General features: G+C 45.3%; 10 protein-coding genes and 2 long non-coding RNA genes across 15 annotated transcripts; 8 read left to right on the top strand and 4 right to left on the bottom strand.

Annotated features, from left to right (window-relative positions):
• The first annotated feature begins 4,880 nt into the window (after positions 1–4,880).
• Positions 4,881–10,084, top strand: LOC120686668 (wall-associated receptor kinase 3-like). The gene is made up of 4 exons (XM_039968881.1): positions 4,881–5,766; positions 5,872–6,000; positions 8,338–8,487; positions 8,652–10,084. The coding sequence occupies exons 1-4, from the start codon at positions 4,890–4,892 to the stop codon at positions 9,830–9,832; spliced, it is 2,337 nt and encodes a 778-aa protein (XP_039824815.1). The 5' UTR covers positions 4,881–4,889; the 3' UTR covers positions 9,833–10,084.
• A 21,205-nt stretch (positions 10,085–31,289) lies between these two features.
• On the top strand, positions 31,290–34,581 carry LOC120686207. Its single transcript, XM_039968384.1, has 2 exons — positions 31,290–31,409; positions 33,568–34,581. Exons 1-2 carry the CDS (start codon positions 31,290–31,292, stop codon positions 34,579–34,581), a joined length of 1,134 nt encoding a protein of 377 aa, XP_039824318.1.
• Positions 34,582–62,161: 27,580 nt separating this feature from the next.
• LOC120685566 (disease resistance protein Pik-2-like) lies at positions 62,162–66,104 on the bottom strand. Its single transcript, XM_039967566.1, has 3 exons — positions 65,873–66,104; positions 64,705–65,778; positions 62,162–64,321 (listed from the first exon to the last, which is right to left on the bottom strand). The coding sequence occupies exons 2-3, from the start codon at positions 65,520–65,522 to the stop codon at positions 62,671–62,673; spliced, it is 2,469 nt and encodes an 822-aa protein (XP_039823500.1). The 5' UTR covers positions 65,523–65,778; positions 65,873–66,104; the 3' UTR covers positions 62,162–62,670.
• Positions 66,105–66,434: 330 nt separating this feature from the next.
• LOC120686044 (phosphoserine phosphatase, chloroplastic-like) lies at positions 66,435–69,549 on the top strand. 2 transcript variants are annotated; one of them, XM_039968201.1, is made up of 8 exons: positions 66,435–66,585; positions 66,819–67,058; positions 67,171–67,303; positions 67,384–67,491; positions 67,957–68,050; positions 68,435–68,584; positions 68,662–68,715; positions 69,131–69,549. In XM_039968201.1, exons 2-8 carry the CDS (start codon positions 66,830–66,832, stop codon positions 69,254–69,256), a joined length of 894 nt encoding a protein of 297 aa, XP_039824135.1. In that variant the 5' UTR covers positions 66,435–66,585; positions 66,819–66,829; the 3' UTR covers positions 69,257–69,549. The 2 variants fall into 2 exon arrangements, with proteins under 2 accessions (XP_039824135.1, XP_039824136.1); XM_039968202.1 differs by having other exon boundaries at positions 66,489–66,723.
• A 1,423-nt stretch (positions 69,550–70,972) lies between these two features.
• Positions 70,973–71,830, top strand: LOC120685362 (protein SPIRAL1-like 2). Its single transcript, XM_039967226.1, has 2 exons — positions 70,973–71,317; positions 71,398–71,830. The coding sequence occupies exons 1-2, from the start codon at positions 71,048–71,050 to the stop codon at positions 71,470–71,472; spliced, it is 345 nt and encodes a 114-aa protein (XP_039823160.1). The 5' UTR covers positions 70,973–71,047; the 3' UTR covers positions 71,473–71,830.
• A 473-nt stretch (positions 71,831–72,303) lies between these two features.
• Positions 72,304–76,029, bottom strand: LOC120685361 (E3 ubiquitin-protein ligase At3g02290-like). The gene is made up of 5 exons (XM_039967225.1): positions 75,510–76,029; positions 74,633–74,923; positions 73,655–74,057; positions 73,253–73,362; positions 72,304–72,889 (listed from the first exon to the last, which is right to left on the bottom strand). Exons 2-5 carry the CDS (start codon positions 74,750–74,752, stop codon positions 72,863–72,865), a joined length of 660 nt encoding a protein of 219 aa, XP_039823159.1. The 5' UTR covers positions 74,753–74,923; positions 75,510–76,029; the 3' UTR covers positions 72,304–72,862.
• A 1,695-nt stretch (positions 76,030–77,724) lies between these two features.
• On the bottom strand, positions 77,725–80,974 carry LOC120686396 (vacuolar protein sorting-associated protein 26A-like). Its single transcript, XM_039968594.1, has 11 exons — positions 80,802–80,974; positions 80,583–80,657; positions 80,396–80,470; positions 80,225–80,297; positions 79,805–79,849; positions 79,344–79,455; positions 79,143–79,209; positions 78,910–78,954; positions 78,654–78,709; positions 78,372–78,547; positions 77,725–78,167 (listed from the first exon to the last, which is right to left on the bottom strand). Exons 1-11 carry the CDS (start codon positions 80,802–80,804, stop codon positions 77,980–77,982), a joined length of 915 nt encoding a protein of 304 aa, XP_039824528.1. The 5' UTR covers positions 80,805–80,974; the 3' UTR covers positions 77,725–77,979.
• A 5,045-nt stretch (positions 80,975–86,019) lies between these two features.
• On the top strand, positions 86,020–86,685 carry LOC120685141. The gene has a single exon (XM_039966973.1). It carries the CDS (start codon positions 86,020–86,022, stop codon positions 86,683–86,685), a length of 666 nt encoding a protein of 221 aa, XP_039822907.1.
• An 8,608-nt stretch (positions 86,686–95,293) lies between these two features.
• LOC120686436 (leucine-rich repeat extensin-like protein 3) lies at positions 95,294–97,406 on the bottom strand. Its single transcript, XM_039968637.1, has 3 exons — positions 97,279–97,406; positions 96,434–96,515; positions 95,294–96,270 (listed from the first exon to the last, which is right to left on the bottom strand). Exons 1-3 carry the CDS (start codon positions 97,288–97,290, stop codon positions 95,489–95,491), a joined length of 876 nt encoding a protein of 291 aa, XP_039824571.1. The 5' UTR covers positions 97,291–97,406; the 3' UTR covers positions 95,294–95,488.
• A 1,465-nt stretch (positions 97,407–98,871) lies between these two features.
• LOC120686437 lies at positions 98,872–102,821 on the top strand. The gene is made up of 3 exons (XR_005680175.1): positions 98,872–101,898; positions 102,049–102,120; positions 102,201–102,821. It is a non-coding gene; the product is annotated as an uncharacterized LOC120686437 (long non-coding RNA).
• Positions 102,822–109,004: 6,183 nt separating this feature from the next.
• LOC120686615 lies at positions 109,005–114,251 on the top strand. Of its 3 annotated transcripts, XR_005680269.1 has the most exons (6): positions 109,005–109,489; positions 109,583–109,753; positions 110,168–110,269; positions 110,349–110,488; positions 110,562–114,078; positions 114,171–114,251. XR_005680269.1 is itself a non-coding variant. In XM_039968823.1 (5 exons), exons 2-5 carry the CDS (start codon positions 109,710–109,712, stop codon positions 110,811–110,813), a joined length of 603 nt encoding a protein of 200 aa, XP_039824757.1. In that variant the 5' UTR covers positions 109,009–109,489; positions 109,583–109,709; the 3' UTR covers positions 110,814–110,991. The 3 variants fall into 3 exon arrangements, 2 of the variants coding, with proteins under 2 accessions (XP_039824757.1, XP_039824756.1); XM_039968823.1 differs by lacking the exon at positions 114,171–114,251 and having other exon boundaries at positions 109,009–109,489; positions 110,103–110,269; positions 110,562–110,991; XM_039968822.1 differs by lacking the exon at positions 114,171–114,251 and having other exon boundaries at positions 109,018–109,489; positions 110,168–110,266; positions 110,348–110,488; positions 110,562–110,991.
• Positions 114,252–120,359: 6,108 nt separating this feature from the next.
• LOC120686857 lies at positions 120,360–121,008 on the top strand. The gene is made up of 3 exons (XR_005680419.1): positions 120,360–120,611; positions 120,688–120,756; positions 120,856–121,008. It is a non-coding gene; the product is annotated as an uncharacterized LOC120686857 (long non-coding RNA).
• Positions 121,009–142,443: the final 21,435 nt, after the last annotated feature.

Raw genomic sequence — 142,443 nt, 5'->3', positions numbered from 1 at the left:
CAACCGGCTAAAACCGACGCCATGGGAAATCAACGGGTTGGTGCAATGGTTGGTGCAATGCTGAGGCCAAGAGGGAGAAGACCAGTAGCACCGGTTGAATCGACGCTACTAAAAGGAGGGTGTCGGTGCATTGCTAAGTAGGCACGGCAATCAAGTGAAGTAATCATATGCCACCGGTTAAACCGACAGTACAAACAAAGAGGTATCAGTGCATGTGTGTTGGCATCGTCCAGAGAGCATGTCAAGAGGCCACGAGCAAAGTTTTCATCAGCACCGGTTGAACTGATGGTGTGTCGGTACAATGCGTCGGTGCAATGACATCAGCAGAAGAAGACAAAGTACAACGACTATGAGGTAGGCCTACAGCGATCGCTTAAACCGACGCTATGTCGGTGCAAGCATCAGCACATCAGCAGCTATCAGAAGGTTCAACAGCTAGTTTCAGACTGTGTGCGACCGATTGAACCGACGCGTATGACCGGTTGAACTGACGCTACATGCAGTTTTGGCATAACAGCTAGCAACGACTACTATGAGTTGGTGGCCTATATATATGCCTGACCTAGGTCATTTGAGTGTGCTGGAGTCTTGAGGAACCCCATACATACTAGAGAGCATCTCCAAGCCACCCTTGAGCTTAGTGATCACATCTATAGGTTTTAGCACAAGCTTTGTGAGTGTTAGTGCTAGTATTAGCTCTTGAGAGAGTGTGAGAGAAACATGTGTTGCCTTGTGGACTGGTTCATAAGTGAACCACACGTCTATGACCCTCCGGATTGGTGTGGAGTGGCGTCGACATCTTAGTATAGTATCTTATTAGAATTGGCTATAGGTTGCAAAATTTCTTTGGGATGAGGGTTTCACACTAGTAGAACCATAGTAGCACATCTCGATAGCTTGATCTTGTTTAAGTTTTATGCAATTGTAGTTGGAGCCATAGGTTAATGTTTTAAATTGCCTAATTCACCCCCTCCCCCTCTTAGGCTACGAGCACCCGATTCCTTTCAGTTGCATTTGTGTTAAACAAAAATATATCAACAAGGATAGACCTTATTTTTTTTAGAAGAAAGTGACTACCATCCTAAAGAAACTGGCACTACTACAATAATCTTAAACAGAGGCGGTTAAAAAACATTTTCAAAGGAGGGCAAGGCAACCGCCTCTATTAATAGAATAGAAAAAAAAAACCAGAAGCCCGCCGAGCCCATTGGCCGCCGCCGCGTAGACGGCCACCGCCCACGCTGATGGCTGCCGCACGCCTGCGGCAGCCGGATTCGGGCCCGCCGCCCACCGCGTAGCCGCCGCTCCACCTCCGCCCAAGCGCGGCGGCGGCCACCGGCCGAGCTTGCCGGATCCGGGCCCGCCGTCGGCGGATTCGGCCGCCGCTCCACCACCGCCCGAGCGTGGCCATCGCCGCCGCCCGAGCCCACCCCCAGCCGCGCGCCTGACACCACCGCCACCTGCGTGTGAGGGAGAGGGCCGCCGCCCGCGTGAGGGAGAGAAAGATAGTGAGCAGAGAGAAGCATGGGAGGGGAGAAATAGATTGTGTGGAGTGGGCCGGGTTAGTGTTTCATTTATTGGGTTCGGACCATTAACTGAGACGGACATATATAACGTAACCGCCTCTATTAATAGATTTTGCGAGGCGGTTTCTCTAACCGCCTCGGTTAATAAGAAATGACCGCGGTTTCTCTATTAACAGAGGCGGTTATTTTTTGTGTCTGTCTCAGAGCTCCTAAAAAAAGGTCGTTTTTAATCAGTTTTTGTAGTAGTACGGCTCATCACCTGCACCTCGACGACACTCCCAAAGAGAAGAAAATAGTATACCCCCCACCACACATACACACATAAAAATGAACTTTGTACCTCCTAATGTGTGAGCGACTAAGCGTGGACCTTGTATTTTTCAACTACATGTAACAAAGTCTTCAATGCATCCTGAAGATGATCTCCTTCATTCCTTTGGTGAATATATGGGTGTTGCAATCTGTAAATGTTCAGATAACAATAGAGAACTAGCGGATGCAGCTAAATTTACTTAGATCAACTTGTGTTCCAGCGATAATTTGACGACAACATGAAACCAAAACCTGGAACCATGCAAAGCGTGAAGCCTTACATATGCTCAGCAGCTCTTCATCTTCTTAAGCACCAAGGCAATGGCCTCTTCCAGATGAGGAATACACAATGCTGAGTTTACAAGATGCAAAAGGGCTAGACCATCTTTTTTGAGAAGAACAATGATATACGATCCTAAAAACAATTATATATGGCTCACCTACACCCGGGGACATTTCCCAAAGAAAAGAATAGTATATGCCAAAAAATGAACATTGTATCTGCTATTGTAAAACCATGAACCTGTGATCTCAATTGTCCTTACAGAATACGTTGGATTTGTTGGTTCACGACCAAGCAAGGTTACCACCTCAATTTCCTTGGGAGATAATAACTAAACTGATCCACAACAAAAAGATGTCTTTTTCATGTGTCACCTTCATTATCAGGACAAAATGATTTCTGTGCTTGATTACAACACAACAGTACCACATGTTTGTATTAAGTTGGTCACACATTTCACTTTTATGATTTCGGTTACATATTGTTCATTGATCACAAATAAGAGGTAACTGTACTCAACCTAACCACCTAAGACATTAAAGCATCTTGAGGGCTTCGGCCACTGAACAATGTCATCCATGACAACAGTGACAATGTTGCCTCCATAAGCATGCATGTCAACATTGTCCTTGACTATGTTCTCCTTTTCCCCTCATGGAAACAACAAGCCCTTGGCAATCTATGATCACTGAGAAAGTGCCTTGGCAGATTTGATGGGCATGTCTAATCCTGATGCCTCTTAACCCTGAATCAATTCTTCACCAACAGTTTGGATATCATTTTAGTGAGAAGTGAGAACCTAAACGAGATGAGCATTGTCGCTGCACACTGGTAAGTGAGAACATATCACTCCACATATATATCTTGTCTCTTTTCATTTCTCTCCGAGCACAGAAGCTCTTCATTATAATCTGAGCATCCCTTAATTGCTCATAGTACCAGTGTATCTCGGCTCGTTGACAGTGTTTAAAGTACGGAATAAAGCCTTACCTACATGCATTGCACTGCAACATGTACGCAATAAAGCTCGTTTAAAGCTTTATTATTGCAATTTGTACTTGCAAAATTATCAAGGCATATGTCCAAGTAGATGTAGTATTTTTTCCCCATAATATACACAATAGATTATCAACGAATGATCGATATTATGTCATCGTTAAAAAAGTAAGGGATTGTCTACTATAAACTGGAAGTCTTTTTTCCTCTTCCCACACATCTGAATTCTTGACCCTTGGGTTGAAAATGTATAGCTCAGATCAGCTTCACATGTCCATATATATCACATTTCCACTGGCCTCACCTGTTGACAAGCACTAGCGCCCCGACCCACTGACCCGGCAACATTGCTATCCTACTAGACCACACTCCGTCTTCCTTTTATCCGCCATCTCAACCGCCACAGCCGCGCACTATCCCTGCAGCAGGCATGGTTTTTCCTCCAATGCAAGTCCGTGGGAGATCCTCCTGCTATCCTGCTAACCCCGAATATCCTACAAATTTTAGTTCAAAAGAGCAAAGCTCAATATGAGTTTACATAATTTTATGATGCTTCAATCCGCTGCACATACTATGACTGTGGTATACATGAAAGAAAATGTTTTATTCTTAGCTAAATTATCCATTTACATACTTTATGACGTTTCAATCTGCTGCACTGTGGTATTCACTAAAGAAAAAAAAATTATTCTATACTTAAGCAAGGTTGATTCCCATGAAGGATTTTTTTTGAAAGCTGATAACTGAGTAACAAAAATAGAAATCTTAATTTTTATTCCTAGATGCTTCGCTCTACAAGGGTGAACGCATTTATAGCTAATTATTCTACTCAGTGTAAGGTTATGCGTTTGTCAATGGCAAGGCTCATCAAAATTAAGATCTACTGGCCGGCGTAGTATCTCATAGGGCCTTCATGTGGGTAGTATCTCATCAAAATCAAAATTATGATTCCATGTCGTGCGTGCCTGCGGGTGTCTGTATGTGTATATGTGAGAGTATGTGCATCCGTTCTTTAATTCAATACAATCGCTTTGGATGCATAAAAAAATAAAGACATGGACAATTTGTGTTCTAGTGGCCGCACTGAGTGAGAATAATTATAAATCCCGGCTGATTATTTGTTGTACTACCCAATCGCAAATATAGGCAGGTCTTTGTTTATGACATCCATAGCTGAACATAATAATTTGATGCTATTATATTCATAACGAAAATGATTAATTTTGTAATATGCTATTTTCTACTATAAAAATATCTTTTTTCTAAAAATTGTGGGTAAAAGTCAATATCATAGACTTCTTAATTTCGTGATTGGAGGAATGGTTTTCCTTCTTTGTTTAACGTGGAAAGTTCTCTGTTACCCTTGTCGTTGTCCATTTTACTAGTTTCTAGTGAAATCAGAGCGAACACGGCTGAGAAAGGTGTCATTGACGTGACGTTGACGCCGACTCTTTGATCAGGTCGTTGATAGCGTTCAACGAACGCAACACGCATGCATGCTTGACTGACTTGAGCTGCTGACCACGGTTTGGACTTGCATATATAATTTCATTCGCCAACAAGTCACCGATCAAAGTCCCGACCAAGTCAGAGATATCATGCTTGGAATTTCCAGGCCACACAGGAACAAAGCTCTAGTTGTGTCTCCATCGCATGTACTTATTTGACCACCTTATTTTGTTTGTTACGCTTCATCAGCTGACCAGCACGAGATCAGTGACATTTAAGTTGCTGAGGCAAACAATTCAAGTTGTGCTTACTTTCATTTGGGGATGGTAGCAATAAGCAGTAGGGGAGTGATGATGTTCTCTGCCTCGTTGCTGCTGCTGCTGCCGCCGCCGGTGGCGGCGGCGGCGGCGGCACCAGCTGCTGCTGCTGCCACGGCCGGGACTCACTGCACCAGCAAGTGCGGCAACATCAGCATCCCGTTCCCGTTCGGCGTGGAGCCCGGCTGCTTCCGCCCCGGCTTCAATGTCACCTGCGCCGACGACATGCTGCTCCTGCACAACATCTCGGAGATATTCGACATCAATCTGGCCAACGGCACGTTGGACATCTACGTGCAACGCGTCGACCAGTCCCTCCCCGTTCCCCAGACCCACGACATCGGGAATTGGGACGTCGTCGGCGTCGGCCTAGACGGAGGGCCGTACACTCTGGCGGCAGGAAGGAACAAGCTCGTGGTGATCGGCTGCGACGTCCAGGCCCTCCTCATGGATGTGAGCGAGGATGTCCTGAGCACTTGTGCAGCTTTCTGCTCACCAATCAACAAAAAGTTGTACCAGGTTGCGTCCCCCGACTGCTCCGGCGTCGGCTGTTGCCAGGCGCCCATCCTGGCAGGCCTCGACGTCTACCTGCTCCAGTTTCGCCGGTTCAACGGTTCATGGAGCGGCAACCAGGCCACGGTGTACATAGTGGATGCGGATCTCTTGAGCTCTTATCGGATGGATGAAATGCAAGAGGCCGCTCTTCCGGTTGTGCTTGAGTGGGTCATCAGCAACTCGACATGCCAGAGCAACTCGACGACGGCGCCTGAATGCCGCAGCAGCAACAGCTTCTGCAAGAACAGCACTGCTTTCCGTGGCGGCCACCGGTGCCACTGCTCAGAGGGTTACGACGGCAACCCCTACCTTGTGGATGGATGCAAAGGTTAAAAAGATTAAGCATTCAAGATTCAGAATAGTTTTCCTCATTTAGTTCATTCCCTCTCCAGTAAACTCATTTTATTTTCCCCTCCTATTCTGTTTATTTTAGATATAGACGAATGCAAATTTCCAGAGATCTATCCATGTTTTGGCGACTGCAACAACACAATAGGCGGGTACCTGTGCCAGTGCCCTCTTGGCTTTGAGGGTGATGCGTCTGTACCAACAGGATGCAAAGGTATCAAGAATTCAATATGCAAATAAATATTATTAGTAGCACTCCTACTGCTAGCTTACTTATTAATTTCACTACCAGAAACCGCCTGTTTGCCGAGTGCCCTCTGCTTTGCCGAGTGCATTATATCGGGCACTCGGCAAACACTGTCGAGTGCGCAGCAAATAAAACATTCGGTAAACACATGACAGTCTTTGCCGAGTGATGGCTCCTAGGCACTCGGCAAAGACACCCTTTGCCGAGTGTCACAAGCTAAGCACTCGGCAAAGCATAGCACGTGCACAGCACGCGCCGGCCGGCCGTGACGGCCGTTAATGTTTGCTGAGTGCACGGCTAGTAGCACTCGGCAAAGCATTGTCTTTGAGAGTCAGCCTGGAGGCACTCGGTAAACATGTGCATTTGCCGAGTGTCCCTAGAAGCGCACGGCAAATTAAAAAATAACTTCCTCCTCTGCCCCCAAAACATTTTGCTCTATTTTTATACTATATGAAGCACTACATATTAAAATCTGATATATTTCTCATTACGTTTGCTATGTATAATTAATTTATTTTGTTAAAAGGATATTTTGGAGATAATTCAAATTTGAACGGCAAGTGCTTCGAACAATGTAGTATAATGAATGGAAAAATGATATTCATGTTTTTGAGTCCAATTTGAGGTATTGTCAAAGAATTCAAAGGAAAATTCAAACATCTTGTTCACAAAACATGACCACCAACGTGTGGCTGGATTGTTTTTAAATTCTATAAAAAGCAAATGAAGTCCGAGAATCATGAGATTTGTCGTGATATTGTGTTATCATACGTGGAGACTGTGGTAAAAAAAATTGGGGAGGTTTCTCAAAAGTTGACACGTACGTTGCTTACAAATTGAAGAATCTCCGAAAAAATTCCAAAGAGTTGTGAAGGATTCGTTACGATTTGGAGTCAAAGTGACGACCGAATTGAGATTTGACTTCAAAACTTTATATATAGGCAATATACATCATAGATTGTTGCATGTCAAATTTTGGTTAATTTTGGAATATTTTTGGTAGTTTTAAATTTTTTTTGCAATTAAACATTAGCCGGCAGACCGTCCGCTATCCATCGGCGGACCGCCCGCCTGTCAAGACGTTGCACATCCGAACTCTTTGGATTAAGTTTTCGGACATCCGAACTTCTTGCACAGCAGACGGTCCGCTTTTGGGCAGCGGACGGTCCGCCGGCGAAACCAAATGCGAATCCGGCTCGGCGTCCACATCATCGATCCGGCGCGGTGTCCATGTCATCGATCCGTGCTCGCCTGCGTCGATCGCATGCTACGGCGGATCCCTTTTCTCCCCCACCGCCCTCCCTTCTCTTCCTCGCCTCCCTCCCCACCGCCCTACCCCTTCTCTTCCTCGTCTCCCTACCCCGCCGCCCCTTGCCTTCTCTTCCTTCCCCGTTGGTGCGGCCGCAATGGGCGTTGAGCCGGCAGCGAGCGGCGCGAGTGGCGGCCGCTCGCGGCGGTGGCTGCCATCACAGCAAGGCCCCAGTGCGTGGGCTTTTTTTGTTTGACTTCAAAAATTCTTTCAAGACTTCAAAACATTAGCCGACGGACCGTCCGCAACCTTTTTGTGGACCGTCCACGTTCCAAGACGTTCGAACATCCGATCTCTCTATATTAAGTTTTCGGACGTCCGAACTTCTTGAACGGCGGACGGTCCACCGCAGCAGCACAAGCGCGTGGGTCACTTTTGGGCAGCAGGCGGTCCACCGCAGCAGCGCAAGTGCGTGGGTTTTTTTTACTTCAAAACATTAGCCGACGGACCATCCGTGCACATCTGCAGACCGTCCCCCTTTCAAGACGTTCGGACATCCGATCTCTGCAGTAATTTTTCAGACATCCGAACTTCTTGAACGGCGGATGGTCCGCTTTTGGGCAGTGGACAGTCCTCTGCAGTAGCGCAAGCGCGTAGGCCTTTTTTTTGTTTGACTTCAAAACTTCTTTCAAGACTTCAAAACATTAGCCGGCGGACCGTTCGTCTTTCAAGATGTTCGGACATCCGATCTCTCTATATTAAGTTTTCGGACGTCCGAAATTCTTGAACGGCGGACGGTCCGCCGCAGCAGCGCAAGCGCGTGGGCCTTTTTTGTTTGACTTCAAAACTTCTTTCAAGACTTCAAAACATTAGCCGGCGGACCATCCGCTGCCCATCTGTACCAACAGGATGCAAAGGTATCAAGAAGCAAATCAAAATTATTAGTAGCAGTCCTACTGCTAGCTTACTTATAAATTTGCTTCAATTCCTAATTTCCAGCACATGCACATCCATGGATGCATGCTTGACATTCCTGTTATTTTCTATTCGTATAGACGTTGACGAGTGTGTGCACCCAGATGCACATTCGTGCTATGGAATCTGCAAAAATTTGCCGGGATCATTTCAGTGCCAATGTCCTCAGGGAACCTATGGGGATCCCACAACGAAAGGAGGTTGCATTACGATCAAGAATTCCTTCCCAGGTGATGAAAGCTCGCAATATATACAACTTGACTATTGCAATCATAAAGTGTGATAGAAAGAATAATGTGTGATAGAAAGAATACTATTGCAATCAAGGACAGTTGTTGCACATATATAACGCATCATTCGTAACTGCAATCCAATTATTACTAAATTTTTGCAGGTTCAAAAATAGCTCTAGTAGTTAGCAGCGGATTCATTCTTTTGATTGTAGCACTTGCCGCTCCCTTCATCACACACAAAATACAACTACGACGGGTGAAAAGGTTGAAGGAAAAATTCTTCAAGCAAAATCATGGTTTGCTATTGCAGCAATTGATTTCCCAGAATACTGATATCGGCGAAAGGATGATCATTACCTTAAGAGAATTAGAGAAGGCCACGGACAATTTTGATAAAACCCGTGAGGTTGGTGGTGGAGGACATGGTGTTGTGTATAAAGGAATATTAAATCTGCATGTGGTTGCCATCAAGAAATCCAAGATTGTAGTACAGAGAGAAATAGACGATTTCATAAACGAAGTCGCGATTCTGTCTCAAGTCAATCATAGAAATGTGGTGAAGCTTTTGGGATGTTGCCTCGAAACAGAAGTTCCATTGCTTGTCTATGAGTTCATATCCAATGGAACTCTTTATCACCATCTTCATGTTGAAGGAGCAATATCTCTATCATGGGATGATCGATTAAGGATTGTGCTTGAAGTTGCAAGAGCTTTGTCTTATCTACATTCTTCTACTTCTATGCCAATATACCATAGAGACATCAAGTCTTCCAACGTACTCCTTGATGATAGTTTAACAGCAAAGGTTTCGGACTTTGGAGCTTCAAGGTACATCCCGATAGATCAGACGGGGGTGACTACAGCAATTCAAGGAACATTTGGTTATCTAGATCCCATGTATTATTATACGGGTCGCCTAACAGCCAAGAGTGATGTCTTCAGTTTTGGAGTTCTTACTATGGAATTGCTCACTAGAAAGAAACCATTTGTTTATAGGTCTGGTGATGGTGATGGTGATGGCCTTGTTTCACATTTTAGCTCACTATTCAGAGAAGGAAAACTAGCTGACATAATAGACCCACAAGTCATGGAAGAGGGTAATGGGGACATCCAAGAAGTAGCGGCACTAGCAGTGGTGTGCACTAAATTGAAGGGAGAAGACAGGCCTACAATGAGGGAAGTGGAGTTAATCCTTGAAAACTTGTGCGCTAAGATGCATAATACAAGTTGCACAACACCATATAGTAGGGATCAAATCCTAGCTCAAGGGGTTACTCAAGAAGTAAGCAGGCAATACACCATGGAAGAAGAAATAGAGTTGTCAGCGAGGTATCCTCGGTGACCACCATTTTCTAGTCTGAAGAATAATAATGCTTCGTACAATCCTTTATAACATTCATGGCAACGCCGCAGTAAATTTTGTGTTGAGGTAGACATACATCTGAAGTAGAGCATCCTGTGTAGTCTTAAACTGCCATCATAAGGCTCGAACAGAGAAGGAGCAAGCATCCTAGTTGAAGCTTGCTCTGCCCATTGTCCCCGCTCATCATGAGTTCGATCTACAACCAAAACATCAAGGCGTATTTTCTCCATCCCAGTTTCTGAGAGCAGTATTTCGAATTCTATCCAGACTATATTTTTTTGATTCATTCTTCTTCTTTCTTTTTGTTTCCTGTAATTGTTCCGTTTCCTTTTTATTGATGTATGCAAGCAAGTACGGGCTCTGCATGGTGAGCTTTGTGCTACTTTTCTTTTTAAGAAATATTTGTGTTAACATTTTCATATTTACTGAAATAAAGATATTTTGTACAATCTAACTTACATTATTATTAGTAGACAGAAAAAACATATCACTACAGTGAGTTCTATCTTGCCATGATTGAGATACAACAGGGACATGCAATGAGATTATGAGAAAGGTTGCTCAAGTCATCCTGACGCCTTTCAGACATATTATGTAGGTGCTGCGCTAGGAGTGTGGTTATATGTCATCCAAGAAGATGAATTTGATTGTTGCCTTCTAAAACAACCATGACCTGCTCAGTCATCAATTTTTGTGAGTATGTACATTTGCCAATTGGCTGAGGCGTCGCGAGTAATTTTTTCAGCCCATCTCGAACATAACACACTAGGTTACAAATAACTTGGAAGAAAAGGTGAAATCGCACGGAATACGGCCCCAACTTCCAGCACTTTAGCTCATGAGGCCCACTATTATTCATCCCCTTTTTTTTGAAAAAACTGTGGGGCAAAGCCCCGGCAGTAGGAAAAGATATATTAAAACAAAGAACAAGATTACAAATGGCCCAACCAAGCGTTAGGCAAGGAGACACTACGGGAAACAGTGGGTTTGCCGTGTGCTTTGGCACACGGCAAAGACCCAAAAACAATCGGCAAAGGATTTGCTATGTGTTACACATGGTAAAGAGCGCACGGCAAAACTCGGCCGGCATACAGGGTGTTTGCCGTGTGCCCTTTTTTCGGGCACACGCCAAAGCCATTGCCATGTGTTTTATCGGGCCCACGGCAAAATAAAGTTACCCCATCGCCCAGCATGCCACGTGGGCTGTTTGCTGTGTGCCTCGTGGACAGGCACACAACAAAGAATGGCAGCTTTGCCGTGTGCCTTGCCATGGCACACGGCAAAAAATGGTGGCACACGACAAAATTAATTTTCAGATTCATTTTTTTATTTAATCACAAATATTTCAGATTCATTTTTTCGTTTATTCACCAACTTGTGACAGGCCGTATTTGCCACCTCGCGTGCCACGGTCATCATTCCCTCCTCGCACCTGTAGAAATCCTGCACATGATGATGAACGAAGCCATTATATCAAGAATGTCCAATTAATGAGATGTATTGACAATTATAGCGCATACAAGACTTACCCACAGTTCCTGCAACACCCGCTCTGCTTTGCTCGCAAAGTACCTGCCTTCCCGGTCCGATCTATCGATGGCTTGGATGTAGTGCTCCCAAGCCGACGCCGGCTGAAGACGGCCGTCAATCTCGATGCATCCAGGGTAGTGGTCCTTGCAAAGCAGGCTCAGAATGCCATTGGGGATGTGTTTGTGAACACCTGGAACGACGATTACAAAATTCCTGCCAAAAATATTTGTGTAAAATTGGAATTGAAATATATAAGTACGAAACGTAATGAAATAGGCTAAAGTTACTTACCTTTTACCGTCTGGCCGAATAATCGGCCGTTGCTCGAGCGGTATAGGTCTGTTCGGGAGACGAGCGGGGCCTCACATCCAGACGGCAGGTATGTCTCCTGCCACCCCTCCTTGGTCGTCGTCCTCCTCACTAGAGGCCTCCTCCTCCTCCTCCGGGTCCTGCTCCTGCTGCTGCTGGTCTTGCTCCTGGTCCTCCTCCTCCTACTGCTGCGTCGGCTCCTCCTCGTCCTCAGGGGAGGGTGACCTCGCGCGAGGCCCCCTCGTCCTCCTGCTACTCCTGCCGCTCCTCGTCATCTGTGATGTGTCGGCGTCCTCATCTAGTGGAGGCACCGACGAACTTGCCTCACCCCTCCTCCTCCTCGTCCTCCCTCCAGCCATCTGGGAGGACTCACCTCTCCCAGCAACTCCGCGCAGCACGGCCTCCAACGACTGCATCATACCTCCGCCGCGCCCCACCATCTTTGATCTATCACCTGAAATTAAAAGGGGCAAACCAATCAAAACAATATTTAGAAATTAATTAATGCAAGTAGTAAAAAAATAAACATAATCCGAACATGTATTACAAATTAATTGTTGCAAGTAGTAAAAAATAAACATAATTAGAACAAGTGAAAAACTGATATAATTGTTGCAAATACGGATCTTACATGTATTAGAAATACTCTTCAAAATCGGGATTAGCTGGATCGTAAGTCTCATCATCGCTATCACGTCCGTCGATATCATCAACGGCGTGCTCCAATGGAGGAACGCTTTCATCATCACTGTCATTGCCTAAACGTAATCGCTCAAGTAATTCCAAGTCCTTCGCATTATGAACCTCATCCCCGGCATCCTCGTGAACAAAACTTTCATTGTCTACTTCCATTCCGATTGCTTCGGTTAAATCTATTTGGAAACTCCCTTGTAGCCCATCTTCTTGAAAGAACTCTCCTGTATATGTGTTTGGGTCTATGTTGTAATCTTCATTGTTCGGGACAGGTAGTTTACCGTGAGGGGACACCTTATACACAACATCCCAACCCTTGAGACGATTGTCGGTTTGGCACAGGTATGACAGATAATAAACTTGTGTCGCCTGATGAGCTACAACATACACATCGTCTCCTGGGTACACGGATGACCGCTGAATTTTGACTAGCCCAATATTCGGGGTACGTCTCACAGCTTGAGGATCAAACCAATGACATTTGAATATGACAGGTTTCAGAGGTATGGACCCATGAAACGACAGTTCGTATATTTCTTCAAGTGTTCCGTAGTACTCGAGCCCATCATCTCCTGGTGTGAAAACTCCGGTATTTGTTGTTCTTCGATTGGGCCGATCTTTGTTGTATGAAATCGATATCTATTCACGTCATAAGCTCCAAACGACTTGACCCTATATGCACAGCCATTGGCAACCTGCCGCAACTCAGCACTCATCGACGCATCGTTTTGTGCCTGCAAGTTCGTCATATTATTCGCACGTACGAGAAACTTGTAATGTCATATACTACAAACGAGTAGAATTGGACATTACCTTCTGTTTGAACCAAGAAATGAAATCAGGACTTCCATTTCCCACGCCCTGTCTAAGTAGGGTCTCAGTTTCATGGAGGCTAGGCGCCCTTGATCGATGCCAGAATTGCATATGAAATTCTCTATACAAAAGACGAATGATAGGGTTGGATGCAGAAAAGGGAAATGACTTGAGAACTAAATGAATGCTGAGAACTTAGTCTATGTAGGGCAAAACTTCAGAAAGATTGGTCGACACATATAGCATGATAGCACGCCACTCTTGAATATCCAAGGTCTTGATGGTTGCAGCACTTGCACTTCCGAGTTGGCCTCAGAAAAGACTCAGGGTGGAGTTAGATTCCACAGTATTGTAACGAGGGAGTGGATTGTGGACGCTAGGAAGGTTGTCAGCATAGTACTTTGATGTGAAGTTTGATACCTCCTCCAGAATATATGCCTCTGCGATGGAAGCTTCAATTTTGCATTTATTTTTACATTTATTTTTAAGTATCTTTTGACATCTCTCAATTGAATAGCACCAACGGTGCTGCACAGGCCCACCCATTCGTGCCTCGTACGGGAGGTGCAAAATCATATGCTGCATCGGATTGAAGAAGCTGGGTGGAAAAATCTTCTCCAGCTTACAGAGCAACACAGGCGCCATTCTTTCCATTTCTTCAACTACTTTTAGAGATAACTCCTTAGCACAAAGCTAGCAGAAGAAAAAGCTCAACTCTGCCAGCACTTGCCAGATTTGATCAGGGAGATAGCCTCTAACCATAACTGGATGTAGCCGCTCGATCCATATATGGTAGTCATGACTCTTGAGCCCGTTGATTCGCATAGTGGTCAAGTTCACTCCCCTTCTCAGATTCGCCGCATACCCATCAGGGAACATCAAGGTTTGGAACCATTCTAGGACTTGTCTCCTCTGGGGCCTCGTCAGAACGAAATCGACCTTAGGCTTTCTCCACGCCTTGCCTGATCCGGGAGGCCTCATTTCTAGGTTTGGTCTATCGCATAACGTTGCCTGATCCACTCTGGCCTTAACATTATCCTTTGTCTTATCTGAAATGTCCATGATTGTTCTGAACAATGCCTCGCCGACATTCTTTTCGGAGTGCATCATATCAATGTTATGTGGAAGAAGAAGGTCAGCCATATAGGGGAGCCTCCACAAGCCCGACTTCTGCGCCCAAGCATGTTGCTCACCATATCCCACAAAACCCCCACCTTCAGCATTGATCACGAGACCATCTAATTGAGCACGAATGTCGGCACCCGTCATCATCTGCGGTGGATGGTCTTTAACTTCAACACCTTTTGTAAAGTTCTTCTTATCTCGTCTGAATGGATGGTCAAGAGATAGGAATTGTCGATGTTTGTCGAACGAAGAATACTTGCCACCCTTCCGCAACCAAATGAACATCAATGCTGCCTTGCATACTGGACAAGGGAACTTCCCGTGGACACACCAGCCACAGAATATCCCATACGCCGGCAGATCATGCAGGGAATAGTGGTACCAAACATACATTCTGAAGTTTGTCTTTGCAGCTCGATCGTATGTCCAAACCCCATCGCCCCAAGCACAGAGCAAATCGTCAATTAGGGGCTCCATGTACACACTCATATTATTTCCAGGGTGTCCAGGAATTATCAACAACAAGAATATGTTCTGTCGTTGAAAAATAACGCCAGGTGGGAGATTCAGTGGGATAACGAACACGGGCCAACAAGTGTAAGGGGCAGCCGACATTCCATAGGGATTGAAGCCATCTGTCACCAGCGCAACACGTACATTACGAGCCTCCAAAGCTTTGTGATGATGAATCCCGTCGAAATGGGTCCATGATTGAGCATCGGATGGATGCACAAGCTTATCAGGATTGTAACGAGTTCCCATTTTGTGCCATGTCATCTGCTTCGCGGATTCCTCGATCATGAACAGACGTTGGATTCTTGGTATGGGCGGCAGGTACCGTATGACTTTCACGGGGACCGCGAGCTGCCTCTTCTGACCATCACCAGAGTCTGCCTCCACGAACCGAGAGGATTCACACTTTGGACAGTACTTTGCTTCAGCGTGTTCTTTCCTAAATAAGATGCATCCCTTGGGACAAGCATGTATCTGTTCATATGGCATCTTCAGTGCACGAAGGAGTTTCTGTGCCTCATACATGCTCTTTGGAAGAATGTGCCCTTCTGGAAGCATGCTACCAATAACTTGTAACATAACATCAAAGGCGTCTCGACTCAAGGTAAATTGGGACTACACGGCCATTAGGCGGCCAATGGCATCCAATTGTGAAACCTTGGTATGACCGTGAAGGGGTTGCTGGGCTGCAGCCAACATGTCATAGTACGCCTTCACGGTTGCCTCTGGCTCCTCCTCCTCCCTACGTCCTTCATCAAAATGTGCTTCATGAAAGTCATCTAACATGTCTGCAACCCCGGCATCAGCGTCATGTTCTTCGATGCGTTGCCTAACAACTTCGTCTCTCATACGATTGGCTTCGCCATGGTAGGTCCACGAGTATAATTTCTCGTAAATCCATAATTGCAAAGATGATTTGTCATAACTTCGCGTGTTTGTCGACGCGTGTTTGCACATTTGTTGCACGGACACCAGGTGGTATTGCCTCCTTTGAGCTTTGCAAATGCTCCATCCAAGAAAGCCTCGGTCTTGTCAATCCACTCCCCGGACAACTGACCCCCACATTTCCATCCAGTATACATCCACGCACAGTCATCCATCCTCTATCATATCAATGAGTAATATAATATAAAAGATCATCTTTGAATCTACACGATGTCTACCATTTCTAATCGGTTAAGATAGGTCATAATCCCACCCGAGAGGATGCGTAGCTGGGGTTGGTTCTCATGCTCTACACCGATCCGAGGCAGAATTTCGGCAGCACCTCCCCGCTGTTCTCCAAATACACGTCCCTAAAAAGGAGATTGTGTATCCGGAGAACAATGAGGAGATGATGCCGAGACTCCGTCTCGGATCGGCGTAGACCATGAGAACTAACTCCATCTACGCACCCTACCGGGCTGTCCAAAAAACATGGACAATTCGAAACTGATACGGTCATACATATGCAAAGATCTGCATATTTCGAACCGTATCTCCTTCGAACGGGAGACGCCTAAACTCGGTTATGTCCTACACGAACATGAAACAGAATGAAGTGTTGTTTGCATCGTCCTCACCTAGGGCTCGACGGTGGCCTAGGCGATGTCGCGCGTGTCGGTGCGGACGGCTCGAGGACGGTGTGCACAATAGCCTCTCCTGCCAAAACAGATACAAAATGGTGTCAATTGAAAATTTTAGTACCACCTCTCCCCTCAAAACTGAAGTTTTCAAACCCTGCAAAAAAAGCATCAATGCACTGGCTCACCTATGGGATGTTGAGCCACAGCCGGGCGGCAAAGCATCGGTGGAGCGGTGGAGCGCCGTGGCGGGGCGGGGCGCCAGTGCATGGCCGGTGTGGCGCCGGGCCGAGGTAGGGCGCCGGACCTCGGGCCGGCGTGGCGTCGGGGTGGGGTAGGGCACCGTGCCAAGGCAGCCGGGCGGCGTGGTGTCAGGGCGAGGCGTCGGGGCGCGGCGTGGCCTCGAGGCGTGGCGGCCGGCATGGCGACGGGGCGCGGCGGCAGCTCGGGGAGGTGGCGGAGGCCCCGCGCCACGGCACGGCGTGGTTGCGGCTCGGCTCGGTGAGGTGGTGGAGGCCCCACGCGGGCGGGGCGGTGGCTCGGCTCGGCGAGGTGGCGGAGGCCCTGCGCGGCGGCGCAGCGGGGCGGCGGCTCGGCGAGGTGGCGGAGGCCCTGCCCGGCGGCACGGCAGGGCGCCGGCTTGGCGAGGTGGGTGGGGGGGAGAGGGCGTTGGCACGACGGTGCGCGCGGCGGCTCAACGAGGAGGACGAGGTGGCGAGGGCGGCGGAAGGCGCGCGCAGCAGCACGGCGGCGCGGCGGCTGGGCGAGGTGGCGGACCGGCAGCACGGCGGGGTGGGTGGGGCACGCGCGGCGGCTCGGCCTGGTGGTGTGGGTGTGGCGCCTGTGTGTGTGCGTGTGTGGTGTGGGGGGCAACAAAGCAAACGGCTAAGTGTTGGGCGAGCGTGTTTGCCGTGCGCCAAGATCCAGGGCACACTATGTACGATATTGTATTAAGGACCAAATTTTTGCATTAAGGAATCTAAGTACGATATTGCATATAGAAATTTTTTGAATGTGCAAACCCATTTGGACCATCACTTTGACTTGAAATATGAACGATCCCGTCTTAACCACTATGGATCTTCTCTAGATATGCTTCGGTTAGTAAGGAGTGTATGTCAAACATGCGAGAAATCTACTCAATTTTTTACCATAGTCTAAGCACACGAAATTATTGTATCATGAAATTTTTTACGATTTCTGGACTTCATATGCTATTTATAAAATTTTAAAATGATTCGGCCTCATGTTACCGGTCATGGTTCGGGATAAGGGTAGTCGATATTGCCTCTGATTTCATGGATACGGCCTCAGATTGGACTCAACAACAAGAATATGATTTTTGGATGAATTTTTCTACATTGCTCAAATCACTAACAGTACAAATAAGACTTAAATCTAAGAAATGTGATTAATGAATTTAAATAATTAAATATAGCAAAGAGAATTAGAAAAATATCAGATGTTAACATTATGGTCCATACACAATAAGTGTATTCCTGGAAAAAAATTTGGGTGCGTTAATTTAACCTTTTTATCAATACTTTGCCGTGTGCTAGGGCCCAGGCACACGGCAAACATATAAAACACTCGGCATATGTGGTTGTTTGCCGAGTGCCAAGGGGCGGCACACGGCAATTTTTTTCCATTATGTGTTTGAAATGTTTGTCGAGTGTTTAGAGTTTGCCGTGGGTTTAATCCGTAAGCACACGGCAAATAAGAGACAGGTGTAATGGGATTCAAAATTTTGCCGTGTGGTTGAAGTTTGCCGTGTGTTTTTTTAGCTACACACGGCAAAAGTTTTGTTCGCCGTGTGCCCAGTGTTTGCCATGTGCTTTATATGTGGCACACGGCGAATAGCCCTTTTGCCGTGTGCCCGACATTAGACACACGGCAAATAGTATGGCGCATGGCAAATATGGGATTTCCCGTAGTGAGAAGCAAGGGTAGAAGGGGAGGGAGAGAGAGAGAGAGAGAGAGAGAGAGAGAGAGAGAGAGAGAGAGAGAGAGAGGGCCAGGGAGTAGATTACAACGCATCAAGCCAACAACGAATGGAGTGGTGTAGACATGGCTTTATTCTAATTAAATGATCTTTCACTTCTTTCTTGAAAGCTGATTTCCAAGAGGCGAGGTTGGAATCTTTCCATTAAAAATGAGAGCATTGCGCTCATTCCAAATGCACCACGCAGCAACCATAAAGATTTTCATGAAGAAGGGTTTTCTAAAGGTTTGCCTGGCTAAGTAGATCTTCTGATGCACACTAGCATTCTCCTCCCATGTAATTCCCAGGGCAAACCATCGACTGACAGCAGAGGGGCATTCAAAAAATAAGTGCTCCAAGGTTTCTTCTGTCCCATCAAGGCGGAGAACACAATTATATCCTTGCTCTAGAAATTTGTTTCTTCTCCTTAAGGAAAAGCCAAGCAAAAAAAATTATTTTTGGGACACATTTGGACTTCCAAATCCAGACAACCGCTCTATGAGGTTGCAATGCTCTGAAATGATATTGTTAGAACTTGCTGGAGGAGTATTTCTGCTGCCCCCATATGAAAAGCCATTTATCTTTCTCATCAGGAATCACTTGTGGGAGGTTTTGTAATTCAGATTGAAGCACCAGCATCTCATTGTAAGCCTCTCTACACATTGGAATTCTGAAGCAATCAACAAGGGGATCAGCAGATCTTACCCTCCAAAGAGAGAGACGTGGTTCCTTTGCATAAGGGAAGAGATTGGGGAACCTACTAGAATGGATGGATATGGCCATTACTAAATCATCCCAAAAACTGACTGTATCACCCTTATTAGGATGGCAGATGGCTACCCCTCTGAACTGAATGTGTAGCCTTAGAATATCCCTCCACCAAAAAGACCCTTTCTCTCTGGCCAGGTTGGGACCGAGTCTATGTAATAACTTTGCCAACTTAAATTAACCCACTGGATATTCTCCTTTTTGTAGAACTTGCCAAGCTGTTTTAGGAGCAATGCATCATTTTGCAGACTCAAGTTTATGACTCCTTGTTGGCACTCCTTAGCCTAACGAATTACTCCGCAAGCGCACAGAGACCGATTGTAGCTTTCACCAGGGAGTATACCTGGGATATCGAATCCAAGGAACGGTAAACCTTCGACCAAACTTAAAGATATTCAACCGGACACAACCAGCGAGAAGAAGATAAGAGAAAAGGGCCTAACTCCAGATAACCTACTACTCTGACTAGCTAACGAGCTAACTACTAACTTGATCTGCTTCGGCGGCTGGAAGAGGAAGGACTTCAGAAAGGGGTGAGAAGGGAGTCCAACGGCAACCTGCACTACTGCTATGAAAACACCCGAACGTGGTGGACTACAAAGGATGGATAGGATTGTCACCACCTACCGACTACCACAACGGTTCCGTGGGGTGGAACACAACCTAAGGTAACTACCAAGCCTGGGCACCACGCCCACAGCTCTTGAGCTACTTGCTCCTACCGTGTACTTAGATAGAAAGCAACCTCAAATAAGCAGAACTTGCTACTTACGCAGACTCAGGATCCCGCAGATCAAAGTAGTACTTAACAAGTAACTAAGACAGAAAGTAAAGCTAGCGAGAAACTGAAGTTGAGACAAGGAACTTACTCAAATAAATTCCTCTGAGGCGGATACAAAGTGGAGTAAGACCGAGAGAACTCGAGTCCGCTCCTTTCATCTCGGCTTTCACTAGAGCACTCACCTCACTCTCTTCCTACTCAACACAAGTGTACAAGAGACTCTCTTCTCTATGGAATGGTGTGTGTTACAAGAGGGGTGTGGTGCTCTATTTATACTACTCCAAGGTCGGTATTGAGCTGAGCGTCAGTTGCACGTAGGTAAGATAGTTATGCTTGTCTTTCACGCCAAGGTAGAGCTTCAGAGGCTGCCAGGTGGGGACGGTCGGCCTCCCCTAGGTGGGCCGGCCTGGGGATGTGGCCGCATGGCCACCGCCTTTGTAGGGACGCTCTGGATCTCCTCCTGAGGTCGGTAATGGTTGCGTAGCTTCAATGGTGGCAGTTAGGGGCCGGCCGGCCTCTCCTAGGCCGGCCGGCCTGGCTCTAGCTCGGCTCAGGCTCGTGTTGCACCGACTTGTTGTTCTCTAGGCCCACAGGCCGGCTGGCTTGGCTCTGGCTCGGCTCAGGCTCGTGTTGCACTGACTTGTTGTTCTCTAGGCCCACATTGCTTCACAAGTTGAATTGGGCTCTGATTCTTCGAGTTGTCACTGGTTTTGACCTCAACTGAACTTGGTTTAGGCCTTTCGGCTCTTTCTTGTGATTTCTGTATAACCCATCTTGATATGACTTGCCCTTGGGCTCAAGTGACTCTCCACGAAATCTCATGGCAAAGTATGGCAGGGGTAGGTCGGCCGGCCTGGGGTTTGCCCCATTTTGGCCCAAATTTGTAGATGTTGCTCCTGGGATCAGGTAATCACCAAAACTTGTGGAACTTGTTAATGTTAGTAAAAATCATAGTAATATAGTTCCAAAAGCATGAAATCCGAAGGAATGTTGGCAGTAAAAATCATCGAAATTGACCGCCAACACTCCTAAGCCTCCCTTGCTTTTTGGTCTTTGGACAAGATCCCAAGCAGCTAGATTGTAGCCCTTTTTTGTCACATCTTTTCCTCGCCAAAGGCAGTTCTTTCTATGCTTATCTATGATGTTAATAACTATAACAGGTAACTTCAAGGAGCACATGTAATAGGTTGGAAGGGATGAGATGACTGAGTTTACCAACTGCAGCATACCAGCATAGGAGAGGAACTGAGAAGAAGCAGATAGCCTTCTTTCAATACGGCAAATCAGTGGAGCATAATCTTTTACCTGTGGCTTAGTGAGTCCCATGGGTAGTCCCAGATATGTGAAGGGGTAGGAACCAACCATACAACCAAAAACAGCAGCCAAAGTATTTGCTTTATCTTGACAGATGTTGATGGGAAGTAGGCAAGATTTGTGGTAATTCACCTTCAGGCCACTGGACTGTGTAATCTTGGACAAGATTTCTTAAGCAATACTAGCTGGTTCTCATCCGCTTTCATGATTACTATAGTATCATCAGCAAACTGAATTATTGGGAAAGGAGTAGTCACTCTTTGGGGAAAAGGAGCCAGTAGATTTCCTTGCTCATATTCTTCGTTGATAGCACACTGAAGAAGGTCAGCAGCAATAGCAAATAGGAGTGGGGAGAGGGGATCCCCCTGTCTGACTCCTCTTGCATCTAAATTACTTACCCGGGGTGCCATTTAGAAGGACAGAAGAGGTGGCAGAGGAGAGGATATCAGCAATCCAAGTGTAATCTAGAAGGGAAGTCTTTTGTAGTTAGCATTTCTAGAATAGCAACATGCTCAATAAGATCAAAAGCTTTTTCGAAGTCTAACTTCAGGATCACTATCTCTCTCTCTTGGAATGGTGGCATTGATGCAAGAATTCAATTGCTCAACCCAAGCAATCCTGAATTGTTCTCCCTTTTATGAAGCCATACTAATTCTCATGGATGACTTGCAAGATCTTCCTTTGTAGTCTGTTGGCAAGGATCTTGGGGGATGAATTCAGCAGAGAAATAGGTCTAAAATCATTGACAGTCTTAGGATTGTCTTTTTTGGGGACAAGAGTGATGTAGGATGAGTTGATACTTTTAATATCAGCCTGATGCCAGTAAAAGTCATTACATAAGCAGTAAACATCATACTTGATAATGGGCCAAGCTTTTTTGAAGAAGAGATTATTGAATCCATCAGGGCCCGGGGATTTGTCATTGGGAAGATCAAGCATGATAGCATCAATTTCTTCTATACTGAAAGGATCACAGAGAGCCTCTAGATCATGGCAAGGTTGGGACAATGTTTTGCAAATTGAATTGCATAGAGATATCAACAGATATAGCAAATCTCCTTTTGAATTTTTGGTAAAAGAGGGCACTTTTCTCACTGTGATCAGAAACCATCCTACCATTTTCATCAAGTATTTGACTAATAACATTTTTCCGGTATCTTTCAGTAGCCATAGCATGAAAGAACTTGGTATTTTCATCTCCAAATAGAATAATTCTTTGAGTGTACCTTTGCTTCTAGTAGGCATTCTGCATGGAAAGCAGGGATCTGATATAATTCTTTATAATAGCTCTGAAAATTCTCTCATGGGGGAACAACACTCTTAATTCCTCCAATTTATCAAAGAAAGCAATGGTCATGTTGCAGTTGTCAATCAATCTTGAAAGGTTGGAGATATTTTTTTACCATTGTTTAAGTATCTTCCTGAGTAGCTTGAATTTAGAGCTTAGAACATGTGCACTGTTGGTATCTCTACTGGGGTCAACTAGGCATTGGAGATCTGATCCAAACACTCAGGATGGTTGAACCAGTAATTCTCAAATCTGAATATCTTGGCTTTTGGGATTCTAGTGCCAATCTGAATCTTACATGGGAGGTGGTCAGAAGTAACTCTAGATAGAGGGAGCACCAAGGTGTTTGGATACTGCTCAGTCCAAGCCATTGAAGTGAAAAAACAGTCAATCTGCTCTAGAAGAGGGATATCCTGCATATTGCTCCATGTATAACTTCTTCCTTTGATTGGCACCTCAATAAGCCCCAGATGACTGATGATATTACTGAAAACAATTGTATCATTAAAATATCCTCCAGGCCTATTTCTATTCTCTGAGGATCTATAAAAATTGAAATCACCAATATGCAGTCAGTGGTCATCATCAGCAATATCTAGATTATACAACTAGTTGACAAAGAGGTCTCTGGCAGGCTGTCTACATGGGACATACACTACCACAAGAGTCCAGGATTCCAAACAATGAGTGGAAGTGACTGTCTACATGGGACATACACTACCACAAGAGTTCAGGATTCCAAACAATGAGTTGAAGTGACTGTAAGTCTGATAGCAAACTGGTGCTTCTCTAGAGTGGTGACCGAGAAGATATTTGAGGCCCAACACACCAACATGCCTCCTGAAGAGCCCACAGATGGGCAGTAATCAAACTTATCAAACTTTTTTGGAGCAAGTTTCCTGATAAATCTTAAGTCAAAATCACTATTATTTGTTTCTTGCAGACAGAAGATATTAGCATTGCTTTCATCAATTTTATTTCTAATAGGTTCCCACTTTTCTCTGTCATTAAGGTCCCTAACATTCCAGCATAGAATGTTCCATGCACTATAATCGATTAAGGCATCAAAAAAGAAGCAAGCGAAAACAAATGGGACACAACCACCATAATGCGTGAAAGTAGGATAAGAGGTGACTCAGTACCACACACACAAGCAGGACAACTGGTGACACAGCACCACAGAGTATGTAAAGTAAGAACATGTAAAAAAGGAGTACCAACTAACAAAAGGTCTCCACCTCCCATCTAGCTCAAGAGGGGATGTTGTACTATTCATTGGTTACTCTTCAGCTTCATCTTGCACTGTGGTCATGTTCAGCTCCACAGGAGGAACACCATAGAAGGAGAGGCCCAGCTCAATTAGGAGTGGAGCAGGTATAGGCTCCATTAATGCATTCCTCAAGTTCATTCTCCAGGGACCTGCCAACGATGGCTTTCTTCGGATCTTCTACTATGGCGATATTGAATGTCTTTCTAGCTTCCCCCTTTTTCTTCCTTGGTTCACTATTGAGCATAATATGGATTTGCTCCTCATACTTTCTGAACCTAGAACATTTTCTGATTTCACCATCCACTATAGGAGTCATCCTCCTGGCCCTTCTCTTTCTAGTTGCTGCAGGAGAACTTTGACTGATAGGGGGGCATTGGTCCTCAATTTCTTCCATTTCAATGGCAGTAGCATCTTCTATCTCAGAATCACCAAAATTAGTCCCAAAGTCCTCAAGTCCCCAATCAGCAATGTTAGGCCCTGTGGCAATTTGGGGGGATTCCTGCTGTACATTGTTGAGGAAGGTACCTGGGTGTAGGTTGTTTAAAATCTGTTTAACAGCAAACTCTTGGTCATAGGGGATGAGAGCCTGACTCTAATCAAGAACTGAGCTATGTTCCTCAACATGGATAGAGGGGATGGGAGACTCCTCTCTATCTCCCATATATTCCAGCCTTGGCCTCTTATAACCACTAGAAGTAGAGGCATGTGCATTGTCTCCCCACCTTGGGTTATCAACATTTAAGAACCATCTATCAGGTATGAAGTTGTCAGGGATAAAGTTCTAGTTACTGACAGGCGTAGGGTTCTTCATTGGTAGGAGCTTCTATACTACTTGGGCCTGGGCTGCCAAAGTCTGCAGGAGCATATCAACCGAGGGAGCTGGGCCGAAATCAAGTAGTCCCGTTCTATCTGCAAGGTCCCTTATCAAAAAAATCATTATCAAACCTCTAATTCCCAATCCTGGGGACAACCAAAGATCTTTCAGCAGTTTCTCTATCAGTAGGCAGTGGAAGTTCAAGTATCACTTGGGGTCCTTGGGCTCTGAAAAAAGCTTCAGTGTCACTGCTAATAGAGTGACTTTCCTGGGGCTGTTCTGGATGCTGTAGAAGCCCATTGGTGATGGCATTGGTTACATGCAATATCAGCCAGGTTATTCACAACAAATAATTCATTTTCATCAACTAATTCACCTTCTTGCCGTAGCCATGGGCCCCAACCATCATTGTTACCCTGATCTGGCTCCTTGGGGATTTCCAAGCCTTCATCAACATTTTATTGCTGGATATGATTGAGGTCACCGATATCCTCAAAGAAATCAGGTAAAGGATTGCTAGGCTCTGGTTCCGCATGCAGAAAGTGATGGTTAACAGGGTGAGGGTTTCCATTTGGAGGGATTTGGTCTTCATCTGTCGTGAGGACATCATTGTGATGGTTGCTCAGAACAAACACAAGGACTGACTGGCTGCTTCTATTATCTCCAATAGGGTTACCTTCACAGATTAGCACACTTCTAGGGACTCGGCTCACGAGAGTCACTTTGCATCGGAGGAGGATTCTGGACTTACATCTATGATTGTTGGTCCAGGTAGCCACTGACCCAAAAAGACTCACAACCTGTGAGATGATTTCCCTGGTCTGAAAGTCAAGTAGGAAGGCTAGGAACATGACCCAGCAGGTTCTCATGATAGGGCAGCTACGGACATTGATTCCTCTATCATGTTCCTGGATAATGACCTCACGCTCGACATCAAGTTGAAGCGAGCTTTGATCAACCAAAATCTGCCTGACTATCAGAGAGTGGAATTGCACCAGACAAAGACCCAAAGGAGATAGGTAGCTATACCACACCCTGACACGATGCTCTACTTCAAGAAACTCTACAACCTCCTCCATTGCTTCATACAACTGATTCTGAGGCGAGGGTGGATGAACAGTGATAATTGTGAAATCCTCATGACAACAAGGTGGATTACTGCTAATGACGATCTTGCCTCGAGCCGGCCTCGCCCAATCTTCAAGCTCCAACCCATCCGGCACAAGTGGCGTCGGGTTGACGGCGAAGTTGGCCATGCCTGCTTCACAGTCGTCGATGTCGCAAGGCGCCTCGCTGGAGTCACCCCCGGAAGCAGTGAGCTCAGGGCATAAGAGAGTGGGGTCTTCTTCAAAGTCAGGGTGATTTGGGGGAGAAATACTATTACTGTCCATCCTTTGGTATTTCGGGTTGGACTTTTGGTCTTCCTGTTCGCCGCTTTCAAATTGAGTTTTGCATTTGGGCCGCCAGCACTTATTGGGCCTCTTTTTTGAAACACAAAATTTGAATAGATGGCTGTAATTAAAGCACCTCGCACAACAAAAAGGTGAAATACACTAGAAACTACGGTGATTAATACTGATACAATGGGTGCATCCACCTAGGCGCCGAAAGTGATTAATTACCTCGGGGACTGATTAAAATCCATGGCTGAGTTCAAAATTTGAAAGAGTGCTGCTATCAACTTGAAAATCCTTTCCAGGGGCATGAACATGAACACGATCATCAGTAGACGTATTAACATCAAGAACATGATCATCCACTGATGGAAACACATTGGATTCCGACGTGGGAACTTCAGCATGTTGATAATCATTCCTCTGATCAGGAACATTAGTCTTGAGAATACTCTGAGGTTGCTTCAGCACAGAACATGATTCAGATGCCTTCGCTAAGTCAAGAACAATAGAACCAATCTTGATGAATCTATTAATATCAGACGGACTGGACTTGACAACTGGAGGAGATCGAACCAGAGGCTTGGCAAAGCGAACACGCTTTAAAGATTTTTTTTTCTTTGCTTCTTTTTACTTCCGCTTGGATAGAACAACTGACCAAAGCTTTGCTTTCTTCTTCCCATAACCTTTTCTCCCTTTCCCATTGGGGAGCGCCATTGCTCCACAGATGGAAGTAAACATCAAAAGATCTACCAGTAAAACGCCTTAATTCATATATCTTGAAACCCACAGATTTGCATGAAACCGAGAATCTGCAATGGTTATGGCTCTGGAATGAGACTTGAAAATCTTCAGCGAAACCTCCAAGACATGATTGCAAAGCCAGGGAGGCCGAGTGGTCATGGAGTTGGAAGAGATATCTCCTGAAAGTTGCCAAGAGGAAGAAATGATTCCCATCTCTGAATGGTGCATGGACATTCATGCCAGTAGATCTAAGCAGCTCAGATTCGAAGCGCTTGCCAATCTCAAAGTCCAACATTGGACAAAGAAAACTTTCCAAATCGTTCAGTTCCATTTACCAAAGAACACCGAAGGACCAAAACAAACCAACCAAAACCAACCAGGAACCAATGAAGAGACCTCAAGAAACTGAGGGAGATCGTAAATGAGCCGACAAGGAAGGAGAAGCAGTGAACAAAGGGGGCCGAACGCAGGGCAGACTTAGCTTGGACATCTTGGTGGGATCAACAATGGCGAGGAGGAATTGCTGTAGATGACTGGAGTCGCTTGGAGAATCGCCAGGGGAGTCACCGAGAGCGCCATCTCATGTAAGTTGTAGTTAGTTGCCTATGCTGAACCCACTATAAATGGAAGGACTTCTAGAATTCTTAGGATAAATATTATTTTTCATTTCATAAAAAATTTCCTAATACGACTACAAATTATTCCACATTCATGCATAATTATCATGTTCTACTAGGGTTTTTCTTTCATTTAAATTGCATTTCCTTCACACTATAAATTATTACTCATTCATGAATATTTGTTCCAACTACCTATATATTTTGTTCCAACAAATTTTCTATCGCATGGCTATTCTTCCAATATGTACAAATTATTGTTCTTCGATTCATGAACAATTGTTCCCTCTACGAGTGCAAATCGTTCCACCCCTATGAATATTCGTTCTATGCCACTATGAACTGTTCATTTCATTTAAAATTTTATTCTCTTGGCAGTACAAATTGTTCATCATTCATATATATTTGTTTCGTGCTGCTTATATTTTATTCAATGTTAGTCTAAACGTTAAACGGTGAGCGGTCGGTCACCCACGGTGTAGTAAATATTTGGAATACACGGCCGTTTAAATGGCCTTATAAATGGTAAAAATGGTTTTATACGGCTTTACACGGCTAATCGCCCTACACGGCTACTCATCGAGTAGCGTTTACACGCCATGTAAATGGTGTAAACGGCCGTGTAGGTGAACAGTGATTTTTATTACGTGTTCTACTTAAAATTTTTATTTTCTCATGAAATATAATAGACTAGCAAACATTCTATTAATTAGCTGCCTATAAATGTTCAAAGTATACAAATCATTGCTCTTTGATGTATGAACAATAATTATTTCCCACTGCGAATACTAATAGTTGCACTTCCATAAATTGAGCAATGCAGATACTTTTTGTTTTAGTTTAATTACTTATTGAATCTCTATGGACTACTGTCCGTCAATTACTACTACTACCACCATAAGTTAAATGTCCTACTATGGCAAGAAATTTTTACTATGAATGAACGTAATGAATATATGTATGCTATATTACCAATTTTCGTGACATGAATAGATTATTGATTCTTTAAATAATTCAATTTCCTAGTAATAAATAGTCAAATGTCGAATATTGCCATCATGTAAATAGGTGAAATTGAGCCCACTTCACAAACTACACAGGGAACTGAAGAATGTGTATATCGACCGCTCTGGTGTCGACCCTAAAGTAAAACATGAAAGTTTACAAAGTTTGCTTTTCTAATAGTTTTACAGATACGGATGAAGGCTGAAAAATATTATGTATAGCAGTAGAATGATTTCAAGCACGCACAGTCCTGATTGCCTCTAAGCCTACATTTGAGTATTTAGACATTGAGACCCTATGACATCATTCGAGCATGCACAGTTCAATCATATATAACTGGCTTTGTGTGGTATTTGTGGCCTTGAACATTAGTGGCGTAAACTTAAGCATATATACAGCACTATGTACAACAATGTACACTATGTAAACTTAAGCATATAAAGAGTCTCGCAAAAGAAAAAAAAAACTTGAGCATTCATAAAGAGAATAAGTAAATCTGATTGTTTAACCTTGCATGTATTCTCCACTTTAGGTTTTCGGTCAACCAAAATCTGCGTTCACTTATTATTTTAATTCTTTTAATTCTGTGGGAGATATATCATATATAGATCGAAATCACGACCAAAATAGTTGCAGGAGATCAGTAGAGCAACAGCGCAAAATAAATATTGCAATATTTTTTACATGCTGCATCGTCCTCCAAGCCTTGCAACTACATGCATGCAAGCCATCTATTATCTTGAGACACATTAAACAGATTCTTCTTGTTGTTGCACAGAACTATAATTATTGAATTATAAAAGTATAATGATCACAATCTTGACAAATTAAAGGTGTATCAAGCCAAAAAATAAAGCATCTAATCTGATCTAGTAATGACCGTGCAAGAAAACCACAGTGCAAAGCCACACAAAGGTACATGATGAGCTTCAGCAAATCTAATCTAGAAATCGTCGAAGGAAGCACTTGACCCTGCCCTCCTTCTCCAAGCTCTTGACGGTGACATCGCACCGGACGCTGAGGCTGTCGTCCTTGAGGCGACGCAGCGCCTGCTTCCTCTCCTCGGCCTTGCCCTCCAGGACATAAGTCCAGATGCCCGACATGCCATTGACGCTGTACTTCTCCGGAATCACGGAGGTGCTGTACACCGTGCTCCCATCGCCGTCGAGGATGGCCACCTTGTACTCCGCCGTGGCGTCGGCCGCCCTGCCCAGGAAGCGGTTGTCCAGCAGCCGGAGCATGACGGTGGCGCGGCCGCTGGCCGAGTCCCCGCGGCCTTTGGGGAAGTAGAGGAGCTTCCACCGCCGGCCGCCGGCCGAAACAGCTCCGACTCGACGCACCTGCCGCCGGAGCAGGCCGACTCGACGGTGGAGTAGTTGCCGATGCGGAGCAGGTGCGTGCCGGTGGCCTCGCGACCGCGGACGGAGGAGAAGCTGAAGGCCTCGCGGGCGCGGCGCCACGCGTCGCCGAGCGCCGCCACCGGGTCCGGCGAAGAAGACATGGTCCAACGAGAGATCGAGAAGCCCAGCAGGGGAGTTGCTCTGGTATTTGATGTGGTTTGGGCGAAGGACATGGGGATGGGAAGGCGTATATGTATTGGCGAAGGAGGATCATCCACATGCATTGCTTGGCGAACACGAACGGAAAAAAAAACATTGTTCTTGTTTGGCATGGACTCTCGAATTTCTCGTAGTAATTTTCTTTGGTACATCTTGACGAACTTCTTGTTGTGTTGAGATTTTTTTTATCTTGACGAACTTTTTCTTTGGTACAATTTTTGTACCACGCACGTAACAAATATGTGTACTCCTCTACCATTGTACCAACGACATGATGTGTGCTTGCTTGACACGTTGAGGTTTGCCAATTCCCTTTACAAATACAACCCCGAAAAAATATAAAAATATTCCTTTAAAAAAATGTAAAATGTTAAGAGAGCCGTCAAAGAATGCGTTTTTCAGTTTTCACAATGCCCGGCGGGTTTTCGGGTCGCGGCGGCGGCGGCGACGCGAACCCCGTGTCTCGCCGAGCTTTAAGCGCGCCTCTCCTCCTGTTGCTGCCACAACCCGCTCTGCCCTCCGCTTTGCCCCTTCTTCCCCTTCCGATCTCAGATTGACGGTGCCTCTCCTCGACGGCGCCCTCACCGCCGGCGAGGCGTCTGCTTCCTACTCGTATCGCCTCTGCTGCTACTTGGGGCTGTGGAGTAGTGGAGATCCATTCGTCTCGACATGGACTGATTTCTTCTTCGCCTGCTGGTCAGTAACCCTAGCGCTGCTTGCTCGATGGATCAATCTCACTCTAGCTCGTCCATCGAATCCACTTCCTTGCTGCGCCGTACAGCACTGGTCCGAGTTCTAAGTTCTAACCAATTGTTTGATCAGCAGGATCGTGCGTGTGAGAAGCCAATCGATATGATGATCTCACTTGTCACCGACCAACTCGGTACCAAAGGTTATTTCTTCCTTTGTGGTGTTTTGTGTTCCTCGGTTTTGGAGGTTTAGAGTCTAAATACTCGTGGAAGCTTCTGGCTTTCTGGCCAGATGTGTTCCCTATGAATGTTCAAAACCGGATTTTTCCCTTAATCTTAAAAAACCTCGGTACCAAAGGCTAGGGCCGGTTTGTGCAATCCCATGAGAATTCCCATGTTTCTTTGGTCGATGTTGTGCAAGATTTGGATTTCTTGTTATTCTTCACTTACTGGATGGTTCAGCTCCTCTGGGTTAAAACATAAACCTCCAATCCTGCAGGCTGATCTGGTCTCTTGGTTTCGTGGAACGAAGTGATCTGACAACAGGGCTCAGCGGTTAAGCAAACCAGATCATGCTTCCTTTAGTGTAAAAGCTTGGATCTCATAGGTGTGATCCTTTATTTGGAGTGCAAAGAATCGTTTGTTCTTGCTCCTTTCGGTCACAATCATGGAGAGTGGGGGCGAGATCACGCCTGTGCAAAACAGCATTGACGACACACTGAGCGCAGCAGCTGCTGCCATTGCCTCATCAGCAGGGAGCCGCCGCCGCACACAACCTCCCATCCCGGTTTGTGCTCCAACACCTTACTGCATGATTCTTTTCTTTATCATTTTAGCGACGTGTTGCATGGTTTTTTATTCGATAACTTATGTAGCAGCTACCCTTAGATGGCGTAGCTGCAACGGCTTAATTAGTATGTGTGCTTTAATTAATAAACATATGTTACAGCTTTGTGTGGCTTTTTGTATGCACTGCTAGGAAATTACATCTCGTGCGACACGTGTCATTTAGCGTTTCTTGCTCTTGTACTTGTGGCAGACTTTTGATTCTACTGTTGCGGTTAGTAACGGATGAATGTCGTTATTACGCAATCAGACTTTCCAAATTTAGCTATTAATAAATGTTTCAAATACTTATAGAATTTATAAAAGCGATATGCGTAGATTGCCAATGTAAAGTACTTCCGTTGTATTAGTTTTGAGTTTTATACATCAAGTACAATAGGTATTAATTGCATTTTGGTAATATAACCATGTCAATTTTAATCTGGCATTATTATGTCATCAGTGGATTGAGTAACTAGTGCCTTTTCTGTAATTAGTATTTTCTTCAAAAGAAATTGAGTTTGAAATAATTGCTAATGGAATTTGGCTCAGATTTAGTTTATGCGTGAAAATCGGTGTTCTTTTTTATCTCAGTATTCTACATACCTGAAAAGCAAATGAACAGTACCAAGTTTGGTATTATGTGATCTGTGTGTTCGTGTTATACCTTTGGTGAGATATAGATGCTGCTCCAGAATGTTGATCTCAGGACTCATCCTAGAAAGTGAAGGAATAGTACCACAGTTTGCTATTATGTTGTATATGTGTTCTTGTTTTATCCTTGATGAGAAAGATGCTGCTTTAGAAAGATTTGTAGTTAAGCATGTGTCATGGTGTTTCTTCCATGTACTTGTGACGAACTTTTGATTGTACTGTTGACAGTTACTCAGTTAGTAATAGAAGAATATTGTTTTCTGATGCACATGTTTTCTAAACTATATGTCATTTATAAGTTTGTCAAATATTTGGACTGAGCATATAAAATTTACATAAGAATTATTAGGAAGCTATGTTTTTGGGATCACGTCGATGTCTAAAATATCGTTCTTATTTTGCTTTGGAGTAACTAGAGCTTTTCCCTCACTAAGTTTTCCAAAGAAATTTATCTTTAAGATGGGAAATTAATGTTGACAAAACTTTGCATGGATTTTGTTCTGTGAAACTAATGGATGTGCTTCTCATCTCAGGATTCTTTCAAGAGAGCAAATATATGTAGGCACAGTTTTTAATATGTAGTATTTGTGTTCTTAGTCATAGAGATGCAATTTAATAATGTTGTTCTATTCATCTCTATGTAGTACCTATTATGGAAAATTTTGTGCTTTCATGTATTGATTCTTTTGTTACATCTTTATATAGCAAGTACTACATTTGACACTCACAAAGAGCCTTGTTCTGCATACTATCAGCATTGAAACTGTGCATGTAGATAGTATTCTGAATAAAGAAAGAAAGGGGAATTATATTGTTGAAACAATTAAGTTGAATTATTCAATGGATTAGATGGGACAAAAGGATACGATTCTTTCTTCGCTGACCTTACCTAACAAGCTACTTATTTCTATTGTTTATTTCCAAGCTTAGGCACCCTTTTTTTCAGTACAGGTTGCTTTCAGTTTTTTTTTAACTTGGTATATCTATTAGTTTCCCTCTTCAGCTTGTCTGTTATGAAAAAAATATGAGCCTTTGATTCAAACTTATGATTGTTGGTCACCTTGCAGGACTGGTGTGAATTTTACATTACATGTTGTGAAGTTTCTCGTTTAACCTTTCCCTTTTTTTTGACAATATCAATGGGATGCTCCATATAGTGAAGATAGTGTTATACAATGTCCTATGGTTCTATCACATATACTTTCCATCTCTGTTTTCATTTGCTTTCTTAACAGTCTATGCAACTAAATAACTCTTGGGCATTTGATTTACCCACCATGAACTACTTTGTCTGAGCTGCTCTCTGATTAATGATTGATTCTCATATTTGTGTGTGAATTTTCATGTTCATTGTGAAACTTAAGAAGAGAAGCACAATCATCAGATACCTCATTCATAATTGCGCATTATCAACAGTACTATGCTCTCTCTCTCTCTCTCTGCTAACCAGTTTTGTTTGTTTGCAGCAGCGAAGGAGTTGGGCTGCTCGGCTGAGCATGTACTTCTGCTTCGGGTCTCCGAAGAATGGGCGGCGCATCAACCATGCTACACTTTCCCCTGAACCCACGCCTCAATGGACAAATGGAGCTGCAGGAGAAATTCCAAACCACCCACCGCCTCCTCTACTCCCGTTTGTGGCACCTCCATCCTCTCCAGCTTCTTTCCAAGAATCAGAACCCTCATCTGTTGCTCAATCACCAAGTACAGGCGCTCCACCATTTTCACCGCTCTCACCCAACTCCCCATCATCCATAGGGCCACCATCCATTTTTGCTATTGGGCCATATGCACACGAGACAGAGCTAGTCTCACCTCCAGTGTTCTCATCAGCCTTCACTACTGAACCATCAACTGCTCCTTTCACTCCACCAGAATCTGTCCATCTGACAACAACCCCTTCCTCTCCGGAGGTCCCATATGCCATGCTTCTGACTTCGGTGAACAATAGCGAGAATGGTGAAACAGGTGATCTTCAGTCGTATCCTTATTGCCCGGACAGTCCCATAGACCACCTGGTATATCCAAGCTCAGGTTACTCTGGCCACATGCGCAATGGCAGTTCCGTATTGGATGCCCACATTACAGCAGCTGTACCAGTTGCAGACTTCTCCGCCCGCCTTCAGCCCAATGATCATTCTATGGATCGTCGGGCATCAGTTGGGTTGACTGTAGAAGATGTGGCGCGCTGCCTAGAGAAGAAAATTGCTAATCCTGGGGAAACTGTCTCAGCATCATTTCGCATTGCCCCCAGCAGCAGCGGCAGTAACAAGAGAGAGTCTAATGATACAAGGGTGGGGCTATACATTGACGAAACATACCATGACTTGCCTGAGAAAGCAAGGCGGTCTCTGTCCCTTCGCCTGAACAAAGAGTTCAACTTCAACGTTGATGATTGTACTACTGTGGATCCAAGCGTGGGGTCTAACTGGTGGGCAAATGACAAGGTTACTGGGATCACTGCAGAGCCAGAAAAAAGCTAGTCCTGTCCAGGTGCTAATCTTTGCACTAAGCGTAATCTCAAGGGTGAAGGAATGAGCTTCTGCTTCTTTTGCCGGTCTTTTAAATACCTGATTTTCACATATACTATAGTGGGAGATATGCAAATTTGCTGAACTTTGCGGCAAGTGACAAGGAGTCTGGTGACTATGGTTATGTTGAGCCGCAAAACTTTCGGCGGTGTAGTGTGTCTGTCTGTTAGTCTGTTGTATCCTGTGTACTGATTTGGTGTCCTGATACCTGTTCTTCTGTGTATGTACACTATAAGGTACTGTCAGTGTTGGTGGCAGGTGCTGTATGTAACCTACCAATTACCTTGAATGCATCTCATCTGCTCTGGTGATAGCAAATTAAAATTGCTGGAACTATATACCAGCCCTTCATATTTCTTTATTATTTAGCGTTGACATATCTCTTATTCTCTTGAGATAACTGAGTTGCTAGCTCGTCTCTATATTTGTTCAACAGGATTTTTTTTTTTTTTGAAAAAAATCCAGCTAATAACTGAACGCCCACAATTCATTCTTCTTTTGGAATGGCATTCCTGGACACAGTATAGATTCAACAGATTATAAATAGAGTATCGATAAGACTTGGATAAATCGTTGCATCATTTGCATCTGCTGGAGTTGGACACATTTCATACTGTAGTGTGAAACTGGGGTTAATTTTTTGTGAACTAACAGTATTCAACCTACCTTCATCAGAACTGCATCTCCAGAGGGTACACTTTCAAACATATCTCCAACAACATGTTCGGTTGATCAAAAAAAAAAACAACATGTTCGGAGCCTCAGAGACGACATGGGGCAGATCCACTGATGCCCCTGATGTGCTTGTAAAGATCCAGCAACATGTTCTTAATGGCATTATCTTAGAAATTACCACGATGAGAAGGCGTCCTCGTCGACGGCAAACATGGCCATCGGGCCCAGGGGTGGAGCTGAGCTCAGCTGTTGGGGTCTTCGGACCACGATGGATTGTGCAAAATCAGTGAGAATCACTGCTCTCACTGTTTTTTAAAGGCACAGACCCCGGCAACATTTTCAGCTAGCTTCGCCCCCAGGCCAAGAGAGGCCTCGCCGTTGTTGCTGGTGAGCTAAATGTCTCATGAGCTCCATCAAATTTTATGCCCAAACTATCGTGATCACGAGCTCTTATTGCCACTATTGATGACTTACACCGAACCTAATTATATTTCAATATTCGACGAGTTGAAATCTTTCTATATATAATCTGTACGAAGATCCAACCTTGCCTCTTTTATGTTCTCTGTACTCATCACCATTGATGGATATATAATAAATTTAACTTCGTAATAAATGTATGCATAAGTTGGAATCTATCAATGTAACTTGCAAAATGATTCAACCGGTACCCTTTTATTTGTCTGTACTCAGCACATCCTAATTGATTATTCCATGTTGCTAAAATCTGTCCATCTAACTTGTACAAAGTTTTTTGACCTATTCCCTTGTTATTTGTGTGACACACCATTGGATTACATGCATCCTAATTTTTCATTTAGGGGACAGTTGGAATATGTCCATCTAACTTGTAAAATCCTTGTTATTAATAACAATCTTGGCACTCCACACTATACATGGTCTGAAAAACAAAAATATTCTTCATGCATAATATGTAGAGAAATTTTCAAGATGATGTACCACCTCGATGTATCCTTCTTGAAATCAATAAAGTTTCCCTACTCAAAAAAATATGTAGAGAATATTGCGGTCCGACTAGTTTACACAAACCATTTTATATATAGCTGACTGACTTGTTTTTCAAGGACACTTGTAGTCGGATGCCCTCGTTGGCATCATCAATTGATCTGCCTAATCTAATCATATCAATTGTTATGTGATTTAGTGATTGGAGACATGAAATTCTTCCAAGGATAAGCTAACATGACTACGCTGTAAATAAATAAACCACTCACTACCGGATTCCGGCCAGTTGCCGTGTGCCCAAGGCACACGGCGAAGGCCACAAAGCACGGCGTATAGGTTCGCCGTGCGCGGCTCACGGCGAACGTTCGACGGCGACAAGCCGCGATGGCAAAGCCCACTTTGTTGTGTACCTTTTATCGGGCACACGGCAAAGATGTTTGCCGTGTGCTAGAGGAGGCACACGGCAAATTAAAGGCACTGACGGCGGGGCCGGGGCGGGGACGGTGATGGCAGGGGGATGATGGCGCCGGCTCCCTACTTCGCCGTGTGCCAGGATCTGAGGCACACAGCAAAAATTTAAACTTCGCCGTGTGTCGGAGCCCGAGGCACACACTTTGCCGTGTGTCACACTGACACACGGCGAAGTTTTGCGCAGGAAACCTCAATATGGTCACTTTGCCGTGTGCCAGGATCCAGGCACACGGCAAAGTGACCATACAGAATTTAATTTTTTTTGTATTTTAACGTATAAATGACCCAGACAGACAAATATCACATTTAATATTTATTTATCACAACAAATGTCACAGGCATCATATATATAGCATAATAAGGTTCACAGGCAGTCGATATATATGAATTCAGGTCGTCTGAGCTCAAGTTGTCAATCCAAAGTAACAAATACACAAGTTCACACACCGAAAGACTAGAAGTAGCTCGATTTCACAGATACAAATTTATCTTCAATGACGGAGGTTGGTCGAATGGCGGAGGGCCTGACGGTGGAGTGCCGAACCGAGCAGGGGCAAACGGCGGAGGCCCGAACGGCGGTGCGAACGGCTGCTGTCCAGGGAACGTCGGTGACATTCCCGGTGACAACTCAGGCGTATTCGACGCCGCCGATTGATTCTGCAAAACAAAGTATATATTGCATTTAGGACAATAATCAAGTTTGAAAAAGTTATAATCTAAAACATATTGAATTTCTTAGAATTGTATAAGTGACTCTAAAGCATGACATTTAGTAAACTACAATCTCTAGGTCCAAAGTGAGTCTAAGTCTGTACGATCTCTAGGTCTCTAATATTTGAAATAAAAGAACCAAGGTTGTTAAGTTGCTTACAGGAGGAGTTGCCAGAGCCGGAGCCGGAATCAGCAGGAATGCCATCGGAGGTAGTTGTTGACCCATCTGAACCGGCAGATCATGAATGAAGGAGTACATTTGGGCCATCTACTGCTGAACCTCGGCCTGTGCCCTCCTCCTCGCGTAACCTCCTCTCTCAGCTATCACCGCCTCGTGTGCCGCCGCTTGCGCCGCCATCTGGGCCTACATAATATTTTTTTATTGCAATGTTGCAATAGAAATCAAATTTATATACATATTGAATGAATGATGAATAAACCAAGATTTACCTCAAGTTCCTGTACTCGGAGCTCTGCCACGGATAGCCTTGGGCGTATGGGCAGGCCACTGTCAGTGGTCCTGGCTCGAATCTGGGAGAGAGTGGGGGTAGAGGCCGTGTCCAGGGTGCCCTCGCCTATAAAGTACCGGCCATGCTTCTTCCCTCCTCCCACCTTCATGATGAGCTCTCCGTCAAGGTCATGGGCACTCGGATCCCAGTCGGGCCCATGGACCTGCCTTCTCGCCTCTGTGTAATCTTGATGCGGGTGTGGACGGAGGGATTGGAGTACGCCGAGGGCGGATCATCCGGATTGTAGGTGACCTCGCGCCTTGCCCTTATGAGCCAAAGCCCATCCCATGAACTGGGAGCACTCAGCGCCTGAATGTGACGAGGACTGCAAAACAAAAAGTTGTTTACAAATTATGCATAATTGGGGGTTAGATTAATGAAATGAAATGCATACCCATCTAGCTCTGTATTCCTCGTTGCTAAGGCTTCCTTGATGATGTGCTAGCCCTGGCATAAGCAAACGCCGCTCTCGACCAGCATTGTGCGCGGCCTCCCACTCGGGTGTGAACCACATGTCCACGATGTGTTCCCAACACATCGAATCATTACGGCACCACCATGCAGGCACCTACACGTGATAAAGTGAATAACATATGAAAAGTGAAATATAAGTAACACACTTAATATAAGTATAATTGTAAATGTACATGTAAGTACTGCTCCCGGGTCAGCTTCATATTTCTTGCAACTTCTTTTTTGATCTTCTGCTTAAGGAACATAGCACCGTAGTTTATGATGCACTGGACTTGCGCCTCGTAGTGCATGTCCTTTACAAGCTTGATGCATCGGTTGTGAGACATAACCGGCGCGCTTTCCTCGTATCCCTCGTCACACATGTAGAAATCCTGCATATAACCACGATATATCCAGTAATTTTTATGAAATATGTCAAATGAATTCTCTGTATTAAGGAGTGTATTTCGAGAAATACTTACCCACAGTTCGGCCTTGACCCGCTCTTCCTTGTTGTCGAAGCACCTGCCATCCCGATCGAGCTGATCGGGGGTGTGGTCATAGTGCTCCCACATCCAGGCCGGCTCGTACCTTCCACCAATGTGGACTAGGCTCAGGAAGTGATCTCTGCACAAAGTGCCCAGGATGCCGTTGACCTTGCGCTTGTGAGCACCTCCACTGAGTTTTTTCCAATTCCTGCCAAAAAGTGATTAAGATAAAATATTAGTAGTGGTAACATCTAAATTTTATTGTGATTTTCAAGTGATGAAATGAAAAATAGTGATCACTTCTAAATTTACTTACCGTGGACCAGAGGGTCGAATCAACGGTCGTAGGGCTAGAGGAATCGGTATGTCCGGGAGTCGCGAGGGACCCCACAACCAGACAGCTGGTGTAGAGTCCTCCTCTATCGCGTCCTCCCCCTCCTCCCACTCACCACCAGACGACTCCGCAGAAGCTACGGTGTCGTCCTCCTCCTCCTCCTTCGGCTCGTACTGCTGCTCCTCCTCCTCAGCATGCCGCCGTGGTCGACCCCTCCCTCGACCCTTGGGGCCACCCTTTCCTCGACCCAATCCTCGACCCCTAACGACAGACCCCTCAGTTTCATCGGACCCCTGGGATCTTGGCATCAGTCTTCTAAACGTGGACGCGCACGCTCGCTGAAGGCCGCCACCAACCATCTTTGTTGAATCACCTGCAATAAAAAATAATAAACCTATCAGTACATATAAACAAAACATAATTACAAAGAGAAGCACAATAAACTTGACATAATAAGAAAATATAGTGTTAGAGAACAATCACTATTCCAACAATCACTATAAATATAATAAATTTGAATTTTGCCTCAGATATGTTGCATTTCATTTGACCTTGAGCTTGAAGGAAAATAAACATCACAGGTAGGTGCAAAAAGGGGTTTATAGCAGTCATGAAACCATGTGAGACACCCAGCCCAATCATCTTAAGATCACAACTGAGTTGTTGTTTGGGCATGGATGTCTCACATAGTTTGATGACGAGAATAACAAATTTATGTATACAACAGAAGCTCAAGATCATCATATGTTACCCAGCAAAAAAACTGAGTACAAATTGATATCTTCACAGGCATTGACATAAAATCATTTGACATGTCTACAAAGAACTAAAATCACATACATTTATTTTGCCTCAGATATTTTTCATTTGATATGACCTTGAGCTTGAAGTACAGAAACAACACAGATAGTGGCAAAAAGGTGCTCATGGCAGTCATGAAACCATGTGACACACCCAACCCAATCATCTTATCATCACAACTGAGTTGTTGCTTGGGCATGGATGTGTCCCACGGTTCGATGGCAACCATAACAAGTTCAACTATATGACATAAGCTCAAGGTCAACATATGTTACCCAGCGTGAAAACTAGCTACAAATTGATATCTTCACAGGCATTGGCATAAAATCATTTGACATGTTTACAAATAACTAAAATCACAGGCATTTAACACTAATTTATATCTATATTTGTTTCAAAAGCATGTCTAATGAGCTAATATCACTATTATTCTAAAACTAATTTTATATCATCTCAATCTTCTAGAAAAAAATAATGGCACTCACCAGGTGGACACAGAGCACGACCGGGGTGGACGCGGCGGGAGACATGTGCCGGTGGGTAGCGGGGGCTCCTCGGACGCCGGTGCGGTGCCCTCCTCCTTCACGGACGCCGACACGGTGCCCTCCTCTCCTTGGACGCCGGCGCACGCGGCCCTCCTCCTCCTTCTCCTCCTCCTCCTCATCCCTCTCCTCCTCCTCCTCCTCCTCCTCCTCCTCCTCCTCCTCCTCCTCTCCCTATCCCTCTCCCACTCCTCCGCATCCTCCTCCTCGCCCGGTACAGCGGACATGCCCGGTCGCGGTGGCAGCACCGGCCGAAGACCGCGGCGGCGGTGAGCCCACGGCTCGGGGGCACGGCGGCGGCAGCGGCCGGGCACGGCGGGCGGAGGAGGAGGGGGCGGCGGCGGTGGCGGTGGCGGTGGCGTGGGGGCGGCGAAGGCGGCGGCCTCGGGGGCGGGGTCGGGCCGGAGCAGGCCGGGCGCAGCGGCGGCGCCGAACAGCCTCGGGTGGCGGCGCCGGCCAAGCTCGGCGCGCGGATGTGGAGCAGAGCGGAAGGCGCGCGGAGGGGGAATGTGGCCACGGCGGCGGCGGGTGCGGTGGCGAACGGCGGCGGCGGTGGGGTCGGGTCGTGACCTAGGCGGTGGGGTTGGGGGCGGCGTGGAGGCTGTGTGACTTAGGCGCGCACGGGTGGGCGGGGGTGACTGTTAAGTCATGACTCGGACTTCGCCGTGTGCCAAGATCCGGGACACGCGGTGAAGTCTGACTTCGCCGTGTGCCAGATCTACGGCACACGGCGAAGAGTTGACTTCGCCGTGTGTCTTAGTCCAGACACACGGCGAATAAAACTTCCATCATTTCATGTGATCAGGTTTGATAATGTACTTTCCAAAAAAAATCACTAAATCTAAACACTAAAATTTTTTATATGGCCTCAATAAGATGATAAATTTTTTTTACTAATTCCATTCTATTGTTTCATGTCATTAATAATCACATTTTACTTATGTCAATTATAATAGTTTACTTGCAATTAATACATTAAAAATACCAAATGGACCCGGAAAAATATGAAAATTCAACATGAATCAATCATTATCGCATATTGTCTATAGAAAAAGTTTAAAAGTCAAACTCAAATTTTTCTATCATGGCATGTATAAATCTAACCTCATCATCTTCTTCTCTTTGAAACTTCTCCGGGAAACTCTCAATTTGTAAGCATCATCATGACAAAATGTTCGTATCGTGCTCAAATTTTGATCATACATTCCACGTATGATAGGATAAAGCTGCGGCAAATCTCATAATTTTCTGACGTCGTTCTAATTTTACAGAATTTAAACACTATTTGCCACCACGATCGTCGTAAGGTTTCATTACTACAATCTTTGAAATTTTGTTTCAACTACTATTTAACCTCTAACACTAAAGTCAATATTATGAATATCAGTTTTTACAATTTTTTTCCTATTATTTCATGCCCTTTGCAATTATATTTGATTTATACGGTAAAAATCATTGAAATGAAATAAATTAGTTAAATACAACTAACATGTCTATAAAAATATCATATTCAAACATAGAGTACCAAACAAAATATGGAGAGTGTAGAAAAAATTTGGAAGAAAAAATATAAACTTTTTTATCGTGTTCGCCGTGCGCTGGACAGAGGCACACGACAAACACCATCTTTGCCGTGTGCCCAGGACCAGGCACACGGCAAAGGGCCAAGTTTGCCGTGTGTCACTTTGGACACACGTCATATCATGACGTCCGTCAGGCGCCGTCTGGAGGCCTGACGACAGAAGAAAGATTGGAGTTCGCCGTGTGCCTGACTCTGGCACACGGCAAACACTGACAGCCGTGAGGCCGTGTGACAGTAGAGCCGCGTGCCTGACGGCAGAGTCACGTGAGAGGCACGTGATTCATGTTCACCGTGTGCTTGCGGTTTGACACACGGTGAAATGCCACGTTCGCCGTGTGCTAGGGCTTGGCACACGGCGAAGAGCGCGGTCCGCCGTGTGTTTGCCGTGTGTTTTCTTGCAGATGCATGGCAAATCATCTGTTTGCCGTGTACCCGAAAAAATGCACACGGCAAAGATTCTTGTGACAATCCAGGTTTTATGGGCTAAAACCACCCAGTTAAAATATAGCTTTTGTGTTTGTTTAAAAAAATTTAAACCCAGTTTGCCATAGCAAGGGTATTTTTGTAATTTTAGAAAAGTGCAGAGTCCTTTTTATAAAATAGTTTTGCATAATGCAAAATTTCAAATTTTGTGAGGGATTAAAATGCATATCCTTTTTTTACTTTTGCCCCCATGAAAAGACATATTTATGTCTAGGGCTGCCCTTGCAATTTTAAAACTTAAGTTATGTTTATGAAAGTTTTGGCGGATTTGAAAATACAAGTTTCATGTTGAACACTTTTTCATTTGAGCCCTAAAACAGTGAAAAATTTTATGTTTACAGAAGACCCCCTAACCTTTCTCCTTTTTTTACGAATATGTCCACCCACAGCTTCTTCTTCTTCTTCCTTCTCTGCTGGAAAACAAGGGCGCCGCCGCTAGGGATGGCAATTGCACCCGCGGATGAGGGTATCCGCGGATTTTAGACCCGACGGGCGCTGGTGCGGGTCCGATATTCCACCCGTGGGTGTACCCGCACCCGCATATTGCGGGTGTGGGTGCGGGTTTGAGATTCCACCCGCGGGTGGACCCGCACCCGTCCGCAAACAAAGAAACCCCACTCAGTGTGCTTAGATAAGGCTTAGCCCAACTATCCTAACTATAAAATGAGCACAAAAACTTATGGATTTGTTATTAGTTTGTCCTTATTACTTTGAACTTATGAATTTATCGTTTGTTTGCCCTTATTACTTATAGAAATGTGATGTTTGACTATTTAAATTGATGGATTTGTGTATTTTTATTATATTTGTTGTCACACCCGCGAACACCCGAAACCCGCGGGTGCGGGTGCAGGTGCAGAAATGCACCCGCGGGTCTACCTGCGGGCGGGTTTTTTCCAACCCCGCGGATTTGCCGGCGGGCGGGTTTTCGTCAAACCCGCACCCGCATCCGCAGGTGCCATCCCTAGCCGCCGCCTGTCGCCGGTCTACCCCATCGCTGCGCCACCTCGGGGCACCTCCCAACCGACTCCACGCGCCACGCAGGAAAGCCCTGCCGCCTTTTCCTTCTCCTTGCTGTCCTATCTTGCCAGCGCCACGCTGCCGCACCTCGCTAGCTCGCCGCCCGCCCACGGGAACATGCCACCATCGCCGATTTTGATTCTCTCTGAGCAAGTTCATCTCCGAGACTCCTCTTGCTTATCATGCTCATCTTTGGGCTATAAATAGCCCTGGCCGGGCTTTATCTCCTGCATACACCACCGTCGCCCCCTTTCCTCTCACTCCGACGAGCCCCGCCGCCGTGAACCCGTCGCTCAAGCACCCCACCACAGTCCCTTCCTCACCTTCCACCGAAGCCTCCAAACCCCGCTGCCAGAGCCATCCCTGCCGGCAAGCCCCAGGAGCGCCGCCGCCCCCTCCATTGGCGCCGCCGCTCACCGGCCACACGAGGAACCACCTCTCCTCCCTCCCACTGCCCAAATTGAGCACCCCACCAGCTTAACCTTGCCCAGTGAAGCTTCTCAGCCCCGCCATTCCCTCCCTGCCTTGCCAGAGCACTGCTTCCACCAACGCAGATAGGCCACCCCGAGCCGCGCCGAAACCACCCAGAGGTAGCTCTTGGTCTCCTTGACCTTTCCCACCCCGGGCCCCTCGCCGCCGGCGACCAGAGTCGCTAGAAACCCGCCGGCGCCGCCCTCCATGTGTCCTCCCCTGTTTTTGGACCGGCCAAGGGACTGTTTGCTATGTTTCAAATTTTTCTAAGGACCTTTCTGTAAAAGTGCAAATTCTTTTAAACCTGAACTTTGAAAATTCATAGGAAATTGTAGAAAAATCAAAAAAATGTCAAATAAATTTTGTTGTGTTCCTCTTAACTGGCTCTATGACTTGGGCTACTAATGTTTGTTTGAAACCTTATATTATGTGCTCTAGTTTAATTGTTAGGAAATGAGTGATTTATTTATATCTCTTTAACCATAGCCTTGTTATGTTTGATTTTTGGAACCTAGCATCCTTTTACCATGTATAGTCTTGTGTAAAAACTGTGGCTTTAATGCTTGACTTTTGCTTATTATTTCATGTGTTCTATTTTAAATGCTTAGAAATTCATGCTTTATTTATATCTCATGTTCCAATACTGTGTTGTTTGCGATCTTTGAACCATGTGTTGTCCATCCTATGAGTAGGACTGTATAAATTTTGTAGGACCAATATTAGTCTCTAGCATGGGTTCTTAAATATTTTGATATATAATGCTTGCCTCATGTTTATTTTGTAAGGCTTGTTGCTATTAGTTTTTGTAGCTGAAATTTTTATGCTAGTCTCTACTAGCTATGTGAATGTAATCGTGTTGCTCTAATTGGTTAATTTTATTTTTGTAAAGTACTACTCTAGCAATGTTTGTCAAGTTTAGGTTTAAAATAATTGAATGCAGGGTCATGCCATATTTGCAGTAAGGTCTAAGTCGTTTGACTTCTTTGGAATTCAAACTTTAGATTTGAATGGAACCACTCTATGTTGCTTAGAGTAACCAGCCATGTTATTTATTATGTTCACTTTTACTCTATAAATGACTGCCCAATAAGTAGAAAATGAAATGGTTTGTTTTCTTGACTTGATCCATGAACCGAAATGAGAAGCTGTTATCGCCATAAATTAACAGGGTTAATTTATGGGCCGAAAGCAAGATGGGCTTAAAGCAGAAGACTAAGAAGAGTTGTAAATCGGCTCCTGCGTGAGCATGTGGGCCACATTGGCCGTGTATTCTTAGATTTAGTTTAAGATTAGAGATAGAGTCCAATCGGGACAAGATTAGTTTAGATTGTTTCACAAGTCTCCGGACTATAAATATGTATCCTTTGTTATTCATGAAAAGAGCGTCATCACGACTCGCAAACAACAACTCTTGGCGCATCGCCACTCCTAATCCTAGGGTTTTCATCCAAGTAAGCGCCATGCTGCCCTGATCGCTTCTTGCGATCAGGGCAGTATTGTTCTTGCTTTTACCTTGGTATTACTCGTACTGAAGCGTTTTTGATGGCGAGTAGTACTAGTTATCTTGATGTTCGTAGCATGTCTTTTAGTAGATTCATCATGCTTTCGTTGCTTATCATCTACGAATATCACGTTGTCTCTGTGCAGTCACGTTTCAATCTCATGCTAGTTCTTGTCGTATAGAATTAGTTGCACAGAGGCAACACCCTGCTTCTTTTATGTCTAGTAGATCTGATCTGTTCTGGTTTGCTCTTATCTTAAGAGTTGGCGTAATATCTGCTAGGTTAGGCCTTGCAAACGGATTGGACGATCCGGTGGTGTAATAGACGCTTTATCTTAGCCTTGATAGGGATTGTTCCGGAAATCGGCTCTTGCTAGTTCTTAGGCCTCTGTTTTGGGTTGTTGTTTAGTTGTCTGTTATGCTCGCTAGGCCTAGTCATGTGTAGGATGTTCCGATCTAGCAGTGAAGCTGTTACTATCGTGGATTAGATCAATTAGATTTAATTGAAGCAGTTTTATAGTTATTTGCTTTATTTATCATATCTGGATACAATCAGATCCCATCTGACACCGGGACTCGATCGACTCTTCAAAGCCGATGCAAGAGTCATCCCGGGGAGCCGACCACGGCTCGGACTTACGTTTACACGTGTCTTTGTATGCAGGAAACTGTTCGGAGCACGTCTGCACCCTCCTGATCGGGTATAGGTCAGGTGGCACGCCCGGTTTTCCACAAAACCTCCGGGCGCGTGACGGAATTGCGGGCCGTCGACGAGGGAGCAGTGCCTGCCAGCGCCCCAGCAACCTCCCGGCTCTTCGTGTTGCCCGTCGCTACTCGCCGGTGGGTTTCAACTGACAACACATTCTGGCACGCTCGGTGGGACACTTCTCGGCAACAACATCCACTGCAACGATGACTGGAGCTCAAGATCAAGAACCCGCTCCCAAGCCCGTCACGTATGAAGAGCTCTCTCCTGAACACAAGAAGAAGTATGATGAGATCAAAGCTCTGCTGGAAGCCGATCTCATCGGCTCTTTTGAGAGGACCCGCAACCATGGCATCAGGTGGAAAGGGTTCTCGCCTGAAGGCACTCGCGACAATGTGGACCTGTCTGTACCATCAGAGGAGCGCACCAGGGCCATGCGTCAGGAGATGAACTACATGGTGGCCCATTCGCTTCATCGGCATTCTCAGAGCCTGATGAACGAGCTTGAGCGCATGGCGCACCGCGTCATCCAGGAGATAATCAAGAACCAGTACTCTCCATCGGGACCAATCCTGGGGAGTCACACAGAGGAAGCTGCACTGCATTCTAGGCCGCAAATGCCATTCTCTTTGCGGCTCCCAGACTACAGAGCTCACTGATCTACGTCGTCCACAAGATCGGCGGTGATCCTGGAGAAGGCCAGTTCCTCACCGAGCCACCTAAAGAGATCCCGCACGGCTACACGTGCGCCTACATCCCAGACAGCGTCAGTCCAGCACGCTCGGTGCAGATGGTGAACCCAGGAGCTTCTGGAGTAGACGCAGAGAAACAAGCGTGGATGGCAAAGTACGCTACTGGGCCGAGTGCTGAGCCATCGGCCCCAGGAATTCTTAGTGTGGAGCAGGTCAGTGCAATACTCAGAGACCAGTTCGGCATCCTGCCCAAGAGGAAAGCGATCGGCTATTCCAAGCCGTATCCAAGCGACTATGACTTGATCCCACTGCCACCCAAGTATCGGCTTCCTGAGTTCACCAAGTTCAACGGGTTAGAAGGAGCCAGCTCCATCGAGCATGTGAGCCGATACTTAACGCAGCTTGGGATGATCTCAGTGTCGGATCCATTGAGGGTCCGGTTCTTCGGCCAATCCCTTACAGGCCCGGCTTTTGGATGGTATGTGTCACTAGCTCCGGATTCGATTCGGACTTGGAGGCAGCTTGAAGATCAATTCCATACCCAGTACCACTCGGAAGCTGCAGAAGCTGGAATTGCCGACCTCGCCCAAGTCAGGCAGAAGCGTGGAGAGACTATGTCAGAGTACATATAGCGCTTCAGGGAGGTCAAGAACCGATGCTACTCGTCGTGCATCACAGAGAAGGAGGCAGTCGATCTGGCTGTCCTGGGACTCGCTAAGCCGATCAAGGATGCGGCTTTTCAGTTGGAGTTCACGTCTCTGGCGCACCTGGTGCAGAAGCTTACAGCATACGAGCATTACCATCCTGAGCTGTACCAGGACAAGTTCAAGCGCCATGTAAACATGGCACAAGCTGAAGAATCTGACGACTCTGGCGAGGAGCAAGAAGTAGCCGTGGCAGAGTGGACCCGGGGGGCAAACCCTGTCCCGTGTAAGTGGGTCATGCAGCAGGGACTTGTGAAGGGCTTCGACTTCGACGTGACCAAGGCGGAGCAGATATTTGATCTGCTCCTCAAAGAAAAACAGCTGAAGCTTCCAGAGAATCACAAGTTGCCAACGGCCCAAGAGCTGCAGGGAAGACTGTACTGCAAATGGCACCACTCGTTCACTCATTCCAAGGGTGAGTGCAAGGAGCTACGTCATCAGATACAATCAGCTATCGAGCAAGGCCGATTAATCCTGGCTCAACACACGATGAAGGTTGACACCAAGCCCTTCCCGCAAGCTAACGTGGTGGAGCTATCAGCTTTTGGATCCGAGGGCCAGGACTTGGCATTCCAGATCAACATGGTGGGACCCATGCGCCGCCATGACAAGCAGAGGAGAGAGGCCGTTTCTGGCAAACGGCCGCAAGATGAACGTGAGATGGAACAGCGGCACATGACTGAAGAGCAGGTGCGCCACATCCGCAATCAGCTTCCAGCTTCTAATCGGCTTTTGGAAAAATACCAGTACCAATACCAGCTACGCCGCCGATATGAATCGGAAGAAGACGAGTACGAGCACCGCTCAGGGAGGACATTGAGGAGGCGCCAAGCTATACGCGACCACTGGCATTGCCCGTTCTTCAGGTACTGTTGGAATTCCGGCATGAGCCGATTACCTACTATAGATGATTGCTTGGAGTGCAGGCCTCGAGGACACCAGCAGGACAAGACATCAGTGTTCCGGCGTTTGGGGCCCAGAACACGTCAGGATGACCATGTGAGGCGCCCATCCGGGGGTGATTCAGAGCTAGAGGAAGAAGACAGGTACCATCGCCCACGGTGGTGTCCTGATGGGCTCAATCGGTCGCAAAAGCACAGAGTATAGTGCTTGCGCAATCTGGAAGAGGCAAAAGCAAAGTATCTTGATGTGCTGAGGAAAGTGCGTCCGGATCTCGCGGAGCAAGTCAGGCGACCGCAGAGGGAAGAGAGGCGCCCCCCAAGGAAGGAGTGGCGCCCCAAGCAAACAAAAGCCGATGAGAAGCCATCGGCTGATGTGAACATGGTGTTCGTGCTCCCGTCGGAGTTTCGAGCACCCCAACCGGAGGAATTGGCCATCGCACAGCTGGATCTCGGCCCACGGCCAATCATTTTTGAGAAGCCCAAGGAGAAGAGCTACAAGCACTTGAAGGGGTTATATCTCAAGGGCTTCATCGACGGCAAGCCTGTAAACAGGATATTGGTCGACACAGGTGCCGCAGTCAACCTGATGTCATACTCTGTGCTGCGACGATTGGGTCGTTCTTATGCTGATCAGATCAAGACCAATGTGATGCTTAATGACTTCAATGGACAGCCATCGGAGGCTGAAAGTGATCGGGTGCTCTAGCCTAAGAGGGGGAGGGGTGAATTAGGCACTAATAAAAACTTTGACCTATGGCTCCAACAAGTTTGCACCAAACTTAAACTTAGAACAAGCTATCTAGATGTGCAACTAGGTTGTTCTAGTGTAAAACCCCTATCCCAAAAGAGTTTAGCAACCTATAGCCTTTCCTATCAAGAAACTACTCTATGAAAGTAAAGGCATACAAATTGCAAGTATGAAATGCGGAAGCTTAAAGAGCGGGATAGGAGATAGCAAACTCTTGACGCGGGTGTTTATCCCGTGGTTCGGTTAGCCACAAAGGCACACCTACATCCACGTTGTTGTAGCACTCACTAAGAGTATTGCTACTCGGCCACCAAGTCTCTTCCGTGAACACAATCACGGTCACCTTGGCCCCGGGTTCCACTAAGGAGCTTCTCCACAAAGGATGGGGGTCTCCACGTCCCCCGCACAAAGTGTCGTCGCCGCTCCACACCAAGTCGGAGGGTCGATGACGTTGCCGGCGAGCTTCACGCTCCAAGGAGCCGGCGCACCAAGCTCTTGTTTTGGTTCACTAGAGAACCACAGCACAAAGGCTCAAGGCCTTGCAATCACACTCACTAAGAGCTAATCTAGCACTCACACTTTACAAAGCTAGTGCTATAAGCTAAGGATATGATCTATGAGCTCTTGTATGGCTTGGAGATGTTCTTGGATGTGTATGAGGTGTCTTGGGACTCCAGCAAGCTTCAAATGGCCGGGGTGAGGCATATATATAGGCCACCAAGTCTTGTAGCCGTTGCTCCAACGGACAGCTGAAAATCTGCGTATCACCGGAAGAACCGATGCCTCTTGGCGGGGTAGCGTCGGTTCATCCGGTCACTCATAACCCAAAGTAGCTGTTGAAGTCCTGACAGCTGACGCAGAGACCACCGGTTGAACCGATGCTTTGTACCGATGCATCACCGGTTCATCCGGTGCTTAAGAATCTTCTCCTGGGCGCTGACGTCATTGCACCGATACAATACTCCGATGCACCATCGGTTCAACCGGTGCTGAAGAAACTTCTCCTGGGCACTTTGACATCATCTCTGGAACATAGGACGCCCAATGCACCGATGCCCCTTTTTGACCCGTCGGTTCAACCGGTGCCTATAGGCTGACTTGGCTTCGACTTCCTTCTGCACCAAAGTACCATGGCGTCGGTTCTTCCGACTACTATCGGATGCTCTGATGCCCATGGTGTCGGTTCTTCCGATGCTACTGACCGAAGAGGCGGAACCCCCGTAGGGGCGGCCCTTCGGGCCTTGTTACGCCTATCTTCTCTTTCTCTTTGTCATCACTTGAACCTAAAAGCCTGAGAATGATCATCTTAACAATCATATTAGTCTAAGTGTTGTGTTGTCATTCGATCACCAAAATCACTCGAAATGGCATAAATGGTGCCATGTTCGTTACAGAGGCGATGGGGGTTCTTAATGTGGAACTGACAATGGGCCGCAAGACTGTATCAACATCGTTCTTCATCGTTAACAGCAAGAGTACATACACAGTGCTGCTTGGAAGGGATTGGATTCATGCCAACTGTTGTATCCCCTCCACAATGCATCAGTACCTCGTCCAATGGGACGGCGATGAAGTAGAAGTGGTCCCTGCAGATGATTCCAGCGAGGTCTCCGTCGTGGATATGCACGCTTGGGATGCAGAAGGACAAGAGCCGATCTCAGGGATTGCCCTTGAAGACTGTGATCGGATCGAGGCGACAAAAAACGGACTGAGGCTGGTCTTATCCACTGGCCTCACAGAGTAGATGCACCCTGGCTAGCCACGTGGTGTAATAAAAATAGAGAGGCCGGTCCTGGCGATCGGCCCCAAAAAATAGAAAAATTTTGTTTTTGGTCGGAATTGTTACATCATGTACACACGATGGCCTGCTCTGGCAGTTAGCCACTCATCGACTATTTGATTTCGAATGACAATGGAAGCGTAGAGGCGGCCAGCCCATGCGGTTGGCCAAATAATTTTTCTTGTCATCTCCCTGTGTTTGCCGCTGATCTTGCCGATTACAACCAGATCTTCATGGCCCCGGAAGACGTGAACAAGACCGCGTTCAGGGTGCCAGGCGCAGTTGGTTTGTTCGAGTACTTGGTTATGACTTTTGGACTGAAAAATGCCGGTGCAACGTACCAACGTGCTATGAATTACATTTTTCATGATCTCATCGGCAAGCTGGTAGAGATTTATATTGATGACGTCATAGTCAAGTCCAAATCAGCTGCGGGGCATCTAGAAGATCTGCGCCAAGTTTTAGAACGGACTCGAAGGTTTGGACTCAAAATGAACCCAAAGAAGTGTGCCTTCGGTGTATCAGCCGGTCAATTTCTGGGATTCCTGGTGCATGAACGGGGAATCGAGATCGGCCTAAAGAGTCAAGAAGCTATGAAGACGATGAAACCACCTACTACGAAGAAAGAGTTGCAGAAACTCATCGGGAAAATTAACTTTGTCAGGCGATTCATTTCTAATCTGTCTGGGCGCATTGATCCGTTTATGGGTTTAGTGAAGATCAAATCCGATGATGAGTTTTGCTGGGAGGCAGAACAGCAGCAAGCTTTCGATGAAATCAAAGAGTATTTGTCAAAGCCTCCAGTGTTGGTTCCTCCTCAGCATGATAGGCCGTTTTATGTGTACCTATCCGTGGGTGACACTTCCATTGCTTCGGTGCTAGTCCAGAAGCATGATGGCCAAGAGAGGGTGGTTTTCTACCTCAGCAGACGCATGTTAGACGCCGAGACCAGGTATCCTGAAATCGAGAAGCTTTGTCTTTGCTTATACTTTACATGTACGAAGCTTCGCCATATTTTGCTCTCGGCGGAAACAATTGTCATATGCAAATCGGATGTCATAAAACAAATGATGTCGGCCCCTGTCCTTAAAGACCGACTCGGAAAATGGATGTTTGCATTGTCAGAATTCGATATCCGGTACCAGCCTGCAAAAGCAGTCAAAGGACAAGCACTGGCGGATCTTGTTGCAGACAGGATCAGCACTGATATTGCTGCATTATTTATTCGTGCTTGGGCTATGTTCTTTGATGGATCGGCTTGTGATGACGGGTGCGGTGTGGGAATTCTGTTGGTGTCGCCTCGTGGGGTGACTTACTCCTTCTCCATCAGAGTGACTGCCCCGTGCACCAATAATTTGGTGGAATATGAAACCGTTCGCAAAGGGATGGAATTGCTTCTCGAAGCTGGTGCAGAAGCGATGGAAATTTTTGGAGATTCGAAGCTGGTGATTTCTCAGCTCACGGAGGAATACAGGTGTGAGAGCAAGGCTCTTTTCCCGATATGGATGTAGTGCCGTGAGTTGATGTCACGATTCAGGTACATCAATTTCCACTGGATATGCAGGACTCTGAACAATGAAGCCAATGATTTGGCACAGATGGCTTCTGGATACAAGGAGACAGCCGATGGAGTCGACGTGGAGGTTCAGTTTCTTGAACCTGGAGACTGGAGAGCCGATATCTTCAGTTACTTGAAGGATTCGGCTCGGGGGGCACCCAGAAGGATAAGACTCAAGGCCATGAAGTATGTTCTGATTGGGGATGACATGTTTTACAGGACCTTGGAAGGACTACTGCTCAAATGTCTGGGACCTTCAGAGTCAAATCGGCTCTTGCATGAGGTTCATGAAGGAACCTTCGGTACTCACCAATCGGCTCATAAGATGAAGTGGCTGATTAGGCGATCGGGTTATTACTGGCCCACTATGCTTGAAGATTGTTTCAAATATTACAAGGGATGTCAAGCATGTTAGAGGTTTAGTAAAATTCAGATAGTGCCAGCATCAGTGATGAATCCTATCATCAAACCCTGGCCATTCAGAGGTTGGGGCATGGACATGATTGGACAGATCAACCCGTCGTCTAGCAAGGGTCACCAATGGGTCTTAGCTGCCACAGATTATTTCACAAAGTGGGTAGAGGCAGTACCCATGAGGTCAGTGGCGTCAAGAGATGTGATTAGCTTTGTCAAAGAACACATCATTCACAGATTTGGGATCCCTCAGACCATTACGACCGATGGAGGATCGGTCTTTATATTGGAGGAGTTCAGAAAGTTTGCCGATGATATGGGGATTAAGCTGATCAGATCATCTCCATATTATGCCCAAGCTAATGGACAGGCTGAAGCATCCAACCAGAGCCTCATCAAACTCATAAAAAGAAAGATTGATGAATATCCTAGGCGTTGGCATGAGGTGTTGTCAGAAGCTTTGTGGGCATATCGTATTTCGTGTCATGGGTCCACCAAGACGTCACCGTACCATTTAGTCTACGGCCAGGACGCTGTGCTACCATGGGAAATCACAGCTGGATCAAGGCGCGTTGAGTTTCAGAATGATCTATCTGCTGAACAGTATGCAGCCTTGATGAATGATAATGTGGAGGACCTGACAGAGCTAAGGCTTTGGTCGCTGGAAAAAATCAAAGAGAACAAAGCCAAAGATGCCCGTGCATACAACAAAAAGGTCAAGCCTAAGGATTTCCAGGTGGGAGATTTGGTTTGGGAGGCAGTATTGCCGTTGGGAACTAAAGATAAAAAGTTTGGTAAATGGTCTCCAACTTGGCATGGTCCGTACAAGGTTGATCAGGTTTTGCCTGGGAATGCGTACATGCTCGAGGAATTGGACGGCGTCAAGTTTCCTGTTGCTGTCAATGGACAACATCTGAAGAAGTATTTCCTGAGCATGTGGAAAGGCGAGTAAAGAAAAGCCGATGAGATCCATCTGGCTGCAGTCTAATGGGCCAACACGTTGAGTTGGCCGCAAAAAAAAGATAAAAAAAAATAATGATGATAGGCCAACACGTTGAGTTGGCCGATAAAAAAAAGATAAAAAAATATAATGATGATAGGCCAACACGTTGAGTTGGCCGGTAAAGAAAGATAGCCGATGTATAACCATCGACTTGAGATGTTTTTAAACAAGTACAACTTTCAGGTTAACAGGTAGTACTAATTGTATCTTGAGCCTATCTACTGGTTCAGGAATTCTTCTATGACATGGATGGCTTCTATACGGACGGTGTCTGCTCGTGCTATGATGGCTTCGTCATCCTTGTCATCTCCTGTTACTATCTGCCGACTCAAGGTGCTTATCTCTGCAAACTCTACTTGTATCTGCTCGGTTATTTCCTGGGTTGCTTGTTTGGAGTTTGCAATGGAAGCTTCCTCGGCCTGGATGAGTTCTTTGGTGGTGCGGACCTTTTCTTCGAGTTCCGCCAGTTCTTTCTTCAGGAGGTCGAGTCGATTCATGTTGGCAGACATGTCAGCTTTGGTATCTAGAATTGCCTTCTTCTGGTTAAGGGCCTTGCACTTTTGGGTAATATCAGCTTTCAGAGAAGCTTGAGAGCGACGTGCTTCCATCCTCTGTTGTGCTTTATTCACTTCTATCCGAAAGAATGGAAGATTGCTGGCTGACCAGAGCTTGATTTGCAATGGCTCCGGGAGTTGGGATTCTATTTGCTCGAAGATGTTCTTTATCTTGCTGGAATCATCAACTAGAGCATTGATCGGAGCAGATAGGAGGTCTTTGATGAGTTGAAGCTGATGTGCCAAGTTAGCCGATTGCTGTAAGGAAGGTGTTTCTGCTCCAGGGACAGTTAGGCCCATTGATGCAGGGTCAAAGGAAAGCAAACCTGAAATATCAAAACTCTATGGGCACATCTGGAGTTAGTGCAAGATGCATTTATGGAGTTATCGGCTGGTTCAGAATTGTTTTTTGTAATGTTACCTGTTCTGAAGAAGAAGTGTTGGACGGTTCAGGAGCAATCGTCCTATCAAATCTGGTGTTGACGACAAGAGCATTTGCTGCATCGGCTTGTTCCTCACTTGTATTCATCAATGCATCAGGAGTTGCAGCCAACTCGTGTTGTTCCGGGCTTTCTGCATTGGAGATGTTTTTGGCTGCATCCTGGAAATAGAATTACAGTCAACCAGAGCATATATGTATGAAATAAAGAAGGAGGTTTTGAATGATGAGTTACCTAGTTGGTATTAGACTCTGATGGACTCGGAGGAGTTGGTACTGGTTTCTTGATCACTCGCCTTGTGATCATCTTCCTTTTCTTGGTCAAGACTCGGGGGGCAACGCTTGCAGAAGTTTGTCTTCGTTTGGAAGCCGACTGAAGTAAGTCTGGTTGAACAGTCATTATCACTTTCTTCATTGGCGGTGATCCTTTGTAGAAGAGTACATCAGGAGCAGTTGGAAGAAAGTGAAATGGCTCCTCAGTACTGGTCATGGGTTCTGGACCATCTTGTTGCTGCTGACAGGATGAGCAGGTTAAGCCAAGAGAAGGGAATAGAGGATTTAAAAGGATAAATACATAGAATCAGTACCTCTTCCTCGGGGATTACATATTCAGGATCGATTTGCTGCAGTCGAGGACCTAGAGTTTTTCTGAAGACATGAGTTTTCCACATCTTCCACCAGGTATCAAAGCCGATTGATGAAGAAGTGAAAGACAAATCGGCCGGTATTGGAATGTGGAGGTCATCAAACATGCTGTAGCATCTTGAACTAGTAAGACCGTCAGGCAGATCGGCTCTGCTCTCCACCAAGTGGTGAATATGGAAGTGGGGAGGGACCTGTCCTAGGCCAAATTGCCGAGCTGCTATAACTGGTTGATAAGATTCATAACCTGGCTTGATAATTCTGTTAGAAGTGCTGATGCCAACGGGGAGGAAGCCAGGTCGAATCATCAGAGAATATAGATGCCGAGTGCTGTCATCATCGGCAAAGTTATCTAATCTGAAGGTAGTTGGGTTCTCAAAGGATTCAGATTCAGTAAACGGGAAGTAGAGAGGATTGTCTAGTCCTTTGTAGAAGACTCTAAACCAGTTTGCTGCATCTATTGAATTCAGTTTACTGCCAGGGAGACTGAACAAAGCTTGGCCGTAGCTAGTACATCTAATTGGTTTGCCACTCTCATCAGGGAAAAAGTTCTTGGTCAGGCCTTGGAAGTTGGGAATATGGTGCTGAAAGTACAGTTGTGCCCACAACTGAATGAACCACCAAGGGCCTCCAGTTCTCAGTTTCTTTTTGTTAAGTAAATTAGATGTCATCAAATGGAGATATCTGTAGGTTTCTCCAAGGAAGAGTTTGCCCAGGCCGGTGTGATTACCATGGGCTAGGTGATAGGCCAAGGGAAGATAGTTCTTAGTGGGAGCTAAAGAAGGACCACAGAAGATGAAGTGCTCTAACCAAAGATTTAAGAAGGCTGTGTGTTCGTTCTCAGTCACTGGACCTTTTGTTTTCATGTGCTGACTCATGTAAGTACCCCAATTTGTGCAGTTGACTTTGGAAGAGAGTTTAAAGGGGACTTCTGCCATTTTGTGAGCAGCAGGATTGGGAAAGCTAATGTCTAGTCCGGTGATCATGACAACATCTAGCAGAATGGGAGTCATGGGTCCATGACCAAAGAGGAAACAATTCAGAGCATCAGACCAGAAATAGCCGATGGTTTTCAGAAGATTTTCATCTTTGTCAAGGGGTGACAATGACAGGCTAAGTGCATCGGCTATGTTCAAATCTTGCCACAAGGACGTGCGAGTTTTTGCTACTCTGTTGTACCATGTAATCCAGCTCTCAGGGGGATTAGGCCAGGCTCTTAAGCAGTCGACCCAGAGGTTCAAATCAATGTTTTGGCTCACAAAAGGGATCCTATTTGCTTCACAAGAGATCAAATCTGTGGGGGTTTCATGGGTTTGTGGGCCAAGACAGAAAGATTTTGGATTAGAGGGATGCGGCAAAAGGATGTCTGACACCTGAAGTTCAGAAATTCAGAAATATGCGTACGGTGTCATGTTTCAGAGTTTCAGTTTCAGAAACTTGGTAAGCTGAAGAAAACTAAAGGATTAGGCCGGATATTACCTTCAGGCCGTGGATTGCCGTATCGTGGATGTCAGAACTTGTTGTCTGAACTGCAGAATCTGCCATGGTTCAGATCTGTTGACTTAGGGTTGGATTGCTGTGAGTTCTGATTCAAATTTCGGCTGCTTGGAGAGTTCTTGCTCGGATTTGTAGAGTTTGGTTTTCGAATTACACTCGAATTTGAGGGTTCGTCGAGTTCGGTTCAAGCTGGAAGCGATGTTCTACTCTTGTGCTGGTTGCTCCTAGTTTGAATTTCGTCAGCTCTTGGATATTTATGGAAGCCTGATGTGTTGCCATCGGCTTTTTGGGAAATAAATGAAGACATGCGAAATTGGGGAAATAAAGGAAGGTTCATTACAAGGAAAGCTGATTTTACAAAGGAATTAATCCTTCGGCTTTGTGATCCTACCCCTACGATACTACTACTGTTCGTAGGTACCTAGTACCTACGACGCTTGGGGCTTCGGGCCGGCACATCCCCGCTGCCGTCGTCGTCGCTGCCGTCGTCGCTGCCGTCGCCGTCATTGTCGCTGTTGAAGGCGCTGCTACCACCTTCAGACCAGGAGTCGCTCCAGTCGTTGCCGTCGCTGCTGTTCTCCTCCTCGCTGTCCTCCTCGGAGGACCCGAGGAACCAGAAGGGCTTTCCGCCCATCGGCTCATCGTCATCGGAGGGGGAGTCGATCTCCTCTTCCGAGGAAGAGTCGACTCCGTCCGAAGAGGGGTCTTCTTCCTCGTCCTTCTCCGACTCCTCTTGGAACAGGAGCCGGAGGTCTTCTCCTTCAGTTTCGGGCTCGTCCTCTTCGGAGGCGACCCCGAAGTCGAAATCTTCTGCATCCCAGTGCAGAGGAGCCAGTGCTTCGTACGCCACGGTTGGGTCCCACTCTGGCGTCGGCTCCCAACTCTCCGGGATGGAGTCGACGGAAGAAGCACGAAGGGGGGAAGAAGAAGGAGAAGAGGAAGAAGAAGAAGAGTCTCCGAAGGAGTTGGAGTCGGAGGATGAAGAAACCGCCATTGCTGGTGCTGGAGGATTGGGGTTTCTGCGCTATTGGCTTTGGGAGGAAGAAGGAGTTCGCTGTGAAGAAGAGCCGATTCGGGTGAGATTAAATAGTGAAAAGATGGAAGACGGATCGGCAGTTTCACATTCTACGAGGAACCAGTTGCAGAGACGTTGCGTCTTCCTTGGTGGTTGCAGTATGTTTAATGAACATTAACGGGAAGATGAAGCGACAGATTGGTTTTGGAACTATCATTGCCAAAACCAGGGGCATGTGTTATCGCCATAAATTAACGGGGTTAATTTATGGGCCGAAAGCAAGATGGGCTTAAAGCAGAAGACTAAGAAGACTTGTAAATCGGCTCCTGCGTAAGCATCTGGGCCACATTGGCCGTGTATTCTTAGATTTAGTTTAAGATTAGAGATAGAGTCCGATCGGGACAAGATTAGTTTAGATTGTTTCCCAAGTCTCCGGACTATAAATATGTATCCTTTGTTATTCATGAAGAGAGCGTCATCACGACTCGCAAATAACAACTCTCGGTGCATCGCCACCCCTAATCCTAGGGTTTTCATCCAAGTAAGCGACATGCTGCCCTGATCGCTTCTTGCGATCAGGGCAGTATTGTTCTTGCTTTTACCTTGGTATTACTCGTACTGAAGCGTTTTTTATGGCGAGTAGTACTAGTTATCTTGATGTTCGTGGCATGTCTTTTAGTAGATTCATCATGCTTTCGTTGCTTATCATCTACGAATATCACGTTGTCTCTGTGCAGTCATGTTTCAATCTCATGCTAGTTCTTGTCGTATAGAATTAGTTGCACAAAGGCAACACCCTGCTTCTTTTATGTCTAGTAGATCTGATCTGTTCTGGTTTGCTCTTATCTTAAGAGTTGGCGTAATATCTGCTAGGTTAGGCCTTGCAAACGGATTGGACGATCCGGTGGTGTAATAGACGCTTTATCTTAGCCTTTATAGGAATTGTTCCGGGAATCGGCTCTTGCTAGTTCTTAGGCCTCTGTTTTGGGTTGTGGTTTAGTTGTTTGTTATGCTCGCTAGGCCTAGTCACGTGTAGGATGTTCCGATCTAGCAGTGAAGCTGTTACTATCGTGGATTAGATCAATTAGATTTAATTGAAGCAGTTTTATAGTTATTTGCTTTATTTATCATATCTGGATACAATCAGATCCCATCTGACACCGGGACTCGATCGGCTCTTCAAAGCCGATGCAAGAGTCGTCCCGGGGAGCCGACCACGGCTCGGACTTACGTTTACACGTGTCTTTGTATGCAGGAAACTATTCGGAGCACGTCTGCACCCTCCTGATCGGGTATAGGTCAGGTGGCACGCCCGGTTTTCCACAAAACCTCCGGGCGCGTGACGGAATTGCGGGCCGTCGACGAGGGAGCAGTGCCTGCCAGCGCCCCAACAACCTCCCGGTTCTTCGTGTTGCCCGTCGCTGCTCGCCGGTGGGTTTCGACTGACAACAGAAGCAAACGGTTGCTTGGGAGTGACTCGATAGTGCTCCAAGCGTGTGTGCTAGATTTATCCTTACAAGGTTGGAAATTCGATTTAGAATCGTCCGCTTCTCACGAAGATTGAGACTGCTTAATCCCTTTGCTACATAGAGTAATAAGTGGAACAAAACAATGCTCAATATGGTTGAATGCAAATAATTCCTCTACCATGCTTGTATAGATAGGTGCTTACTTATAGTGGTAAATAAAACTAGAATATGAAAGCTAAAACATGAAAATTAAGGACCTACTCTTTGTTGCTTTTCAGCAAAAAAAACCACAGAGCCTCCACAAGCCTTGCATATCTAGTTAAAGGGATATTATATATCTTTTTTCGGGTCAGTCTTGCTGAGAATTAGTATACACAGTCTTGCTTGTGACTTTGTTTTCAGGTAATTTTTGAGATGCTTGGTGAGATTGACGTCATGTACGGGCTTCATCATGATGTCATATATCGTCCCTAGTTGAGATGCTTGTTACAATTAAAGTTGTATGGTAAAATTTATGGTTATTGTAATCTCTGAACTCACCTTCGCGTGAGGTATGTTGTTTCGATCGAAAATACAGTGGCTTTATCGGGATTTTATCCGACAGACTGTTAAATTACTCTTTTTTAAATGCATGTTAACCATTTTATTGGTATCAGTGATGGTTAACGCATTTGATCCGGATTAATTTTGGCGATTCTGTCATAATTCTGGCACACGGCGAATTAGCGTTTTCTGGTAGTGACTGCTCTTCTTCTAGTAAGTATGACTTGAGTAGTTAAAATATGAATAGAACAAAAGCAATTCATGTGAAACTCAAGTATGCATGCAGAATTCAACTTTTAAACTGATGGGAGCTACCCATTGTGTACAATCCTGTCACCTCGCTTTGTTTGGGTCCGGATGGAAGGAATCGGACACGGGAAAAAGAATGAAGAGCACGAGAAGGGAAGTGATGCGATTGGATGAATGAGGAAGATAACCTGAATGGATGGATCTAGATCAAAATATCTTTAAAAAATCTTATGATTGGTCTTTTTATGGACGGGTACATCGTCCACCGTTTGAACAACAGTGCCATTAATACATGGAACAAATCTAGAAAAATACGAGCATCCGTGCACCAATTAAGCTAGACTCAGTTTGCCAAATAACTTTAAAGAAATTTAGAATTTACAAAAGGAAATGTTTCCAGCCTTTGCACAATATAATGTACAGCCAAAAGTTTAACAGCATTCTCAACTCGAGAGCCGATAACAATAACAAGACAAAGTGTACGCAAAAAATATCTTAAAATTTGAGAAACGTAGATATTAAATTGGAGGTCACATGGAGACGGCTCTACAGTAATTGGAGGTCTCATGCTCATGGGACGTCGGCATGTCTTTCCCGGAGGACGTCGCCCTCGCTGGCGTTCGATCCCACTCCCGAAGTCCACCTTGGCGAAGGCAAGATTCCGCCATGACGCTACAGTCAACGTGCCTTGCGTATGCAGCTGACACAGCTCCTCCTCACCGAACACAGTCCTGAACATTAAGAGACAGCAGAATAAAACCGTGCGTTTAGACAATACATCATGTGAGTGTTGCGTTTTTTTTCAGAGTACCTAGAATCCTTGTTGATCTTTGATGAGGCAATGGTTTATTTGGCTTCAGCTTCACTTCATTTCACGTAATTCGAGACACTGCAGCGTGAAGCTATTTTATAAGTTTGTGCTAAAATGAACTAGAAGGCAGACGAAGCTGGAATTTTTAGCTTCATTGGTGAAATTGTTTTGGCATAAGCTATGCCAAACGGCACCTGTGTGTTTTTTCTGAGCCAGTGAATAGTTCCTTTTTTTTCCCCGAGCACGCTCATGATCTTGTCCGAAACCTGGGCTTACGAGAGGAGATGGCCCCATGGGCCTGTCCTTCACGCGCAGCCCAGTACAGCTGCTATTGTAGCACAGAAACAGAGTAATTGCAGCCCACTGTCCTTCGTTCAGCAACTGTTTTTTTTAATTAGTGTGGTTAGTCTTCAACAATGTAACAGGAGTTAAAATCTTCACAGGATCTTAGCTTGGTGTTTTTATTTGTTTGCCAGTCCTTCTCATTTCATGTGGCGCGTCTGTAATTGTAACCGTAAAACTAAACTAACCGGTACCATCGAGTGGCCACTATTCCTTTTAATATAAAATGTGCAGCTATCCTATGTATCAACAAAAAACATGGTTAGCGAAGGGTAATTTCAAAATATTATGAGTTCACAGTGTCCTGTTACAAGCAACCACTGAAAGTCTGAAGCAACAGTGAAATGTAGATCTTGAAAACTGCAATTACTGCAAAATTATAAACACATTGTAGCTCAGATGAATCGATATTCAAATTATGCCATCGAGGATAACACTACCCTCAACAAACACAACAGCTAACATAAGTCATATATTTTCTCGCAAAAAAAAACATAAGTCATATATTCACACCGTAAGGGAAATAGAGAAAAGCTAAATACAGTGTATATCCTTTGATTTAAGGTTAGTATGTACATCAAGATCAAATATCGTTTAACGAAGGATGGGTTCGATTGCTTGGTGCATGCAACTCAATACATGTGTCTCCATACATCATCATTTTACCATCTCTGACTCGAGAAATCTATGCAAAGCTAGTGTAACATTGTTAGGAAGCATACTGGTTGCACTCTGGATAGCAGCCTCTAATGCTTCCACTTCTTCAATTCTTGAACCTTCACAGTGAACAGTGACAACAAGGTTCCTGAGGGTGGAAAGGTGGCTGATGCCAAAATCTGGATGACCAAACACACAAGCCATCTGCATGTCACGCACAATGATTTCAAATTCAATAGTTTCAAGCACGGGCATGGCTCCTTCTTTGAATATCATATTTACCCAACCAACAAAGCTGAACTTCTTCATTCACGGGAATCCGTTGTTGCTGATAACAAGGCACCTTTCCTCAGGGCCTGCTGGATCTGAGTGCAATTTCAGGAATTGCAACGCAGGGAAATCACCAAGGATCTGAAGAGTTTCCTGTCTCACTTTAACTTCAACATCCAGGTATGTGAGGTTGGTTAGCGATGCCATCCACGATGGAATCTTACTGAGATACCATCCTTTGATCACTAATTCCCGAAGGAGGTGTGGAGTTGGGGACCAAGGATCCAACAAGAAGTCTAGTGACCAAGGGCTGATGAGTGTTAAACATTGAAGATTGGAACAGCCTAGTTTACCAAGCAACGAAACAAAATTAGCCTCATATGTTTTTTTGTCTCTATGCAGGGGATTGATGTGCCAATCCAATCCGAGGGTTCTCAATCTGGTCAAGCTGCACAACTCTTGCAACAACGTTATTGAGGTAGTGTAGTCCACAGTTATAAATGATACAGACTCTAGAGCTTGCATGTTCCCAACTCCATCTGGTAAGGTCACGGGAGGAGCAAGTAACCATTTCAACTGCCGAAGTTTAACAATACTGGCAGGCAATTCACCTAGATTAATACAGTTCAGAAGATCCAGAATTACTAAGGACTGGAGGTCTCCTACCTGTTCCGGAAGTGTAAAATTGCTTGCTTTAATCCGCAGGTACCTCAACTGAAATAACTTCCCTACATCTTGAAGATAACAGCTTTCTAAATTCTCATTACCATCTAGATCAAGCACTCTTAGAGCTTGAAAGTCTGAAAGAGGAATCATTTGTTCAGAGTATCTAAATATGTTCAGGGATCGAACATAAGTAGTAACAATGGGATTTGCTGTTCCATTATCAAGACCATGGTAGTCAAGTGAGAGTCGGTGAACCTTGTCCTGTGGAGCCAGCATTTGTTTTTTATCAGTAACAATAGTGATGAAATTTTCTTCAACCGCCTTGCATGTAATGAGATCAAGAATCATATCGTGCACCCGGCATGAATATACTCTATCATCATACAGGTAATCTACTGGTTGAACCAAGCTTCTGTTAATAAGTTCATTAAAATAGCATTCGCCTTCATCCTCTAAATTCCGTCCACCATTTCCATTGACAAATCCTTCTGCTATCCACCTTCTTACCAAATAATCTCTCTTGATCACATAATCTTCTGGAAACATACTTAGATACAGTAAACATGTCCTTAAATGATGAGGAAGATGATTATAACTAAGAGATAATATCAAGTTCATTTCCACCACATCCCCATTTTTCTCAAGTCCTGAACCAATTGAATCGCAAACCTTTAACCAGTCAGCTCTGGTGTATGACTTAGTAGTCAACAAACTAGCCATAGTAATGATTGCCAATGGTAAACCACCACACTTTCTAACTATTTCAGCTGAAACCTCCTTTAGTTGGTAAGGGCATTTATCCTCAGAGCCAAAAATTCTTCTAAAGAAAAGTCTTTTAGAGTCATCCTCACTTAGCATCCTTAATTCATATACAAGATCATGCTGTGGGGACGAACATGATTTGGCAATAGTACCAATTCTTGTTGTCACTATCATTCTACTACCACAAGTATTCTCAAACAAAGCAAATTTGATTGTCTTCCATGATTGGGTGCTCCACAGGTCATCAATTACAATTAAATACCTACAAAAATGAAATAGGTCTATGATTCAATTGAAACCTAGCACAGAATAATGTAAGTGTGAGAAAGCCTCATATCTCACCATTCAGAGTCCTAACCTATTATGTCAAGGAGATGTTAATTCCTAGTGTTTGTTTGCACTCAATGAATCAGGATAGGGGTAATGGTTTCAAGAAAATCTTCACAATTGGATGGCTTTATATCTGGATTTTGAATAACATGAAAAATAATTCTAATATGTTATATCTTGAAATAATTCTTAAGTGTATATCTAAATAATTTAAATCCTGATTCATAGAAAGAGAATGAAGAACATTTCTTTGAACACAAAAAATGTTAAAGAGTATTCCAACCTAGTACAGATTAATTTATCATACTTAGATACCTCTTGTCCTTTAGGAAATCCCTCAATTCTCTGATGAGATGTTCCTGATCACATGAGTTGGTGGTGTCATACTCATTCTTCTTGACTTGTGACAGTATAGACCGAAATATCATCACCATGTCAGGATTTTGGGACAGTGACACAAAAGCATGGCAATCAAATTGCTCGGCAATGTTTCGGTAAACCTGATTTGCAACAGTAGTCTTTCCCAATCCTCCACAACCGACAATAGACACTACCTTCATCCCTGGCACCCCAGCATCGAGTAGCTTGATGATCTGATCCCTGGGAACATTGATACCAACAAGGCCACCAAATTCTGCATATAGTGCCGGCAACCGCCGATCCACAGGCACCACTTTGATGCCACCGAAACTAACTGCATCATCAATCTTGTACCTCTTCCTTCTGTGTCCCGCCTCGACAATGCGATCCCTGAGCTCCTGAATCTGGTCGGCGATCTCATGGCGTGTAACAAGCTCCTTTACTTTCTGAACATACCCCAAGAAGAACCCCATGACTCCACTAGGCCTCTGCGGTCCGTTCCGCAGCTGGCGCATGTAACCGTCGACACAGTCCTCAATGTCATATGACATCTCCCTCACCTGGTTGCGCCACTCCCTCGTCTGCGGGTCAAGCACCTCCACATCAGCCAGCCTCTCGAGGAGCGCGTTCATGCTGCTCAGCTCATCCTTGAGGAAGGCGACCTCGCGCCTCATGCCCTTGTGCAGCTGGTAGTCCTCCCTCAGCAGCTCGGCGAGCTTGGCGAGGAGGGAGCTCATCGCCCCCGTCGCGGCACTCGCCATGATCCCGTCCATGGCTTCCTCCTTGCTTCAGAAGAATCAGTAAACTGCCAACACACCAAGTAACAGCAAGCTGCTAAATCAATCAAGAACCAATGAGCTGCTATGGTTAACTGCCTGCTCAGTTGCTGTTACCCACACTTGCTTGATCCTGACAGTAATTTCAGATACCCACGAAAAATCGAGAATTGAAAGCTTCCAAAGTGCCCAAGATATAAGAGTACGCCCATCACCCATCAGAAACAGCCCCCCACAATCTGCCAGATGCTTCCTGCAAATTTCAGAACTGTACATAAATCAAACCCCCAAATTCTCAAACCAACCTCTACGGATCCGTGAGAAAGCAAGTGAAGTACGAACGGCACCTCCTGGCAGCCTCGCGAAACTAGGCAGGAACCGGAACCCCACCGTCGCCGCCGGCTTCTCCTGCGGTGGCCTGGCAGCGGAGAATTCCTTCCGCTGCGAGGAGGCTAGGAGACAGGAGCTAGCGGCGCCAATCGGAGAGGAGGAGGTCTCCTTGACTCCTTGGGGTTCAGGCTCGGTCAGGTTGGTGAAGAAAAAAAATGAAACACGCGTCAGGTAGGGGAGGCCAGGTCCACGCCGTCGCTGCGCCGCCGTCGAACTAGTAGCTATCTAAACCGATCGGATACGAACGGTATATTTTTGTCTGAATACATAGTTAAATATGATAATACTAATTTTTTGTCAGATAAAATTACAATGGATATTGATATCATAAAAATATAATTTTGAGTATTCAGATATGTATCGATTACAGATATTGAATATTCAAAAACAAATATGGACAGATAAAAACTCTTTTAAATCAGATCGAATTCGAATATAGTCGAAAAATACCCGTACCATCACGGGCCACCCTGCAAATGTTTTGGACCGGCGGCTTCCGGCGGGGCCCACGTGTCAGGGAATGCGACGGCGTCGAGGAGGTCTCGTGGGTAGGTGGGTGGGTGGACGGACACCAACACTCACCAGCACCGCCACCAGCCGTTGCTGGTCTCCGGGATTTCCACGGGCGGGAGCGGCGGCGGCGCCGCGGGTTGGAATCTCCTGGCGCAAGGTGAGCGAGCTCTCGATCCGTTCTTCGTCCTGCTTCCTTCCCCTCCGGACCATTCCGCCCGCCTGCCTTCCCGCTACGTTCCGCCCCGCGGGTCGCGGTTGCCGCGCGCTCGAGGTGTTCGACGATTTGTGACACCGAGTACGAGCACGCACTTGGGTCATTCAGGGACGGGCTCTGGCTCACTTGTCGTCTGATATGCTAGTCATCCTGGTGTTCCCTCTTCTGCTTTGCAGGTGCGTGTGGAATGGCCGGCCTGATCAGAGCGCGCGCAGGCCCGGGAAGTTTGCTGCCTGTTCGTCGGTCGTCTACCGCTCGGCCGCCGCCAGCAGCAGCTTCGCGAGTGGGGGTTCGGTTTGCAAGCCCTCTGTTTCTCTCTGCTAAGGTTTGCAAGAGCCGTGGTTTAATGGCGGCAGCTTTGGAGGTCGCGAAGGACGGCTCCTCAGCAGTTCTGGCCAATCGCCAACCCTCCAAAGGTTGTTCCTTTTTTTTTTCTTAATACCGTGCAGCCGATCAGTGTCCGTCTGAGTCAGTCACTACACCATGCGCTGGGAGTAACTTTCTTATTGCTTACGTGCGTGTTTTCAGATGCTATTGAGACGTTGCGCAATGCCGATGCGGTATGTTTCGATGTCGATAGCACTGTCATCATGGATGAGGGTATTGACGAGCTCGCCGACTTCTGTGGGGCAGGGAAAGCTGTTGCCGAATGGACAGCGAAGTAAATTCTCCATTATGTGGATTTATTCATCTGGTTTGTTAGTTTAGTCAGCTGATCTAACATTGTGTTATTGTTGTCAGAGCAATGACAGGGGATGTTCCATTTGAGGAGGCACTGGCAGCCAGGCTGTCTTTAATCAAGCCATCTCTCTCCCAAGTTGAGGAGTGCTTGGAGAAGAGGCCGCCCAGGTACGATCACCTGAGTCTTAACTTCTGTTCATCTAGATAGTATTTTAATGCAGTATTCTTCTTCCTATTTAGGCCTTCTCGGTCTTGTTAGACTGTGCATTTCTGCTATTTATCATTGGTAAATATGGGTATGTGCTACAGGTTCCTGTCTCTTGTCTGTTTTCCCCCTTGTATCTAACTCTGAGCAGAAAACTAGAACAGAAAGTTCTTTGGGATGCTAATTGTTTTTTTTTTACCTGTTTTCTCCTTTAGTGCCTAGAAGAGAAGCCGTGTAGCTATGTTGAGCCGACCAAAGTATAACACTTTTGGCCCCAATTCACCTTATGCCTTATGTAGTGATGCCCTAAAAATTTTCTGATGTGGTCTAAACTAAGATAGAACTCCTTCAACATTCTTTTCCCACACTGCAATAGAACTGCAACTTACATAAAAGAATTATCAAAAGCAGTGCCTTCTGATTTTCAGGATTTCTCCAGGAATGGCTGATTTGATTAAGAAGCTAAAAGCTAATAGTACTGATGTGTTCCTTGTGTCAGGAGGCTTCCGACAAATGATCAAGGTAGGTACATCATTCCACTATACAGCTGCACTGCTGGTAGTCTTGGAATAACATACCATGAATTGGTTTTGCTGCCTTTTTATAAGATACTGAAATTTATGCTTGTGTTACTGTTAAGTTGGAGCAAACTTAACTGTTGTTGTTTCTATCATTTGTCATAAACATCTATTGTTTGTTCATTGCAATAATAAAGAATGTATATTCTGTTAGAAAATCTAAACAAGTACAACTTTTTTACACAACTGTACTACACATGTTATTAATATGTAGTGGCTGAATTTGTTGACCATATGTCATATGTGGATGTGATTTTCCTATATCTAATGTGTTATCATTAAATGATCCATAAAGCACTCATAAGCTTTCTGTTTGCCTTGATTACAGCCTGTGGCATTTGAGCTTGGTATTCCTGCTGAAAACATCATTGCAAACCAACTGCTATTTGGAACTTCCGGGGAGTATGCTGGATTTGATCCCACAGAGCCCACTTCACGCAGTGGGGGTAAAGCAAAAGCAGTGCAACAAATAAAACAGGTCTAGTTAAACTGTATAACTTTTGGTTGCACTTTTTACTTCTTACCACCTTGCTGACCTTCTTTCTTTGTGTTCAGAACCATGGATACAAGACGGTTGTTATGGTTGGAGATGGTGCAACTGATCTTGAGGTATATGACTGGATCATGCCTTTGTAACTTCTGTCCTGACAATAGATATATAGAATAGAATGATAATATTGGGTAAAGGGAATTTATTGAAACTGACTTCATTTTTTAATTATATGGTCAAAAAAGATGTTTCCTGGTTGATTTGATTGATGAGGCATGCAAGTTGCTGAAACCTTTCTCGTTGTTTGTGTTTTCCAATCTGATATCCTCATGTTACTCTTGTTCATGTAGTCTGAGATAGAAATGACAGGCCAGTGAACTTCTGCCAAAATATAATTTATCCTGATGTAACAATGATTGGGTCAAAGAGAATGTTATGAGACTTCGATCACATATCAGTGTATAGCAATTTAATTGTGGTACTGTACCATAATAAAATGTATACAGCTCCATTAATTTCCCTGTGTCTCTGCAGGCTCGGCAACCTGGGGGAGCAGACTTGTTCATCTGTTATGCCGGTGTTCAGATGAGAGAACCAGTTGCAGCAGAAGCTGACTGGGTTGTTTTCGACTTTCAAGAGCTCATCACCAAGTTGCCATAAATTGACTACTTACCGCAATTGTGAACCTCGCATTCTTGATGCTGAGCAGTGAAATAACTGCAGCACATTTCAAGCTGTAGATGTCACTGGCCATTCTTAGATTTAGCTGAACTATCTGGTTGTAAGTATTTGTTATTTTTTTGCCCCCACTTTTCATGGATGATCTTGAACCACAAGTCTGACGGTTATGTTCCGATATTGTGAGTGAAGTATGTTTTAAGCAACTGTTGTGTACGAAAGTAATGAATTGCCTCACATTTAGGTGCTGGATCACACACCTTTTGGTTTTGCTAGTATTTGTTGATCTGTCTTTCAAACAGTGTATATATCTCAAAAGTGAACCAATAATGCTGTATTGTGCCACTTTCGAAACCAATAATGCTGTATTGTGCCACTTTGAAGGTGCTGCTTTTTGGAGCTCAGCTTCCAGTCATCTCTTATGAAACAGAGATCTGTACTCTCTACAACATTATCATTGGGAAACAAATTATCGAAACCTTTCAAAACCAGTCGAAGAAATAGGTTGAACCGATATCGATCCAAAGATACACAAAACATTAGAAAAAGCACAAAATACCAATGACGCTACCACACCTAAAAAGCACCATCAGGTAGGGGACCGGAGTCTTGCAATTGATACGTCTCCATTACTGATCTCTTTGGCCTTCAGCTAGTAGCGCGTTACAGTGACCTTTGCGGCTTTGCTTAAGTCCGGATCATTAAGCCATGGATTCCTCCATCTGACCTACTGCAACTTGCCTTTATTTCTTTTTCTTTCCTCTTTTCCTTTCTCTGCTGTTTTTTAATTCTTTTTCTGCCGCAGTATACCTAACTCTGGGAACCTTGCTTGTGATTGCAACAGATGGATAGGGATGTATGGTAGCTACAGTTAGCAGCAGATGCCACATCCCTTTCTCCAACTTGTGCCCCGGGCAGCCTCTTTGGTCTCACTCAGATGCTTTCTCCAACCACAAGCTATCAGCCACTGATTGTGCTTTAACTTGAGTCTCATCAGCTTTGTACCTGCCGTATCAAACTGTTCTGCAGCCCACTACAATACAGTGTGGCTCTGGCTCATGGCCATCAAAGAGATGCCTCTTCTTTGTCTAGCTTGCAACTTGTAGGTAGCACTATCATCCATGCATAGTTCAATACCCTACTTGACTAGTTTCACTTTTCATTTTCGGTCTCATGTAGAGATAAAATCAAACGCGTCGAAAAAAACACAATTTAGTTTTGGCCAAAAATTGCATGGCACCCAAGAATGTGCTCCCTCTAGTCTACGTGTAGTCGACAACATTTTTGTTTTGGCCATCACTATCTCTTTGAATATTTTCAAATCAAGCTTTGAAAATGGTAGGGCTAGATTCGTGTTCATATTACTTTCAAACTATTGTGCATTTCAAATCAAAAGGAGTTTATGAAATCATCAGGAATTCGTACGATTTTAGGACAAATTTGCGAAGGATTCACGCGCCACGCACCAACCCAACCGTGGGGGTCGGTCAGTGGAGGGAACCACCGGAACACCCGTCCATCATCTCCCAATCATGGCGAGTGGAAACCTCCACGTCGCCGCTGGCGCGGGCCCACCCCCACCGACGGGGCGTCCTCGCCGTCCGATCCGCGGAGAGGCCCGAGCCGACGGCCGTGATGCGGTGGCGCGTCGGTGGCGGCCGCGCGCGGCGCTCCCTTCTATTAATAGCAAGGCCGGCCCTCCGGCGAGCAACGGTGGCATTGCGACGCAACCTCGCCGTCCTCTCGTAGCAGAGCCTCGACGTTCGCCGGAGGATGGGGCGTGGCCGGGGCGTGAGCTACGGCGGCGGGCAGAGCTCGCTGAGCTACCTCTTCGGCGGAGGCGGCGGCGACGAGGCCCCCGCGGAGCTCGCCAAGCCGCCGGCGCCGGCCGCGTCGGAGCAGAGGGCGGCACAGCCGGCGGCGGCTGCGGCCGCGGCGGGCACCGGCAATGAGAAGCTGAAGGGGATCCCGGCCGGTGTCCGGGGCAGCCAGACCAACAACTACTTCCGGGCGCAGGGCCAGAACTGCGGCAACTTCCTCACGGTCAGTCGCCGTCGCCGGCGCCGGCGCACTCCCATCTTCCTCCGAATTAGCTTCTGAACATGGTTGCTCGCGCATTGCAGGACCGCCCGTCGACCAAGGTGCACGCGGCGCCGGGCGGCGGCTCGTCGCTCGACTACCTCTTCGGCGGCAAGTGATGATGACCGCCTTAGCTTCCCGGATCAGGCTTTGAAGCCGGAGCTGAGCAGAGCTCGCTTAGAACGCCGCCTACTTCGCATGCTTGGAGTTCAGTAGCTCATCATCATAACCTGCTTCCTGTACGGTTACTTTCCTGAAATGGGATTGTTCATGTCTAACTCTGTGATCTCCTCACGAAAAAAAAAAAGAAACTCTGTGATCTCCATTGGTGTCTGTCTCATCACACTTCAGTACTGTTAGTGATTGGTGTTTGTCTCATCAGTCCTCTTGTGTGAGCTCAGCTACTTGTGAGAATGTCAAAAACTGACTTGTCCTGTCATCAGTAACAAGCCTTCCCTGTTCTTGGGCTGTTCATCAGATTTGTATCCAAGTGTTCTTAGTACTTAAGTTACTAATGATCCAGCTTCTGTAAAAAGCTTGAAATTGGAGACATGCGTCCATGAGCTAGCCAATGGATAAATAATACTTCAGGTGCAGACTGCATAAATGGATTTATTATTTGGGAGTTCAACGTTTGAATCTGCCAGGTCTTCTGAAATAAGATGCCTGAAGTCACATAAAAGCAGAAATCTATACGGCCCTAGTATACACCACCAGACCATCTAGCTACAACAAGAGTAATAGTTTCAGCAGAACCGGTCCTCTATGTTTAGCCTGATATAAAGATCTCATCTCAGGTGAACAAGGACCTTCTTGGCTCTGAAAGGATTAGGCAACTGAAGGACCACATTAGCTTACAAACAGCCACGCCATCTTCAGAATCACCCCATGGATTTAACAAACATGCATTGCAGAAACCGCGAAATTAGACAAGAAAAACAGGACCCATCTGAAGAGTACCAAAGTACCATCAGTCTTGATATGTCACCATGGATTACAATTAGCGACACCACGGAAACAAACGCTTCAGAAATTCGATCCAATGATCACTTCAATGCCACACCATGGATTACAATTAGCATCAACACCACAGAAGCTAACGCCTCACCACTACTATGCCGGCATGTCATTATCTGAAGCCAAATAGTTATTGCAAGAACCACCAGAACCATGCGTGGGACTTCATATGATTATATGAAAACATGTTGCTAATTTACAGCTTTCTGATGATACTATCACCAACAATCACAGCACCTCTAAACCCTGTCCAGGCAGGGGCGCAGACAGGAAAAGGGGAAACCTTCACCAGCCGACTATTTGGAAGAAATTGAAAAAAGAATGTTTATGTGCACTGATCCAGCATTTCAAGAACACTGGTATGGCGAAGAGCGCACTACCGATTCAATATTTACAGGGTGTATTTACAGAGAACTTCCTGGGGCTAGACCTCCTGTCTTTCAGAGTGCCATTTGAGGTTGTTAATCCAAGATGTAAAGTCCAGACAGATGATTAAGTTGTCTCGTCAAATTCCATTTTCTGCAGTTACAAAGTTGGAGGTCAGTTAAGAGTCCATACAGAATCATATATATACATTTATTTATTGGAGATTACTACTGCTTAAAACGTCAGGCAACACAGGCCTATTGCCATACTAGTTTTACATATCAAATAGTCAAAATGGAGTGAGCATAATTCTAACATAAAAAATTTATCTGCATCAAATCCTGGTGCACACAGTACTATCATCTCAAGGTTAGTTTTATACAGATTACTGGTGATGTATTTTAGTTTATTTTTATACAATTCCAATACAGTAACATGCAGATTAAAGTGTTTGTTTCTATTTTATAGCATGTAAAGAAGTTGGAACAGTAATGTGCAACGAGAGCAATTCATTACATTTCCACAGACAGGGCATGCCTCACTTCTTTCCATCCACTCATAGATACAGCCAAGGTGGAAATGGTGTGAGCAATGCATCAGTATCCTGGGGTTCTCAGACGTATAATCTGCATTTTAGTATAACCATAGTGAGAATATGAGTATAAAATGTTGAGTGAGAAAATACAATGCTCATACAAAGTTACTTCATCCTTGAGATTTGAGAATGGTATGGTATTCCATTAACTTGGCAAGAATCTATACATCTAGTGAGTAGTGACCATAGTCGCAAGGATTTTCACAAAAAATATGTTTACCACATACCATATTTCAGGAGATTTAGATATAGAATGAAGATAAAAATATAATGAAGATCTCCAATATAATGAAGATAAAAATGTAAGAATACTATAATGATACCTTCAAGACATGTTGGGCAGACATCTTCATCTTCAGCAGATGGGGAGAAGTAGCTGAAGTAATTTCCATGGCCCTTTGGTGGTACCTTATCTCCATAAGCAGAGCTGCATATCTTCATTTTTGTGTCATAGTTTGTTTTACTTGCCTTGTCAATTCTGCTTGGTGTTTCCATTTCCTCATCATCACCATTTGCTCTAAGCGGTTCTGATTCCTCTGGGGAATGGCTTGGGCTCTCATGCCTTAACCAGTCACGAGCAGGAGGGGAAAATCGTGGATCGTCATAGGGCAGCGGTCTTGGGGGCGAACGATATGTATCAAAGGAACTTTCAGTTGAATCCACTGGGGTGGCTTCTATAGACTGAGAAACAGAGTGCACTGCTCCAGCTCGGAACAAAACAGTGTACTGAAAACAAAAGAGAAGGTCAAATTGCAACCATTCCTTCCTCTAATTATTTTATCAAATATTAAATCAGTATAATTAAGTGGAACATCTATTTGTTGTATTGAGTTCCCATGCTTGCCATCAACCAGTCTAGAAAGCAACATGATTGTTTTAACTGAGGAACCGTCTACATTAGTATATTATTTTTCTCACAGTATATTCATCAATTTTGGACAACTACTGAAACAACAAACACAATGTTATTAATTAGATCAGTATGCTACATAAGTTGTCAAGTACTCATTCCTCAGGAGAAAAAATAGTTTTCAACCATTTCCTGTACCTGAATAAAACACATGGCAATGTTTCCTTTTCAAACAGTTACACGACATACCATTGCATAAATGGTTTAACTGAAATAATTAATACAGCTATCTACTTGCAATGCACAATTATGGCTATCCTTGTTCCAGTTAAAAGTCAAATTCAGAAATATCAGCAAATGTTTCTGATCCCAACCACATCATTTGCTCACTACTGACTAGAACAAAATTCAATATGTAAGAAATGAAGCAACCAGGGTGAAAACAGCATACCGCATTGATGAGCTGCTGGGTAAAACATCTGAGGCACATGCAGTTCCTAAACGCCGAGGAAGTGTGGTTCCCATGGTGGTCAGAATAATCAGGTTGCAGGCACGAACAGAAAGCTCCCATAATCCAAGGAAACCTCACTGAGGAGTTCCTTGAGCAGAACTCCTCAAGTCCCAACTAATCAGGTACCAAATGCTTAAAGGCAGCAAACTGATGTGCAATCCAAATGCCCTCAAAAATCAGAAGCCAGTCAGTGCCGAGGGGTGTCGGAATGGAACGACTGCTCGTCAATACCTATCAGTGGCAGGCAGAAAATCAGGTCATTTCAGAGGAAGCGATAGAGAGCCAACGACACAAAAATATCTGAAATTGACAACAAAGTTTCATCATTCTTCAAGTTGAGACTTGAACGCAAAGCTTCGGCTACACGAGCACCACAATCTCACCCCCCATAATCACCATCCCACAATATTCTTGACAGAACAGACAGTTCAGACTGGTAACACAACACCACAATCCTTCCCATTTGTTGCGAGAAAAGGAAATTATGAAGCCGGTAGCACCCCAATCGATTCCATCGTCTATCAACCAAAGTACCAAACCATCCAATCGTATATCACTAAGAAACAGAGGATCGACAGACGCATCTCTACAATCTCGCCTCCTACCCACGAACGGTACCAAACCCCTGGAAAAAATCCAACCTTCACGCCACGGAGCTCCCGGGGATTCTCCCCAAACAAATCAAAATCCTACCTCTCCCGATTACCCTGCCTCCCCAATCGGCCAACCTGCCACGAAATCAAGAGCCGACGAGCGTAGGGTAGATCCGGGAAAGAGAAGGAACAACGAGGACAAGCGGGGCACGGCGGATTCTCACCTGCAAGAAAGAAGGGGAGGGGGCGCCGCGGCGACGGACGACGGGTTTACGGAAACCTCCGGAGCCCCGGGGGAAGGAAGGAAGGAAGGGGAAGAATAAAATCCGCGGCGTTGACCGATCGGCTAAGGAAAGAAAGATCCCAGCGTGTCGGGGTGGATTGGGCGGGCGCTGTTCCTCGCGATTCCTGCTGTCGCTTGCCTTGTTTGCTCGTTTGTTATAGGTGGTGGACGGGACGGGGGAGGGGGAGGCTTATCGGGTCCCTTGGAGAGGCCCGCGGACCTGGTACGCGCCGGCGCCGTGGCCGTGGCGGCGCCCTCGGCGACGGGAGGGGGAGGAGCAGGAGCAGGAGCGGGAGGAGAAGCTGCGGTGCCGTGCTGCGCCTCCCGCGTTGACTGCGTCCGCGGGGAGAGGGTGAGGTGAGGTAGGGTGAGGTGAGATTCTCCTCTTCGCCTGGGACTTTCTAGGAACAGGGGAGGAGGAGGAGGATTCGGTGGGGGTGACGAGTGGCGACCACCGACGCGTGTGGAGCGATCACCATGTGAGGCTGGGCGAGCTTCGTCATGCGGCGTGCTGCGAGGGCCGTGCAGGGTTTTATTTCCCAACCGTTTCCGGTAACCGCCGGGCTCCAGTTCCGATTTACCGGACCGGTTTGACCGGTTACCGGTGGAAATCGGTTGAATTCAAATCCAAATTCAAATAAATTCAAATTTTCCCGTGCAACCGGTTCCGACCGGTTTACCGGCCGGTTTTACCGGTTTACCGGTCGGTTTGACCGGTTTGAAATTCAAAAGCTCCCGTGCAACCGGTTTACCGGCCGGTTTTACCGGTTTACCGACCGGTTTGACCGGTTTACCGGTCGGTTTGACCGGTTTGATAGGTGGGCCTTCATGGGCCGGTCCATTTTTTTTCTTTTTCTTTTTTGATTTAACTTTAAATTCCCACAAACTATACTAAATGAATGAATTTTTGAGAAAATTTGACACCATTAGATTCATCACACCTTGAAGTATTTTTAGGAATTTTTTGGGAATTTTTCATTTTTTGAATTCAAATTTAAAATTTGAATTTTGGCCGGTTGGGTACCGGCCGGAACCGGAACCGGACCGGACCGGTTTGACCGGTAACCGGTCAAACCGGACCGGTTCCCACCGGTTTGGTTAACCTTGGGGCCGTGGGGTGGCCGCGCCGTGGCGACGTGGCGTCATGTCGTGAGATGACGTGTGGTTGGAGGGAGGGCCCCATGCCCATTCGGGTTCTCTACCTCTACAGAAGTGCGTGCAAGCGGTCTGGAATCGGGCAACTCAAAGTACCCCTTGCGAGGAGCTTCTTAAAAGCTATCCAATGTTCAAGAAAGAAAAATGATCATTTGCATAAATTATGGTGCTTCACAAACCACAACATATTCGCTCTGTTCCGCTGACTGGTGGCTAGTGCTGATTTATTCTGAGAGAAAAATAATGTTGGCTAATAGTAGTTGATGTTGATTCTATGCTAGAGAAAAACATTGCTGGCTGATTGGGAAGCCAGTCGAACACAAGCAGATTGTAGAACATGTGAGTGAATATTTAGAGTATAATTGAGATTCAAATATATGCTCCTATTATCCTCTAAAGATATAACAAGTATGTTGTATAGCAAATTGCTTCCAATGGATCGACTTCACAACACGGATGCGTTTCGTGATGAGTTGGCCATTGCTGTGGTTTTTGCTTGAGATAACAATTTTGTGATGGATACATTTACTCTATTTTGATACCTGCTCTAGGATTATCAGTTTAGACATGTCATACTGTAAACAAATTAATTTGAACATTGTTAGTGTCCATTGCTCATCATGTTATTTTTGTTGGAAAAAATATTTTAGCTTTGTTGGAAAATAGCAACTTCTCTTTACAAAGGAAGATACTTCATGTCTCTCGTTCATTCAACGAGTCCAGCACAAAAAACAAACAAAAGACAGTATGGATTAGTATACGCCAATTCACCCTTTCCTCGCTCATTTCAGGATCTCGATCCAACCTGCTGTGCTAGCCAAACAACCACACTGACAGCGCCGTGCAGAGCAAATCTGAAACTATGGAGCTGGAACCCTACCAGTCACGGCCAATAAAGTGTGACAAAAGGTTGTACTGGTCAGAATTCTACAAGTGATAATGACAATCAGACACAAGGTCAAACAATCTGGAGATAATGATGCACAGACATCATTTTCAAATGAGAAAAAAAAGAAGCAAATTTAGATAACAGACATGATGAATCTCCTAAACATGTCCAACAATGACAAAAGTAACAAGTTGAGAACTCTTTGATCCAAACAATTTCTCAGCAGCTGTCAGGCAGATTTGAATGAATAAATGAAACAGTAACAATTATTTACAAGAAGAAGAAAGGATCAAAGTTTCTCTGGTGCTCTGTTCCAACAAACACACAATTATGCCTCTTGCTGGTTTCAAGTCTCAGTGACACAAATCTATGAAGATTCTGGAGTTTCAACAAGGCGATACATGGTGATCTCTTGCTGCTTAAAATACCTTCTGTCTTCCTCATCAACAAGGACCAGATTCAGGTAGTACTTGACGCTGAACTTATTATTTATATTGCGGTAAGTTGGGGTCAGCTCATAAGGAGTCAAGAATAGCCTTACTGGAATAGATTCTCCTGCACAATGATTTTTGATAACCTCAGCAGTCAGCACCAAGTGGAGCATTACTTAGAAAATACATTGCACGTGTCTCAATGGACACCAAACAATGCTTACATACAGGTTACCATTTAAACAGTTATGAGCTGAATAAGTGACAACAAGTTTTCCTGAATATGATGTCTTCTTTTGAAAAAAATTAAGAGGAAAAATAGTAATACCTCTAACTGGGGCACCATCCATCAGCTCAAATTTTGCTAGTGTCTCAGTCTCAATATATGTATTAGGACCAGATCCCGTAGATTCACGCCGACGAATCTCAAGCTCCATGTTCTTTATCTTTATTCTGACTAGAAGAAAATAAATCTTTCCTACAATGACATCCTTGAGATGGTACCTGAATAAGGTTTCATCCATAGGAAAGATAATCAGAATTCTGGACGTGACCATTCTGGTGACCACTAAAACGCATCATCAAAGTAATCTTAAATTATAGAGCTTACTTGCTTTTGCTGTACTCAAATTCAATGTGCAAGCAATCTTCAATTCCAACTTCCATCTGAAAAGGAAGATCAAATTATCAGCTGTACAATTGTCACATAAAAAGGTATATGTAAGCAGCTAGCTGCAATGGTCAATAGCAAAAAGTTAGGCAAGCTGGTGCTATCAATATTTCACCAGGCAATCTACCGGTATGCTATCAGAACGTGAAGTTTAATAGTTATCAATGAGTTAAGCCATACAATTATGAGGACACACCTTGATGCTATTGTTAATTGTGGGAACAGGAGAGTAGTTCCTTACCTGCGTGACAGAAAAATAGAAATATAAGTAAAAAATGAAGTAGAAAAATAGGAGCATAAAATTAAAATCTCCTGGGATCATTCAAGAACATTTCAGAAAGGGGTAGAATACCAATTAAAAAATGTGACATTTAATCAGACTAAAATCATCTATGCAAGTTGGATGTATGAGATGAAGTTCAAACTTACACAGAAATCCCGGGTTTCCACAATATTGCCGACATAATTTCTGCCAATTGTCACTTTCAATATGTATCTGCAGGCTCAAGAAATAGGCAGTTCATACTTCAGAGATGATGTAGTCAATGTTGCTGATGGTGCACAATATGCAAGCTATTTCTGTATGCTCAATGCACAAAGTACTGTAAGCAGTTTAAGATGCATTCCAACCTTAATCTGACATTTGTTCCATTATATGTCTCATATGGCATTTCAACAGTAGCAAACTCAAACGGGTAAGTCTTTCTTTCGTAGATCTCACCAGGAACCTCTAACTCGCGCACTGCATGGACAAAACAGGCAGTTCAAGGATCAGATTGGCTTATAGAGAGAGATACTAAGTTAGGTCCAAATGGTGCTAAGTTATATATGTAATAATCTTTACTTCTTTAGCAAAGGAGTGATGCAAGTAAAAAATAAGTTTTTTTTATGCTGCACCTTTTAAGTTTCCATAAGTTGCACTTTTAGCCTCTTATGATTGCTCAACAATATAAAGCCCAATGGTTTAGCAAGATTCAGCTTATACTAGATAAACAAACATAAATGTTGCTTCATGGATATCTAGATAGAAAACGAGGTCATTAGGCTATTGTACAGCACAATATTGAAAAAACACCTCAAAGAGAACCTACCTAATGAAGTGAAGTCGTAGAAATTGCCTTTGTCAAAATATAGCTCTGCAACAGAAATAACAACAGACAATATTGTTAGGATATTGCGGAGCCTAAATTATCAAAGAGCTGCTGTATACAATATTATCATAAAGATAAATAATAGAAGGCACAATTCACATTAACATTTTTATTTTACATTTTCTCTGCCAATGCTGATCATACTTTATCATGGTAATGAAAATTCCAAACAAGTCTAAGCATTAGTATATCACACAACAAATTGGTTTTTTCCTACAATCACACAGTCAGCAACCTTACACAGTAAGCCTGCCAATACAGCATCCTATAGATGCAATTAGCTTAGCCATCGAAGCACGCATATTCAGAATCAGTCAGAGGGGCAAGGGAGAAATTGTTGGGGTCTAGCAAAATTTTTACCTATCTGACCCAGCAGCTCGATCTTAATACTGGTGTGCTCGAGCCTTTTACCAGGGACCGGAGCAATGGACACCTGATCACCACACCAGTTCATCAAAAAATTTACCCAACACTCAACACCACAGGTTGATATACCAGAATAAGCACGCATCATAAACACGCTGGCACTACCTCTCCAGCGATGGTCTCCAGGCTCTGGAAGGCTGGCACCGTGGCCGTCTTCCCGTTGTCCTTCTTAATTGCCACCTGCAAGAATCACAAGACCGTCGAATCAACCAATCCAGAATCCAGTCCGACACTAGTTAGTGACACTAACTTGAAGAATCAAGAAAATGCAAAGGACCGGACCGCACCGCACCTGCTTCCGGGTCCTCTCATCGGAGAAGGTGACGAAGATGTCGCAAGGCGGCTTGAAGGCGCCGATGATGTAATTCTGGACAAGATACAGTGGGGATCAGAGCGGGATCTAAGCACATATAGCTCTGCGCCTCCAACGGTGGTAAAGATGCAATCTTGGAGTGGGGAACGCATCGAGTACTAGCGCGCAGTCAAGATCAGATGCGAGTGCGGTGGTTACCATGGCTGCTTCTGAGTTAGGAGGTGGAGTCGGGCGGTGATCCCGGACAGGGTCGCCGGCGTCGGGGAAGGCGACAGAGGAGGAGATCGCCGGCGTCTTGATGCTCTCGCCGGTCTTAGACTCTTAGTCAGGGGATCGGTGGGCTGCCGCTGCTGTAGCTGCCCTCCTGCTGCCTGCTTGGCGTCGGACTTGGTCTCAAAGCTGGGTAATGCATTATGGGCCGGAGATCTGGTGGTTCATGGGCCTTGACGCATCGAATCTCCGCCTTTTTTTCATTTTTATATTAAAAAAAAAATAAAATTTCAAAAATTTATGTCGAATAAGGAAATTTTAAAAAATGGGTACTTGTCGCCCCCTAATGGGCGACACCCTGTCGCCCATCCAGTGAGCGACAGAACCTAAATGTAAAAAAAATTACATTTAGATCCTGGCGCCGAGGGCGCATTAAACAGTGAACTTTTGTTCTGGATTCTAAATCAAGAAAAATCGAAAAAAATACAAACTCAACTGTTCTGGATTCTATGAAATAATATCTACAACTTTTGTTACATAAATTTTTTCATTTGATCAATGTATCTAAATCAAGAAAAATAGTTCTTGTACCTAGAAAAATCTGAAATAATTCATTTGGTCTAGTTGTGCTTATCTAAAATTTACCAAACTTTTTTATAGCTCTTAGGAAATAAAATAATAGTACTGTAAAAGTTATGGCTTCTAATACTCAGTATAGCAGCATGGATAAATAACCCATTTAAACTAGACATATTGCAAGATCTAATTTAAAAACTTATTCTAGAAATATTTTCTGGGCCTACCAATTTTGGACAAGCCTATGCTCACCATATGCAACACTCTGGCCAAAGATGACATGTATCCAAAGGATGGATCTTGAGATTTAAATAAAAGTGCATTAAAATGATATTTAAAATAGAGCAAGATACATTGATCAAATGAAAAACTTTATGTAACAAAAGTTGTAGATCTTGTTTCATAGAATCCAGAACATTTGAGTTTGTATTTTTTTGATTTTTTAACGATTTTATATCGATTTTACAAATTCACTATTTAATGCGCCCTTGCGCCAGGACCTAAATGTAATTTTTTACATTACATTTAAGTCCTGTCGCCCACTGTATGGGCGACAGGCACCCCGCCCCCATTAGGGGGGGCGACAGGCACCCATTTTTAAAAATTTTCCTATTCAGCATATATTTTTGAAATTTTGTTTTTTTAAATATAAAAATGAAAAAAGCGCTCGAATCTCCTGGCTGGCCCAACTGTAGCGGAGGATGATGGGCTTCTAACTGCAGGCCGAGTGAAAACTGAGATGTCGAGGATGAGTGCATCCATCCCAACTCAAAAAAATTCTTGGTAGTAGTAGTTGGAGTTCTAGGATCAAGAAGATGTTAAGAAGATGATTTCCAGCGCCTTTTTCATGACCATGGTCGATGCCCTTGAGTTGACACATGGTTCACATGTAGATCTGATCGCAGTTGTTGCTTCTGTCGGTCTTGTGTCCCACAGATCTTCAGTTGACCCCTTCTTCACTAGGGAGATATAACTAATGGATTCAAGGTTTGAATATTTATTTTAGTATCTTTCAAAAAAATATTTATTTTGGAAGTATATATGCGAAATACTAAATATTATTAATTTGGACATTAGGTGAGTTAATAGATTTTTTTTGTTGAAGTCGTGTTGGATTCCTACGCATTCTCTCCGACTTTGACCGAACAATCGTTGCTAAACTCATTGATGCTGAACTCCGCAACGACCTGCAAAGAAGTTTTTGCAAAGAAGCCCCTGCAGTTTTCGCAAATCAACCCGCAGTCCTGAGTAGTTCAAAAGTAATTAGGTTTAGGTCCTGTTTCTTCCGTTTAGACCCCTGATCTCTCTGGTTTTTGAACCCGCAGTCTAGGACCCCTCTTTTTGCATGCTAACCCCTCAGTTTATATGTTTAATTAGGTTTTAGCCCCCGGTTTCTTCAGATCTAGCCCCTGGAAGTTCATATCTATCGCAAACAAGTCCCTGGAACCTTAATCTAGCAATATCTTTCACGTTCTAACTCCGTTTTCAGTGAATCTTGCGCTCACACGATCCTTGCATCATGCTCTATATCTTTCTCAGCTTATTCAGTTCTGTTTTTACTGTTTTTATACTGTTCCTTATTTGTTTTGTTTGTTTTGCTTGTGTGATCGTGTAGGCGACGTGCCGTTCGAGGGAGAGCAAGAGCAAGCTTACGAGAAAGAGAACCAGCAATTGTTCGAGGGAGAGCAAGAGCAAGCTTACGAGAAAGAGAACCAGCAATTAAACGAGGAAGGCTAGTGGATTTCCCCCCTCTACATGTTCCATTTTGATCCCAATAATAGCATGATAAACACTTTACTTTATTGTTTTATGCATGAAATTGGTGGGAATCCTATTAAGGACATTACCTAGTCTTTTTACCTAAGCCTTGAAACACCGAGTTTTATATCTTGTTGGGTAGAACGGATTAGTTGCTTAACTTTGGGAATGGTGTTATCTTAATCTTTTGAAAATGATAAATTTGTTTTATGTTGTTACTTGTTTTATTTACAAGATCATGCTATGTAAATGGAACATGGAGAACCACCCAAGAAAACCGTACAACCATAATACCACATGGCTCTGGTCTTGGCTGAATAGTTAGAAACTCTAGCTTGTGACAGTTTTACCGAAAGGGCAAGAGGGGAAGCATCGTTGGGGTATAACCCGGTCCTCTTGGGGTAGCAGCCTTTGCTAAGGTGCTGACCATTAGGGAGGTTTATGCTCTACTTTGACTTGAAACCTTAGCGGATTGTCACTTGTTAGGAAATCTTTGTAAAAGCCTCGTAGTGGACCCCTCGCCACTCACCAAAGGAAGTATTTAAGGGCTTTGCAAACCCGGGCGACTCAAGGGGACACGAAATTATGGGTAAAGTGTACAACCTCTGCAGAGTGTAAAACTAATATATCAGCCGTGCTCGCGGTCATGAGCGGCTTGGACCCTCACATGATAATTGAACTTGAAGAATAATTAAATCGTGGTTTTTGGTTATGTAATTTGGGCTCTTTTATGATCTTTATGTTTAAGTGGGTTGGTATAAACTTATACCTAGTAATTAGGTGTTGCTAATAAAATTTGACCAACTAAAATGCTAACTGCAATAAACCTTAGCCTTTCCTTGATGGCTTTGCATCTTCACCCCACTTGCTGAGTACCAACCATAAGTGTACTCACCCTTGCCTAATTGCTATTCAGAAGAGAACAATGAAGTGGACTACTTCAGTGACTTTGAGGAATTCTAGGAGCGTTCACCAGTCAAAGTTCCTGTGGGAGTTCATGAAGATATTCTGAAGATATCGTATAGGTTATCGGTGAAACGTTAAGACATTCGTGTCTATCTATCGGAGTGTGTAATAAAGTACTTATTTCCTTTTGTTTACGTTGTTGAACATTGTCTTTGATATATTCACTGATGACGTCTTCCATATGTGTGAAACTTGATCCAGGCGCACATATGTGATACATCTGGTGTTCTTTTCAAAACCGGGTGTGACAGAAGTGGTATCAGAGCTATGTGGACTGTAGGATGCAAACCTAGATAGAAATGGGCGAATTAAGGACTCATTTTCTAGCAAGCCTTTCAGCTCAAAAAAAATTAATTTACTTCATAAAAATCTAATTTGTTTTCTTTGTTCTTTATCAGTATTTTGATTTGATTCCAACTTATTCTGAGTTTTGTCCTGCTCTATCAGATGGTCCGGACTCGTCAGACTGCACGCAAGTGCACCGGAGGTCCCGCACCCGCTTATGTTGCTCGGTTTGTTCCAGCTCCAGTTCCAGCACCTGCTCCAGCTCCACCTCAGCCCATGGAAGATGTTGAGGAAGATCCAGAGATGCTCTACTACTGTGTTGAAGATGAGGATGGTCAACTTGTGCCGGTTGACTCGCCAGCTCACCCAGCACCAGCAGCAGATGCACCACCTCCACCGCCAGCTATTCCTACTCCAGACGCTCCAGCACCTATCGCTGCTGGAGGAGACCCGGATGACTCCGGAGATGACAGTGATGACAGCGAGGATGATCATGATGATGGTTATGATGCTGAGGATGAGGGTGATGGTGAAGACTCTGAGGGAGATGGGCAGAGCAACAATGATCAGGGTGACAGCTCCAACAACAACAGCAACTCATATGGTGGCCAGCAGGGCAATGGTCCTCATGTGATAACTCGTAATGTTATCACCTCACTGGTCGAGCCTGGTTATTTCTCCATGTTGCTGCAGGATGTACTGATGGAGTTGGGCAATAATGTGAACCCCTTCTACTTCACGTACCACTACACCGACTCTGCTATCGGCGACTACTACATCACCGAGGTGCACATCAGGGAACGCATGGAGGGTGATCATGGCATGAAGACCAGTTCGGCGCATGACTCCACTACGCCTCACTCCACGTACGCCGCCTCCATCAGCAGCGCCGCCAGGAGAGCCTTGTGGTCTCTCTGCCACACCCACCGCCAGGTACTGCACACCACCGAGTACCGCCACGTTCCTCGCCGTGCCAGTGGGTCTGAGCAGACGATGGTTGCACTGGGAGAAGATGGAGAGCATCGCGTCAGCACCCTCGCCCGAGTCACTGCTGCGCTCAACACCGACCTCGAGTGCCTCACCACGGAGTACAAGGAGACCCATGAGAAGCTGCGTGAAGCCCAGGATCGGATCGCACAGCTTGAGGCCCAGCTGGCAGGACAGGCGCCACCGCTTGATCAGGATGAGGAGACTCCCATCCCCGCGATGTCGCCACCCCGCACGAGGCTCCGCTTCTGTGCTCCTGGCACCATCACCGGTCTTTTAGGCTAGTCTTCTAGGCTCTTAGGCTGGTTACCCTTTACATGTTTTGTCTCGATAGAACCGTTCCTGCGAGGATGTGCAATGTAATAATGCTTGCTTTGTGAACAAGTGTTTGGTTTGTTATAACTCGTTTTTCTTTACTTAAATAAAATGTTTAAATCTATTTTGGGTTTATATCTGGGCTATCTTTCTACTTTATCTTCTCTTTATCAGTTCATCATTCTTATCCAAAATTCATTTCTCTAACAATCAGATGGTAAACACCAGGTCAGGTGGAGGGCAAGATATTCCTAGCACGAGGCGTGCCCACATAGTTAACCAGCAAAATCCATTGCTACCCCCACCACCAAATCCATCAATGGAGCAATTCTTGGCAGCTCAGATGCAACTGTTGCAGAACCTCACCACTACTGTTGCAAACATGCAAGCACAACAGAACCAACAAGCACCTCATGCAGCCCCACAGCCTAGAGACAAGCACAGAGACTTAATGAGTCACCACCCTCCTACTTATTCACATTCAGTGGATCCTCTAGATGCTGATGATTGGCTGGAAATTATTAGTAAGAAGCTGGATATTACACAGTGTACTGATCGTGAAAGGGTCTTGTACGCCTCAGGGCGTTTGGAGGGTTCTGCGGCCGATTGGTGGGATGCTTATACAGCAGCACACGCAGATGCCAACACCATCACCTGGGAGGAATTCAGGAATAGCTTTCGTGAACACCACATTCCAGCAGGTGTGATTAAGCTCAAACAGAAGGAATTCTTGGCTCTGAAGCAAGGCAGTATGTCAGTTAGTGAGTACAGGGACAAGTTCACACAATTGTCTCGTTATGCTCCTAATGATGTTGACACCGATGCAAAGAGACATGATCGTTTTCTGGATGGTTTGATAGGGCCACTCAACTATCAGCTGCAGAGTCACACCTTTCCTAACTTCCAGACATTGCTAGATAAAGCTATAGGCTTGGAGAGCAAGCGCAAGGAACTGGGTGAACAGAAGCGCAAGTTCCAGTCATAGGGGCAGTTCAGTAGCAACACCCGCCCCCGCTACAGCTCTTCGCAGAGTTTTCCGTCTCGTTCTGGAGGACAAGGTGGAAACTATCAGCAGAATCAACAGAGTCAGCGCACCCAGCAGCAACTGCAGCGTTACAATCAGCAGACTCAGCGCACACCTAGTCAGCAACAGAATCGTTCGAGTAACACATCAGGAGCACCAGTCAGGAACAACAACCCAGTTCAACCCAATGGCTGCTTCAAGTGTGGCGAAGTGGGACATTATGCGAACAATTGCCCCAAGCGCAACGTGCAGACCCCCCAAAACCAGAGGAACAGTGGACAGAGACAGAATCAACAACAACCACAGCAGCAGCCGCCGCCCAGAAATAACAACCAGACTCCACAGGGTAACAAAGGCCAGCAGAACTACGTTCGTGGAAGAGTGAATCATGTGGCTGTGGAAACAGCTCAAGAGGCTCAGGATGTTGTGTTTGGTATGTTCCTAGTCCACTCAGCTCCTGCATCAGTTTTATTTGATTCTGGGGCATCGCATTCCTTTATTTCCGCTCAGTTTGTTGCAAAATATGGTATTCCCGTGCATACTATGTCAAAACACATGCTAGTTAGTTTGCCTGTGGGCAATATGAAGGCCACGTATCAATGTCTTGGAATTAGTTTCAAGATTATGGACAGAGATTTCTGTGCCAACTTTATAGTGCTAGATTCTAGTGGGATTGATGTCATTCTGGGAATGGGATGGCTAAGCAAAGTTGATGCAGTTATTTAGTGTGCCAAGAGGTCAGTGCTTCTCACAAGTCCAGAAGGAGAACGGTTTGAGTTTATTGCAACACCTCTATCCACAGCAGACTGTGTAGTAAATCAGATGAAGGGAATGCCTTTGGAAGACATCAAGGTTGTTAGTGAATACCCCGATGTATTTCCGGAAGATTTACCAGGTATGCCACCTGATCGTGATATTGAGTTCAGTATTGATCTTTTACCTGGCACTGCATCTATTTCTAAAAGGCCGTATAGAATGGATGTTAAGGATTTGAGTGAATTAAAGAAACAAATAGAAGAATTATTAAAGAAAGGATTTATGAGTCCTAGCTCGTCACCTTGGGGAGCACCAGTCATCTTTGTTGATAAAAAGTATGGCAGTAGAAGAATGTGTGTAGATTGTAGAGCACTTAATGATGTGACCATCAAGAATAAGTACCCGCTACCTAGAATTGAGGACTTGTTTGATCAGATGAGAGGTGCTATGATTTTCTCTAAGATTGATCTGAGATCGGGATACCATCAGTTAAGGATTCGACTATCAGATATTCCCAAGACGACGTTCACAACCAGATATGGTCTGTATGAATTCACGGTGATGTCATTTGGATTGACAAATGCTCCAGCATACTTCATGTATTTGATGAACAAGGTGTTCATGGAGTATCTCGACAAGTTTGTGGTTGTGTTTATAGATGATATCTTGGTATTTTCCAAGAATGAAGAAGAACATGAGGAACACTTAAGATTGGTGTTACAGAAGCTTCGAGAAAATCAGTTGTATGCCAAGTTGAGTAAATGTGATTTTTGGCTGAGAGAAGTATCCTTCCTTGGACATGTTATCTCAGATGGAGGAATTGCTGTAGACCCTAGTAAAGTTTAGGATGTTCTAAATTGGAATCCGCCCAAGAATGTGTCAGAAATCAGAAGTTTCCTTGGACTTGCAGGCTACTACTGCAGATTTATCGAAGGATTCTCAAAGATTGTGAAACCTCTCACTTCTCTGTTGGAAAAAGGGAAAGAATTCAAATGGGATGCCGCATGTTAGTCTTGTTTTGAGAAACTGAAAACGAGGCTAACCATCGCCCCGGTGTTGATAATGCCTAATATTCACAATGGGTTTGATGTTTACTGTGACGCTTCACGTCTCAGTCTCGGATGTGTGTTGATGCAAGATGGCAAAGTGGTAGCATATGCCTCTAGACAGTTGAGAAAGCATGAGCAGAATTATCCTACTCATGATTTGGAATTAGCTGCCGTAGTGCACGCACTAAAGATTTGGAGACATTATATGATCGGAAATAAATGTCAGATCTTCACTGATCACAAAAGTTTGAAGTACATATTCACTCAGAGGGATCTCGACCTGAGACAACGCAGATGGTTAGAGTTGATTAAAGATTATGATCTAGATATTCAGTACCATCCAGGCAAGGCAAATGTTGTAGCAGATGCACTAAGTCGAAAAGGTCAAGCAAATATGGCTATAGCTCGTTTGATGCCCCAAGAATTGTGTTGGGAAATGGAATGACTCAACTTAGGGATCATTTATCATACTGAGGCCATGACCATGGAAGTTGAACCTACATTGGAGAAAGAGATCAGAGAAGGGCAACTAACAGATGCTAAAATCAAGGAAATCAAGATTTTAATTGGTTTAGGAAAAGCCCCAGATTTCACAGAAGATGAACAAGGAACTGTTTGGTTCAGAAATAGAATTTGTGTGCCTGACATTGATCGTCTTCGGGAACTCATTCTGAAAGAGGCACATGATTCAGCTTATTCCATCCACCCTGGTAGCACTAAGATGTATCAAGATTTGAAAGAGAAGTACTGGTGGTATGGTTTGAAAAGAGATGTAGCAACCCACGTTGCTTTGTGTGATGTGTGCCAGAGAGTAAAAGCAGAACATCAAAGGCCAGCAGATTTGTTACAACCACTGAAAGTGCCGGAATGGAAATGGGAAGAAATTGGTATGGATTTCATCATAGGGTTACCTCGCACTCGTGATGGCTACGATTCCATATGGGTTATAGTGGACAGATTAACAAAGGCTGCTCATTTCATACCAGTCAAAACAACTTATACCGGAGCCAAGCTAGCAGAGTTGTACATGTCACGGATCGTATGTCTACATGGTGTTCCAAAGAAAATAGTATCTGATTGGGGTACTCAATTCACATCACGTTTCTGGCAGAAGTTACATGAGTCAATGGGTACAAAGCTCAATTTCAGTTCTGCATATCATCCGCAGACAGATGGTCAGACTGAAAGAACCAATCAAGTTCTAGAAGATATGTTAAGAGCTTGTGCTTTGAAGCATGGAGGCAGTTGGGATAAAAGTTTGCCATATGCAGAATTCTCTTATAACAATAGTTATCAAGCTAGTCTCAAGATGGCCCCGTTTGAAGCTTTATATGGGAGAAAGTGCATAACACCATTGTACTGGAGTCAGACAGGAGAAAGTCAAGTATTTGGTCCAGAAATTCTTCAGGAAGTTGAAAGACAAGTTCAGATAATTCGGGATAATCTCAGGACTGCACAATCGCGACAGAAGAGTTATGCCGATACACGGAGAAGGGAATTGACATTTGAAGTTGGAGATTATGTGTATCTTAAAGTATCGCCTATTAGAGGTCTCTGCAGATTCAAGGTAAAAGGAAAGTTGTCACCTCGGTATATTGGTCCTTTTTAGATTCTAGAAAGGAAAGGTGAAGTGGCATATCAGTTGGAACTCCCTGAACGATTGTCAGATGTTCATGATGTGTTCCATGTATCTCAGTTGAAAAAGTGTCTGAGAGTGCCTGAAGAACAGTTACCACTGGAGGAGCTTAATGTGCAAGATGATTTGACATATTCAGAGCATCCAGTCAAAATATTAGAGACATCCCAAAGAATTACTCGGAGCAAAATAATCAAAATGTGCAAAGTGCAATGGAGTCACCATTCCGAGGATGAAGCCACTTGGGAAAGAGAAGATGAGCTTATGGCAGAATTCCCTTAGTTGTTCTCCAATCTATTCGAATCTCGAGGATGAGATTCTTCTTAAGGGGGGTAGGATTTATAACACCCAAAATTCAAATTGAGTTTGTTTTCAAATGAATTTTGTTCAAATGAAGTTTGCGTTAAAAAAAAGAAAACTTCTTTCTTCTCTCTTCCCAGCCCAGCCCACATCTCTCCCTCCCCTCTCTTCTTTTCTCCTCGGCCCAGCAAGCCCATCCCACCGGCCCACCATCCCACCTCCTTTCTCTCTCTCACCGCCGGGTGGGGCCCGCCTGTCAGCACCTCCTCCTACCTCCAGCCGGTTCCCCTTCCTTCCTGCCGACGCCGCCGGCCTTCTCCCTCCCCGCAGCCGCACGTCTCCTCTTCCCTCCCTCTTCACTTGCCTTCAATGCCTAGTGGAGCACTAGCTCCACCACCCCACTTTCCCCTTCCGTTTCCCCTTCCTTCTCTGCAACGGCCGCGCCACCATGCGCCATTCATGGCCACCATGGCTAGCCCGCACCCGAGTGTCGCGCCCCTTCCTCTGCCGGTGTTCCCCCCCTCTCGGCCTACAAAAGCTACACTCGAGCCCCGGCCACTCCCCCTTTTTCCACCTCCTCTCCTCGCCTCTGCTCCACAGCTCTGCAGAGCAGCGCCGCCACCACCAAGCTAGGGCTGCCGCCATCGATCCACCGTCTCGCTGCCTTTCCTTCGACTCCGACCACCGCATGAGTTTTATGTGGTGGTGAGCTTCGCTGCCCACCCGTTTCCCCTCGGGTCTGCGCCTTCCCGCATCGGCGATTGCACGCCGGAGTTCTGCGGCCAGGCCTCGCCGCCATGGGCTCACCCCGGCCTCTGCACCGCCTCATCGACTCTCCCTTCGAGTTCGCCGACGACTTCACTTCCTCCTCGGCCTCTCCTTCGCGTAGTCAAGCATGGGATGCCGGTTTCGGCCACCCCGGCGAGCTTCACCGTCCAACTCCAGCGCCAAACCGTGGCCCGGAGCACCGGATTCGGCTGCTCCGGCCATCCACCTCCACCGGCCGCCGGCGCGCAACGCCGCCCGCCGAGCCTCCAGCGTCGCGCTGAGCCGAGCCGCGAGCCACCCCGAGCCAATCACCGCCGTCGGATCAGGATCCGGCGGATCAGATCAGTCTAAAACCCGGTCAATACTGGTCAACCAGAGTCGTCCCCCATCGTTTTTGCAAAGAAGCCGCTGCAGTTTTCGCAAATCAACCCGCAGTCCTGAGTAGTTCAAAAGTAATTAGGTTTAGGTCCTGTTTCTTCCGTTTAGACCCCTGATCTCTCTGGTTTTTGAACCCGCAGTCTAGGACCCCTCTTTTTGCATGCTAACCCCTCAGTTTATATGTTTAATTAGGTTTTAGCCCCTGGTTTCTTCAGATCTAGCCCCTGGAAGTTCATATCTCTCGCAAACAAGTCCCTGGAACCTTAATCTAGCCATATCTTTCACGTTCTAACTCCGTTTTCAGTGAATCTTTCGCTCACGCGATCCTTGCATCATGCTCTATATCTTTCTCAGCTTATTCAGTTCTGTTTTTACTGTTTTTTACTGTTCCTTATTTGTTTTGTTTGTTTTGCTTGTGTGATCGTGTAGACGACGTGCCGTTCGAGGGAGAGCAAGAGCAAGCTTACGAGAAAGAGAACCAGCAATTAAACGAGGAAGGCAAGTGGATTTTCCCCCTCTACATGTTCCATTTTGATCCCAATAATAGCATGATAAACACTTTACTTTATTGTTTTATGCATGAAATTGATGGGAATCCTATTAAGGACATTACCTAGTCTTTTTACCTAAGCCTTGAAACACCGAGTTTTATATCTTGTTGGGTAGAACGGATTAGTTGCTTAACTTTGGGAATGGTGTTATCTTAATCTTTTGAAAATGATAAATTTGTTTTATGTTGTTACTTGTTTTATTTACAAGATCATGCTATGTAAATGGAACATGGAGAACCACCCAAGAAAACCGTACAACCACAATACCACATGGCTCTGGTCTTGGCTGAATAGTTAGAAACTCTAGCTTGTGACAGTTTTACCGAAAGGGCAAGAGGGGAAGCATCGTTGGGGTATAACCCGGTCCTCTTGGGGTAGCAGCCTTTGCTAAGGTGCTGACCATTAGGGAGGTTTATGCTCTGCTTTGACTTGAAACCTTAGCGGATTGTCACTTGTTAGGAAATCTTTGTAAAAGCCTCGTAGTGGACCCCTCGCCACTCACCAAAGGAAGTATTTAAGGGCTTTGCAAACCCGGGCGACTCAGGGGGACACGAAATTGTGGGTAAAGTGTACAACCTCTGCAGAGTGTAAAACTGATATATCAGCCGTGCTCGCGGTCATGAGCGGCTTGGACCCTCACATGATAATTGAACTTGAAGAATAATTAAATCGTGGTTTTTGGTTATGTAATTTGGGCTCTTTTATGATCTTTATGTTTAAGTGGGTTGGTATAAACTTATACCTAGTAATTAGGTGTTGCTAATAAAATTTGACCAACTAAAATGCTAACTGCAATAAACCTTAGCCTTTCCTTGATGGCTTTGCATCTTCACCCCACTTGCTGAGTACCAACCATAAGTGTACTCACCCTTGCCTAATTGCTGTTCAGAAGAGAACAATGAAGTGGACTACTTCAGTGTCTTTGAGGAATTCTAGGAGCGTTCACCAGTCAAAGTTCCTGTGGGAGTTCATGAAGATATTCTGAAGATATCGTATAGGTTATCGGTGAAACGTTAAGACCTTCGTGTCTATCTATCGGAGTGTGTAATAAAGTACTTATTTCCTTTTGTTTACGTTGTTAAACATTGTCTTTGATATATTCACTGATGACGTCTTCCATATGTGTGAAACTTGATCCTGTCGCACATATGTGATACATCTGGTGTTCTTTTCGAAACTGGGTGTGACAGTCGGCTAGGGAGGAGAAGGTAAGAGGTGCCGCTACCGCTGCCGCGCCGCCGCCCGACTGCGCGCCGGCCTCTGCCCCGCCGCGCACCGCCGTCCGCGCCGGCCGCCGAGCCCCGTACGCTCCACCACCGGGTGCAGCTCCATGCGCGCCGCCGCCAGCCCGCCCCGCCTCACCGCGCTCGCTCGAGCTCCGTAGCCGCGCCAGTGCCAGACATCCGGTGCAACCGCCGTACCTCCACCTCTCCGCCCGCCTCCGGTCACCTCGGCCTCGCCCGCGTGCGCCCAACCACCGTGCGCGCGGAGCTTGTGTGCTCGCAGAGCTCGCGGCCCGGCCGCTGTGCGCCATGCCTCTGCCTCGCTCGGCGCTACCGCGACCCGCCTCGCGCGGCCAGGCCACCACGCGCCGCCGCAGCACGGCCACTGCGCTGCAGCCGCTCCCCTGCCGCCCGCCGGAGAGGGAAGGGAGAGGGAGGGGTGCGGGAGAATGGGTCGGTAGATTAGATTTGAGTAAAAAATATTGATGACTGGGATATATAGGATGAATGAGTGCAGGAGAAATGGGGGATATAGTAGAGAATCTCGATGACGATGCAAGAATATTCCTTTTAGATGAGAGAAATAGAGGAACACCAGTGCGAACAGCCTAAGAGTTCCAACACCATGCAAGAAAGATAAATATATGATATTTTGTTTGTTTGGTACAACACATGTGATTTGGTCCAAAAACACAATGTCATCATAAGCTTGGAAAAATATAGGGAAGTATGGATTTATGTGCATGCATGCATTTTGGAGGGGCAGTTCTTGTATGTGTCCTTACCTACCTCGCAAAAAAAAAGTCCTTACCTTGCAACAATGGCGGCCTGCAGGAATCTCAAGCAGCTTCAGCTCTTTGGAAGTTTCTGGCTGAGCCCCAACCTCCACTTTATGCTCTGTCTTTATTGCTCTAAGCTGTAAGCAACTTACCACTATGTGTGCTTTTAAACTCAAAAGAGAGAATCAGTGAATGGAGACTCTTTAATCACCTTGAAAAGAGACCAAAAGAACGATGCCGTTTCTAGTGTTACACAGTATCATTCGTTTTTTTAAGGCCTAGTACAGTATGATAATGCAAAGGCATCTTGTGACTCTAGCTTGGGCGCACTGTATTCGCAGAAGAAGCTTGAGAGAACCATACTTTTCACTTAACAAATCTTCAGCATCCCAAAAATGCACTTTGTCCTTTGGTACTGAACTGTTGATGCAATCGTTATATGCTTGATTAGTCAAACAAAGTAACATATTTATTTTTCACAATCTATTTACAGCGCGACATCGATGATGGTAGATCAAGGATCAAATCCTCGCTGTCAAAGACTTTCTACCTACATCGATGAAAAGCTAGCACATCGATGATGATGTGTGTGACTTCTTTCATCTTTCTCCATTTTGGCACCGCCAGATCCTCTGAGAATCAAAGAGCCATGATAGAGGCACTTGCTGTGCTCATCTCCCAGCCTCACAACACAGCACAGGAACAAATTCCTCTGGCTAGCTTTTGAGCTAGTTTAAAGGGACACTCAAGCTTTTGAACTGTAGGTCTAACCTGACGAAATTACAGTCTTGGATTCCTTCCAGAGAGTAGATCGAGTACGTGTTCTCTGACGAGACTCTGCTTTTGCTGCACGTAAATCGTTAAATGGCAGTTGGTGAAGGACTGATGACAGTTTGTCAAGATGGGAACATTTTCTGACGAATCATCCTAATGACTAGATTTGTGCTAATGGTCCAGGGAATACAAGCCACAAGCATCTTTCTCCTTTTTTCAGGAGAATCTGATCCTGTTTGTCTTGCAGACTCAACATAGCACTGTGATACAACAATCATCAGTGTTCAGTCAGTCAGATGTTAACAGTTGACACTCAGATTTATACATGCGATTCGTTGAAAAAATCAACTATGAGTTTTTTGACCAATCTTGCACGATCAGTTAAACATGCCATTTCATATTAATCCATCAATCTGTGCAAAAACCACTGAAAGCCCCAATTCAATTCACGCAAAAAAACACTGAAAAAAGTCAAAAACTCCAATAGACATTTGGCCATCATGCAGAACTTGTAACCACCACCAAGACTCCACTGAAAAACTGAAAACCATCACATGATGGTGCACGCCGCCGTGGGGTCCTCGTCGCTGAAGGTCCGGCAGCCCCTGTAGCCGCACCCCGCCGGCGGCGGCAGCGGCTGCGCGTACGTCCTGCCGCAGCAGCAGCACCGGCACCCCTCGTAGTAGCCCTGGTAGCACGGCGCGCAGCAGGGGCACCCGCACGGCCCCACCGGCGGCGCCGGCCACGACGGGATCTCCACCGTCGGTATCACGTACTCCGCCGGCGCGGCCTGCTCCAGCGGCCTGCAGGGCGGACGCGGCGGGGGCCGCTCCTTCACCGGCGGCGGCGGCATAGACGCCGGCATCGGCGTCGGGAAGTCCATCGGCATCGGCCTCTCCTTCCGCGGCGGCGACATGGGCGGCGGCTCGAGCTCCGCCGGCTTCGCGTTCGGCTGCTTCTCCTCGACGAAGGCCGGCACCATCGCGGCAATCTCCCGGTCGGGGCCGGTGGGAGCCTGGTGCGCCGGCGACGGAGGTGGCATCTCGGGCGCCGGCGCCGGCGCAGGCTCAGGTGGCGGCATCGGTGGCGGTGGCGGCTCAGCAGCGGGGGGCTTGTCCTTGTTCTTCGGCTTGCCGTTCTTCGCCGGCGGCGGCGTCTCCGCCATCTTCTGCGGCGGCTTCCCGCCGCCGTTGTCCACGATGTGGATGTCCCTGATCACCTTGCCGCCCTTGCACCGGAGCTTGCAGGCGAGCCTGTGCGGGTCGAACGGCCCCACGATGGTGATCGTCTTGCTCTTGTCGTCGAAGGAGATCGTCCGGATCCTCTCGCAGTCTGCACGAACAATTCCAGGTCTAGAGTGAACTTGTGCGATCGTCCTAGAGATAGATGTTTCAACTTTGAATTGAAGCACTGAAATTTTGCTCGAATTTGTGTGCACTTTCAAACTGCAGCGATGAAGAATCATCTTACTGGGCTTCGATGACATTTCTCTTACCTTGGAGCTGGCATAGAATCTTGCGGATCTTATTGTAGCACTTGTGGCAATCAAGGTCAACCACGACGATGATCATGGAGATCTGTGTTGACAGGGGCGTGTTAATTAGTAAGGTAAATAGTATTTTTTTTGACAGCACTGAAGTATAACAAAAGGGCATCAAATTAAAGACACTGCAGTAACCGCACAGCAAGGGGAAAATTTTTCTTTAAACATTGAAGTATAATAGATGCTAGACTATAACCCTTCTTTAAACATTGCAAAATTTTCTTAAATTCAGCAAATGCATTTTCTTTATTTCTCTTGTGGTTAGCAACAGTAGAATATATGCTAGAGTAGAACAGAGTCAGGGACAGTAAAATTTTAATTTCTTTAGAAACGGGCAATTCATTATATAAGGTAATTCCCCCCATCAACTCAGCCTTGAATTTTGTTGTAAACTTGAAATACCCATTAATAGGACCATTATAATCTCTTAACAAGTTCCGTCAAAACATAATTATCTTTAGCAAAACAAGGATTTTTTATTGATCGGAAAGAAATGGAATTTCGAAAAGCATCAATCACTAAGATAAGTGATGCAACATGCTAGCTGTTGCACAGTTTGATTCTGAAATGCGGGATGGACGTATTCCTAGAGACAAACATGAGTATATAAACTTTAGAACATATTCTTGCTCCACTACTCCTTTCAATTTCAGAAGAAGAGCAAATAGGTTAGTGATCAACCACCACAAATTAACATCCATGGAAACAAAAACGCGCAATTCTGTACCATGGAGGTCATGTAGAGATAGAGATAGAGCTGAGAGGGGGAAGGAGAGAGGGAGAGTGAGAAAGATCACCTTCTCTGCCATGGCTTGGGTGTGAACTGATCCTTCGTTTCTCACATGTAGAGAGAGAGAGAGAGAGAGAGAGAGAGAGAGAGAGAGAGAGAGAGAGAGAGGCGTGCAGTGTGAAGAGGAGGAGGGAGGGCAGATAGTGAGGCGCCGTATAAATAGAAGGCTAGGCGCACGTTGTGTGCCTGAATGAGGTCACATGACCCCACGTTCAGGTAGAGCTAACTTCAGTTTCCCTGGGACCCAGCTGACAGCCCAACTTTGATGGTAAACAAGACCCATCGTATTAGATTTAGGGACGCGTGTACGCGTATCTGCTACGTGCATGTGGCTTTAATAATTTGGCTATACGTTTAAACAACAATATTTTTCTAACTGTGAAAAGGAGGCGAATTTACATGTCACCACTCATCGGGACGTGTCTAAGGAATGTTTTCACTGGCAAACACAATATTCTTACTTTCGGTAAAAAATGATATTTTTAAGTATATGAGTTTGAAAAACTTGCTCATAGTATTAGTATGTATTCACAATGCAAGGCACACTCTTGGAACAAATTAAGAATTCATCCAGCTGGGTAATTTTGAGGTAGCCAATGAGGAAATGCAAAGATACCTTCCAAACAATCCACAACGGCATTGTTTTAAGAAAGTTGTCAATTTTTTTTAGGGCAGGAAAGTTGTCAATTACTGCATCGAGTAACAGTAAAACTGCCTATTGGTGCATCAAGTAACAATAGGACTGAGTAAAAACGTGGTTATGTTAGGGCGGTAATTAATTTATTCATTATTGAATGGGGCACTAATTTGGTTCAAACTTTGCGTGGTTTGTTGTTCATTGTTGCAGTTTTTTATAAAGGTTTCATTCTTCTATGGAAAGCATATAAAGTTCTTACAAGACCAATTATTATTGCAGTTATTGTTGACTAATTGAGGGAAACCTGACAGTGTGACCAATCTTGTGTGCTATGCTGATTCCAGCCTGCCACCAGCCTCTTTTTCCTAGCAGTTTAAAAAACATATTTGTGTTGTTTAAACCAATACTCAAAAACCAACAAGAATATGATGAAAAACTTGAAGCCCGAGCTGTTAACTTCCGTGAGCCTTTATTACTAATTGGAGGCTCCTTTTAAACATTTACGTGAAGCCACCTAGGATCCTAAGTGGACACTCTAAGAAGAATAGAAAAATTCTATAAATTCTTGCAAAAATCAGAAACATTTGGCCATCAATTCGACAACGGTAATAACTAATAGTTATTAAATCTGTCATCTTTTCTAATAAATTACCCACCTCTGCTATTATGAAATAGACTAAAGTGACCCTCTAAACATGTACCAAACTTACCCAGCTTTGTCATTATAAAAAAATCTAAAGTAACTGCATAATCTTCATGTAAATTATCCACCTATGCTATTGTAAAAATATTAAAAATAACCCCCTAAATTTGCATATAGATTATCCAATTATATTATTATTAAAAGTTAAATACCCCTATATATGAATCTAAATTATATAATTATAATAAAATATTAAAGTGCACCAATAATATAAAATTTTAAATTACTATTTCTATCATTGTTAATATATTATTTATATAAAATACTATGATATGTGTCACCATGTATTCATGTATGATGGAAGAGATAAAAAAAACCAATTCACAATAAATGGTTCACTTAAATATATATGAAATACACGTGGAGGCGTGACGCAAAATGAAATCTATTGCCACTAGATAATGATAAATATGTATTTAGAGTATGTTTTAGAATAATTAATAGATGAAAGAGGGCATGAGATAGATAATTATAATTTTTAGCTTTAAATCTTATTTTTATTAGTCCATGCGGGAGCACATAGGCTTATTTATAAACACAAAATGAAAGTTTTGATTTACTCACTGTTTTTGCATTTTTCTATCAGTGCATCAGCACCCCTTAATTTCTATATTGCTTCGCCCCTTTCAGCAATATAAATTGGAGCGTTGATAAAAACATAAAATTGGACACTTCTAGAAGAACATATACAGATTGTATTGCGAGTAGAAGTAGAGCTAGAGCGCTTTGGGAGTAAAAGTTTTGGGCTGTTCTGGTGGTAGTTTGTGAGGAAATTACGGTCATGGAATCTAGTCTTTTTGCTGCACCGACCATGCACCAAAGACAATGAAAAGTAGCCTTTTCAACTTACATCTTAGCATATACGAACTTACCAACCAATGCTTGTGGAAGCATAATTAGTAAATTATTAGCAGAGCGAAGTTACACACGGAACTTAAGTTTGCATGACATCATTAAGAAACAAGCAGAAGTACAACATATTTTTCTCTCCAATTCAGTTCGTTGGCATAATGAAGTAGTTTTATCTTTTTCCAAGACAATGTAATCTTTAATTACAACCAGATTGGGTTCTAGCTCTTGCTGTGAATGCGGTAATAAGATGTTGAAGGTGCCATGGCGAACGGGCAGAATATTATGGTTTCGGCACTTGTGGTCCAAGTGTTTTGGTGCCTCTGTGATTAGTACCATATTGGTAATCTAAGTAGGTTCTATCTAGTTTATAAGCCTTTGTGATCCAACCAAAAAACCTTTGTGTTAACCATTTGACATGACATGAGGATGGAGCTATAAGAGGTGATTGCACCACTAGGTTTTACAAAAAACGATGGATAAAAGTTAAGAGATGTGCTATGCACTTGTGTGAGTGGGAAGTTAGGCTGAATATACTCTGTTCTTAACACATTTGCCACGAAAAAAAAAAGCTATTACTACATTTGTAAGCTCCTATTCAGTTAGCCTTTAGATGATTGAAGTGGTTTTGGTTCACTATGCTTGGTACACACATTTTTGGCTAATTCTTTTGAATTTTCAAAGTAAAGCAGCAAATTCTGATCCAATCTATATATTATTAGCAGTGATGGTTCTTAAACTAGAACGGATTGTACAAATAAGCGATTAGTATACACTCAGTTGACACATAGATGGTTATTTATATGGATGGTGAAAATGCCTTCATTTATAAGTGGGTATCGACTATACAAATTCATTTCCAAAGTTGGTTTAGGAGCCCTCAGTCTGTAGTGATCATGCATATAAAATTGCAACCACCAGTATTATAAAGTTGACATGGCACTTCTGCACTTGTGCAAAAGTTAACTGTCCTTCCTTTAAAAACCGACTGTACTCTCCAGTTCTCTACAACTAGAAGCAGTCAATCAAAACTATGTGCCGTGCTGACCTTGTACAACTCGTCCTCTATATATATGCATCTCTGTAAAGCAAGCTATATATCAAAGTTACTCATTCATGAAGTGTTGGACATACATGAGACACACCTCGATCTATAGGCTTGGAAAGTACCGGGAACACCTAGCATTTCTTTTGAAACATATGCACTGCTAAAATAGATGATATCTCTGCAGAGGGCGGCTGCTTGAGCAACATACATATGTCATCAACTACTCCAGGCTATTTAGTGTGGATAACTGTGAGTTCCCAGCACATAGAAAGATGATGTTTGGGATGTCGGTTATAGAAGAAGAAACACCTGGTATTGGATATATTGCTATAACATAAATGTTGTAGCGCATAAAAGACGAGAGACAATGCTCGTAACCTTCTTCCTGCAAATATACTAGAAAAATAAACATTTGTTCTATGTTATCCATAATTTTACTGTAACTTGAAGATCCAATATAAGTGTCCTAATCTTGGAATAGATAAGTGTGTAGCTAAATGCTGGATGAAGAAGTAACTAAGGCTAAACTAAGAAGAACACAGATTTCAGAATACATATAAAAAGTCTTTTATTGGTACACTGCCTAGTAGTTCGATGGATGGTTGGTACAGATCAAAGCATATTGCAATTGCCCATACCACATACTCCCTCGGCTTCAAAATTAGGCATGCATGTGAGCATGTCGAACCATCGTCAGTTTGACTATGCTCATAGAAAATAATAGCACGTTTATGGTATCAAATTAGTATTATTGCATCCTTAATGAAATTTATTTTTCTAGTATATTTCTTTGATGCGCTAGATCTTGATAATAATCTTCTATCCAAACTCGGCCAAATTCAGTATAGTTTACAAAGCCTAGAAATGCTTGTACTTGAGGACAGAGGAAGCAGCTAATTCAGTAACATGCACATCACAAGGTAATCTAAAAACTCTGAATGCAGGATATGAGAAGGATCTATTGCATCAAGTGGAAAAGTATTCGCTGAGTTAATAGTACTGTTGTTGTAGCCTTGTTGTTGTGTCTGGTTGGTTATTATGTGGAATGTACTCTTACAATTGTGGCATTTTGTCAGGAAGCTTGAGAAAAGGTTCTTCTATATATATGAGTTTCAGTTCACAATGTTACAACTGGTAATTCATTCAACAAACAAGAGTTGCCCCCTTTGTGCCGAGACAAGTAGGATTGGAAGCCATTGGGAATATTGGATGGACTCTTTTTGGATGAATTGGAAGACTTATGTGCTTTGCTCGCACACCGTCATTCTCAGAGTCAATTCATTAGCCATGAGTCTTCTTTTTCTTATGAGATGCAACTTGTGGCTGCAGAGAAACGAATATCGTCGCAGCTGGCCAGGCTTACGCGCTAGACCAAGAACCGGTAGCTGAAGTAATGTTCTCGCCTCTACCAGAATGTAGTTCTTCGCCTCTACTAGTAGTATACTAGTATTTAAGAATTAAGATACAGAGCTACTAGCCATTGATTTTTGATGGATTGTTATAAAACTTAAAAGATATGAAAAAGATGTAAAACGTGCAGATCCTTTGTCGGGCGACCAGGATGGTAGTTACAGCTGATTGCAAGTCACCCTATGACTGACTGTCGTGCAAGGTGCAGCACTGAACTCTGTATATATGTAACTCAGTATCACTTTATGGAATGGGCACTAACAGCAGTAGCCTCGCTTGTAGGTGGTTGTCAACTGAATCAGACGGTGCAAGTTAAATTGAGATGCAGAGCAGGGTAAAGCGCTTGCTTGTTCGTCAGTCCAGAGCTGTTGGTTCTCCACATCAAGCGGCGCTAACTGTACGCCTCTCACATTCTCCACTCTGTCTGATCAAACATTCCATTTCTCACGCATATACATAGGATGGAGCGTCATCAGGAGACAGACAACAAGTGACCATGGGCTTTCTTGTTCCATTCACTTCCATGATCCTGAGACAGTACTGTAACCAGCAACTGACGACGACATGGAAAGTCTGCAAATGGCATTTTTACTCCTATGTCAAAGAACTTTATGTAAATGCACATAATCTCTGCAGATCGACTGAAACACAGTCAGTTTATCACGCCAGCTCGGGCTGAAAGCGGTTTTGGGCTGGAGGGGGTTGGTCCGAGCTGGTCCCACTGATGGGCTGAAAGTAGATGTGGGCCAGTTCTGAAAATGTGGTCCCATGAGGAACAACTACTGATAAAAGAGGTAGGGAATTTGGCCTGGAAGCTGGAATTGGTCTAGAAAATTGTTTGGGGGTTTCTTTTTGGTGTGTTTGGAATATACAAATTTGAACTGAATTCAAATATAAACAAGGTCCGAGAGAATCTATGGTTTGGGATTTGTGAGGAAAGAATGCATCGCTCATTTGAGGTTCTTGTGGAGAGCTTCAAATTTTAAAATAGTTGGCAAATTTTACAATGCTTGGAGAGGTGTCGGGAGACGTTTCATGTGTTTATGATTCATGGGTCGAATACGAGGGAAGGCGTTGAAAGGCATCAACGAGGAGGCGTTAGATGTGTCTATGGATGGTGGGTCCATATGTGGCGTAACACCTCCCAACACCTTTAGAGTTAAGAGGATTATGAATTCACGGCAGTATTTTTTAATCAAGGGTAAAAGGGTAAATTCATAATTATAGTGAGATGCAATTTGTTTTAAAGAAAAGGATGATCTTTCTTATTAGGGTTCATTCGTCACCGTCTATTCGATCTGCGGTTCCCATCACCGCTGCCCAACCGGCGATTCGATCTGCGGCGCCATGGCGGGAGATCGCCGGGTGGTCATCGCGGGGTGCTTTGGCGGCTTGTGGAGGCCAGCAGCAGCTCGGAGGGAAGCGGCATCCTCGAGGCTGGCCGGAGCACACCGGAGGGAAGTAGGCGTGCTGGAGTAGGCCGCCGGGAGTGCGGAGGGAGGCGGTGTCCTGGAGGCGGTCGACGGGAGATAGGCGAGGGCGATGGCACAGCGTCGACAGCGTGCGAGCATCCGTGACTGGAGCGCCGAACCGCTGGACGGCAGTGCCCTTTTATTTGGGGATGCGGAATAACCATACTGCCCTGGGAACAATAAAATCAACTAAAATAACTATTTGCGTATGCATTGGGAGGCATTAGAAAATATTGAGAAGTATTTCCAAGCAGTGTAAAAGGGCTTGTTCGTTATTCCTAAACTAATTGAATAAATGCGATTACATCAGAGAAATCTCAGTTATCTCAGTTACATCACAATATTTTTGAATCGCCAACAAAAAACAGAAAAAAAAACAACAGAGAAAGAATAGGAATGCTCTGCTACAAACAGAGTGCCCTGGCCTGTGTGCTCATGCTCCATAAAGGCTGGCATGATCTTCAATGGTGCTGGCAGACTCATTGAGGCAATGTTGTTGAAGTAGCCAATGCACCTCAAACTTCAGACGTGAATAGTGAATGACTGTGTGCTAGCGTACTTTATTTTGCCAATTGTGCATATGAAATGAGCAAATTGTACGCTCTGAATTACTACAGTTGCAGCCTTTTGGGTGCATGGTTACTCCTAGACCACCCTCTGTCATCATGGTAGAACAAGCTAATAAGCAGTATATAAGAATGTGAGTGTTACAACTAGTCAGTGTAGCCTTTTATTTCTCGTGTTTGCACTTTGCTCTGAATAGAATATAGGACGCACCAAAATGCTCGGCTCGTTCCATTCACGATCTTCAGCCAGTTTTGTGCATGGAGAACAAATGTTTTGGCCCTTTTCGCCGTAACACAGTCTCACAAGCATTGGTTCCACGATACACTTTGGCTTGTGAGGCTTTGGGAATGATGGGATGGACGTGGGCCTTTTTGTTTTCGCTTATCTGGATTTCGCTTATCTGAGAAGCATGATTCTGCTGCTGCCCTGTTTGGAGAATCGGATATCTAGATAAATTTAATGTTTGACAATTCTGATTATTTTGAGTTGATTCTATGAGTTGAATGGTAAAAAATATCTGAAGTGATGACATCTTATTTTTTTACGGAATACGAGCAGAAGTCAATAATTCTTGTATTTTTTAGTATTTTAAGTACATAATTATATTACAATCAGATTAAGGGATTTCCCCCCTTTTTTTCATTTTCTTTCTTCCTAGTCATTTTTCTTTCCCCTTTCTCATCCTTGCATGTTCTTCTTCCTGCAGCTCACCGCTTGCGCAAGCCTCCGCGTGTCTCCCGCGTGCGCCCCGGCCTACATCTCCGTGGCCCCGCCGCTCACACCTGTCGCCGCCACACCTCCGTGCGTCTGCGCTTGCACCTCCACACCCGCCCCTGCCTCCACGTAGGGGTGGTAATGGGTCATTGTCCTAATGATTTCTTCACAAACCTACTTGACTCTTAATTTTTTAGCTCAAAATTATATAAGATTAGACCCCGACCCTTTTAGGACCCGGTCGTTAAATTATCTAAGCTAAAAGTTAAATCCCTTTACGACCCCTACCTCCATGCCATCGCGCCTCCACGGCCCCGCTGCAACGGAGCCTGCGCACCACTGCCGCTAGAGTCCATGGCCTTCGCGCTCGAGGCAATGTTGTTGAAGTAGTGCACCTCAAACTTCACACATGAACAGTAAATGACTGTGTCGGTGTACTGCTGTTTAAGTTGGCCTCGCACGATTTTTTTTTGCCAACTGAATGACTACAGTTGGAGCCTTTTGGGTGCATATGGTTATTGTGTGAGATCCTGCTCCCACACCAACCTCTGGCATCTTGGCAGAACAAGCTGATAATAAGCACCATATAAGAATGTGAGTGTTGCAGCTCGTCGGTGCAGCCTTTTATTTCTCGTGTTTGCACTTCGCTCTGAGCGAAAGTATCAAAATGACTCGGCTCAGCCTTTTATTCATGAGTCTTCAACCAGTTGTGTGCAGAAGAAATGTTTTGTCCCTTTCCGCGTAAGGCATAGGCTTGTGAGGCTTTGGGAATTGATAAGGGCGCGCTTATGACGAATGATGGGATGAACATGGTTTGGAGTCCAAGCAGGAAGAAATTGACCAGGAGCTGCACTCTCCATGTATGACAGTTGCAAGAATCACCCCTACAAAATATTAACTGGGGAGATGCAGGATTGACAACAGAAGCCATCACCGAGGCATCTCTTGCAGCTGTCATCCCTGCATCAACAAAAGGAAAGAGTGATGACCTTCTTTGGTCCTGCTTTGGTCCTGTAACTGCTGCCACCACCATTTCCTCTAGGAGACGCCACTGCCGGTAACTCTTGACGAGCTACTACCGGCTCCATTACCATATACATTATGTAGGCATTCAAGGGATCAGGAACATGTAGCGTGCCTCAAAACTCATTTTTTGGTGCCAAAGAAACTGAAGCAGAAAATTAATTTTGATTAGAGGTTCCATTCAGGCAATTGGGGGGGGGGGGGGGGGGGATTTCGACATGGATGTTCCGTTCCTGTTTCTGTCTGCCTTATGGGTTAGTACTTCGTAGCTTTGGTTCTGGATAATTCATTAGTTTGCATAACCCATTTGACTGTGTGAGTATACACTGCATGGATATGTAGTCTCAATTAAACAAGCCCGAGTACATACTATCATGCCGTGAAAAAAGAATCACACTAAAAATAGTCACCATTTTTCTTATTGTGTGGGTGTTTGGCACTCCTAGTTTTTCCTGTTGGGGGGGGGGGGATCACGGCTAAGAGATTGTGATTGTGGCTCTACAACTCTAGAATTCCCTATCTTAATGATGTCAGTTAGGTTCAAACAGAAAACCCATTTTTTCCCATCTCATCTGCAATGGATGGGCCAGGCTGCTGAGTCGCTGAGATGGCGCAGTAAACATTGCAAAAGTCTGTGACCAGTAACTCTGACATACAAGTGTGTTATAATCTGTATAAAGATTCCGGTAGGTGTTTAAGCTACAATTCATGCATTTATTAAGATGAATTGCATCAAACTATCACCAAAGAAGGTACCATTTCTAATAAAAGTTGATACAAATATATATTTGAAGAGGCTGCAAGAATCTGTGCAGTAAACATCTCCTTGCATTTACTTGTTTTCAACCATGTGTTCCTTAATCAAATTGCTTGATCAGTGGATGCATAGATGCATGGCACAATTGATCATTAAATTTTCTTGTCTATGGAAACTACCAAATATACTGTGCATTTGAAAGATAGTGTCCATGAGTGGTGTCTTAACTCTTGCTCCCCAAGACACCACCCATGGACACTAGGGGTTGGGGCTGTCCTTACACAATGACTCTATGTGCACTTATTTTGAGACACATCCACTCGAATCAGTCTAAGATGCAATTAGAGTTTTTCAACGCAGATTTGTGCAGCCTGTTCAGTGAAGTACTCGCTTCGCTGCTGTTTTCAGAGCAGGACGAGCTGAGATCCAAGAGAATGTTTCCATCTCACATCGACCTTGTGCATCATGTGTCTGATGTTAGCATGCCAAACACCACCGGGTGTGCTTAAATGTCCAGTTCGGATAACAGGATATGAACGTTAAGCAGGAGTTTTGTTTTTATATTTGAGTCGAAAGCCCTCGATTAATTTACTCCATTCAACTAAGAATTTTGCTCACCTCGCATCTCCTCCGCACGTGCCTTGCATGAGGCAGTGGCAAGCTTCAGCGTTGCATTCGGGGATCGCCATTGGTGATACATAGGGCTGGACAAAAAAACTCGTGGCTCGATAACTCGCTCGAACTCGCTCGTTAGTGGCTCGGCTCGGCTCGGCTCGTTTGAATTTTGTTGCGAGCTGAGCCGGTGTTCTAGCTCGGTAACCAAACGAGCCAGCTCGAGCCAGCTCGCGAGCTGGCTCACGAGCCAGGCGAGCCAAAGCAGCAGCCCAGGCAGCAGGCGTCTAGCCCCCAGCCCACCACAACAACGGCCCATAGAAAAGCCCACAAAGGAACCCTAAGTAAAACTGGACACCGCCCGGCCGCCCTCATCCGGCAGTCCAGCACTACCACGAGAGACCCCATCGTCCTCACGCCGCCGCCCCAAACTCCTCCCGCCTGCCGTGTCCGTCCTCTACTCCGCCGGCCTTCGCTCCGTCCCCATCCTCGACGCTCACATGCCCCACGGCTCCGCCCTCCGCCCCCGCGGTGGCTCCGGCCGCCGCTGCAGCTCTGCCCTCTGCCACGCGCCGCTGCGGCTCCGCTCTCCGCCCTCCGCCCGCATGGAGGGAGTTGTTGTAGAGGAGGGAGCTCGCCGGTGCAGATCTGAGCAGGGGGAGAAGGCAGGGGCGGCTCGAGCGGCGAGGAGAAGGCAGGGGCGGCCCGTCTCCATCCTCCATGGCTCCGTCGTCCATGGGAGGTGAGAAGGAAGAGGTCGGGGAGTCCGTCGGGGAGGAGGTCGGGGAGCCCGAGCGCGCCTGTATTTTTTTTTTGTGCAGCTCGTGAGCTAAACGAGCTGGCTCGAGCTCGTAAACGAGCCGAGCTGAGCCGGCACTCTAGCTCGGTATGTTAACGAGCCGAGCCGAGCCAGCTCGTTTGCTTACCGAGCCAGCTCGAGCTGCACCGAGCCGAGCCGAGCTGGCTCGATATCCAGCCCTAGTGATACATCCCCTCTTTCATGGTTCGACGCTGAAGCCGTCCAAGGTGGTTTCCTCTCATCCTTGTCTCCACATTCTTCTTCCACTCCACCCTACCCCACCCCACCCCGCCCCTGCTTCCTTTTCCTCGCGCGTGCAAGCCATTTCTAATTTTCATTAGGCAAGCAGTACAATGTGTAGGTGAGAGCTAGCATTGACAAAATAAGGACCATTTCAGTAAATGTACTCCAAATTAAATAAATTTCAGAGCTGCAGATGGCAAATATTTAATTTGGACTACATACAAAGGTGCAAGAAGCATCAACCGAGAATGCAAGCCATGCTACGATCCAACAAATCGACGTCAATCCTGTATTATACTTCTGTCTGGCAGATGTCAGCCAAACTTCTTGCAGCCTGCCATTTCTTATGTGCTGGTTCTGCATCTCCAGGGCATCTCGTTGCTGGTCCTTGTAGATGTGCTGCCACCACTGTTTCCTCTAGCAAACGCCACTGCCAGTGATTCTAGATGAGCTACTACCGGCTCCACTCCCGTATAAATTTTGTAGAACTGGAAGGGATCAGGAACACGTAGCATGTGTCGAAACTCATTTTCTGCAGCGAGAAAAACTAACGTAGAAAATTTATTTTGATTAGAGGTTCCATTCATGCAATGCAGGACACTACTAGAGAACCCTTAATTTGTCCCGGTTGGAAAACCCCTGTTATCTTGGTTTTCCAACCAAGACTGCCAGACTGGGACAAAAGGGGTGACATCCCTCACGTGGCGGGCGCACCCTCCCGGACCAAAGGTCCTTTTTTTTTTCCTGTCATCCTTTTCTCATTTCTTTTTCATTTCAATTACACTTTTGTATTGGAACTCAATCTGAATAAGAACTCCACTAATATATATATATATATATATATATATATATATATATATATATATATATATATATATATATATATATATATATATATATATATATATATCGGAAATATGTGGTTGCAATGGTGGGTAGCTGCGCACGCATCCATCGCCGTCCATAGTTCCATTGGGATCGATGCTAATTTTTTTGGGTACAGAGACGGGTGACGCTGAAACAGTAATCGCAGTGGCGTCGCAGATGCCGTCGCACGTCAGACACTGCCACCAGCAGAAAACGTGGAGGGGGAGGGGGGCTCCGCCCGACTTTACTTTTTACCTTTTTTTTTCACACGGTGTGTACGCTAGTCCAACAAGGCATCTGCGCCACACCAACCCTTCTGTCTCCCTTCTCCTAGCCGCACCGGAAGGAGATCCGAGTGTCGCCGGGCAGCAACAGGGGCCGGAAGCCGATCGAGCCGTACGGGAGCGGCTCTGCGAGGATCTGAGAAGCCGGGTGGACAGCAACGGCCGGCATTTGTGGGGGTGCGTCACCGACACCCGCGTGAAGCTGAGAAGCCATGGATCTGAGAAGCTCCAAGGTACGCACTGTCCACCTTGGGCGGGGGGAGGGGGGGAGGGAAGGGAGGATTTTTGACCACCTAATGCATGCAATCCTACATCTCCCCTACCAGGTCGGAGCACGGAGGCGCGTGGAGAGTGTGGGGGATTCGCAAACAGAGGTGCAGGTTCCTACCCGGAGAGTCGGATCGGACGCAACTCACCCGTGTCCGCGCTGTGGTCTTCGCCCGACCAGGCAAGATGAACCAGCCGCAGCGGCCGAGGGGTCTGGCACAAAGGCACCGGTAATGCATCTCGATCCCCGCTGACTTACACAGTGCGTGTCCGGCATAGGTATAGCCAGGATTAGTGAAAGAAGCAGTAAAAAATCAAACGATTTCACAGATAATGTTATCTGTTTGTAGCTGAGGTGTCCAGCTTAGGGACTAGAGATTTATCAGCCTTTTCTATTTGTAGCTTAGGTGGCACTATCATTGCAGGAAGTTAAAGTTAGATTGGCCTGCTTACTTAGATTGTTGGCACATGGGAACCACGGGGGTGATCTGTTTTTGTACACTTTTTTTTCTTTGGTTTGCCATCATGGGGAATAAATAACTGAATATCTGCCCGATCTATTTGTGATGGATTCTTCAGCCAGTCCGGATCCCTCACCAGGCTGATGCAGTTTTTCTCTTTTTTAATCTTGTATCTGAGCTCAGTCAAGGAGGAAGGTACGGGTGCCAGTACAGGCTGGAGGACCAAGGAAGTTGCGCAAACCAGTCATGGCCGGATCAAACCACGGCAGGCAGCAGTTAGATATGGTAACGATACCTCTGCCCTGGTGTTGCGACGCCATATACATGTCCCTGTCCATTGTCTTAACAACCGCCCTACTGATAGGTGGAAGGGATTTGTTCGTGCTTGCCCGCAACATAACGCTGTCCCCAGAGCTCCTACAAGTCATCTCCTGGGTAGGAAATTCAGGGCTTCCGGCATACGTCTGCCGCATCACAGGCAGAATGGCTGATAGAGGAATCATGGTAATACAATCGCCCACCCGGCGAGCATACTTTTTTGTTTACGGTAGCACTCTAATTTGTACTGTTTGAACAGTTCTTTAACAAGGAGTGTACTTCAAGATGCATTAAGAAATCAGATAAAACCATGACACTTTCGAACGGGGAATGGTGCGTGGCTTTCCACGGGAAGATCAAGGTCTACAGGGACGGAATTGCAAGGTTCACCAGCGGAGGGAAGGTATTCGCCGAGTCTATCGGCATTACTGTGAACTCAGCATGTTTGTTCAGCTTCTGCCGCTTCCCGAAAACTGGCTTGCATGCGACCGTTTTCATCCTGGCATTATGATCGCCTCGACGGCCGCGGCTTTTTTGGCAAGCCACTGGTTTTGTTACCAGTTGAACAAGTACGCGTATTTCGTGCGCAGGCACCCTGATAAGGGATCCAAAAAGCCCGGTGGGTTAATTAGATTAACCATTATTTAATATAATCTAGCTATAGCCAGCTAGATCTTGAACCGTATTCAGTACTATATATTATGTACTATAATCTAGCTGTAGCCAGCTAGAAGATGTATCGTCTTTATTATTATATGGTATGTACTAAAATCCAGCTTCACCAGTTAATCCCATTCAGTGTGAAATTCTAGGTACAGCCATCGGTATGCTAGTTACAGAAAATGGGCCGTGTTGGACCGAGTTAGCAGGACGGGACCAAATGAACCGTTCGGTAGGGGGCCGAGCCCATGAATTTTCGGGACGGGAAGGGGTTGTTTTTTTTTCCCGTCGGAGATGGTCTGGTTTTCTCGGAAAAGAACAGACGTGTCGGAAAAACACTACATATATTGCAACTAAAAATTCGGAGGAACTAGAATTGTCCAGGAAAATAAAGCCTGCACCATTAATTCAAAGCACAACGGAAATACTCCAGAACAGAAGCTAAAGACTGAAGAAACATAATGATACTAGACCCACAGGCCACACGGGGCTACACATTACACTTGCTGTAGCTAAACATAGTGAACTTTATGCTCCACGCAGAGAGGGCGGAAACAAGAACACAAGATGAACTAATAACAGCTACGGCAGAAACCACATTGGCGGTGTGTAGATGGATGCGCTGCGCCAGCCGTACCACCTCTTGACGTCCTGTCCAGGGCCAGGCCAGCACCCATTGTCGTGGCACTGGTACTTCCGCCAGTTGTCCGCAAAGGCCACCACGGAAGGCTGGTTGAATGTCTCATCGTCGTGGTAGTACACACCTTCATGCTTCCCCGGGAACTGGAGGACCTCGTAGCTCCTAGAACACCCTCTGCCGACGAAAATCATACGGCCGTCTATGGTCTCTAGCCTCTCCCACTCGTAGTAATACCCGCCCGGCATGGATGGCACAGCCCTGAACAAGCAGAACAATGTTGTCTCGTCGGCCCAAGGAGCGGTGTACCTGACCACCATTAGAAGTTCGCCACGGCTCTCAACCAGGTAGCGTGCTGAAGGGTACATGCCCCCTCCGTGACGTTGCGACTCGAATTCAAGGTATGCATTCTGGAAACGTATCTGTGTAGGAGCAAAAGATGGATCAAACTGCGGTGTGCAGCGTAGTATGTCCTCTATCTTGGTAAGGCAGTAGAAAGACCCCCCGAAGAATATTACATCCTGGAAATCCATCTCCATGGGGCATGAGTAAACCCTAGCGCCTAGATGCGCGAAGCATATTAGAGTGCGGGACATGAAAGGCCTTTCAAACATGGACACAATGCATGCAATGACACAAGAGTTTTGATTGTCAGGGGTGCAAGATAGCGTAGCTGCGCGTATCACTACAGGTTCTGCATGGCTTCCTGTGTTGAAAAACACATGCTCAGGTATAGAGAAGTGCTGGCCGGTGTGGAAGTTAGTGACCCTGTATCCACAATTTTGGCCGGTAGCTAGCATGACCCAGCCTCCATCATAAGAACCTATGTAACGAGATGCAAATGCAAAAGGGGGGACATGTTTCTTATGTGGCCTGGCACTCAGGAAACAGAAGAAGGTCGCTCACCTAATCTCGCCTACGCGTACGATAGCAGTGCACCGCAGAGGCACCAGCATCCACGGCAGCTGCATCGACCTTGGCATGCCCCGCATGGCATCCCTCCACGCGCGACACTGCAGTTTCATACCCACGTGATCCTCGTCGCATGGCAGATGGCTGGCGCAACGACGAACGAGATTGGGGGGTAGCTCACTCCACCCCGTGGGCAAATCTCTCGCATCTCCCATCACACACCCTCCCCTCACACAAAAGCCTAATCTTTTCCGGTCTCAAGATAGTATAGATGTGGCGCTGTGCTGGCGAGCTTGCACTGGCGGACTCGAACGGGCTTTGTATAGCAAGTGAGACACTATTGACGTGATGACCGAAACTGGCTGTCTTTCACCGGGTATGAGAACGAACAATATAGTCGGACTAGGCCTCAGGCGACATACATAGGCAAGACAAGACCTAGAACGTCGCAGGGGATGCAGCTGTAAATGAGCGTGAAAACCATTCATCTATGAGCAACTCATGCCTTCACTGACATACATAGGCAAGCACCAACCAGACTGGTGTACACCTCCCCTGGTGGATAAGCAACAGCATGCCTGCACTGCCAGACTCGGCACCCCCGGTGGATAAGCAACAACATGCATGCACTGCCAAACTCGGTAGTTCGTGCTTTGACAACATATGTCTTTCAATGGCTTACAAATAGTATGCCAGTGCATCTATATTGCTCGTCCCCTCCTTTGTTCTAATGGTGTTCTGTCTTGGCTATGTATGTCGCCTGATGCCTAGTTCAATCGACTATATCGTTCGTTCTCATACCCAGTTAAAGACAGCCAGTTTCGGTCAACACTAAAGTTGAATTGACTCACGGTCGGACAACTTATGGCTTTACTGGCCTACACAAGTTATTACATCCACAACCTAGCCATGCTATCAAGCGTACGAGTCAGACACACACAAATGTTGTGTGATATATAGTCCAGCGTAACGTGAGCATATTCAAGAGGGCAGACCGCAGTCCAGGCCGTAACGTTGCCGGGCTGACATGGATCCTTGCATGCTTAGCCAGGAGCGTTTGTACCAGCTTTTGAGCACCACATTTTGCAAAGCCTGCCCCCAGCACCACAATCTAAAGAACAACACATGCAAGTTCTTTTGCTTGGACTGCAACGGTGGCACACAACACGCGTTATGCACATACTGCCAAATCAATCATGAGGAAACTAGCCACCGGATGCTCCAGGTTTGGAAGTAGCGTTACCATGCTTTGCATTTTCATTTTTTAAAGCCATTCTTCGTACCACCACCATTTTCTCGAATTCAAGTATGTTAGCGCATCATTTTTCATGAATTCCAGGTTCGCATCACGTCGCATCACGAGTGCATTCGCGAGCATGATCTTCTAGATGTCATCGACACAAAAGGCATACATCGTTATATAATCAATGGGGCTAATGTTCTGTTCATCAGAAGGCGGTCTCAGCACGTGCAGACGCTGATTGGCCGACGCACCCCAGTCTCCTTGTGCGAGATATGTAAAAGAGGGATTGGACAGGGCACACGGTTCTGCTCGTTGGAGTGCAAGGTAAGTTTTTCTTTAACTTTTGTTCAACACAATTTGGGATGGCACTTCCCACACCGCACCCCATTAATTGTTATCTGTTTCTAAATTTTCAGCTTGACAGAAATGGAATGAACCCATTACAAAGCATTGCCTTCCAGTCGCCAGTACGACCGCCACGTCGCCTAAAGAGGAGCCGCACGATAGAATCTCTCATGTTCCCTCCGAGGCAGCCGAGGAAGGGGAAACCTGCGCGCGCACCATTCTGGTGATATAATTCACCCACGAAGTGTATCTTTTTACTATGTTTTTTGTAAGCCAGAGCTGTACCACGCAAGTGTCTTTTGCATTAAGGAATGTAAGGCTAGTCATCATGAAATGCATTGCAGATTAAACACATTCAAAGGTACACAATACAACACATAAAACAGTACATTACACTAAACTCCAGCACCCTACACATCGAGCTAGTGGAGGAACCACATGGGAGGTGTGTATGTCGATGGCACTCTCCAGTCGTACCACCCGGGTTGGGCCAGCATCCATTGTCGTGGGAATTGTAGCTCCTCCCATTACCAAAGCCAAAGGCCGCCATGCACGGTTGGTTGAACGTGTCATCGTCAATGAAGTAGACTCCTTGGCAGCCAGGGAAATGCGCTAGCTCGTATGACCTAGAGCAACCACGCCCGATGAAGATCATCCTGCCCATCAATGAGTCGACCCATTGCCACGAAAAGTACGGACCTTCAGGGAGCTCGCGAACCATTAGGAACAAGCAAAACGAGGAGGTGTCCTCGTAGGTAAGCGTCTTGTACCTAACAACCATCAGTAGCTCTCCCCGACTCTCCACTAGGTATCGCCCTTTAACGCACAATGTCTCCTCATGGTGAAGTGGGACAAAGTGGAGGTATATTTTCTGCATGCTAATTTCATCAGGTGGGGCATCATGGTCGACTTGCGGCGTGCAGCGGAGCATGTCCTCCATTGCAGCAACAAAATAAAATGACCCCTCAAAATAAATGACATCCTCGGCGTCGAAATTAGTACTACAACTGTTGACGCTCGCCCCAAATCGGGAAAACATGACAAGCGACCGAAAGTTGAAAGGACGTTCAAATGTGGACACGATAGATGCAACCACACACCTACGACCAAGTGTTGGAGAGCAAGAGAAGGCAGCTGCACGGAGGATCATTGGCTCGCTAACCGGAGCCCCTCCCCAGACTATTTTTTCTGGCAATGGGATGGTAGCATTGTCCCTAAGGTTCACCACGGCGTACCCAGCATTTTGCTGTAAAGCCAAAACAACCCAGCCACCCTCAATGGCCCCAATGAAGCGTGCACCCTGTGCACCCATTGGAAGAGGCATTTTGTGCGGACGCCCACTAAGGAAACAGAAAAAATGCCCACGGCGGATGATGCTATGATGCAAGAAACATGTTCGCCGATAGGGCACCAGCATCCAAGGGAGTTGTGCACACTCAGGGAGATGGCCAGCAGCCAACTGCCACGAATGGCACTGAAGCACCATGTTGGTGCGGTCGACGTTGCAGCGGATCAGGCTTGCAAACTGCCGAACTACATCCTTCGGCATTTCAGACCAGTCTCTCTCTTTTTGCTTTCCTTTGCAACTAGTCATTCTCTGCATGTGTGGTGGCGTGGATGTGTATGTGAGTGTGTGCATTCAATGTGGTGGTGGGTCGCCAGGCTACTTCTTTATAACCCAAAGGAACAATGATGAGGGGGCCGAATACACAAAAGATCTTTCAAAAGCTGTTATACAACAAGTACGCACGGTTACAGCCATGCATGGCTAGACCGGACCGATAAGTTTGAATTTTGAATTTCAGTGGGTTCCCGCGGCCAAAATTCAACGACGCCCACGGCCGTAGCTAGAGCAGGTCGGCTCTGAGCCCGTCTACAAAAGCCACTCAATTTCAGCTAGAGTTTGTTCAAATCTCGCGAAACATTTAGTATTCGTACTCCTCTTCAATATTGCTCGGCCATCCGGATGGGTGCTTCCGACCTTGATACGTGAGTTTTTTGCTAGCACCAACTCATTCCGTCGCCTATTTTTGTTTTTTTTTCAGGATCATCTAAATGCAACGCACACTAACTTTTTTCATGCACTCCTCGTTTCTCTTTGTTCATAACCAGCGGTGGGTCCTGGAAGTTAACTTTTAAGAGGTCTCCGAGAGATACCACGGCAACTCAAGACCCCGTACAACCGGCTCATCCGTGCTCATATGGAAATCCCGAGCTTGTAGACCAGTTCAACCAAATAGTAAGGGATCTGTCTCCTCCCCATGTTGAATGTGTAAAAGAAATGGGGCTGTGGACATCAGCTTCATCAGTAGTACAGTTTAGATTTGACTCAAGATTTACTGATTGGTTGTTTTCGAAAGTGGACCAGCGCAACCAAATTGTTCTAGATTGTCGGAACACATACAACATAGGCCCAGATGATGTAGCCCTGGTTTTTGGACTAATTAGTAGGGGCAAACCAGTGATTAGCAGCGTCAAAGACAAAACCTCTGCGACAAAGAACATCATTCTGTCCCGCATCAAGCCCGCAGGGAAAGAGGAACCAATATTCACCTCATCTCTTAAGGTTCTATCGGAAAGGATGGCGGACACGAGCCAGGGTGGCTCTGTTCGTTTCAAAACTGCCTTTGCCATATACCTACTTCACATTCTAGTAGGGCCCCACAACTACAATGGAGGCAACTCCGCCAATTTTATTCCCGCACTGAAGGATATAGACCACTTTGTCGAGTTTAACTGGGCCGAATACATATTTGATGAGATTTCCATCGACGTTCTAAACGCTCGATGTGCTCGCAAAGCAAAAAAAGAATTCTTGCCGTCATTCGGCTCGGCACTGTTCCTCAACGTGAGTTCCCTCAAACTTTTTTTTTGTATTTTCTTTTTTTTGGTGGACGGCGGTACATCATCTTTTTCTAATAGATTATGTTCATCGGCACGTTGCAGGTGTACTATCTCGACAATAAGTTCTTCGGTGAGCATGCAGTCTCCTCCCGGGAGCTCCCGCGTATGAAGCACTTTAATGGGGACAAGATGGCAAGCCTTATAATGTTAGATACCGTTGGCCTCGTAGGGTGGCCACCGACACGTAAATTCGGAGCTGCAGTTGTAAGTTACTCCCTCCGTCCCAAAATACTAGTCATCATAGAAATTCTAAAACAAATTAGCAAGAATGTAAAATGAACATGTTCGCCATATATATTATCCACATTGCAATTACGTAATTTTCACCCCCCCTCCCAAGGTGAGAACCGACGGAAATGTGGTGTACCCAAGTGCCACCAAAAGCAACGGGAGCTATCATACAAATAAGAACCCCCCGCATGGAATGGATGCTAACATCCCGATTGTAACGAATTCCGTTCAGCTCACAAACATCAAGGTGTGTAATGCGCAAACATGCATTTTGTATTTTGGGATGTTACCATCAAAAAGTTTTACACCACTTTTCAGGATCATGGAGATATTGGCGGAAAGCCAACCACCTCGGTGGAGTTAACGGTCGCAATCAATTTATTCAAGGCACGGTGCTTGAAGCACCTAACGAACGCTAGAAAGAGCATAGATTACGAACTAGAAAAACTAATGGTGTCCATCAAAGAGTTGCAGCGGTCTTGGGTGAGAGTTCCAGGGCCAAATGAAGCAAGGATCACGCCCACTGCGGTCCAAGAACATCCATGTGAGCTGAGCAAATATCATCCATCTTTTCTCCATTCTCCCCGGCAAATAAAAAATTTATTTTTTGTTGGCAACAGCCCCACCCCCCCGAGTGCACAACACCGGCTCCGCTGGATTTCTCTCCACCATCATTTGAGTTAATACCAGACATTGCATGCAAACAAGACCTTGTCGAACAATCAAGGAACAAGAACAAGAGACGGAAATTCAACAACGAACAAGTAGAACCGAGGGCATTGAACTTTTCACCCCAGAGACAGGAAGAGGCTAAAATTCGATTCCCCGCCAAAGCAAAGGCATCTGATACCAGCACAGGCCCGCATGTAAAGTGCCCTTGGGATCACAATCAACTTCCAATGCGTAGAGATTTCACCGTCGCCCAGAGCTTCTACAAGTGGGTCACTGATCCAATGAACAGCAATGACATGTACCAACTATATAGTAACATCTGAGCACATCAATGACAAGTACTAGGAACTACCGAACTATGCTGTGATGTGTTTCAGGAACCACTGGATTGTGCATGACATACCAAAAACATTAAGGTTGGATGACAGCCGTATCGCACGTGAATTCAGCGGGATAACTGATTTTTCTGCGCAAACATGCGACGCCCTGGTTCGTTTGTTCAAGCAGGACGACGGATTGCATCCAACACCGAGACGAGCTCTACAGTGGAGGCACATGCTAGAAACAGATTTCTCGGTAAGCTCATCGCTTAATTAATTTTGGTACGAACATTTTTTGGCTCGGCACCTTATCGTGATTTTTTTGTCTGTCTATGGCCAGCGTGACGTGCTGGGCGAAGCCGATTTCATCAACTCCAGTTCTGTCAGGGCCCAGTTCACAAGTGAACATGTCATATATGACTTGAATCGATGCCAGCTGGTAAGTCAGAGCTATATGCTGAAGATCACTACCCATTCTTGCAATGTTCTTTTGGTTCTTATTATCACGACGACTCCTATTTTCCCCTGCAGATAATCTGCCTGACAGTTGTAGATGGACGGTGGGCTGCTTGCGCATGGGACATTATGAAGAAACAAGTAACAATGTTTGCACCAAGTAATCGAGCGTACAAAAAGCAAGATAACTGGCTTCTTCACAAACAGATCCTTTCCCAGCTGCACGGAGGCTTGCAGAAATGCTGCGAGGAGTATTTTAATCGATGGGATGTTGGCTGGGAGCAATGGGTTTATGTATTTCTTTGTTGTTCAAATCCTGCAAGGTAGAACGCAAGGAACGCAAAACGCATAGCACCAATAATGGATTGTCAGCACCGCTGTCAACGTTTTTAAACTAAGACGTTAAATTCATTTTGTTTGCAGGGACACTGACTCCGGGGTCTTATCTCACCAATTCTGCTGCAGTTTTTGATGGGATTTGTCATGAAGCTGAACCGGGCCACCAAAGTGTTGGAAGAGCTTGGGTGGCCCTACTGTACGATCTCATGCATCTAGGCAGCAATCGTGGTGCGGTACTGAGGCAGTTGTCCATGAACTGATCTAGGTCGACACATTGCAATGCTAGACCACGCCTTATCCATGCTTCTTCACAAGCTAGTTCAAAGATGCAATGGTTAAGAGATACATTCCCTGGATCATGGATCCATGTACTACACGGCCCTCAATGCCGGATGGTCGCCGCTGGCTGCAATGCAATGGCAGCACGCATGCCACATGCATGACATATGGGTGCCTAGCTAAACACCCATAGGACATGCACAATTGATAGCTCTAGTTCCACCCATTTCTTCTTATATGTAGATCAATCCATTGAAGAAGGAACTCCAAGACCTTTGTACGCGGAACATATGTTTTTGTTGTCTCATCCAAATATAGTGTTCCCCCGCGTGCGCTCACATCCGCTCCGTCTACTGATGGAACAAAACAACTACTCACCAAAAGCACTTACTTTAGAGCGCCTTGAGCCGCCCCCACTCCAACAGCGATCTCCACAAATCAGCTCGAGTACCACTCCAGCAAGCCATGATGCCCGGACCATCACCCCCGCTACAGTTAAGCAGGTACTAGATGCTGCTGCCAGCCGGCCGGCTCAGCCAATTGAAATAAACAATACTACGGTTACAACAGTAAGTGCCGGGATGGGTGGATAGGGGAAGAATTCATGCATTTCGTCATATACGTCGCGTTAACAGTAATCGTCTTTCTGGGTTCGAGGTTCGTTTTGTTGGTTGAGTCATGCAAGTGGTCCGGTGCCCCACCAAGGTGGATTTTGAACTCGATGATGGAACCGGCTCGATCAGTTGCATTTATTGGTACGTGCCAGAACTCGGAGCCATATATGGTACGTGCCATATATGGCATGCAATGGCTCGATCAGTTGCAGCCAATTAGAATTCCTGTAATTAATAGATCACATAATGCAGGTTCTTCGACTCGAGTAGGCCCGACCCCACTTTCGATAACATCCTCATCGGGAACTATGCTGTTACACACGAGCACGTTACTTTCGTCGATAATCAAATAGTATCAAGGGTATTTAGCGCGAGGTACGTGGTTAGATGCAGTTTGTCGAATATTTTTTTATGTTAGTGACGGCCATCACATGTAATACACGAACATTTGTCGTTCAGGCAGATAGTGGACCACAACGAGATCACGCACCACTTCCTGTTATCCATCTCCATCTACAGTGCCGTCGCGCCGTCGACAATGAGGTAATTACAAATACAAATTAAGCGGCCACCACGGCAAGTTTTCTCTCTGACTTATTTGCCAAGACGGTGAATAACAGCCGATCACAGAACGTGATAAACAAACTGTAGCATGCAGCGACAGCATTATGTCAATTTTGGACACCGAGTCGCACAGGTATATTTTTTACGAATGCTTTCGCTTTGTAACTGATCTTAACTATCACTGGAGGCCCACACAGTTTGATCTGCAGGCATGGTCTGAAAGGGGTCAATATTCATTATCTCGGTGCCCGTTTGGGCAAAGATATCAAAGACATCAGGTGACGTTTGCAGTAAAATTCAAGCAGCGATCCTCATTAATGAGAAGATTTTGCATAATTTCCTGATCTTGCATAATTCTCCTTCTTCCTCATAAACAGGAAGGAGCTGAGCGCCCTTCAAATCATCGAAGAGGTCTACAACACCGTAGACGAAGACCACTACAAGGCAACATCAGAAGATTTGCTTTTATTGTGACTCGTTGCCTTTTTATGTGAGGAGGAATAAAATATGCGGCATCGTTTTCTTCTTAAGAAGTGCGTACTGTATCATTGTATTACTATCACTTGACTTTATATCAGTTCAAATCAATGGCCTCCTGGAAAACTATTATCTTATTATTTGGCCAACAAATGGAGCCTTCACGTTTGCTCTCAAGGTCTAGAAATCCCCACGTTAATTGGAGAAAAATAGAAAAATAGAAAATGGTATTACCCACTACTGCCATTTCGATCCTGGAAAACTATTATCTTTGCATGTGGCCAACAAATAGAGCCTTGACGTTCGCTCTGAAGGCCTAGCAATCCCCATGTTAATCGGAGAAAAATAGAAAAATAGAATATGGTATTGCCCACTACTGCCATTTCGATAAAAATTTATCCTAAAATACCCATATCCCTAATTAAAAATCACCCACCAGTGCCATTATGAAAAATTAAATATAAAATACCATTTAGCTATGTATCAGTTACAAATATATACTATTAATAAAAACTAAAGCTAACATCAATCAATTAAATTAAAATGAAAATAATAATAATTATCTACATAATATTATTAAAGCTGAACAAATCAAATTGTTATTATAGGTAGATTATAGTTGAATTGTTTTAACCAACAATAAGCCATAATTTACGATACTGAACATGATGATGTATGGTAAAAAAATAATGTAACCTTTAAGTTAGGATACAACGACATGCAAATTTTAATACTAGCCGTGCAAATGCGCGGACTATACGCCTAGTTGCTTAACGAAAGATCAAATCCGTTAGACCGGGGGGGGGGGGACGTGGCGGTCCCCCTACGTGCGGCCACGTCCCGGTACGCGCGTTCATGTGCGCGCTTTTAAGTCCGGTAGGACCCACAAACTTCTGACTTATTTTAAGAAAAAGGTTGCGTTGCGAGTCAATCGCCTGGCCCCGGTCCAGGTGGCCGATTGCTCACTCGTCTAGTAGAGTACTTGCGGTCAATCAGAAATGGGTTGGGTCTACATCAACAGGCCGGAACCTGCTTCAGTTCAGGGAAAAGTCTGCAAGGCATGCTGTTGCGTGTGGAGTTTCTTCGGCACGGTGCTGTTCACCTACAGATGGATGAGGCTTCCTATAGGGCACACCACCAGGACGGTGCGTTCGAATTACAGAAGTTGGCGATAGCGCATGTAGGTTCTGCATGACAAGCTTTGGCAACAAAGAAAGACGACATGCAATTCAAGGGGAATGAATATACAACGCCAACGTGATGACACACTTCATGGGGCGGACTCGCGGCATGGCCAGTGTCCAGAATGCATTGTTCTACAGCATCACTATAGCGCCATTTGTGTTAGAGTTTTTCAGGAGTGCCGGACGTGCGCAATAAATTTAGGGGCCCACATCCGCGTCCACTACGATCGATCGTATCACCATGACAAGTAACTATGCACATGGCACATGAGCAGTCCGGCTACCAGTGGTCATGATTCTTTTCCACCATGCACGTACAGATGACAGCGGTCAACACACTTAATCAAACCATGAGTCAGCAGCACGTCAAGCTATACGGAGCAGGCCACAAACCAGGAGTCTATCAGCAGCACGACAAACGAACAAGGCCACTCATAACCCACATACGATATCACCAACTGTTTAGGTAGAACATGCAGGAGTATAGCTTGACCACTGTAGTCAAAACAGCAGTGTTGAAGTAGGGAGCCTCAATCGGCTGTAGTTCAACAGCACCAGATCGAAGAACGCCACGCACCAGCATGGGTGCTGGTGTTGCGCATGCTTTTTTCAGTTTTGCAACAGGTTTCACCCTGCTAGACCCATACCGGTCAAGCTGGCCACATCCAGACCTGATATCAGTTGTCCACGCGCGGTCAGTTCTAGATCCGCCGATGGCAGGCAGCACTACTAGAAAAAGTGCCATAGGCACCGGTTGAGATTGCCCTTTGGTACCGGTTTTTTGAACCGGTACCCCGAAAGTGGTACCAATGGCTCGAGCCTTTGGTACCGGGTAAAATAACCGGTACCTAAGGCCTCCAAAATGAGACAAAATATTCTTTCGCTGGGATTTGAACCCACGACCTCTAGCCTCATACGCTACACCTTTACCATCTCAGCTACACAGTTGTTCTGATTGAGAAGGAGATAAATTCCTTTTAAAGTAACCCATGTATGAGCCATAGGTACCGGTTTGTGTTACCAACCGGTACCAAAGGCTCCTAAGGTACCGGTTGGTAACATCAACCGGTACCTAAGGCTCGTCTATAGGTACCGGTTGGTGGTACCATCCGGTACTAATATAAAAATTACCACCCGGTACCTATGGATAGCCTTAGGTACCAGTTGATAATACCAACCGGTGCCTAAGGCCCATTCAAAGATTCCATCCACCCCAAAAGTACCGGTATGGAGATGAACCGGTACCTATGCTACCATAGGTACCGGTTCATCTTGATACTGGTACTTTTGGGGTGGACCTAAGGCTTGTTTTCTAGTAGTGCAGCATGCATCTTAAGTAGTGGCCGGTTGACACTATATGCCATTGTTGACGAACCAAAGCCACGGACCACTTGTTTCCACCACCACGCTTGCCATCGCGGCGCGCTTCGTGCTTTGAGCTGTCTGCACCAACTCCGACTGCATGGAGGACGAACAGGTTTGACCCACACACACAGAGTTCTTTTCCCTTTTTCGTCCTCACACACGTTCTCACATGAGAAGATGAAATGACATCGCCGGCATCGAAGCCAACCTATAGTTGCCTGCTCACAGGTTTCTTATAAATTTGCAGCATTGGCAGCTGGAAGGGGAGAGGTTCGTTGACAACGACAAGGGAGAATCGCGCACAACCAGAAATAACCAGCAGTACATGATCCAAGACCAGCTTGCGCGCCTTGAGGAGGACATGGGGTGTCTCGTTACCGACTTTCCTTGCCCCGAAACTCAGGTTCAAGATTTCGTCCCGCAGGAACTACAAGGATTGTTGGGCTCCATCAACACCGCGCAGGTAACGCACGTGGTCATTTCCTTAGCTGAACCAACCATGCTTAGATTTGCCAGGGACGGTAAGAAATAAGGAGGAAAAAGTAAATTTTCGTATTAATTTTCAGGTCCAGAAATCGGCCGAACGCGCAGAAGTAATGCAGCCGAGAAAGGTAACTACTGGAAAGCACTACCTACCGAATATCCAACCTCATTTTATCCAACGGGGCAATTTCTACCGTAATTTTTTTTTTGGCTTGCATAGGTGCGTGGTGAACCCATAATGGGCACATCTGTCCTCGCCGACGCGATGGCCTCACATGATGAGATCAACACCGAGTCTGCTTTCTTGCAGGCTCGTTCTACGGCACAAGTGACATTAGTCGAACAGTCCTTTTTCGCCTAGGTAAATCTGGAATCATCACGCCCGGATGGTACTGTAGTCTCTAGGCACGGTAATTAAAGTAGAAAAGTTTTTAGCCGCTGCGCCGTGTAGACAATATGATAAGAACCAATTAGTGGGCTGTTTATGGGCTCCACACGGCAAGGTATCACGGCCTGGCAGGGGGGGGGGGGACGAAAAGTCTTGCCGGTCTGGCCCAGGGGCAGGGGGGAAGGTGGCTCATGCACCAATATAACCAACGTATACGCAGCGTCCTCTCCGTCTCGTCTACCACCCAGTCTACCCACGCCGTCCCAATCCCCCTCCCCAACCACCCCCCTCCACACCCCACGGCCGAGTACTCAGCTTATGGAGGCCATGGAAGCGGAAAGGACACCAAGCTCCGTGTTCGAGGATTCAATCAGATCTAATTCTAGGTCGCCGGTAAGCTTAGAACACAATTTGTATCTGCTCCAGATTTCTTAGCACCAAGATCTAGTCAGCGAGACACTTTTTGAGCAACGAAAAACAAACTACCGACTCACTAAGCATGGCCTCTCTTTTTTATCTCCGATAGTAGTCGTCGTCTTGTTTACCTCTCTTTTATCGTACCTTGCCTTCTCCGTTGCAGAATCCATCCCAAGGCATCAAGAGCGGGGCAATGGAAGAAGATGTACTATATGAAACCAAGGCAGCGGCAACAGAGGTAGGCGACGACCCACTCGGATTCGGCAGCGACCTCAACTTTCATGACAATCCACGCGGCTGCCAGGTAAGCTAGCGGCCGGGTAAATATGGCGCTCCGGTTTAATCCCCACAGCTATGTCTGGCAGGTTTTTTCTTTGCCAAATGTTATGTTCTCTCGTACCAGGAAAGGGGTGCCCAAAGCATCGAAATAGTTGGCGAGTACAACAACATCAAATCGTCCTGCTCCAGGCTAATCTCCCTGGTGAAACCTGGCCAGAGCCAGCTCTCACTGGGCACAAAACTAAAGAGGCTCGACATCCGGATGCAAGGTAAAAATTCTAAACCAACGCCTCACTCTTTTTCTGGGCGATTTTTTCTTTTTTATATTTAAAAAAATCAAAATTTCAAAAATATATGTCTGTTTCGAAAAATTTCGAAAATATACCCCGGTCGTCCGCCCAAAGGGCGACAGGACCTGTTTGTAATTTTTTTCTTCTAATTTGCAAAGAGGTCCCTGGCCGGGGGCACGTGGGGGCAAGGGGGGCCTGTCGCCCCCCCTCGGGTGACTGGGGGCCCCACCCCCAGGCGACACGGGGGGCCTGTCGCCCCCCTCGGGCGACCGGCTCTTCCCCCCTTATATAAGCCCTTGGCCCCATTCCCTCCTCGTTTGAGCCCAAAAATTCCACCAAAATTCCAGAAAAAAAGAGGTGTGAGGAGAAGGGAAACGGCGAAGCCCTGCCGGATTGCGCACTTATGATCTGCAAGTAAGTACATTTAACTTATGTATTTTTTCATTGGTATTGTAGAGTAATTTAATTTAATTAGTGCTATAGTAGAACCATTTAAGTAGGAGTTTAATGATACTTTAGTTACGTAGTAGTAAATTAGTTTAGTAAATTAGTACTACACGTTTATTATTACAATTGCAGTACTATTAGAGACGTGTTTATAAATTAATTATGATTTAGAATAGAATTTCGCATATGCAGTATAGAATTTGAGTGTCATCATGTAGTTATGAATAGTTATATATTGTAGTTGAAATCCATACTTAGTTTTTACAGATTATTGAATAAGGTAGTAAAGTAAAGAGTATAACTCGATAAGTATTCTGTGATATACAGATATGTCGAGCAAGATGCAGTTTCAAGTATTTTTTGGTGACTATAATGTTTTGTATGGGCCAAATGGAGTAGACCTTTCTGCCTTTAAGTGCACATCTAGCGCCATAGATAAATCTCTGGAGAGGAGTTTGGGTTCCATATATAAGTGGCTGCAGCGTGGGTTCCGTGTTGATCCGAAGACACATATGATGACCGTCCAGTCTCTTGTTAATTGGGAGGTAGAAAGTGATTTATAAGAATTGATGATGATACACAGCACTGATGACTGGCAGAAGTACATGCAAGCAGCTCTAGAGCGTGGGTGGCCTCTGGCCATTCTTGTTCAAACCCGGGAGAAGACACAAAATGAAATCCAACATGGTGCAAATCAAGCAACTCCGAGTATTCGAAGAGAGACCATCTATGTTGAGCAAGACGAGTCAGAAGAGATAGAGAACCAAAACATCGGACCACAGGGCCTTGCTGATGAGGGAGAGAGGATACATTGCATTGTGGACGAGATGGAGGCAGAAGACCAAACCGCAATGGAGATGGAAGAATATGAGGGCTCATCTGATGACGAGCAGTACTCATTGCCAAAAGAGTGGAAGGAGCATGGTTTTGGCAATCATGTCGTAGAAGACGTACAAAATCAGGAGTGGGAGTACAGAGGGAATGAGGTAGTGCAAGGTGCAACATATCCAAACATTGAAGCCGTAAAAGATGCTGTGAGACTATGGGCAATATCATTGAAACAAGAATTTAGAGTCGTAAAGTCTGGCAGTAAAGAATATGAGGTGAAGTGTGTGAATGATGGATATCCATGGCGAGTACATGCATTCAAGGGAAAATGGAAGTCGAACTGGAAATGTTCCATTGTGACAGAGCACACTTGTTTGCGTTCAGAAGTTCTTCCCTCGCATCGTAATATATCATGCGACTTTGTTGCCAAGCAAATATATGGGTTGATTATGGACAACCTAAATTATGAGCCAAAAATGATTATCAGACAACTCCTTTAGGGCTTACGTCACCTGGTACTTACCCCGGACTCGGGCTCGTCTGGTTTATGTTGACACTCACCCGCACCCACACCAGGCGAGGCCTCAGGATGGCTATGCCCGGCACCACGTGGAGGCACTAGCTAGCGCGGTGAGTCTCTTGATCATATTTGCATATATATATTAATATTCATAAGATAATTCATGTGTTACTAATTGTTCCTTTACTCAATGGATGCAGTTTCGCCTTTGCAACATGATGGAGACGGACTACTCGACTTACCTGACGAGGGTACGTGCCGGATCCCCAATGACCCAGTTTGAGCAGACAGAGGCATGGTCGAGACAGCGTGACCAGTTGCGTTCAGTACTGCACAACTTGGGAAGCCGTGTGCAGTATGAAGACAGCCACGGGTCGTCCCAGGCCTCATCATCGTTCCCGTGTCCGGCGACCGTGCACGGGCCGACGTCTCAGTACTACACAACTGCAGGTAACGTAGATATCTCTTTAAAATTAGATCAAGTGTTGCTACATATTTACTAATATCACAAACAGGATACGATCCAGCTACTGCGTTCGGCCATACTGGAATGTTTAGAGGGGGCACCACCAGTTGGCGGACCGTATCCAGGGATGGTACCGGGGCCACAGATACCGGCCTACACAGGTTAGTTTATGTTTCGTATTTCGGTTTCTACATGTCATGACGAAAGACACGAGCGTACGCTAACATCCGCATTTTATGCGTAGGATTCTACCCCGATGCGGGCGCCGGACCTTCTTCCTCCTTTCGACCTGGTACAAAACACTCTCTCAATACACTTACTAATTTACCACGCAATATATGTTGGTTTACGTTTATATGTTACGCAAGGTTTGTTTTGAGTACGTTAGTTCCAGATAACGAGTGCGTCACCTTAGACGAACTCGACAGCTTGACTCCAGAGTCACCTGGCTCGCACGGTGACCCCAATGTCTTGGGGTATTCAAAGCTAGGAGGAGCACCACTTGGGATCTCTCAGCAGCAGACATCGCAGCCCCTTTTGCGTCCTAAGCGACAGGTGAGGTCTCCGGATCGTCACACCTACTCCGAGGGCCATGTCCGTGCCCAGCAGAGGGCTAAGAGGTTCCGACGCCCTAGGGGTGGTTAGATATATCCGATGTTTGTATCTCTGATGTTTATTTGTAATGAGATAGCTGTGGACTGCTTATTTGTACACTTCAACGTTCGCCTCTGATCACTCTCGTATTTTCCATTACATACGATAGATGGTATGTTTATGCTTCGATGCTCCATTAGGACTAACTACGATTCAAACTCGACATTATGTACATGTCCAGTGAATGCAAGTTAGGTACGAGACATACATACAAGCATAATACAACATTAACAATACTAAATGCGAATACATCTTAAACCGATGAACATCATATGTTATAGATCATGGCATGAAATCATCTAGGTCGTCATCCCAATTGACAGATGGTGGTGCTGCAGGTGGTGTAGTATGGCTCGACGAACCTCTTGCCTTTCTCTTTCTCTCTTTTCTGGATCTACGTTCATGTACAGGGGGAGGAACATCATGTGTTGGAGGCCATGGTTTGGGAGGCATAAAGTCATCCATGTCGTCATCCCAGTTAACACAAGTTGGTGCTTGAGGTGCTGCAGCATGACTTGACAAACCTCTTCTCTTTCCCTTTCTCTCTTTTCTGGATCTAGGTTCATGTACAGGGGAAGGAACATCATGTGTTGGAGGGCATGGTTTGGGGGGCATGAAGTCATCCATGTCGTCATCCAAGTTAACACAACTTGGTGCTTGAGGTGCTGCAGCATGACTTGACGAACCTCCGGTCATCTGTTCTTGTGGAGCCCAAGTACTATCACCCGAAGATCTTCTCCACGTCATTTGCCTAGTTTGCGGCATAAGTCCACCGAAGATACATACCAATTTACGGAAATTTGGTATCGATTTGTTAATCAACTCCGTGTCCTCGGGGTAATGCTAGCATATAATTAAACAACAATGTTACTGTTTCATACATATGGATTCCAAATGACGGACGTGATTAGAAATGAATGAGAGTTACCTTAATGTGCATCTCATACACCTGTGGCCGCATCCATATCTTACAAGAACTTTGTAAGAATCCAATGATATTAGGATGATTCGCTAGTTCACATACTCTCATGTATATCTTTCGACGTTCTAGCAGGTGTCCCTTTACATCTTGTGTTGTAATACCTCGAAATAATGTGAAATCTTTAAACTCTACTACTTTGGACAACACATTCTCTATCGTACCATCCGCTAACGGATCCAACTTCTTACTGATAACAAGATGGGTCATGATATCAAGTATTATACTAGATTTTTCTTCGGTCCATGAAAATCCTCCACAATTGGAGGCAGCCATTGCCTTATGCTGCAATACCAATAAGGTACTGTCATAATTCTATTCTAATTCATAATTAATTTAAAAACAAGTCTGTAATAGTACTAAAATTGTAATACTAAACGAGTGTTCTAAAGCACCAAATCTAATTCAGCTAATCCGCTAATTAAATTAAATTGTTATACAATATCAATGGATTCATACGGAAGTTACCGGTAGATCACAAGTGCGCAATTCGGCAAAGCTTCGCCGCTTTTCTTCTCCTCACCCCTCTCTTTTTTTTCTGAATTTTTGATGCAATTTTTGGGCTCAAATGAGAAGGGAATGGAGGCCAGAGCTTATATAGGGTGAGAGACCCCTGTTGCCCGTGTGTGTGTGTGGGGGGGGGGGGGGCGACAGGACCCCCTCCCTCCACACACCCCCGGTCAGGGACCTCTTTGCAAATTCAAAAAAAAAATTACATTAAGGTCCTGCCGCCCGTTGCTTGGGCGACAGGACCCCTGTCGCCCCTGGGGCGGGCGACCGGGGGATATTTTTGAAATTTTTCAAAACAGACATATATTTTTGAAAATTTTATTTTTTTTAAATATATAAAAGAAAAAGACGCTTTTTCTGATGTCCAGCGGACCCAAAATTTTGGCCCAACAATAAACAGAAGCCCAAATAGTCCACAATGAACATCGCACGCGGCCTGCCCCGCCGGGGGCAGCTTGCAGTGCAGTCCGCTCCATCTGGTGGGCCGCGCGTCACCTCCCCGCCTGGGCCACTTGGGGTGGGCCACCGCTCGGACTACGTGCACATCACAAAGCCAAACCCATGGCAGCTAGCAACTAGCACCCCAAATCAATGGGAAAAAAACTAGGACCCCAAAACTTGTTTTAGATTGGTAGCAAATTTAAATTTAACCTTTTTTTTGCACTTGATCTGGTGCGTTTTACGATGTTTGGCTAGGAAGCATGGAAACGTTGTTGCTTGTTGGCAATGAACCACATCAGATCTTCTCATCAGTTACATTAATGTGCTTTAATTTTTTATTTCGTATTATTTTTTCCTATTGTTTTTTTGAATCGTTATATTTGAATTTCAAATACAAGGCAACCCCTAGTCGTACAATTTACTTGATCTCAATATGTCTGCAACTTTAACATATGCGGTCTGATCCATGCTGCCTTCCTGTTTGAAATGAAAAAATAAGAGCTTGGGAGATCCTTGCTACCACCAGAGGAGCTAAACGTGCCTGGTAACAGTGTAAACAGGTTAGTAGCCGTCTATCTTTTGGAACCCTTTTTTTTTTTATAGCTGCCGTTCTAGATGAGCTAGAAGCATTGTCTTGTCAACTTTTTTTCATTTAGGCTACTGCTTAGCAGTAGCGCACCGTCGAGCCCCACTAACGTCCCAATCACCGACAGCAATACACTATGTCCGTCATGTGCATCTGGAGAGCATGGTAAAGAGCGGCCACCCACAACTAAATTAAACGCTTTTGTGATGATCCCAAACTCTATTGGTTTGATCTGCGAGCAATACGTGGCTGCTTCAGAACTAGCGGGGGACCAGGCTACTGACTTTTCCGGCGGACTCAAGAGGAAAGTATGCCCCAACAGGGAGTGTGCAACAAGAAGACTCGCACAACCGGTAAAAGTCAACGCCAAACGTGTCTCGATGTTCATAAAGGCAGCACCAGACACCCTGCTCGAAAGGTTCGTATTCAAATTAAATACTGTCGCGTTATATTTCTGCATAACTTCTGATTTTGGCCACCATAAGCACATGTGGACAACCGATCTTTTTTGCGTTTCAGGTCATGGGTGAACCTTGAGGGGCCACCTGAGATAGTCCTATCGGGTTATGACATTAGAAGGTTCCTTTTTCCTTCCATGTTGTCACTCAAACTTGCTGAGGCGTTTGTGAGACTCTTGAGATCTCTAGAGAACGAGACAATGGCTAAAAGGACAAAATCCCCAGGCAGGCACTACGTATCTCCCCAATGGGGGGTAAGTTCTTTTTTTGTACCACTTCCATGCAGATTTTATTTAATGCCCTTGTTTTTCACAATGTCATCACGAGATGAGCATGATACACATGACTAATTGCGGACCAAATTCGACAGATCAACGTCACCAATGGAAACTCATGCATGCAGAGCTCTTACGAGATGTTTATGACACCCCCCCATACAACGTGCAACGTTGTTCAATTGTAAGAGATTATTTTCTAGCCAAATTTTGGTATGCATCGCAACCAATTCTTCTCAGTCTAGTAGCTTAACACTACTACAAACGTTGCAGGTACTTACTCTGGTGTGTGTGGGGGAGGTGTGGCCCTGTTATGCATTCGACCTGGCAAAGAACCTAGTATGCATTATGGATCCCACTGCTCGACACCCAATTGATGATACAAGGGTACACACACATTTAGATGCGTGCAAGAAACTATGCCCCCATTTAGTGTACTGCATGCGTAAGGTTATAGGTGACAACAACCTGGGTGGTGACGCATGGACCCCAACGATTATGCTTGGAAGAGGCAACGCAACATCAGTGTACGTGCGCCAAGGCAACTCATTTCTCCTGTCTCTTAGCTTTTTCAATGCTCACTAAGCTGAAAGCTCTGCATTAAAATTTTTTGTTGCAAGCAAAACTCGTGAGTCCAAGCGCTTAACTACATGCGATGGTTCAACGGGTCGTCTGTCTGCGTGCCTCCAATCGAGGTAATTGGCATTTTGTTCACATTCTTGCCATTTTTTGAACTAGTCGACACCTTTATTGTGCACATATTAATATAGTTATTTTTTTGCAGGGAGATGCTCCACACTCACGAAGGGACTTAGTCTATCAGCTGCTGGCCATGGACTCTAACATTGCTGCAACTAATATCATATACGAGTCAAAGAAGCAAGATGGCAGCTGCTAGAACAAGAAGGCGAGGAAAAGCGAATTTGGAGGCCAAAGCAACAGCAACACTGCATCCTCGTCAAGCAACGCTTAAATATCTACTCCACTGCCCTACTAGTGATGGTAATTGTAGGGAAACGGGTAGGCTACGCTAGCATCACTATCGCATAAACCCAAGATACTTGCGAGTAGAAGATCATAGATCGTTACCACTAGACGCGCAGCGCAGCGGAAGAAGTCGCGCGTCGATGTAGAGGAAGTAGTCGATCACGTCCCACGAACCGAGCTCCTCATACTTGATCCCAGCAGTCGATCAGCGCAGCAGTCGCAGCAGCGCCTCCACGGAGTCCACACGTACGGGGATGAAACGCCGGGCGTTGGTGTGCTAGCACCGCACGCACGGCAAGGGCGGCGGCCGAGAGAGAGGGAGGGGCGGCGGCTAGGGAGGTGGCGCGGCTCAGGTCATCGCCCCCCCTAGCCCCTCCCTCATATATATAGGGCGTACTAATGGGCTTCTATCTCATAGGCTCATTAGTAACCCTAATCCCTCTTGGATCAATATCCACTTGGGCCTTTAAACCGTATTGTGATGATGGGCTCTTGGGCATATCACCAACAATCTCCCACTTGCACTAGAGACAATCATACATGCAAGCTTTCCAACATTCCAAACCCCTTAAGTGTGTGACCCGTTAGGTTCATGTGTAGGTGGTCGTGATCGGAAATCATTTCCGAATCACAAGTCAATAGCGGCACCTAGCAGGGCATAGTGACTCACAAATACACATAAAGATCATATCGGCCGAACCATAGATATACTCATACACCGATCCCTTTGCCACACGATACCAGTCAAGCTCAAAGCGAGATGCGTGCCACCTTTGTGATAGCTCGACCATTCTCTCGATCTAATAGTGGATTCTATTCATAACTAACCTTTAGTCATCATGATTAACTCTTTAATCACTTTGGCATGGCCATGCACTTTCAAATCCAACTATCTCGAGGGGCCCAGAGATATCTCTCCCGTTATCTAGGAGGGGCAAATTCCATCTTGATCCGCTCACATCCCATTCCATGTTTCATGACATACCTGTAAGCTGCTTTTGTAACTACCCAGTCACGGAGTAGCGTTTAGCAGCCCCAAGATGCACCACTACACACAGTGAGAAACAATGGCGATCTCAGGTCTAAGGATTCAGTAGGTATAACACTCAAGAACAACTGATGGCACATACAAAATAACAATCCCAACATTGTCTTGGAGTGGGTCAATCCAACACCATGTTCACCAACATGTGTCCACATCATTAATCCGATATCTCCATATCCATGATCCGTGAAACATGATCATCAATTAATGCATGTGCTAGTCTCAACGTCGTTGTTGTCCCACACAACCACATAAACTAGGGATAATTTAGAATCATATCATTTTCAACAAAGAGTTTCACGAACAAGTCACATACTTGATAATCAATGTAAAATAATCATCCATGGAACAAATAACAATTATTTATCATTACATAAACATACTCATGACACAAAATCTCCCACGCACACTAGAATCACTGATGTAAGTATCTAATACCCATAGATCTCATGTGCGCCTCATGCTTTGGTTGTGGGAGAGGCTTCGTCAACGGATCAGCAACATTTGAATCCGTGTGCACCTTGCAAACCTTCACATCACCTCTCTCAACAAAGTTACGGATGAGGTGATACTTTCGCAGTATATGTCTGGACTTCTTAGTTGTTCTAGGCTCCTTTGCTAGTGCAACGGCACCACTATTATCACAATAGAGGTCCACTGGACTGGACGCACTAGGAACAACACCCAAGTCAGAAACAAACTTTCTGATCCAAACAACTTCTTTTGCAGCTTCGGAAGCTGCAATATACTCGGCCTCTCCCTCTGTCGTCGAATCAGCCACCGTATCTTGCTTGGAACTCTTCCAGCTCACTGCCCCACCATTGAGGCAGAAAACAAAACCGGATTGCGATTTGGAGTCATCTTTGTCTGTTTGATAACTAGCATCGGTGTAACCCTTTACAAGGAGCTCATCTTCGCCTCCAAATATTAGGAACATATCCTTAGTTCTTCTCAAGTACTTAAGGATACTCTTTACAATTGTCCAGTGAGGTTCACCGAAATCTGACTGATACCTGCTCGTAACACTTAGAGCAAAGGAAACATCTGGGCGCGTGCAAAGCATAGCATACATGATCGACCCTATGGCTGAAGCATAAGGAATCGTACTCATCCTCTTTTGCTCATCAGGTGTCGTAGCACACTGACTCTTGCTTAGAGTAATGCCATGTGACATTGGCAAGAAACCTTTCTTGGAATCTTGCATATTGAACCGATTCAATATCTTGTCAATGTACGTGTCTTGGCTCAATCCAATTAGCCTTTTTGATCTATCTCTATAGATCCTAATACCCAGAATATAAGCCGCCTCTCCTAAATCCTTCATCGAAAAATTCTTTTTCAATGAGGTTTTAACGGCTTCAAGCATTGGAATATCATTTCCGATCAGTAATATATCATCCACATATAGGACCAGAAACACAAGTGCGCTCCCACTAGCCTTTTTGTAAACACAAGGCTCATCTTCATTCTTGATGAAGCCAAACCCTTTGACTACTTCATCAAAACGAATATTCCAACTCTGAGATGCTTGCTTCAATCCATAGATGGACCTCTGAAGCTTACATATTTTCCCAGCATTTTTAGGATCGACAAAACCTTCAGGCTGTGTCATATACACATCCTCACTTAGATGTCCATTAAGAAAAGCGGTTTTGACATCCATTTGCCATATCTCATAGTCATAATATGCGGCAATTGCTAGGAGAATCCGAACAGACTTTAGCATTGCGACGGGCGAAAAGGTTTCCTCATAGTCAACACCTTGAATTTGTCGGAAACCTTTCGCCACCAATCGTGCCTTATAGATGTGAACATTTCCATCCATGTCTAATTTTTTCTTAAAAATCCACTTACAGTCGACAGGTCTTACACTGTCAATCTGATCGACCAAGTTCCAGACTTGATTATCATGCATGGATTTTAACTCGGATTCCATGGCTTCAAGCCATTTGTCGGAGTCGGGTCCCAGCATTGCTTCTTTGTAGGTCAAGGGCTCATCATTTTCCATCAATAATACATGGCGCTCCTCCGTAATAAGGAGGTTGAGCTTGTCAGTAGCGCGACGTGCCCTTATAGACCTTCGTGGGGCTGGTGCCTCAACTACGGGTTGTGCAACATCTTGCACATCCCGTGGATCTTCAGTGGGTGCTGAAACAGTTTCGGGTGTTTCCTGAATTTCTTCAAGTTGCACCTTGCTCCCACTAAATCCTTTTGAGAGAAACTCCTTTTCTAAGAAAACACCATTGCGAGCGACAAACACTTTGCCTTCCGCCTTATTGTAAAAATAATATCCTTTGGTTTCCCTAGGATACCCCACAAAGAAACATTTGTCTGACTTTGGAGTGAGCTTATCTGACATCAAACGTTTGACATAAGCCTCACATCCCCAAACTTTGAGAAAAGATAATCCGGGAAGCTTCCCAGTCCATATCTCATATGGTGTCTTCTCAACAGACTTACTTGGAACCCTATTCAGTGTGAACGCAGCAGTTTCAAGAGCATAACCCCAAAATGACAATGGAAGATCAGCTTGGCTCATCATGGACCTAACCATGTCCAACAAGGTTCGGTTCCTCCGTTCGGATACCCCATTCCATTGAGGCGTTCCGGGCGGAGTTAGCTGCGGAATAATTCCACATTGCTTCAAATGATCACCAAATTCAAGGCTCAAATATTCTCCTCCACGATCAGATCGCAGAAATTTAATTGTCTTGCCTAATTGATTTTGTACTTCATTCTGAAATTCTTTGAACTTTTCAAACGATTCAGACTTGTGCCTCATTAAGTAGATATAGCCATATCTACTAAAGTCATCAGTGAAAGTAATGAAGTACTGAAAACCACCTCTGGCTATTGAGCTCATTGGTCCACATACATCGGTATGTACAAGTCCCAACAAGTCACTCGCCCTCTCACTCTGACCAGTGAAAGGCGCTTTGGTCATCTTTCCAAGCAAACAAGACTCACATGTGTCAAATGATTCAAAATCAAATGAGCTTAACAATCCATCTTTATGGAGTTGTTCAATGCGCTTCTCATTTATATGACCTAAGCGACAATGCCAAATAAAAGTGGGATTCAAATCATTTGGTCTAAGCCTCTTAGTATTAATGTTACAGACAGATTTATCCTCAAGATCAAGAACATATAATCCATTCACCAATGGACAATGAGCATAAAAAATACCATTGCAAAAGATAGAACAACGTTTGTTCTCAATTACAATCTTAAAATCACCAACTTCTTCCAAACATGAAGAAGAAATAATATTCTTGCTCAAAGCAGGAATGCAATAACAATTATTTAATTCCAAAACTAATCCGGAGGGTAGAGACAAGTGGTAGGTGCCGACCGCCAACACCGCAACCTTTGAGCCATTGCCGACCCGAACGTCCAACTCACCTCTTGCAAATCTTCTAGTCTCACTTAGACCCTGCAACGATTTGCAAGTGTGAATCATCGATCCAGTATCAAATACCCATGATTCACTAGAAGATAATGCAATATTTATTTCTATAACATTTATACCTGAAGTGGAAGTCTCACTTCCCTTCTTCTTCTTCTTTTCTTCCAAGTACTTCTTGCAGTTCCTAGACCAATGTCCCTTTTCATGACAGTGGAAGCATTCATCTTCAGAAGTAGGGCTAGATTTGGCCTTAGGTGCTGGCTTTAGCTTAGAGCCTGAGGACTCACCACCGGAACTCTTTTCCTTGCCTTTACCTTTGGGATTAGGAGGCGTCCAACGCTTCCTCTTTTTGTTCCCCTTCTGAATCATCATCACATGATTGGGATTCTTCTTAATGCTCTCCTCTGCTGTTTTTAGCATCCCATGCAACTCACTCAATGTTTTATCCAAGCCATTCATCTGAAAGTTCATGATAAAAGGCTCATAGCTCGCCGGGAGCGACTGGAGAATAACATCAGTAGCCAAGTCTTGGTGAAGTTCAGAACCAAGTCTATCCAAAGTCTCAATGTAACCAATCATTTTGATCACATGAGGACTGACTGGGCTACCTTCTGTCAGCTTGCACGCAAACAAGGATTTTGAGATATTGAACCTCTCAGTCCTGGCTTGGTTCTGAAACATCCCACGCAGCCCCTCGATCATGGTATGAGCATCCGCATGCTCATACTGCTTCTGCAGATCAGGGGACATGGTGGCGAGCATCAGACAGCTGATATCAAGTGAGTCATTGCAGTGCTTCTCATAAGCTCTGCGATCAGCAGCAGTTGCATTGTTAGGGAGATCATCAGGATATGGCTGCTCAAGAACATACTCCTTTTTCTCTTGCCTGAGAACAATTCTCAGGTTGCGGTACCAATCAATAAAGTTTGTTCCATTCAACTTTTCTTTCTCAAGAACAGAACGCAAATTGAAAGCGGAATTGTTACTGGCAGACATGATCTACAACATTAAAGTAAAGCAAGATTTCAGCACTAAGTTTATGTAAAGACTTTCATTAACTGATTTAACAAAAGACAACCTACTATATCAAAGTCATCTTCCCTCTAATGACATATAGTGGTTCAAGATCCATAATCACTAAAATTCTAGTGAGCTTTAGCATCACGGCTAGAAAAGTAGTGATACAGGTAAGTAACAAATTACTAATCACATCTCTATGCGACTCTTGTTTGTTGGGTGGCATCCAATGCCCCGGCCCCAACCCTATGCCTTAAAGCCCAAAACTGTTTTGATAGCTTTGCTGAGTAAACCAATACTATGCTTGTGAATGTCCGACATCCACCCTATACAAAAGTGATAGCTGAGGGTACTCTACTTTGGTAAACCTACCACACATCGATCAAAATTTATAGGTGCAGCTATTGGTAAAAGGCATCAAAAACTCAAACTTTTCTGAGGGAAGCTATTCTATCATGATTAAAGCATCCACCATATGTAAAAGCATGAAAGAATAGTATGACAGGAAAATAAACATCACAGGCATATAATCATATTATATTGTGAATAGTATGGCCTCTTGCATCACAATGGGCTCCATCGCCATGGCTCCAAGGTGACCTCCATTGCCATCCGTCCTGTCTTGTGGTGATCATCATCGCCATCATGATTGAAACCTCCATGAAAAGATACTAAGCTACTACATCTAATAGCTAGTGAAATAATTACATGAGGATTCAAACATCACAAGTCGACACGCAGGTCGTTATACAATAATGGTGCAACCTCAACCCGGTTGTGTTAACTTGCGACACGCAGGCCGCACAAATCATCACATACATCATCACATGACATTGAGGCCATACCATTCACATCACACCCTGCAAAAACAAGTTAGGCGTATGACGTGTTCTACCAAAGTAGCGCTTGGGAAGCCGCTACAGCGAGAAAGCAACGGCGGTCCTGCTATGAAAATCTCATCAAAGTGATCGCATCACCTCAAATCCGAGCCATTCATAATGCCTCAATTTTCACTAGGTCAATCACCTTGACCGTGCAAACTTTGCACTTGAGAAGACTGCATCTACACATGACCTTGATCTGTTGGTTCAATCTACTGACTATGCACACAGTTAGTCCCGATGGTGATTCCAGCCGGTAGGGACATGTCGTATGCATAACAGAGAAAGAACACAAACTAATCTTTTGTCACATGCCGCGCAATCAACTCGCTCCAGTTTTAACCCCTTATGACCAATTGATTTAATCAAACCGTGCAAAAGTAATAGATCCAATCTACTACAACAACATATCACCTATATGCAAAAGATCCAGACCAAAAACTACGCAAGATGGCTCTGGTACCACTGTAGGGAAACGGGTAGGCTACGCTAGCATCACTACTGCATAAACCCAAGATACTTGCGAGTAGAAGATCATAGATCGTTACCACTAGACGCGCAGCGCAGCGGAAGAAGTCGCACGTCGATGTAGAGGAAGTAGTCGATCACGTCCCACGAACCGAGCTCCTCGTACTTGATCCCAGCAGCCGATCAGCGCAGCAGTCGCAGCAGCGCCTCCACGGAGTCCACACGTACGGGGATGAAACGCCGGGCGTCGGTGTGCTAGCACCGCACGCACGGCAAGGGCGGCGGCCGAGAGAGAGGGAGGGGCGGCGGCTAGGGAGGTGGCGTGGCTCAGGTCATCGCCCCCCCTAGCCCCTCCCTCATATATATAGGGCGTACTAATGGACTTCTATCTCATAGGCCCATTAGTAACCCTAATCCCTCTTGGATCAATATCCACTTGGGCCTTTAAACCGTATTGTGATGATGGGCTCTTGGGCATATCACCAACAGTAATCACTAGATTTGTATCACTAAGCGTGTAGAGCACTGACACTCACGCGGACCTTATGTTATGTAATAAACCGTGCTACGGTGGATTTGCAGTCGTTATTTATCATTGTCCAAGAGAACCTTTTTATTCCAAATCACACTGCGGGTGGGATACAATTTTGGAATCTGAACTAAGTTGCGCATAATTTTTTCCAGGGGGGGGGGGGAGGACACTACATTTGGAAAATAGCCATACAGACTAGTGCCACCCATGACATGCACAGTACAATGCTAACATATTTCAGTTTTTTCCGGAGCTCGTCGACTGCATGTTGGAGTCCTTGGATTTGAACTCCGTACCTCTTCTCGTCCACTACATCAGTGTTGTGAGCCAACAGGAGAGGCTCGCAGGGGCTCGTGATTCTTGGAACATGAGGCAGCTCGTCTATCCAAATCCAGAACCCACACTGCATACGTGAGTGTTAGACATGTAGTAACAAAATAAAAAGAAATAGCTCAATGCGCTAATTAGTTAGATATATTACCATCCCCCGAGCGCATTTTATGAAGACCCTCCCTGGATTCTTTTTTGTTCCTGACACCCAGGCATCAGTTGCAGCATCGCAATAGCAGCAATAGTCACACACACCTAGATACCTGCCGGAACGATTGGAGCTCACGGTGTTAGTGGACAGGGCTCGAGGACTGGACGATCGGATCGGAGCTTTTTGCCTGATGTTCTAAATTGATCTTGGAGGAGGGGGAGCGGGGGCGCAAGGGGTGCAGGGGTTTGCTTGGGCACGCTTCATGCTCAGAACATAACGAGGTTTTATAGGGGGCCATGAAGCAACGAGAATCTAGCCGTTGGGGAAGTTGCTTGTGTCGCATCTCAACGGCTATCCAGCAAACCCAAACCGAAGGGACCAGGCGCATCACAAACATTTTCCAAACTCCGGAACAATTCATTACAATTCATTTTGAGATTACAATAAATACTAGCAAGGTTCATTGCGACAGGTTACGCTATCTTGGGGGTGTACGTGGATTTCCGTCCGCACGTACTCTTGTAATGCCCCTTCTCGCTGCACAAATGGCAACTACGTTTCCTAGACTTTCCACCGGAACCAAATGACCCAGATCTAGATTGCACATCAGGTTCGGTATGCCAAACCTCATGTACATCGGCAGTGCACGTCTCGACGGATGAGAAAACATCGGACACATCTTTCTCCATAGCGGATGACCGCTTCCTCTTCTGTGCGCCTGGACTCTCCACAGGAGACTTGAACCGGCTTTGACGCGGTCTTCCTCTGGACCGGACGTGCGGTGGTGCCACGACTCCTTTCAGTTGATCCGATTCATCACGCTCTCATTCAGGGTCACTCCCTTCAGTGTCTGGAGGCTGGAGTGGAGACGGATGGATTACAGACATACTGCTAATGGCAGCTTTGGCTTTAGCCACGAAGCTTAATGCAACCTCGAATGCCTGCCGAGATTCACGTGCAGTGACCCAACTATGGAACAGACTCTGCTGATTTGAACATTATTGTTACGAAGATGCATCACCAAATCCCTAGACATCTGATCTATGCGACTATGGGAGTTCCATTTCCTCCTCTCGCCTTCGGAGGCCGCCAAGGAATGACAGTGGTGGCTAACAAAACGACTTACTGCCCAAGAATCGTCTGGCTGCCGGAGCAACCTTATCATTGCTTTGCATCCACATCTAACAGTACTGCCACCAGATCGATCTCCAGCACCCTGCAGGGTTCACGACCACATAAAAACAAACTGCCATATATAAACAGTTCGGATTGGAAAATTTGTTACTACTTACCTCGCAGGCACACACAATATCTTGCATAGTACGCCTCCCACTCTTGTTCTGTCTGCATCGCCCATGCCTTATGCAGAACCCAATCTCCCACGAATACATGTTGTAGAATTCAAAGGCTTCCTCGGTAGATTCAAATACCTTGCAAACCTCCGGTTCGAATATGCACCTGTCACCGCGATTTCCACAGCCTCGCAAAGCTTGTTCTACAGCCCCGTAGTTCCATGCCCCGGGCAGATTTACTCCCCTGGTAAAGAAAAAAAACAACAAAAAATAAATAGATTATTTTCTCGCGACCGCATTCAAGAAAAATCTAGCATAAACAAAGAACCATCATGTGAGTCACCGACCTAACAGCCATAGCATGCAGAGCTTCTATGCGATAGTGTGCAAGCGAAGCGATGAATGCATGGTGTTTTATAACACCGGCAGTCAGGCAAGCTAGAGGGACACAAGCATCGATGGAGTGAACATAGTCTGCCATATGTGACACACATGAGGGATGCATGGACATTTTCGTGCACCAGGGATGGACAAGACCCCTTTTTTTACATTGGAGCGACGCATGTAGAACAGAGCTGGGTCAGCGACGAGCAGTGTCATGTCCACGTCTGCTGTTTCATTAGTAATTTCCATCTGCAAAAAACCTGCCACGTTTTTGACAACCCTTGCCACGTAGGGATGGCGCAGCTACCCACCGTTGCAGTGAATCCTAACTCATATATATATATATATATATATATATATATATATACACATATGTATATGTATGTATATATATGTATATACATATGTATATGTATGTGTATATA

This window comes from Panicum virgatum, chromosome 8N (genome assembly GCF_016808335.1).
Source record: "Panicum virgatum strain AP13 chromosome 8N, P.virgatum_v5, whole genome shotgun sequence".
In the NCBI taxonomy this organism is placed as follows: domain Eukaryota; kingdom Viridiplantae; phylum Streptophyta; class Magnoliopsida; order Poales; family Poaceae; genus Panicum; species Panicum virgatum.
The sequence above is the reverse complement of the archived record's forward strand: the minus strand, read 5'-3'. Positions and strand labels throughout refer to the sequence as shown.

Bases quoted from the DNA above. Each gene is read 5' to 3' on its own strand.
- LOC120685361 (XM_039967225.1), bottom strand. From the start codon at position 74,752: ATGGGAGCTTTCTGTTCGTGCCTGCAACCTGATTATTCTGACCACCAT. The intron at 74,058-74,632 runs GTATGCTGTTTT...TTTTGTTTTCAG, and splicing joins CCCAGCAGCTCATCAATGCG to TACACTGTTTTGTTCCGAGC. The intron at 72,890-73,252 runs GTAATGAATTGC...TTGTAACTGCAG, and splicing joins CATGCCCTGTCTGTGGAAAT to AAAATGGAATTTGACGAGAC.
- LOC120685362 (XM_039967226.1), top strand. From the start codon at position 71,048: ATGGGGCGTGGCCGGGGCGTGAGCTACGGCGGCGGGCAGAGCTCGCTG. The intron at 71,318-71,397 runs GTCAGTCGCCGT...CGCGCATTGCAG, and splicing joins ACTGCGGCAACTTCCTCACG to GACCGCCCGTCGACCAAGGT.
- LOC120686207 (XM_039968384.1), top strand. From the start codon at position 31,290: ATGGAGAGTGGGGGCGAGATCACGCCTGTGCAAAACAGCATTGACGAC. The intron at 31,410-33,567 runs GTTTGTGCTCCA...GTTTGTTTGCAG, and splicing joins GCACACAACCTCCCATCCCG to CAGCGAAGGAGTTGGGCTGC.
- LOC120685141 (XM_039966973.1), top strand. From the start codon at position 86,020: ATGGAGCAATTCTTGGCAGCTCAGATGCAACTGTTGCAGAACCTCACC.
- LOC120686396 (XM_039968594.1), bottom strand. The intron at 79,456-79,804 runs GTAGGTTCTCTT...TTGTCCATGCAG, and splicing joins CTACGACTTCACTTCATTAG to TGCGCGAGTTAGAGGTTCCT. The intron at 78,955-79,142 runs GTAAGTTTGAAC...TCTGTCACGCAG, and splicing joins TGGAAACCCGGGATTTCTGT to GTAAGGAACTACTCTCCTGT.
- LOC120686044 (XM_039968201.1), top strand. From the start codon at position 66,830: ATGGCCGGCCTGATCAGAGCGCGCGCAGGCCCGGGAAGTTTGCTGCCT. The intron at 67,304-67,383 runs GTAAATTCTCCA...TATTGTTGTCAG, and splicing joins GTTGCCGAATGGACAGCGAA to AGCAATGACAGGGGATGTTC. The intron at 68,585-68,661 runs GTCTAGTTAAAC...CTTTGTGTTCAG, and splicing joins CAGTGCAACAAATAAAACAG to AACCATGGATACAAGACGGT.
- LOC120686668 (XM_039968881.1), top strand. From the start codon at position 4,890: ATGGTAGCAATAAGCAGTAGGGGAGTGATGATGTTCTCTGCCTCGTTG. The intron at 5,767-5,871 runs GTTAAAAAGATT...TGTTTATTTTAG, and splicing joins CCTTGTGGATGGATGCAAAG to ATATAGACGAATGCAAATTT. The intron at 8,488-8,651 runs GTGATGAAAGCT...AAATTTTTGCAG, and splicing joins GATCAAGAATTCCTTCCCAG to GTTCAAAAATAGCTCTAGTA.
- LOC120686436 (XM_039968637.1), bottom strand. The intron at 96,271-96,433 runs GTAAGAGAAATG...TTGTTCGTGCAG, and splicing joins GATTCTATGCCAGCTCCAAG to ACTGCGAGAGGATCCGGACG.
- LOC120685566 (XM_039967566.1), bottom strand. From the start codon at position 65,522: ATGGACGGGATCATGGCGAGTGCCGCGACGGGGGCGATGAGCTCCCTC. The intron at 64,322-64,704 runs GTATCTAAGTAT...TCATTTTTGTAG, and splicing joins GATTTCCTAAAGGACAAGAG to GTATTTAATTGTAATTGATG.
- LOC120686615 (XM_039968822.1), top strand. From the start codon at position 109,469: ATGGATCTGAGAAGCTCCAAG. The intron at 109,754-110,167 runs GTAATGCATCTC...ATCTGAGCTCAG, and splicing joins GGTCTGGCACAAAGGCACCG to TCAAGGAGGAAGGTACGGGT. The intron at 110,489-110,561 runs GTAATACAATCG...CTGTTTGAACAG, and splicing joins TGGCTGATAGAGGAATCATG to TTCTTTAACAAGGAGTGTAC.